General features: G+C 38.0%; 1 protein-coding gene and 1 pseudogene across 4 annotated transcripts; both read left to right on the top strand.

The window, feature by feature from the left end:
• The first annotated feature begins 35,033 nt into the window (after positions 1 to 35,033).
• On the top strand, positions 35,034 to 133,936 carry Ercc6l2 (ERCC excision repair 6 like 2). Of its 4 annotated transcripts, none has more exons than XM_042686663.1 (19): positions 35,034 to 35,128; positions 51,591 to 52,015; positions 68,970 to 69,089; positions 72,206 to 72,399; positions 74,238 to 74,399; positions 74,736 to 74,943; positions 79,925 to 80,065; positions 81,546 to 81,659; positions 83,174 to 83,293; positions 86,691 to 86,762; positions 88,050 to 88,195; positions 95,014 to 95,109; positions 100,407 to 100,506; positions 107,281 to 107,433; positions 110,387 to 110,467; positions 110,710 to 111,850; positions 114,331 to 114,485; positions 125,691 to 125,872; positions 132,311 to 133,936. In XM_042686663.1, the coding sequence occupies exons 1-19, from the start codon at positions 35,089 to 35,091 to the stop codon at positions 133,281 to 133,283; spliced, it is 4,623 nt and encodes a 1,540-aa protein (XP_042542597.1). In that variant the 5' UTR covers positions 35,034 to 35,088; the 3' UTR covers positions 133,284 to 133,936. The 4 variants fall into 4 exon arrangements, with proteins under 4 accessions (XP_042542597.1, XP_042542599.1, XP_042542596.1 ...); XM_042686662.1 differs by lacking the exon at positions 35,034 to 35,128 and adding an exon at positions 47,840 to 48,222; XM_042686665.1 differs by lacking the exons at positions 35,034 to 35,128; positions 125,691 to 125,872 and adding an exon at positions 47,834 to 48,222 and having other exon boundaries at positions 132,311 to 132,503.
• On the top strand, positions 96,225 to 98,245 carry LOC122113546 (annotated as a pseudogene).
• Positions 133,937 to 144,179: the final 10,243 nt, after the last annotated feature.

The following is a 144,179-nucleotide window of genomic DNA, read 5'->3' as shown; positions in this document are numbered from 1 at the left end:
ATTGGTTGAGATGAGGACTTGCCAACTTGTTTTTGCCTGGGATGGCCTCAAACTGCCATCCTCAAAATCTCTACCTCTGGAGTAGCTAGAATTGCAGGCACAAAGGATGATTTGGGATTATCTCTACAACAACCAATGAGCCATACATGCCAAGCTTGGAGTGTGTACTTTTATTTTTCCTCACATGTTTCTGAACATATGTAGTACCTGCATCAGGTGTTCCCACACATACAAATAAATAGTGACAGAACAAGGTGGGGTATATTACATAGCCCACAGGAAAAGAAGGGGAAGGGTAACTAAGTGGGAGGACTTGCTTGCCTCTCAAGGAAAGAATAGCATGCATATCTATGCAAAGGATGGTAGCTGAAACCTACAATCATAGCTATTCAGTAAGCTGAGATTTGAGGATCACAGTTGAAGGCCATCCCAGGAAGGAAAGTGTGAGATTCTAATCTACAACTAACCAGCAAAAAGCCAAAAGTAGAGGCATGGCTCAAATGGTAGAGCACCAGCCTTGAGTGAAAAAGCTAAAGGACAGTGCCCACCCACCACCAAAATGAAGGCAATAGACAAATGGGGCAAGTCGTCAAATGGAGCTAATAGTCTCTGTCCAAGTGTAACAGTAGGACAGAAGTAGAAATGGAGCTAGCATGAACTTGGCACAGTCAGAGAGCAAGGAGATGCCTGGACTACAGAATCTGAGTGTAGAAACAACACAAGGCCACTGCACAAACTGTGGATAAGCTTAAATGCCAACTTAAGGGATTTGGACATCTTGAAGGCATTGGGAAACCACAGGTTTCTGTTGTGTTTAGGAGTGTGGGTTTGGTTAGGGAGGTTAGGAGATGTGATATATACAAATGCTGCTTAGGGATGATTCATCTGACCATGATGTGAGATGTATCAGAATGCAGAGGGAAAGTGTTGGGAGCCTAGGGACTGCTGTCCTTGTGGAGGAGGAAATGAGAGCCTTGCCTAAGGCTCTCAATTACTAAACATCTAAGACGTATCCTTCTCATGGACTACAGGAGCTATGCCATTGCATATCTTTTTCTTTTCTTTCTTTCTTTTTTGTTTTGGTACCAGTCCTAGGGCTTAATCTCAGGGCTTAAGCACTGTCCCTTAATATTTTCTCTCAAGGCTGGCTACTTCTGACTTTCTGGTGGTTAATTGTAGGTAAGTGTCTCACAGACTTTCCTGCCCAGACTGGTTTCAAACCTCCACACCAAGATCTCAGCCTCATAAGTAGCTAAGATTACAAGCATGAGCCACTGGTACCTGGCTTCCCATTACATATTTTACTACAGTTAACTTATAGAGACATGACTCCATCTTATGAAGGTAACTTGTGAGGATTAAGGCAACACAATGGGTAAATGATAAAGGATTTCAACTCATTCTTTGGCTTCAAAAATCCATGTTCTTTCATTATGAAAGAACCTCATAATTAAGTGCCTTGCTTATAAACATGGTTAATAATTGCAGTATCAGAGGATGTAGAAGTGTACTTGGACTGGGTTAGCCTTGCAATTTCAGTCTTGTTACATGGACAACTCCACATTCTCCTATTTTCCATATGGGATTTAGGAGTAAAAAGCCCTTCATTGCATGCTCTCCGAGTCTCCACAAGCATTAAGTCTTGTGATGGTGGTGAGATGGAAAGTGAGTAGCAAAACATGTTTCAGGTTTGTGGGAAATCGCAAAGGACAAGACAGAAATCATAAGGGCGCAATTGAATTACGTTGTGTCTTGGCCCCTGGGATAACAGCTGTTTTCCAGGTCTACAATTGTTCTCATTAGGAAATTAAAAACTTGGAGCTCCCAATCTGTAGCCTTGCCTTGCTCAGCCACGTGGTGACAGGAAGCTCTGTGTTTGTACAGGTGGGGAGGGGGGGCAGGAGTGGGCAGCCTGGCGAAGTGGGTGGCTGGGAGCTCTGCTCCTAGCCCAAGGTGGAGGCAAAACAAACCCAGGAAGAAGCTGGGTGTTCAGCAGCACTCTATGGAGGGTGAGGTAGAAGGTGTCTCTCTCTACAATGCTGGGTCATTTCAAGGTCAGTTTCCGTTGATGGCCTGGGGCAATCTCTAATCCAACCAGAGAAGTTCAGTCCTGATAGGTCAGTTTTGAGCAAATACAAAATCACTCACATCAAACTTCTGAGCACTGCTCAGAACAACTCCAACTAAGCACTACACTGTTTTCAAAACACAGTGTCATATATTTAAAATGCATATATTTAAAATGTTTATGAGCACAAGGAATAAGTAACACATGGCTCCAAGCAGCGGTTCCCTCAGGCTTGAGATATTGGAAGCCAGAGGCTAAGAGACATGAATATAGGAATAAAGGCTCAGTGTTGACAGTGTTCTGATTTTTAAGTTGGGGGGTGAACCCCTGGGAGTTGATAAGATGATTAAAAACAAACAAATTCCTGAAATCCTAGCTATTAAAGAGGCAGATCACAGTTGAAGGCCAGTGTGGGCATAAAAGTTCATGAGACTCTATCTTAACCAATGGCTAGATTCAGTGGTACATACCTATTATCCCCACTGCAGAAAAAGTACAATGGCTGGGCACAGAGTCAAGTACTTGTCATCTTCAGTGACATAAGGAAGCACAAGTAGAAGAACTGCAGCTCAGGCTGTCTTGGGAATAAAGAAAGACTTTACCTGAAAAATAATCAATGTAAAAAGCTGATAGCCAAGCCCTGAAGGCTCATGCCTGTAATCCTAGCTACTCAGGAGCCTGAGATCTGAGGTCATGGTTTGAAACCAGCCTGGACGGGAAAGCCAGTGAGACTCTTATCGCCAATAAACTACTCAGAAAAAGCTGGAAATGGTGCTGTGGATCAAGTGGTAGAGTGTTAGCCTTGAGCAAAAAGAGGCTTAGGGACAGTGCCCAGGCCAAGTTCAAGCCTCAAGACCAGAAAAAAAAAAAGCTGGTGGCATGGTGCAAGCTACAGTGCTTACTTAGCAAGTGGGAGACCTTGAATTTGATCCCAAGTATCACCATTTCACATGTGCAAAGAGGAAGCAGCTCCTGAAGAAGAAACTATAAAATAAACAAGGGTAGAAAAGGTCACTTAAAATGAATTTGCAAAGGTAATAATACCAAGCTGTATGGAAATATAGACACTGACCAGTTCTCAGATTTAGTCTTCTGTGTGTTCTCTGGCTCTAGTGGTGAGTGAGATTGTTCTTGGGACTGATATGGGCAATGTGTTTAAAGAGTCGGTAGAAGGAGAAGCTAAGGTTAACAGAGCCTTCTACTGTCTCAGGATGTCCTTGACCTCTTGACCTCAATGCATTGACACCTATTGGGAAGAGTAAGTAGAAAGAGCAGATATATATGCTGGAGAAAAATTCTATCCACAGATTTTTCTTTCCCTGGAATTCCACTATACTTTCTAAAGGGAAAAGAGATTATTGAGATTTAAACATTGTCTGGCTAGGTCTCCTACAGGTATTCTAAGAGGAGAGCTGTGGAATTCTGGCTAACCAGGAGGGAGAGCCAGGCTTTGAGGCATGTTATACTAGATGACACAACTTCAGTGGACATTTATAGTTTTCTTCCTTAACCATGGAGGGGTACCCAGAAGTTTCTACCTTTGAACAATACCTTTGAGAGCAGATCCTTATTTAGTTATGAAAGAGGAATTGAGTTAGCCCCTTTCTAGAAATAAAAATTGATTAAGAAATCAAAGGAAGAAAAATAAGTGAATGAAAATTATTTGGCGCATCAATACATGGAATAACACTCAGCAATAGAAAAAGATGGATTAGAGATACTACATGGATGACTCAAAATAACTATACTGAGTGAAACAAGTCAGACAAAAAAGAATATGTCAATCAAGCACTGGTGGCTCACACCTTGTAATCCTAGCCACTTAGGAGGCTGAGATCCAGAGAATCACAGTTTGAAACCATCCTGGCTAAAAGTCCATGAGACTTCATCTTCAAAAAAAACTAGCAAAAATCCAGCTTGGGGACATAATTCAAGTGGTAATACACCAGCCAAACAAGCAAACTGAGCAAGCTTAAGGCTGTAATATTAAACTCAGTACCACCAAAACAAAACAAAGAACATGTAATACTTGATTCAGTCCATGTATCATTTTAGGAGATGAAAACAAATTAGTGGTTTTCTGGAGGAAAGGAGAACAAGGAGAAGTGAGGAAGACACAAAACTTTGGGAAAGTAGTTGGAATCTTTCAGTATTTTGTTTTTGCTGATGGCTTCATGGATACATACCTATGGCAAATTTTTATTAAATTAATCTGAGGATATAGTTAAGTGGTGGAGCATTTGTCAAGAATGTGCAAGTTCCTGTGTTTGTTCTACAACTCAGGAAAACAAAGGTGTGTGTGTGTGTGTATGTGTGTGTGTGTGTGTGTGTGTGTGTGTGTGTGTTTGATTATGCCAATTATATTTTGAAAAAGCTGTCTTTTACAAAAAGAAAGATTAAAATTAGCAACCTCTTATGAACCATAGGTTCATTTTAACATGAATTATGCCTATTCACAACAACTTTGCGATCACTACCTGCATTTGTGTGGTGAAGGAAGAGATCAGGTAACCTGTTAGGGTCCCCATTTAGAAATTAAGAAATCAGGATTTAAGCTGGGCGCCAGTGGCTTAGGCCAGTACTCCTAGCTACTCTGGAGGCTGAGATCTGAGGATCACAGTTCAAAGCCAGCCTGGGCAAGAAAGTCTGGGAGACGCTTATCTCCAATAAACCACCAGAAAACCGGAAGTGGCACTATGGCTCAAGTGGAGCGCTCGCTTTGAGCTGAAGAGCTCAGGGACAGCACCCAGGCCCAGAGTTCTAGCCCCACAAACAACAGCAACAAAAAGAAATCAAGATTGAAAGCCAAGTTTATATTTTTCCATGTTTCAAAGATCACAGTGGAGGGGGTTTTAAAATAGGGCCACATGGCTGGACACTGATGGCTCATACCTATAACCTTAGCTACTCAGAAGGCTGAGATCTGAGGATTATGGTTCAAAGCTAATCCATGTAGGAAACTCAATGAGGCTCATTTCCAATTAACCAGAAAAAAGCCAGAAGTGGAACTGTGGTTCAACTAGTCAAGTTCCAGCCTTGAGCAAAAACCTAAAGGATAACACCCAGGCCCCAAGTTCAAGCCCCAGTACTGGCACAAATAAAATAGCCACATATCCTTTGAGTTACCTTTCAATGAGTCCTCCCTTTGGTCTGTGTGGGCTTATGACCATATGGACCAATGAGTATGAAGGAAGGGATCCTATACAGCTTCCAAGGCTATGTCAGGAGAAACTAATATAGATTCCTTCTGGTTCTCTTGGAATCTTTGCTTGTGGGATTCTTGCTCTTAGAATGTTCCCTCTGAGGTTACTTCCTCTTGGAACCTATCAGCCAGGTCTTGAGAGGCCCAAGCCACAAGGAAAGGCTACCGTACTTGGAGGTGCCTTGGCCACCAGTCTCAGTGAGACCAGCTTAGTCAGGTAGCCCATCCCAAGGAGAAAACCTGTCATGACAACAGCTGTCCTGAAAGTGAATACTCTAGCTGTTCCAATTTTTCCAAGTGAGACCTTCAGACACCACAGAGCAGAGACCAGCCATCTCCATGGCACCTTTTCCAAATTCTTAACACACAGAACCCACGAGCAGAATATAATTCTGGTAGTTTTATACCACTGAACTTGGAGCAATTGCTTATGCAGCAATAAACAATTAGTAATTTGCCTTGAACTGACTCAGTTATAGAAATAAATCTAAGATCACATATCTAACAGGAACAAACAGTATTCACCATGGAATACATTGACTACAGGAACAACAAATAAATCCTGGCCCAGTTTTGTAGAAATGTCAGTGTGTGTGTGTGTGTGTGTGTGTGTGTGTGTGTGTGTGTGTGTGTGTGTGTGTGTGTGTGCGCGTGTGTGTGTGTGCGTGCTCACGCGTGCGCGTGCGCCTGAGTTGACTTTGAACCATGATCTTCAGATCTCAGCCTCCTGAGTAGCTAGGGTTAACAGGTAAGAGCTACAGGTGCCCAGCTGCTCTGTAGTTTTTAAAGTTATTTGGAATTACATGTTAAATGACATTGCTAAATCAATAGCTGGGGTAGTTTTAAAGTACAGCATCACATAACTTCAGGGTTTTGTTCTTTTTTACAAAAGTAATATGTTTGGAGAGAGATATAGGTATATATGTGTGTGTGTGTGTGTGTGTGTGTGTGTGTGTGTGTGTGTGTGTGTGTGTGTGTGTGTGTGTGTATGTATGTATATATATCCCCCTTGCCCCCCCGGTCCTGGGCACTGGACGCTGTCCCTGAGCTCCTTTTGCTCAAGGCTAGCACTTTACCACTTGAGCTACCAGTGTCACTTCCAGCTTTTTCTATAATCAACTGAAGATAAGAGTCTTATGGGGACTTTTCTGCCTGGGCTGGCTTCAAACCATGATCCTCAGATCTCAGATTCCTGAGTAGCTAGGATTATAGGCATGAGCCACTGACACCTGACTTATTTTTCTTAAATAAGAAACTTTGATCAAATTGATCAAATTGAGTTCAAAAACTTAAACTATGTACAGATTACATCTCAAAGGTTGCGTTGAGGCTTTGTACTATTTAATTGGCTTTTGACAAGCATGGTAACTTGTAAATCTAAATAAAGACACATCTTTACTCTGAAACCTCTCTAACTACATTGCACTGAAAATAAAATGGGGCTGAACTGGAAGAAAAGAGAATGTATAATAGCTAAAAAGAGTCATTTAATAAGAACTAAGGACCAAGACAGGAGAAGGAAAAGAAAGTGAAAAGCACTGGGTGATGGTGAACAAATGACCAAAACCCTGAGTATTCTTGTTACCAATAGTGACTGTCTGCCAGATCTGTATGGCACCGGCTGCATGACTCTCCTGCCAATCCTGGTGCCTCAAGCATCCTTTGTATTGCATAAATCCATGTTCCTGGTGGTATGTCATACCCACAAACTCCCAGTTCCTGCTGTGAGTGTGTAGGAAGAGTCATGGCTGAAACCCACATGAAAGACGTGGGTTAGCATGGTGATAAATCTTCTGGAAGATGAAACAGCTCTGATGATTTCCATGCTGCCATCTGGACTGTGGCCATTTTGAACATTAACTCTTTACTTGTTTAATTGGTGTGGCTAGTATTGCTTGTGTTGCTAGATTAAAAATAAAACAGGGAAAACCCACCTCACCACCACAAAGCTTATGATCTTAATACAGCTAGTGGATCTGCTTGGAATGAATCATCCAGCTACTTGCAGCCAGAGGCTCCAGTAAATCTAAATATTTGATCATGCTTACTTCTATATAATTTAGTGATGTAAAGTCAACTAATCAAACTTACTGTCATGCAGAAGGTAGGGAAGCTTTCCTCAAATCAAAGAATGATAAGACAGCCAAATAACTGTTGTGGGCTTTCTGTGTTGTACGCACAGACTCTAAGAACATGGATGGAATCATGTTCTTCAGATGTCAGGCTCCTGAGTAGTGAGGATTACAGGAATGAACTACCAGCTCCAGTTTATTGTTTGTCTTCTTAGGCTTTTTCTAAGTTATTTTACTGTCTGGGTATGTTACAGTCACATAGAAAGAGCTAGGTTAATTTTTACATATAGCAGTATTTTATTGATACTTATTCCTTTGTCATACCTTCATTTATTTGGGGCAAGTTTTTACCTTTGTCATGGGTGTTATGAAATTTCCTAATTGGTAGTCACAATTTCGTATCTATTATTGTTATTATCAGTACTAAGAATATACCCAGAGCTTTGTACATGCTATACACATGCTTTTCCAATCTACCACTGTGCTTCACCCACTGCCAGAGTTCAGATTACAGCCAGGGTTCAGATTTTGGTATATAATACTGTGGAATTTTAAGAGTATAACACTTAAAGGTAAAAGTCTTACTTTGGTTCAGCAATACAGAAATGTAGGTTCTTTTAGCCCCTCCCCCCTCTCGTTCTGATTGCCTTTATGTAGAAAGTGTTGACTTCTTTTTTTTTTGGGGGGGGGGGGTCCGGTCATGGGGCCTGAACTCTGGGCCTGGGCGCTGTCCCTCAGCTCTTCAGCTCAGGGCTAGTGCTCTACCATTTGTGCCGTAGTGCCACTTCCAGCTTTTTTCTTTTTGCTTATGTGGTGCTGAGGAATCAAACCCAGGGCCCCAAGCATGCAAGGCAAGTGCTCTACCACTGAGCCACCTTCCCAGCCCAAGTGTTGACTTCTTATTGTCTTCTTTTATCTTGTCTTTATTTTTCCTCTTGTGCTGGTACCATGGCTTGAATTCAGGGCCTTGTTTTATCACAACTGGAATCCTAACACTTGAATCATACCTCCAGTCTATTTTTTAGAGATAAAACTACTTGGACTTTTCTTCCCAGGCTGGCTTCGAACTGAAATTCTCAGATCTCAGTCTCCTGAGTAGCTAGGATTTCAGACATGAGGCACCAACATCCAACTCACATTTTTGAAAAATGGTTTAAATATTTTTTGTATCACACTCAACCCCAGCGGATCTTCTGGGGAAGTTTGAGCTGTAGGATCAGATGATGGCATATATGGCCTTGTCAACAGCCCCAGTGCACAGTGGTCTATGGCTCATGAGGTGGAACTGTGCTTCTCTGCCAGGGGAAAGGGGGGTGTGGAGCTCATAGATGTGTTCAGGTGTATCTGCAGTAATTAGAGTTGTCTGATACAGGACCCAGGTAGAGAAGTGTACTAAGCCCCCCTGCGAGGAAAGATGTTCATGCAAATGAAGGACTCCAAGCAAAAATGTGCTCATAAGAATGAGTAATAGTCCAGAATTATCATTCCCATCCATGAAATGCAGTACTATTTCCACACTCTAAGAGAAATAATGAGTTATTTCATTATTCTATCAATATTTGTACTCTTAAAAAATTCAAGCTAAGGAAGGGTGTGGTAGCTAATGTCTGTGATCTTAGCTACTTAGGAGAAAGAGATAAGGGGGTTCAAGTTCCAGGTAAATTCCAGCAAAAAGTTATCTAGATCCTATCTTCAAAACCTGCTGGAGTTTGTGCTGTTGTTTGTTTTTGCTTTGAGGTTTTTGTTTTGTGTCTTTTCTTTGGGTGTGGGGGGAGGCACAAGGGAAATACAGAAATGGAGGGAGGAAACATGAACAAATGCTGTTATGGCAGTCAACATGCTATGTAAAAAAATGACCTATCCAAGCCTGGCACTGGTGGCGCATGCCTGTAATCCTAGCTACTCAGGAGGCTGAGATCTGAGGATTACAGTTTTCAGTCAACCTAGGCAGAAAAGTCTGTGAGACTATTATCTCCAATAAACTACTCAGAAAAAGCCACAAGTGGCACTGTGACTCAAGTGGTACAGTGCTAACTTTGAGCCAAAAAAGCTCAAAGACAGCACCCAGGCCCTGAGTTCAAGTCTAAGGACTGGCATACACACACATACACACACACACACCACACACACACACACACACACACACACACACACACACACACACACACATGAACTATACAATTTGTGCAGGGCAGGGAGGGGGAAACGGAGGAGAAAAAGCAAAGGAGTGGGTGACAGTTTCCAAAAAATAATTGTACTAATTTCCTGCCTTATGGTAACTCCTCTGTACATTTTTTTTTTTTTGGTCAGGCGTGGGGCTTGAACTCTGGGCCTGGGTTCTTTCCCTGTGCTCTTCAGTTCAAGGCAAATGCTCTACTGCTTGAGACACAGCATCACTTCCGGTTTTCTAGTGGTTTATTGGAGATAAGAGTCTCACGGAGTTTCCTGCCCGGGCTGGCTTTGAACCGTGTTCCTCAGATCTCAGCTTCCTGAGTAGCTAGGATTACAGGCATGAGCCACCGGCACCTGGCCTGTACAACATCTTAATAATAAAATTATCTTAAAAAATAAAAACATGGGGCTGGGAAGGTGGCTCAGTGGTAGAGTGCTTGCCTTGCATGCATGAAGCCCTGGGTTCGATTCCTCAGCACCACATAAGCAGAAAAAGCCAGAAGTGGCACTGTGGCTCAAGTGATAGACCACTAGCCTTGAGCTGAAGAGCTGAGGGACAGTGCCCAGGCCCAGAGTTCAAGCCTCACAACCAATATGAATAAGTAAATAAATAAATAAATAACAAATAAATAAATAAAAACAAGTTGGGCATGATTGTGTATGCCTGTGGTCCCAGCTACTCCAGAGGAGTAGGAGGTAGGGTGATCAGAGTGTGAGCCTGGCCCTGTCAAAAGTAAAAGACCATCTGAAATACAAATAGAAAAGCAAAAGGCCTGGTGGTACTTGCCTAATAAACACAATGGCATGAGTTCAAATACCAGTACCTACAATTTTTATATCACTTAAAATCATTTGAATATATACTCCATTTGAATCTACACTCCATAATTTACTGACTGTATAGATCGGGGTATTTAATCTCCATTATATGAAGGGAAAATAATATGCAAGATCAGGATAATGATAACAATGATGTTATGGGCTAAATTATGCATAAAAAATCTATAGAAGCAGGACACAGGTGGCTCATGCCTATAATCCTAACAACTCAGGAGGCCAAAATCTGATAATCATGGTTCCAAGCCAGCCCCAGCAGGAAAGTACATGAGACTCTCATCACCAATTAACCATCAAAAAGTCAGAAGTGGAGTTGTGCCTCAAGTGGTAGAGTCCTGAGTGATAAAATGCTCATGGAGGACGTCCAGGCCCCAATCCTGGGGAGTGGGGACATCTGTGGACTTCTAATGACCAGTGCTTCAGTACCTGTGAATATGGCTTTATTTGGACATTCCTATTGCATACGTAACAAAGATGAGATACATCGGCCCCAGGCCGGCATGACTGTTGTCCTCATAGGGAAGGAAGAGATGCAGACACAGAGAGAAGACCTCAGGAAGATGGATGGGAATACATCTCTGAGCCAAAGTCCATTAAAGTGCATTTGGAATCCCAGAATGGATTTTTCTCTAGAGCTTTCAGAGAATGTGACTGTTGACACCTTACTCTGAACCCATGCCTTCCACAACTGTGAGAAAAGACATTTCTGTTGTTTTAAGCATCTAGTATGTGTTATGGCAGCCCTAGGAAATTGAAGCCATTTCTTCCTGCCTTTCTCAAAGCAATTGTGTATTGTTGCTCATGGGAGGGCTAGAAAGGTATTGGGACACTTTCTCTTTAAAAAGAAAAGAAGAAAGAATTCAGCTAAAATTGATTTAAATTAAGAAAGGAAGTTTGTTAACCCAAGAGGTTCATGAGTACAAATGAATCTATTTTCAGTTCTCATCTCTCTCTCTCCTCTGACCCACTCAATGGAACCCAGCGCTTCCCACATGCTAGGCAGTACTTTACCATTGATTTAGAACCCTGGTGCCCTCTTTCCCTCATTTCCAAATCCGTCATGCCATCATGTGTTCATAAACTGTGGTGCTCCAGTTGGTTGAGTTTGGTTACTTGCTGCCTCCCTGGAGCTAGAAGTTGAGCTCTCTGGAATGATGTGCACTGAGCATGGGAAAGAAGTTTCTGGAAATCAGTCATATTATTACTAGAAGAAAGGAAAATAAAGACTACATCTTCATCCAGTTCATGTCCCGTTTCTTTGCTCCCATTACAGAAAAATATCCACAAATAATTTTCTCTTGTCACAGTTTTTGCCCTTATCATCCCAGATGGACGCTTGTTTCATTCTTCTAGAAACATGGCCACTGCCAAGCTCTGGTGACCACTGGAACACAAAGCCAGGTCTCTAGTCTGTCCTCATTACTCTCAGCTTCTCATCAGCTTGACCCAGAGACCACTCAAGTCACCAGGGGGCCTGCCTTGTCCCTTTTCCCTTCAGCTACTGCTCCTAATTGTCTCTCTGTTGGTCCCTCATTGTCTGCAGGATTTCTGAGATGGTTAACTCAATTGTCATTCAAGAGATGCCTAGGAGATTAGTAAGGCACGCTTCTGAGTGTGTCTATGAAAGTGTTTCTACAGACAATTAGATCAGGAGCACTCTGCCCAAATCAGTGTTTTCGCCCATTGATAGATTCAAGATTTGAGCAAACCATTGGGAGGTGGTGGAACTGTGGAGGATGGGGCCTGGGTAGAGGAAGTACATCACTATAGCTTGCTCTAGTTTCTCTTGACCTCTCTCTTGTACCTCCTGACCACTGTGACTTAAAATGTTCTGCAACACCCTTCCCACTACAATGACCTGAAAGTTCTGAAACTGTGAGCTCAATAAATCTTTCCCTCTTCAAATTTTTCAGGTGAGGCATTCTTTCACAATGATGCAAAAGCTTACCACCCTTCTTTAGCATCGTTTCCTCTGTATGCCTGAGCCATTAACTAACTATACCTTTCAGGCCAGTGGCTGCCAAATGAAAAACTCCCACACAGACCTCTACACTGAACTCCAGATCCACACCTCCTTCTTGCCAATTTTACCTTCAGAGTATCTCCTGGCTACACTCACATTGTTCCGCTTAATATTTCTCCCTTGGTTCCTGCCACCACTGCACTCCAGCAGTTGGTTTCCAGTCAGAAAATAAAATTCAGATTATCTTACTTGCTTGTTTCTATTCTCTACTGACTTACCATTACAGTTAAAAGAGAAATAAAAGCTGAAGTCTTTAGCATAGCTTCCCAAATTGCACCTGCCCTACCTTACTTCTTTGACTTTATGTTCTCCCAGCATTACCTTATCAAGGCAGGAATGACAATAGACAGTTCTTTGGTAGGCAATAAGAGTATACACTGGCCCCAGAAAATTAAAGAAGTATGCTCAAATTGCCCTATTAGTTTTCTTTTACTCATTTTTTTTGCCAGTCCTGGAGCTTGAACTCAGGGCCTGGACACTGTCCCTGAGTGATAGAGAGCTAGCATTCTACCACTTGAGCACCACAGTAACACTTCTGGCTTTTTCTGTTTATGTGGTACTGAGGAATCAAACCTAGGGCTTCATGCACGTTAAGCAAGCACTCTACCACTAAGTCTCACCACCCAGACTCTTTTACTCAGGAAAAAGAGAATATTTATTGGTTTGGATTCAAAACGATTCCTTAACTTGCATAGTTTTAATAATATAAAGGTTAAACTAGAATACTTTATTACTTACTTTTTTTGTGTGCCAGTAGTGGGGATTGAACTCAGGAACTCACATTCTCCCTTGGCCTGCTCTGTTCAAGACAAGCCTTCTACCACTTGAGCCACAGCTCCACTTCCAGATTTCTGATGGTTAACTGGATGTAAGAGTCTCAGGAACTTTTCTGTCCAGGCTGGTTTTGAATTGCCACCTTCAGATCTCAGCTTTCTGACTAGCTAGGATTATAGGCACAAGCTTGCCATTGCTCAATTTTCACAAATTTGTAGTTTAAATAAAAGTAAATTTGAGAAGCTTCCTATTGAACAACATTCAATAGAAAGAATAAAATTCTAACTACAAAAACTGAAAGAACAAAGAAGGTGACATTAATGACTGTGGGTTGCAGTGTCACCCAAAGGCTGGGACAGAGGAAGAATTTTGTGTGGTCAGGAATTTAGTACAATGGGAGACATTGCCAGCAGCAGGACTTAGGAGCCAAGGTTTCAGTGGAGCAGAGAAAACTGAGCCAAAGCAGGAAGAAAGGACTGTTCTGACTCTCCTTTCTCTGTGAGTTACCCATCACCTGATTCAGTCTGTCTCCTACATTTGCATGTGCTGGAGTGTTGATAGGGTGATTTTGAGAGATGGTTGAAGTCTTTAAAGAAGTAGGAACTGTAGAAGGTGAGTAGGACATTGGGACTTCAGTCTCAAGAATGGATTACTTGACTCAGCCATGGGTCCCATCAGGTCTCTTGTGACTGAGCCAGTTCTCCATAGAGTGCATTGTTACAAAGCAAGGCCGTATCTTCTTCATGGGAACAGCTCCTTCTACCTCTTCCCGAGGATGTGAGGCAGGACATTGGCTCTGTATCCTTTGGAACTTCCAACCATCAGAATTCTGAGCCAAACAAAATGGTACTTTATAACACATCCAGGCACAAGGATGTGCTGTTTTGTTTTATTTTTATCTTGTTTTGAAGCAGGGTCTTCTGATATCAACCAAGCCATTTTTGAACTCACTCTATATCCCAGGCTGTCCTCCATTCACAATCCTCCTATTTCATCCTCCCTAGTGCTGGGATTATAGGCATACCCTAACATATCCATATAGTTATGTTGTTACAGCAACTCCAAATAGACCAAGACAAACCTCAGTTTCTGTCTTTCACTGGCCAAACTCAATAGGAAACAATTTATTGAGGGAGTCTTGGGGATCATTCTTCAATGAGACAGTGGAGGAAGGGAATGGAGTGGGGAATGAAATTGAAAACAACGAACAGCACAGCAGACAGTCTTGCTTACAATAAAGCACAGTTCAAATCCTGGACACTAAGAGACTTGATGTACAGCTAAAGGAATTTGATCTTTTGAGACTGTAGTAACTTGATCCTCAAAATTCTTTTCCAACTAGTTTTTCCCCCTTTATTGTACCAGTACTGGTATTGAACTAAGGATCTTGTCACTTAGTATTTTCACTCAAGGCTGGTGCTCTACCACTTGAGCCATAGCTCAACTTCTATATTTTTGCTGAGTAATTGGAGGTAAGAGTCTCACAGACTTTCTTGCTTACGATGGCTTTGAGCTGCAATCCTCAGATCTCTGCTACCTAAGTATGAATGTGAGCCACTAGAGCCCAGCTTTTCCAACTACATTTTATGATTGGAGTGGATCAGGAATTCCTGTTTTTCTACATAAGCGTATACTCTTCCTGAGTATGGTTTAGACACGTATTATTAGAAAACAGGGGGAAAATGTTGACATAGACATGATACTGGAAAAAAAGATACTTTCCATTTTCCAGGCAAGTAGCAAGTTTTGCAGCTGATTGTAATTATTTGTGATTTAAATGTTATTGGAAGGAGATTATTTTCATGGAACTATACTCAAAGTTGAACTTGTCACAAGGATTTATCTGAATATCCAGAAGATAGTCAAGCCACATCATAGATAATACCCTTAAGAGAAACAAAAATAACTGAAAACTATCTTTGTGGGCAACTGTTAGAAAGTATATTCTCTGCCACTAAGACTGAGCAAACCCAACTATGGCCAAGGATTATATCGTCTCCACAGAAAGTTTTGTTGTTTAAATTCTGACTTAGTATAGAGGCAGGTTTTGAAGATCCAAAGAAAGAAAAACAGCTTTGTGTTTCTGTGGACAGATGTGAGCTTGGGCAGGTTTGTAGGAGCTTCTCAGCTGCTACTTCTTGGTCTGCTCATAGTCAAGTTGCCAGAGAATGATTTGTGTGTTTTCCAGAGTAGATAGATCTTTATAGCTTAGAAGTTGTGTGTGGGTTTTCAGGCCGCCATTTGAACTCAATTCTTTCTTTCTTTCTCCCTGTCTTTCTTTCCTTCTTTCTTTTTCTAGATGGAGGGTTATCTGAGCTGTTCAAAGAGGAGGGCTTCTAAACATTCATTCATTCACTCACTTACTCACTAATTCAAACAACTGGTATTTTTTACCAAATGCTATATCCAGGTACACTGAGAAAACTGAATCTGAATAGGTGTTTAACCTCACCTTCAAGAGATTGGATTAGGTAGGCATTGGTGGTTTATATCTATAAACCCTAGCTACTCCGGAGGCTGAGATCTGAGGATCATGGTTGGAAGCCAGGCTGGACAATAAGATACTAATCTCCAATAAACTTCTCAGAAAAAGCCAGAGGTAGTACTGTGGCTTAAGTGGTAGAGCTCTAGCCTTGAGAGAAAAAGCTCAGGGACAGAGCCCAGGCCCTGAGTTCAAGTCCCAGGATACAGAGAGTGAGGGAGGGAAGAAGGGATGGAGGGAGGGAGAGAGAGATTAGATTAAAAACAAAATAAACAAAAAAGTGTAAGTAATACATGGATCTGGAATCTTTAAATTTAACCTTAGAACTCAGTTATGGCATTTATAATGACAATAAACAAGACAGTACTCTCACAAATAAAAATTTTATGTTGTCTATTCACTATGGGTAGTTAGAAAAGCCCCGCTGAACTGAGCATGATGACATACCCTTGTCTTCCCACTACTGGGGAGGATGAGGCAGAAGGGCTCCTAGAGCCAGGAGTTCAAGAGCAACCTGAGCAAAAGAGCAAGATGTCATCTAAAACTAAACAAATAAAAAGCTCCAAGTGTTGGTCAAGGAATGGCCTCTGAGTATGGTCTTTTTTTTTCTTTTTTGTTTGTACTGGTAGTAGGAGTTGAGCTCAAGGTCTTGTAATCTCCTTTAGCTTTTTCACTCAGGTTGGTGCTGCCACTTGAGGCACAGCTCCACTTCCAGCTTTTTTGCTGGTTAATTAGAGATAAAACAAAACTTTCTGCTTGGGCTGACTTCAAGCCATGATCCTCTGATCTCAGCCTCATGATTAGCTAGGATTGCAGGTGTGAACCACTCAAAACTCCTATTTTGAGTAAGAAGGCCTTTTGGGTGAATGATGACCCCACAGTCTTGGTTTGTGTGTTCTTTATCTGAGCAACTGATAAACTGATAATACCCATCTCTGAGGAAGAAGGAAAATTGTGCCCAGCTACAGATACAGAGAGAAGTATGAATACATCAAAGACAAAAATCCACATATTTTCCAATTTTTCACAAAACTAACATACCCACTGATGCTTCTCACCCAATTTTTTCTTTTAATTTCTTGAGTCCATCATACCAATTTTGACTCCTCAGGCCTTATATTTTCTAAGAAAATAAAACTGTTCATTTTTCTCCAGTGAAAAATAATGTTCCCTGAAATGTGTACTTTTCTACCTTATTCCTCCAGTAAAAGCTAAAAGATAAAAAGTTGAAATGATAGCAGATTTCAAAGAAAAAAAGTAAACTTACCTGCCTGGATAGCAATTACAGGCTTATTAATTAATTAATTAATAATTAATTAATTATAAAACTGTCTAGAATAGCCCAGATGCCCTACAATAGATGAGTGGACCCAAAAATATGGTACCTATACACAATGGAATTTTGCATAGCCATTAGGACAACTATTACTGTGTCATTTGCAGGGAAATGGATGGACCAAGAACAAATAATGTTAAGTGAGGTAAACCAAGCTCAGAGAGACATATGGCTAATATTTTCTCTCATGTGCAGAAGCTAGATCTAAAACACACTGGGACATAATAAATTATACAGGACTCTGGACATTCACCCACAGTGAAACCAAAGGAGGATACTCTTAGGGTAGGAAAACAAAGGCATAATACTTATGTGCATCTATAAAATAATATTTATCGAAATGAATTCTAGGAAATGGAAACAAGATGATTTTTCCTTGTTGTTGTTATTCTTTTCTTTTCTCTTGGTCTTGTTTGTTCATTTGTCTGTCTGGGAGGGTAAGGACTAGCACAGAAAGGGAGGGATAAAGGGTGAACAAATGCAGCAGTGGTACTTACTATACACTAACTCTTCTTAAGTTGAGAAATGGATCCACTAACATATTATCTTTAAATAATCTAAGATGAAGAGGTAGGCAGCTTTAGGAGTCAGAAGGGAGTTAGATCAAAGAGCACTTGCACAAGTTCGTGTACAATCACAAAGTAAGATGGTTCACTGACAGAGAAGTGCATGGGGGTATTTTACTATTCTCTCTCATCAGGAGATCAGACTTGGTGATTGTTGATAATTGGCCAATAAACTGTGTTGAAATAATAATCAATTCCTACTCAAAATAGTTCTGAATATTGAGGTTGCTAAGTTTCACCAATGATGTATGAAAAATAAATATAAGACAGTCAATTCTAGGTACATGGGAGGCTTAGATCTGAGGATCATAGTTCAAAGTCAGGAAACTAGATATGACTCTTATCTCCAAATAACCAGCAAAAAGCCAGAAGAGGAGCTGTGACTCAAGTGATAGAGCACTAGCCTTGAGGGAAAAAGGTAAGGGACAATGCCCAGACCTTGAGTTCAAATTCTCAGTACCAATGCAATAAATAAATGAAAATATAGGTGGCTGCTGGTCCTAGCTACTCAGGAGTCTAAGATCTGAGGATCATGGTTCAAAGCTAACCCAGGTAGTCCACTGAGACTCTTAACTTCAATTAACTACCAAAAAGTTGGAACTGGACCTGTAGTTCAAGTGGTAGAGCAACAGTCTTGAGCAAAAAAAGCTCAGGGACAGTACCAAGGCCCTAAGTTCAAGCCCAGGGCCAGCACACACAAAAAAGAGAGAGAATAAAAGAATAAATACAGCAGTCAATAAAATTGAAATAAAGTAGGAATCTCGTCAACTTATAACTTATTTAGCAGAACAAAGAATTTGTTTGTACTGTATATACTGAATCATTTTTGTGCATTCAGCATTTTTGTGGGAGCAGCTTCCACAGCAAGCACACTAATGGACAGTTTAAATAGACAATTGAAAACAAACCACGGCTATGTCGTGTCTGGCACCCTGACACATGATTTAATAGACACTGCTGGAACAAACAGTCTGACAAAGCAAGAGAGTTAGCATTTTAATCAAAACTCTGAAAAATAAGTATTTGCTTACTTTTGAAAATAAACTCATCTTTTAAAAGAGTAGAAGTAAATAAAATCTTGGAGACGATTACATAAACCACCAATAAATGCAATTTGGGGACACAGGGGCACATGATTACATCCAGTAGATTTTAAATGTCTCATACTTGAGATCTGGCAGCTCTCTCCTCCCTCAGTATAATGCAAATGGCTATTCATAATAACCTAGGGAAATGGTATTCAGTGAGGATTTTTGTCTAAATTGTTGTAGTTTGGATCTGGAATGTCCCTGAAAGATCCATGTGTTGGAGGTTTGGACCCAGTGTGGTGCCATTGGGAGGTGGTAGAACTCCCTAATGTTAGGAAGGCTTTAGGTTACCGAGTACCTGCTCTTGAAGGGTTAGTGGCTAGTGAAAGCTTGGCCTCTTCTCTTCCTGCTTTCCTGCTTCCTTGCCATGAAGTGAATTTTTTTCCCACCATGTGCTCCTGCCATGATGTACTGCCTCTACACAAGACCTATCAATCATGATGTGAACTTCTATAATGGTGACTTCTATGCACACAGAGCCCTCAAGTCTGGGTCTGCTCTGTTATCCAGTACCCTGGTCCACAGTGTGGCTGAGTGAGGTGGATACCCATTCCACTCCTTGTCCTCCCAAAAGTGAGAGATGGAAACTGAAGGGACCACAATAAAACTTTCTACTTTGTAAATTGATAATCTCAAGTATTTGTTATAGTGATGGAAAACTGAGTATCAGAAATTCTTTTTTAATATATATTTTTTATTGTAAAGATATTGTACAGAGGGGTTACAGTTACATGAGCAAGGTAATGAGTACATTTCCTATTGAGCATTGTTACCCCTCCTTTGCTTTTCCCTACCACTCCTCCCCATCTCCCTAATCCCCCCCCAGCCAATTTGTAAAGTTCGTTTTTCAACATAGTGTCTTATACATCTCATTGTTACAATGGGTCAACATGTATCCTTATTTCAGCATTTTGCTGAGTAACAGAAATTCTTTATTCTTTATTTTTTTCTATTCTTTAATATCTATTTTTTAATGTTCTTTAATCCATTCATTAATGTTCTTTATTCTTTCATATTCTTTATTTTATAAATTCTTTATTTTTCTAGATTGATGGGTTAGTGTTACTTGTCATCATTTTTATGATGATGATATAAAGGACATCTTGACTTCTCTTTGGAATTTCAGATATTGTCTGTAAAAGGATATCCTTGTATCTGTAAAACAAAATTATATCTATTTTTCATTAGATTATTTCCATTAAGAATGCAAGCATGCATTTGAGCATGTATATTGCATGCACACACCTCCCCCACACACACACACACAAATTGTAACTTTTGATGTCCACCTATATCCCTCTGTGGTGTCCTGCCACTTGACAGGACTGGGAGCTGCTTCTCTTAGCTAAGAAGAAGCAAGACCCCACTATTCTGCCCTCAGAGGGCAGAAGTGCCAGGAGGACACCCTCTCTTCCCCAGAACTTGATATATAAACACCCAGCTCCTTCTTCTCTCAAAGCATATTATTTTTTGCAGTGCTTCCTGCAGCATTTTTCAATCTTATCACAGAAATTGTCTCTAACTCATTCCCAGAGGATGTTATCTTACTAATGTTCCTGAACTGTGTGCCTTTCCTTCCCTGTCTTACTCCTCCATACTTCTGCCATCTTTCCTATACTAATCAAGGCAAATGAACAGGTGAACAGAAAACAACAATTAAGGCAGAGGCAGACGATATGCAGCATTTGTTGGTCCACCATGACTTACTCAAATTCCTTGCACATGGACCCTGAAGAGATGTCACAGTCAGCTCTTCTCCACCCCTATGAGCTGCCTGCAACACACCACTCCCTGAATCTCCTTAATTAATTTGTATTGCTTTGGGGTCAGTACAAAGTAAGACAGAAGTTAGAGAAACTTCTCTTCAGGTAGGTTTGGTCAGTGGCTGAAGAAATGCCTTCATTTTACTAAAAAAGTGATAGTGATATTATTACATTACTTAACTTGGAATTTTTTGTCTAATAGTAATGCATTCAGTGTAGATACTTTATCCAAGAACAGTGAAAGAAATTGCAATCTTATTATTATAAAACTGTGATACAGATAATAAAATTCTATTTTGCAACGTTCTATCATGATGTTCTGCCAAAAAGGCCAGGTATTACTCCATTCATTATTCTTTGCTATGTCAGTTTCACTAAAATTTGATCTCATGTTTACTCAATTTGATCTCATGTTTACTCATGTAATTAATTACTTAGATTAATTTTGCAACTTAAGATGAAGAACTATACTCATTGCATTCTTTGCTAGAACAGAAATAATTTAGTCTTGGGCTTTTTTCCTTTTAAACAATGTTGCCATAATACATTCAGAACCTCATAACTTTTGATAACATTCCTTGAAGTTGCTTCTTTAAAAAGTTTTTTTTCCCCTTGCCAAGAAATTCTAAGCAGCTCAGCTTGTTTTGCTTTTCCTTTGCAACATGGGCTCCATATTGCCGAGTTCAATTCTCCATTGTGCCAAATGAAAGGATTTCAATTACCCAGAACATGTTTCTGGAATCTTGGACTCCTGTGAAAATGGAGTGTGCTAACCATATGTAATGTGAATTAGATGCTAAGATATAATTGGCTGTTGACTTAGGCATACTTCTTTTTTTTTTTTTTTTTGGTCAGTTGTAGGGCTTGAACTCTGTGCTTGGGTGCTGCTGTCCCTCTACTCTTCAGCTCAAGGCAAGTGTTCTACCGCTTGAGCCACAGTACCACTTCTAGATTTCTAGTGGTTTATTGGAGATAAGAGTCTGACAGACTTTCCTGCCGGGGCTGGCTTTGAACCGAGATCCTCAGATCTCAACCTCTTGAGAAGCTAGAATTACAAGTGTGAGCCACTGGCACGGGCCTATACTTCTTTATACTTTGACTAGTCTCTTCTTCTCTTGGTAAAAAGCTTTTCTTGCTTCTCCTAGGAGCAAACATTGTATAAATCATTGGTAAATAATTTCCTTCATCTCTGTTGACCTTTGTCTTTAATATATTTGCATATTTTCTGTGTGCTAGCTGGTATTTGCATTTGAAATCAGGCTTGCACTCAGGCTTGCATTCCTGCTTGGCATTTTTTTTTTTTTTTTGTCGATCTTGGGGTCTGAACTCTGGGTCTGGGTACTGTCCCTCAGTTCTTCAGCTCAAGGCAAGCACTCTACTCCTTGAGCCACAGCACCGCTTCTGGCTTTTTCTATGTAGATAGTGCTGAGAAATCCAACCCAGGACCTCATGCATGCAAGACAAACACTCTATCACTGAGCCTGAGCCACCTTCCCCACCCCCTTGGCATTTTTGTTCAAGGCTGGTACTCTCTCACTTCAACCACACTTCCACTTCTGGCTTTTTTTCTTGTGAATTGGACATAAAAGTCTCATGGACTTTCCTGCCCAGGTTGGCTTCAAACTGTAATCCATACATCTCAAAGCTCCTGAGCAGTTAGGACTATAGGTGGATCCATCAACACCTGGAGATATGTGTGTGTGTGTGTGTGTGTGTGTGTGTGCGCGTGTGTGTATATGTGTATATATGTGTATATATATATATATGTATATATATGTATGTATATATGTATGGCTCTCTCAATATCCTGTTCTAGTTAAATCCTTCTTTAAGTTCTTTTTGTTCCTCCAGTGTGGAGATTGAACACAGGACCTCTTACATGATAGGCAAGGATTCTACTATTGAGTTATAACCCCAATTTCTTTTTTTTGGGGGGGGGTCCGATCGTGGGGCCTGAACTCTGGGCCTGGGCACTGTCCCTTAGCTCTTCAGCTCAAGGCTAGTGCTCTACCACTTGAGCCACAGCGCCACTTCTGGCTTTTTTCTTTTTGCTTATGTGGTGCTGAGGAATCTCACCCAGGGCATCATGCATGCAAGGCAAGCGCTCTACCACTAAGCCACCTTCCCAGCCCCTAACCCCAATTTCTTAATTCATTTTTTTATTTAATGGATTGTACTAAAGTTTCTTATCTCTGTGAGCCTTGGCCTATAAAACCTTCATGAATGTTAATGTATATATAATTTTCTTGCAAAGAAAGAAATACTTTATCTAATTATGAAATTAAAAATGAATTCATTATTGAGCAGGTGGGCTATTTAGGTCTTGTCTTCAGCTCATTCACAAAGCCATTTTATTTACTGTTTATTTTGTATTGGGAACAAGACATGCCAGGAGTATTCTACAATACTGGAATACAGAGAAATTAACAACTTCATTTATTGTCTGGTTGGTATACTCCAGCCTTACTGTTTGATTTGTATTTCATGACTTTAATATTTTATCTTACATTTGTTGATTTGAATATTTATCTGATCCCTTCACTTGATTTCAGGCATTTTTTGTGTGTGTGCTTGTCCTGGGGCTTGGACTCAGGGCCTGGGCACTGTCTCTGAGCTTCTTTTGCTCAAGGCTAATGCTCTACCACTTGAGCCACAGCTCCACTTCCAGCCTTTTTGGTAATTTTGTGGAGATAAGAGTCTCATGGCTTTCCTACCTGGGCTGGCCTCTAACCATAATCCTCAGATCTCAGCCTCCTGAGCAGCTAGGATTACAGGCGTGAAGCACCCAGAAAACAGATTTTAAGCACGCTTAAGGATTTTGAAGGGTACTTTGGCTTCCCCTTTAGATAGTTAGGAATAAAAGATGACAACCAGAACGTCTCCAGCATAGCTCCGCAAGAAATACCCATCTTGTTCAGTTATGTTCCAAGTACCAAATGCACTTATCCTTTGTGGCTGTGGCCCTTCCCATATCTCTCTATACTCTATCCAATCAGAAGTCTTTTCTGTGCCCATACAAGGAGATGGGAGATCATTCAAATTATAGGGAAACTTCTATGCTCATGCTCCGAGACAGAAGAACCAATCATGAGGCTCTCCGCAGCTCATTTCCACCTCTCGGACAATCACAAGACTCCCTGCAACCATTCATTCAACCCTCAACCAATTAGACTAGGAGCACTCTCCTAAGAGTAGAGATCAAGGGACCCCATATATACCGGGGGCCAGAGAGACTGAACTGCTCCTTGCAGTAGGATTGTTTCTCTGCTTTTTTTTTTTTTTTGGTTGTTTGCTTACTTGCTTTTAAATAAACCTGCTCAGTCTGCTTTAAGCATTTTTCTGCTCTTTAATTCTTTAATTGGTAGAAAAAAGGAACCCAAACTCTAGACAATATCAAGTTGGTCTTAGCTACTATTCATCCAAGTGCTTCAAAGATACATGAGAAATACTGTTACTGAGAGGCAAAATGCCTATTTTAAGGCCTGTGCTTGAGCTAGCAACAAAACAAGACTCCTGACTCCACATTTCTAGCTGTTTTATTCTCTATTTATAAACCATAATAGCATGTCATGTGGCCTAAGTGACTTTTGTATCTAAGGAGTTTCTTACTAATGGGTCCACTCGCATGCTTAATAGGGCCACATGTATGAATGCCTATTTGAATAGCATTTTATAAAGTTGAATTTTAATCTGACTCAGCAGATTGATTCTTTCATTGGGTCCTCTAAATGTAGCCCGAAGTTGTGGGTGGCAAAAAAAAAAATGCCGCCTGTGGACCACATGTGTACTCTAGGCCATATTTGAAACATGGGGAGATTTTAAATTCCAGATGCAACTCATGCTTCCAATACACTTGGCCTAAGAAAAACAATGCCTAAAAGATTTTAAACCAATGACAGGGCTGGTCTGTGAAAATGTATTGCCCAATCTCTCTCCACTCAATCATTTAGCCAATTCTCACACTCAGTCTGCTTTTAATTGAGTACTTAGGAATTCACAAGACATCTTTGTGCATACTTTTCTCTTTCCCACTCGTGTGTGTGTGTGTGTGTGTGTGTGTGTGTGTGTGTGTGTGTATGAGAGAGAGAGAGAGAGAGAGACAGACAGACAGACAGACAGACAGAGTGAGAAAGAAAGAGGGAGAGATAGAGATGGGGGGGGGGGGGTGATGGTACAGACCCTAACTCAGAGCCTGGACACTTGGAAATAAGAATCTCACAGAGTTTCTTGCCCAGGCTAAGTTCAAACCTCAGATATCAGTCTCCTGTGTAGCTAAGATTATAGGCATAAGCCACCCATACCCAAGCTTTTCCTGCTTTCCTTTATCTTGATTCCATCACACCCTGTTTTCCTCTCCCTGTTCCAATCCTCTCCAGTCCTCTTCCATGCTCTGACCCTAAAAACAACACAACACCACCCTTAACACCCTGGCTGAGTCATATTGACTTAATTGGTGAAGTTTTGACCAAATACACATACTTCTTTGCTATGACCACAACAGGACTAAAGAATCACCTTTGCTGGATGCTGGTGGCTCACACTTGTAATCCTATCTACTCAGGAGGCTGAGATCTGAGGATTCCAGTTTAAAATCAGCCCAGGCAGGAAACTCCATGAGACTCTTATCTCCAATAAACCACTCAGAAAGCCGGAAGTGGTGCTATGGCACAAGTAGTAGAGCACTAACTTTGAGCTGAACAGCCTGAGGGACAGCACCCCAGGCCGAGTTAAAGCCCCATGACTGACAAAGAAAAAGAATCACCTCTCAATACAGTGTCAGGGATCTACTTCTTTTGATCAGTATTGGCCTATTATTTGGAATCAATTTTTAGAGGATTTCTTTTGAATTCCTTCCTTTGTTGAGAAAGGATGACTACTGTCTAGAGACTTATCTACACTGGGCATTGATGACTCACAAGTGTAATCCTACCTATTCACTTGGCTGAGATCTGAGGATTAGGACTGAAGCCATTCTGCGCAGGAAATTTTTTGAGATCCTTATCTCCAGTTAATCAGCAAAAAGGCATAAGTGGAAGAAGTGTGGCTTAAGTGGTACAGTACCTGATGAGTGAAAAAGGACAGTACCCACACTTTGAGTTCAAGTCATCGTACCAACACACATACACGCACTCGTGCATGCTCTCTCTCTCTTTCTCTGTCTCTCTCTGTCTCTGTCTCTGTCTCTTCTCTGTCTCTGTCTCTGTCTCTGTCTCTCTCTCTCTCTCTCTCACACACACACACACACACACACACACACACACACACACACACACACACACACAGAGTAGGTTCTAGGCTAATAGCATGAGCCTAATCTGGGAACTTTTCAGAAATAAAAAATCCTTTGGCTCCAGCTCAGACCTCTATCAGAGCGCAGAAACTGTGTGTGTTTACTGTGGCAAATATACATAAGATAAAATTTACCCTTTGTAACATTTAAATTATGTAATTTAATAGCATTATATACATTCACAATGTTATGCAGCTATCACAACTACCCACTTCCAGGAACTTTAAGTGAAATTAAATTAAATTTTTATCTTTAAGTAGTTGTACCAAGGTGTTTCAATTCAACAGGTCAATTTATGAGTACATGTCACCCAAGTAATTTAAAACATAAACTCTATAGTCATTAAACATTAATTTCCCATTACCCCATTCTTTTTTATGTCAGAAAATTTTTTTTATTGTGAAAATACTGTACAGAGGGGTTACAATTACATGGGCAAGATAATGAGTACCCCATTACCCCATTCTATTCCCAGTCCCTAGTTACCTCTACTTTACTTTCTTTCTGTCTTTATAGACATGTTTTGGATATCTCATATACGTGGTTTGAGGTTTGGCTCTGTGTGTGTGTGTGTGTGTGTGTGTGTGTGTGTGTGTGTGTGTGTGTGTGTGTCCTTTTACATTTAATATGATATTTCTGAGGCTCATCTATGTTGGAGCATTATCTGAATTTTATTCTATTTTAGGGTTAAGTATTGTTACACTTTATGTATATAGTACATTGTGTTTATCTATTTGTCCTTTTGGCTATTGTGAATAATGCTGCTATGCACACTGATGTGTGTTATTTGAGTCCCTGTAGTCAGTTCCTTGGAGTATACACTGAGAAGAGGAATTGCTGGATTACATGGTAATTTTGTTAAGGTTCAGAGGAGCTTCCACTCTCTTCCATGTCAGGGATACCCTTTGTAAGGTCTGCTCCTGGATGTCTAGCAGACTCCACCCTCCGTGCAGCAAAGTCTCCACCCAGTACCTGCATCACCTAGTCAACTGGCACACCTGGAAGAGGTCACATCTGCATCTGCTGAGGTCACATCTGAATTTGATGTGGCCACACCTTTCTCTGCCCATACCCTAGATAAGGCCTAGCCCAGGCCCAGACGCTCTCTGTCCCAGCTTTTTCCAAGGTCCCTTTCCCAGATCTTTCCCAGCTCTTTCTCAGCTCTTTCCCAGCTCTCTCTTTCCCAGCTCTTTCCCAGCTCTCTCTTTCCACAGCTCTTCCCCAGCTCTCTTTCGTAGCTCTCTTTCCCAGCTCTTTCCCAGGTCTTTCCTAGGCCTTTCCCTGCCATGTGGAGGGCCAACATGACCTGGTGCCAGCCAGAACGATGAATAAACCTACCCCTTACCTGAATACCACGTGTATGGTGTGGTTCTTACTCGGTTACCTCTTTTTAAAAACCTAACACCCTTCACAATTCTTTATTTACTATCTTTAAGAAGTTGTACAAAGGAGTTTTCATTACTTCAGTTTATGAGTCCCATGCACCTTGATCAGTGTCACCCCTTCCATCATTCTCCCCACCCTTCACATTTCCACTTCTTCACATCTTGGTCACCACTTATTATCCTATATTTTTTGGATAGTTAACATTTTATGGTATGAAGTAAAATCTCATTGTAGTTTTGATTTGCGTTTCCTTAATGGCTAACCATACTTAACATCTTTCATGTGTTCATTGTGTGTATTCTTGTGGTAATATCTATTACACTCCACATATTTTGTAGTCATTTTAAAAATTATCTTTAAATCAGTGTAGAAAGGGGTTTCAGTTCAACATGTCAGTTTGTGGGTATAAGGCATTTTGATCAGTGTTACCTATTTGGTCATCCTCTCTTGCCTATTTTTGATTTGGTTTCTCTCTTTTTTATTTTTTATTTTGCTGAGTTGTACATATTCTTTGTGTGTCCGGCATAGGAATCTCTTACCAGATATGTTATTTACAAATATTTTCTGCAATTTATATGTTATCTTCTCATTCTCTTAATAGTGATCTTTATGTACAAAAGTTTTAATTTTGATGAAGTTTAATTCATCTATCTGTTTTGTCCCTGTACTGGGGCTTGAACGCAGTGTCTCACACTCTCATTTGGCTTTTTGGCTTAAAGCTATTCTCTAAAACTCAAGCCATACGTCCACTTCCAGCTTTTGCTGGTTTATTGGAGATAAGAGTCTCACAGACTTTCCTGCCCAGAATGGCTTTAACTTTGAGCCTCAGATCTCAGCATCTTGGTCTAACTAGGATTACAAGCATAAGCCACCACACCCAGCTAATTTATCTATTTCTTTTAATCATCTGTGATTTTGGTATGATGTCCAAGAAATCATTGCCAAAGCCATGATCATGAAGTTTTCTCCCGGGTTTTGAGATTTTAACTTTTACATTAAGGACCTTCATCTATTTTTAGTTAATTTTTATTTTATAGTACAAGATAAAAATATCACATCAATTTTTTTACATAGGTGTATCTGATTCTCTACATTTAAAAAGATTGTGTCTTCCCTATTGAATGGTTTTTAGTACCCTGGTCTCAGGGTAGATTTTAAGGAACCCTTTTAGTGATTTAATACACACTTAAACTTCTGTGCTAAATGTGCTTTATCCTTTACTTTATATTTAACCAGCCTAAGTCTGAGAGCGTCATAATCAATTACATTTTATAATATATAGATACAGTTTAATCTTGAAATTATAAGCAATTTCACTTCAAAAGTCTAATGAGAATTGTAGACTATAGCAGTGCTCATACCAAAAAGGTAAATGACAAACTCACTTCTTGCTATAACCATAACCAGTAAGTGATCTCCTGATTTTTTCTCATGCTTTTATTAGAACTGGTCATACACACATGCACATACACAGCCGTGGAATTTGGTTAATCAGGCTCCACAAGTAAATAGTTTAAGAAATAGTCTAGGTAATAGTCTAAGAAATTATGTGGAATGCTCATTAAAAATTTTAGGAGACCTGAGCTGAAATTTGCTTATGGTAGTATTTACTTCGTTTAATGTACTTGAGTTAACAAAATAAAATTTAAAATAAAATAAAAACAAATAATTTTAAACATTTAATAATAACATTTGAAAGTTAAGAACTTTGGTTCAATTTTGTATGAAAACTTGTTTCAAACAATGCTAAGTTGGTGGTTAGTCTTCGTGTATTCATGAGATAGACTACCATACATAAATAAATCTATTTAAATAGTTAAAAACTGGCTAGTGTGTAGCTAAACTAAAGCAACCCCATGTAGGCATGGTAACTATATGAAAGTCCAAGCTTTGCAACAATTTCCAGATATCCAATTTTAACATAGCCTTGGCAGAGAAGTGCATCAAAGCCATCAGTGTTTCAAAGTTCAGTGACACAAACTAATTTTTCCTTATTGTTTGGCTATACACATTCACTTACTGGACAGATTAGACTTTATTTCTTAACTAACTGTATCTTTCAATCATTGGTCATCATCCAACCCTGAAATAAATGTTAGTTGATTAAGGTAGTAAAGGTTAAAATATTTAAAACACATGCCATCAATCTCAAAAATCAAGTCAATATGTTTAGAGAAAAGAATTATTAGAGAATTTATGAAATTTGGCCTGAACAAATTAATTCATCAGTTTAGCCAAAGGTCTGTCAATGAATTCAATAACTTTTCACAAAGAGAAACATATGTTGCAATTTAAGTTTCTGTTTATAAGCAAATGTTGTGCATTATATCTTCTGAAAAAGGATATACCATTTACACAAATACATTTGAGAGTTCATTTGAAATTGCTCTTGTGTCTTTGAAGATCAGGAAACAACTCCTGAGGGACTTGGACAATGACTGTACTGTGTACTCCTTCTTGGTCATGGAAGAGATCATGAACCTTACTGGAAGTAAAGGATGTACCAATAAATCATGATGCCAACTGCCTGGGAAAAGGCCACGCTATAGATAAGGGTGCAAATCTCTATTTAACTTGTGTTGAATTTATTGAAAGAATGTAGTTAAAGGTACTTCTAAGGATACACATGCATGCATGCATACATACATACATACATACATACATTTATTTCTGCCCTATACTTTCATCTAGAATCTAATCTTCAACTAAGAAGCACCATTGTATTTTGAGCTAGGTAATGCAACCAACACACATGTTTAGTAGCTGAAGGTCAGAATCACTGCATGGAATTGCTAAGATTGCAGAGTCAGGGAGTGAGGGGACTTGAACCACCAGGGTGCCAATTGATACTGTTCCTAGCCATTTCCAGCTGCATTTTCATCAACAGTGTGAGCTTCGGAAGAATCATCTACTCTTGCTTCTTGAAACATGATTCTCACACCAGCACAGCATTAACATTTCATGAGATCTTATAAAATGCAGAATCTCAGGCCCCTACCCTGATCTACTGAATCAGAATCTGCATTTTGAGTCCCTTCCCAAATGTTTTATTATTTGAGACTTACTTTGGAAACAGATGCTAGGATTCACACACTGGAAGAAAGCCCCATTGCAACTGTTAAGATTTAATTTTAAATACCAAAAAAATTTTCCATAGTTCAAAGAAGCATAATGATTGATATTGTGGGTTTTGTTCCAGACAGAGTAAATGACAGAAGATCCACGGAACTATTATTGGTTTGAAACCCGTTCTTTAATTTTTATTTAGGGATTAGTTTAATACTACATAGAAGAAATCTGAGCAATTTACTGCTGAAAATATCATCAGACCAACAATCAACCTTTTAAAAAGCTTTTGCTAGCTTAAGTTCAACACTCATCAGATCCTCCTCTATTTCTTTTAGCTTATGTTTGATATATACTGCATGTGTTTGGTTTATAGATTTTGATCATAGTTAACTGTGGGAAATAAAACTGTGGGTTTTAGCTTTCTCCCAATAGAATGGAGTGACCAGCTTTGGGCATTGATACTGCAACTAGAAATAAATTCATTCCAACTTGAGTCAGTTCTATTTTTGGCTTCCTAAAACTTCCTTATCTCTAGGTAAAGATGTGTATGTATATACACATATGCATATAAGATACATAAGATATATATGCATCATATATAATGTAAGTAATACATAATACATATGCATTATATGGAAAATACATATAATATATATTGTAGCTGTATGTTTATTCTATATAATTATGCACTATATCATACACTATATTATGTGCATATGTATAGCTTATATGTAGTATACATGCAGTTTATTATATAGAAGTTGTATGATCACAATAATCAGCTCTTAATCTAAAAAATTTATGACAGTTGTTCTGTAATTAAATTTTTGTTTGGCAGTCTGTGCAGAGCATTTGGATTTTAGAAGAAATCTGTAGCATGACAAAGAGGAGGCAATATATATTTCTGGTATTTTCTGTTCAATTAAATCCACAGAATAGAAATTTGAAATCACTTCCTGGCAACTGTGATTTACTTAAGTGTAGTAAAGCCCAGCTTGAGATAGTATTGTACACACCATAAGACCTTGGAGGTTTCTGGCTGGGCTCCTACAGGTCTATTTCCATGGAAATCTAAACAGTTCAGGATGAGTGTTATTATAGGAGAATGTTGGCATCTGGCTTTTTCTTAACTGCTCTAAAGTAGCTAGAGCATAAAAGGATAGGCTTGAGTTGTCCAGTATTAGAGCAGGATTCATTGGGCAGAGCATGTCAATAGTAGAAGGCAGGGTACAAAGAAGAAATATAAGAAAGACACTGTTAAAGTCAATCTAAGAAAGCACAAAAGCCTCAAATACACACACCCCAAGTGAAAAGACTTACATAGATGTATAGTACTGCCAAGAATGAAAATGTGCTCAACACTGTACATGACAGACATGGGGTGTTACTACACGCTAAAATGAAGATTCTTCGTTCTAAGAATTTCTAAGGGTATGGAGCAACTGGAACTTGACAGCTCACATTGGTGCATACAGTTGGGAAAAATTTGCAGTTTTTTTTTTTGGTGGGGGGAGTCTGGTTGTGGGGCCTGAACTCTGGGCCTAGGGGCTGTCCCTCAGCTCTTCAGCTCAAGGCTAGTGCTCTACCATTTGAGCCACAGCGCTACTTCCGGCTTTTTCCGTTTTGCTTATGTGGTGCTGAGGAATCAAACCCAGGGCCTCATGCATGCAAGGCAAGCGCTCTACCACTGAGCCACCTTCCAGCCCCCTTCTGCAGTTTTAATATGCATGTAATCCACGACCCAAAAAACTTCCATTCTCATTCTGAGGTAAAAAGTAGCTAAGTACATATTCTGATTTCTCTTCTATTATATAAAGAGCTCAGATCTTTGTTCTAACAACAAAGGCTGGGAAAAAGGAAAAAGCAGTGGAGCACACGGTATAAGGAAGGAAGTTGGTTAGGAACTGTATCTGCTTCACAATTTTACAAGACAATTGGGACCAAACTTCCTAGAAAATGTATGTGGAGAATTTATAAAACTTTGATTAGTCACTTAAAACAGACTTTTAACTTTGGCTTTTATCTTTTGGCACTAATTTCCTCTGTCCTCTGGGTTGATGAGACAGTGAGGATCTGCAAAGAAAATGACATTCTTCATGCAAATTAAAGACGGGTAGACTCTTCGTATGCACACTACATATTGTTTTATTCTTGCCTGTCTTATTTATTCATCCACTGTCTTGGGTGTCTGGGAAGGGTGTTTGCCCTGTTAGTCAGAAAATCCGCCCCCCCCCCCCCCCATCCCTGTTGAACAAAAGAAGAAACTTTTCAACTTCTGGAAAGTCCATTTCAGCTTCACTAGTGATAAATAATTTCATTCTGAGTAAGCAGCTTCTACTTTGGACATCTTCTAGTAGAAGAAATGAGTTGTTGTGGAGACGTTTCCTACAGGTGGCCTTCACCTCACTTGTAACAACCAACCAAATCTGTAATAGGAAACTTTCTAAGCAATCAGAATACTAAAATATTTATGCAAAGTATATATTTTTTTCTTTCTTGTTCAGCTCAACCTTCATAAATAGCAGAACATATTGACTTTCTGTTGCTGTGGGGATTTTTTTAAATTGCTCTTTATTTGGTGCCCAAGAATAATGCTGTTTTTCTTGGCTTTCAGATTTTCAAAAAGAACATTCCTGCCAAATAGCTGCTATCCACATGCAATTTCTCTCTTTTTCTTTTTCTTTTTTTCCTCCCTCTTTCCCTCCCTCTCTCCCTCCCCCTTCTTTCCATCCTTCCTGCCTTCTTGCCTGCCTGCCTGCCTTCCTCCTTTTATGGGGGGTTATTCCTGTACTGGAGGTTGGACTCAGGGCCTAGACGCTGTCCCTTGGTTTTTTTACTCAAGGTTGGTGTTCTACTACTCAAACCACAGCTCTATTTCTGGATTTTTTTGCTGGCAAACTGGAGATAACAGTGTCACAGTTTTCTGCCTCAGCTTTGAACCTCTGTCCTCAGATCTCAACCTCCTGAATAGATAGGATTATAAGTGTGAACCACTGACACCTTGCTAGCTAGCAGTTTCTGAATGCAGCTGAATGAAAAGTGGGCTTTGACATGTAAGGTTGAAATTCATATCTATTTGTAGGTGGCTTGAAAGCTAGTTCTTCCTGTTGGGTTGACCTTATGACCAAGGTTACTATGGGTTTAAATATGATTTCTCCCTTTTCCAAAAGCTTCTGTTGAAATATTTAATCCCAGTTATGAGGCAATGAAGGGTAAAAACCTAATCTCACTATGGAATTTAGAGGTGAGGCCTTTGGGAGGTGATTAGGATTAGATAAATTCACTGGGGTGGAGCCCCATGACTAATAACTGGGCTTTATAAGAAGCAGAAGAGAGAAACTCTCTCTCTCTCTCTCTCTCTCTCTCTCTCTCTCTCTCTCTCTCTCTCACACACACACACACACACACACACACACACACACACACACACACACACACACACACAGCATTTCTGGACACTGCCAGCAAAATTGCCATCACCAGAGGCATCATCTTGGATCAGAACTGTGAGTTAAAGTATGCAATTTTGTTCCTTCTTTCCTTCCTTCCTTTTTGCTCCCTTCTTTCTCCCCCCTCCCTCCCTTTATCCTCTTTTCCCTGTTTTCTTCAAGGCAGAATTTTACTATTTTGTCCCAGTCTGGCTTCAGACTCCTGCTTCTCCTACCTCAGTCATCCAAGTAGCTGTGATTTCAGGCATGCAATATCATGCCTGGGTTACATTTCTTCTTTATAATTTAACCAGTCTGTAGGATTGTGTTACTAGCAACAGAAAGCAGACTACATAGGTTTCCTCTTCCTAATTTCCCTGATGAACTTTGTTACTCCCAGTGGGTTTCAAAGTTGACTTGGACCTTCCACACACTTAAGGTGGGACTTCTAGTCCTCTTCCAGGAGAATTAGTATGTACAGATGCACTGGATGATGGAATAAAGGATAGAGGGGCCATGACAATGCTTTTAATGCTCTAAGGATGTCATGATAGATTATCAAAACATTTTTATGTGTATGCCTGTAGTGGGACTTAAACTTAGGTCCTCTTGTTCTTTCTCAGCTTTTTAAATTAAGGTTGTCACTCTATCACTTGAGTCACACCTCCACTTTCAGCTTTTCAATACTTAATTTTAGAGATAAAAGTCATAGACTTTCCTGCCTGGGCTGACTTCAAACTGTGAGCCTCAGATCTCAGCCTTCTGAATAGCTAGTGTTACAGGCAGGAGTCAATGGTGTCCAGACAAAACATGTGGGGTTTTTTTTGTTTGTTTGTTTGTTCGGATTTTTTTGTACATGCCTGTTCTCGGGCTTGAACTCAGAGCCTGGGTACTATGAGCCTTTTGTACTCAAGGTTAGCACTCTCACATTTGAGACACAGTTCCACTTCTGGCTTTATGGTTAATTGGAGATAAATAAGAGTCTTATGGACTTCCCTGCCTGGGCTGGCTTTTTGAACTTTGATCCCAGGGATAGGTTAAAGGATTCCAGACATGAACCATAGACACCTGGCTAAAACATGTATTTTAAGTGAAATGACAGAGTGAAGAGAAACAAACAGTGGTGGTAGGATAAAAGGAAATAAAAGAAAGATAAATAGGAAAACCTAGCATAATTATTAAATTGTAAAGTGACTAGTAAAGATAATTAACATTCTTTAACGTCAATTATTTAATTTTAAACCTCTCAAGTTAATTTAGGCTATAGCACATGTCACAATTATGTAGTTGTCATTCCTTTTTGCCAGAAGCTCCTAAATTAATAAGTAGCTTATCCCCAACCGTCTTGATAATTCTTGTATCACAGATGTTAATGCCAGCTATTAAAGGAATCTTTTTTCAACATGTGCAATATCAACAGCTATTTCTTTTGCTGAATACTTTACTTTTATGTTTAACAGATAGAACAAAAACAAAAAGTGTGAGAGAGAGAGATCCTAGCATCCTTGCAGAAAGCAGTTTGTACCACAGAGATGTCAAGACACAATCTCCGTGAGATCCACAACTGTTCAGGTAAATTCAGCTACTTCATGTGCTAGGTTACTGAAATAATAGTTATTCAGCCATTTCACTTATAAGTCAGAATTTCACCTTACTTTTTGGAAAGGAAAAGGGAGGTAGTGGGTCTTGAGACTCCATATAAGTGCTCTACACTGAGCTACACCCCCAGCCCTTGGTTGTTGTTGTTTAAATTATCTTTAAGTAGTTGTACAAAGGAGCTGTCATTTAACAAAGCAGTTTGTGAATACAATGCATCTTGATCAGTGTTACCCCTTTAACAGTTGGACATTTTTCTAACATGTAGAAAATTTGGAAGAAATAAAGAACCTTTAAAACTTAACACACCTACCATTTAGCTTCAACAACATTTAATACTGCTGAAACATTAGTGTTTTGCCATTTAAGTGGGTAGGTGTGTGTTTGGTTCACTCCTTTTAATATAAATCACAGTTTAACATAAACTACATTTTTAACAGAATTTAAAAAATAATGAGAGGGCTGGGAAGGTGGCTCAGTGGTAGAGCGCTTGCCTTGCATGCCAGAGGCCCTGGGTTCGATTCCTCAGCACCTCATAAGCAAAAAGAAAAAAGCCAGGAGTGGTGCTGTGGCTCAAGTGGTAGAGTGCTAGCCTTGAGCTGAAGAGCTGAGGGACAGCGCCCAGGCCCAGAGTTCAGGACCCACGACCAGACCAAAAATAATAATAATAATAATAATGAGAGCAAACCTACAGCTGAGAACAATCTGGCTTCTTCAAATTAGACCCACAGTAAAAAATCATCAGCATGAGTGGGCGCCAGTGGCTCACACCTGCAATTGTAGCTACTCAGGAGGCTGAGATATGAGGATCACAGTTTGAAGCCAGCCGGGGCAGAAAAAAGTCCATGACTCTTATCTCCAATAAGCTACTCAAAACTGGGTAATGGAGCTGAGGCTCAAAATGGTAGAGTGCTACCCTTGAGCAAAAAGAGCTCAGGGACAGCATCCAGGCCCTGAGTTCAAGCCCAGCACTGACAAACAACAACAAAACCTCAGCATTTGGTATCACCTGCTGACAACACCATGACTTTATGGGATTGCCTAACCAGCTTTTTTCCTTAGCTCTGGCACCTAGACTCCAGTTCAGCTTTTCTAATCTATCACATGCACTAGTGCAGTGCACCAGTTTCTGGCCTTCTGGCTTTTCTGGTGTTGGCCTAGTTCAAAGGAGACTCAGTCCCAAGGGGTCGTTAAGTTTGCAAATCTAAAGTCATAAAATAGGGGTACATCAGCTTAGAGTGGAAATAGGAACAGAAACTTAAGGAAGCTACTAGAGCAGAAAGAAACCAAGAATACATACAGCTTAATTTTAGGCCCCAAGGATTTCCCCTTTAATTTTCACTATATCATGGAGGTAGCTCCAATCTGCTGTGTCCTTTTCAGTCAGTCAAATGGAAGTGCTAGGATATGTGAGAAATGGCATGAGCACTGATCAGCAGGCACCCTGGAAACCCACAAGGTCTTTCTGACCCAGGGATGATGTCCCTATTGTTTTCCTACTTTCTTTCTCTGTTCTAATCTTTGTGATTTCTTTTGTATTTTCACTCTAATGGATCAAGTACGGAAATAATTCTAAAAGTAGCAACCTAGCCATAGTACTGGTGGCTTACACCTGTAATCCTAGTTATTCAGGCTGAGATCTGAAGATCATGGTTCAAAGCTAGCATAAGTAGGAAAGTCCATGAGACTCTTATCTCCAAATAACAACAACAACAAAAAAAGCTGAAAGTGGAGCTGTGGATCAAGTGGTAGAGCACTAGCCTTGACTAGAAAAGTTCAAAAACAGTATTCAGGACCTGAGTTCAAACCCCAAGACTGGTGAAAAAAATTAGAAGTCTCTGTTATCTAATTGTGCAATAGTTTGTGCAATCTCTCTAGGCTAAAATAGAGATTACATAGACTATTGGACATGTTTTGACTTCCAGTTGATGAAGGCAGAAACCATAACATTTTTGTTCATGGTTGTTTCTTCAGTGTCTGACAGAATTCTACACACTGGTATGAGTGCTAAATAAGTCTTTGTTGAATAAATCGATAAGTGACTAAATAGATACTTGGGGACTCCTAGCTTCTCCAAAGTTCCTTAAAATTAATCATTCTTTGTTTACTTGTCTCAATAGTAAGGTATGATTTTTGGGTTTCATTTTGGTTCCAGACATTTCCTGGGGCTTAGACTTGGGTCTTGGGCACTGTTTATGAGTCTTGAGGTTTTTTGCTCAAGACTAGCACTCTACCACTTGAGCCACAGCTCTACTTCTGGGTGTTTTGATAGTTAAGTGGAGATAAGAGTCTCACAAGCTTTCCTGCCTGGGTCAACTTTGAACTGTGATCCTCAGAGCTCAATCTCCTCAATCTCCTGAGTAGATAGAATTACAGGTATGAGCCACTGGCACCAGCAAGCTAGGCAGTTTTCATTGCCGAAAAATAACAAACGTACTAGAACTTAACATTAAACTGAGTTGGTTCCATTAAACAGCCTGTTAGGTGATATGAAATGTAAAAAAATACAAAGAAAGAGATCAATAGTAACTATCATTGGCTTATACATCCATACCTGGAGCCTGAACAATACTAGTTTAAACAAGAAAAAATGCAGCAGTCCTTTGTACATGTCATGTAGAAGTTCCACACTCTATTTGGCTAATAGATCTTTGTCCCTCATTGAACTGTTGCCAGTTTGGTAAGACCACAGTTTTTGTAGGAATAATGAAAGATGACCAAAATTTTTACTTTATCCCTTTGAAATATATCAATATATGAAAATTTAAAAACACTTAAAATTAAAAAGAAGCAGCAATTTTATTTTTCCTTCATCAACAGTATCTACTTGTATTAATAAGGGCTAAGTTAAGTGACAATCTGGAAGAAAAGGGGACTTCCTGCTAAAATCATCTTTGTTAGGGTTCTAAGCTTAATTTGCTTAGTGGAATGATGATTTGGAGTGGGAGATTTTCAGATATGTATGGACCCACACTATCACCAACATACCCTCTCTGCTTCTTTTAACCATCATCTAAAATTATAAGCTGGGCACAGGTGGCTCATGCCTGTAATCCTAGCTACTCAGGAGGCTGAGATCTGAGGATCATAGTTCAAAGCCAGCCCAGGCAGGAAATCCAAGAGATTCCCATCTCCAATAAGCCACTCAGAAAACCAGAAATGGCTCTGTGTCTCAAGTGGTAGAATGCTAGCCATGAGCTGAAGAGCTGAGGGACAGCACCCAGGCCCAGAATTCAAGCTCCACAACCAACAAAATAAATAAGTAAAATTATAGCATTGTCCACTTTTTTTTTTTTTTTTTTTTTGGGTCCGGTCATGGGGCCTGAACTCTGGGCCTGGGTGCTGTCCCTTAGCTCTTCAGCTCAAGGCTAGCACTCTACCACTTGAGCCACAGCACCACTTCCGGCTTTTTTCTTTTTGCTTATGTGGTGCTGAGGAATAGAACCCAGGGCCTCATGCATGCAAGGCAAGCACTCTACCACTGAGCCACCTTCCCAGCCCAGCATTGTCCACTTTTAACAAGCATTGAAATTTGTAAGTGCTACAAACTTAGGAATTGACAAAATAGTTCTTGAAGTAAAGTAATAAGAAAGTTCACAGGAAAAGTACTTCCCATGCACTGTGGCTCAATTGGTAGAGTGCTAACCTTGAGCGCAGAGAGATTCAGGGACAGTACCCAGGCCCTGAGTTCAAGCCCATGACTGACAAAAAAAAAAAAAAAAAAAGAAAGGAAAAAGAAAGGAAAAGAAAATGAAAAGGGGACCAATGCTATATATATATACCAAAAGCCTGAGGATAGTTTCCAGCCACATGAGGTGTTACTATAATGATATTGGTGAAATGCAAAAGGATCTGGAGAAAGTGCTTTGCATAGTGAAATTCTTGCAGGCTTTCAGATATTGAGAACCTATTTGTAAAACTGAGCTATATAAATAATTAACAGTAAGAAAAATAAAGCCTATGTTTTTCTACAGAAATTGAATGAATTATCGAAATTTGAGAAGGTGTTAAGAGTCTTGGAAATATGAATTCTTTGGGTTTTTCATTTCCACTGTGCAAAGCTAGTGTGGGATATTTCAACCATACTGTCAAATAATCTATGCATAAATTGGAGAGAACAGTTCCACTGAAAGAGTTACTTTATTTTTTTTAAAGTACTGTATCCAGTTTAAAAATAAACTCACCTTGTACATGCTTTCATATTTCCCTGTCTTAATTAATTCCTCAAGTTAATTTACTTTCATCAAAACACTTGTCAATGTGTAGATCATAACATCCCATTCAAATCTAGTAATGAATTTAAGGCAATGTGTTAAAATGATCCTTACAAAGGGAATATAATATTATATTTGCATTCAGAATAAATTATTTAAGTCTGCATAGCTTATAATAACCATATAACTCCCTTTACCCTTGTGTGTTTGTTTTGTTTTGTTTTTTGGTGCAGTCCTGATATTTAAACTCAGGGCCTGGGTACTGTCCTTGAGCTTTTTTGTTCAAGGTTAGTGCTCTACCACTTGAACCAACCTCTACTTCCAGCTTTTTTTGTGGTTAATTGGAGATAAATGTCTCAAGGACTTGCCTTCCCTGGCTGGCTTTGAACCGTGATCCTCAGATCTTAGCTTCCCAAACAGCTGGCCACTAGTACCCAGAAATTTACCCTTGTTTTATAGTACTAAAGGTATTGTTGAGTTTTAAAACATAAAACGTTGGCAGCAGTCCTTTATAAGTGCATAGACACATTAAAGTATGTTTTTATAAACCTTTATTTGAGTTGCTTTGCCTTGTTTGAAGAATTTAAGCAATGCAAAGTCAAACAAAGTCACCAAAGATGAGGTGATGTGGCCTACCATAACAAAAAGTTATTGGTAGTAGAATTTTAAACTTGAAGTGGACCCAAATTTTCATGTGTAAACAATGAAATACAGTCCAACTCATTGAAAGAGTGCAAATAAAGGCATGTCTAGTAACACGGTGACCTGTATGTCCTCCCATACATTGTATAGTTGCAGCTTTCTTCATCATTTTAATGCTTTACCACTCATTCTGGCTTTGACAGTTGTACCCTACTGACTACAAAATTTGAACAAGAGTACTTATTAGTTGTTCTTTTTTCTTCTTTCTTATTAAACTTAAACCTTTATAAAAAATTTTTGCATTTTACATTTGGTTTTCAATTCACTGAGAATGCAACTTCATGTATAGTTTAGAGAGACATTCAGCCCCAGCTGTCACCCTTGTGAAAAATCAGTTGTTCCAGAACGATTTATTGTACAACTCTTTCTTTTCAGATGTCTTGTTAAAGTTGTCTTGATCATTCTTGCTGTGTAACAGTTTCATATAACAAAAAAGAGAATCCTTTGTCAACCTGGTGCCAATGGCTTACATGAATAAATCTAACTATTTGGGAACAAAAGGGGATTGTGGTTTGAAGCCAGCCTAGGCAGAAAAATTTGTGAGACCCTTTCTCAGTCCCCAGGGTGTGGTGATACCTGCCTGTGATCCTAGCTACAGTGGGAAGTTTGAAATAGGTGGATCCTTTACTACATATGTGCTTGAGTGGGCAGCAGGATCCTATTATTAATTTATTAGATTATTTGTTATTATATTCTAGTTATCACTATAAAGTATTTCTTTACAATTATATTTTCCAATTTTGTTGCTGGTTTGTAGGAATCCACTATCACAATCTTCTCATTTCAAAAATATAGCTCATATGCTCTAGCCTTTTTATTTGAATATTTTGTTTGTGAATTATGGCAGCTATGATTCATCTTTTCTGATATCTACAACTTAAAACTACCATTCTACCATTGGAACGGTTTTGGGTTCTAAATGCAGTGTGTCTAACATTTCAATGTGAAGTATGATGCTTGATGCAGATCTTCATTAATTGAAGGAACTTTCCTGCTACTGTTGTTTAGCTCAAATTTGTTGAATCTCATTCTTTCAAAATGATTTTTCTGTCTGTTGAGATGATCTCACAGTTTTTCCCTTTTATCATTTTATGTGCTGGATTGCAAAACTAATTTCCAATTTTAAACTCTGCATTCTTGAGATAAAATGTACTTCTTAATATTATTATGATAGTAGTAGTAGTATTAGTAGTAGTAACAGTAGTATTTTTGGTGTCATAGGGTCTGGATTTTCACCTGGGCAAACCTGAACCTCCATCTGCCTACTTTAGATTTCTCATTGTGCTGGAATCACAGGTACACACCACTGGATTCAGCTTCCCTTGATGAGATAGTCTTGTGGATTATTTATGGCCAAGCTGGCCTGGAACCCTGATGCTCTCACTTCTAGCCATCCTAGTTTTTAGCCCAGCTATTGATTAAGGAGGGATCTTGAGAATTTTAAAAAAGTCTAGCCTCAAATCTCAATTCTGCCAGGTTATAGGCATAAGCCACCTATACCAACCTTACTCTCTTATTCTTTTGATGTTTGGCTTCTCTTTGGTTTTCACCCTATTTTCATTCTAACTCTAACGTCTTTTTTTCTTCTTCTGCTTTTGATGCATTTTGATAGTGGTTTACCTACTTTGTTAATCTTTTCAAGGACTTAACTATGCTTTGCTGATCAAATCCATTGTAAATTTTCTCTTTATTGATTTGTGTTCTTGTTTTCAAACTTGATTTTTTAATAATGTTTTGTTCTTCTCTAAAATTAAATTGAAGACGAAGATCATTTATATTCTCAGCTTTCTTCTTTGTCAGTACAAGTATTTCTTACCCTCTAAGCCCCAATTATCCATGAACTTTGACATGCAACATTTCTATTATTATTTGGTCCTGGTGGATATTGAGACAGCAGGACTCATGGGATGAAATGTCGATATGTGCTCTTGCATTTGTCCAGTGCTCAATCAATGCTATTTTCAGAGCTAATATTTCTCTATATCCTTGAAGCTCAGACAATCCTATGATTCTTCTGCTCTCTAGCCATTCATAAAGCAACAAATGAATACAGTGATCTTTGTTTTGTAATTATTCAATACAGTATAAAAGAAAAAGGCATCCGCATTCATTAATAGTTAAGTCTTTCATTTTCATAGTTCAAGTCTGCAGTGGAAATGTGAGGGTGGTTGCATCTTTTATTTATGCATTTCTCACCTTTGTTTCCTTCTTTCTAGATGGCTTCTAACTTCCCTAAGATTGGCTTGGGGAAAGAGAGGAAATAAGGAACAGGGAAGGTTTTGTTTATTTAGTACTTGCATGAGATTGTAAAGGTCCTCCTTGGATATTGTTCTTTGTTGGATGCTTTATGGTCTGGTTCAGAGTCACTACCCAAGAAGCTCGTCCCTTATAGAGGTCATTTTGAAGCCTCTTGTGACTTTCTTCCACTTTTGACCAGGGTCTGTTCCAGAGGAACTATACACTCTTTTGTCAGAATAAACTGAGAGTAAGGCAGTCCCAAAAGTATGGACCTTTTCTGAAACTCAGAATTTGCTCTTCATTTCTAAATTTTGAGTCAAATAGCCCACCATATCCCATAGATAACATGGAATCTGCATTAAAGTTATCAAGTGATGCTTTTGGAGGTCCCTTTGCTTATCTCAAAGTGAGGGACTTACTACAGAAGTCCTACCAAATCATCTTGTGTTCTTCTGGTCGTCCATTTATACGTTTACCAAATTTCTTTCTAACTGCTGTCATGTTTAAAAATCTGGCTCATAGTATTTAAAAGTGTATTTTCACATTTCCCCAATATATCTTTTTTTTTTTTTTTTTTTTTTTGGTTGGTCGTGGGGCTTGAACTCTGGGCCTAGGCGCTGTCCCTCAGCTCTTCAGCTCAAGGTTAATGCTCTACCACTTGAGCCACAGTGCCACTTGAGCCACAGTGCCACTTGAGCCACAGTGCCACTTCCTGCTTTTTCTGCTATGTGGTGCTGAGGAATCGAACCCTGGGCCTCATGCCTACAAGGCAAGCACTCTCCCACTGAGTCACCTTCCCAGTTCTGCTCTCAGTCTTGTCCCACAAATTATTTTTTTCTTTTGGTCTGTCATGGGGCTTGAACTCTGGGCCTGCATGCTGTCCCTGAGCTCTTCAGCTCAAGGCGAGCACTCTTCCACTTTAGGCACAGGGCCACTTCCGGTTTTCTAGTGGTTTGTTGGAGACACGAGTTTCATAGACTGGGCTGGCTTTCAACCGCAATCCTCTGATCTCAGCCTCTTGAGTAGCTAGGATTATAGGCGTGAGCCACCAGCACCCGGCTAGAACTTGTTTTAAAAAATATTGTTTTAAAATGATGTATTGGATGCTGGGAAACAGGAAGTGGCCCAGTGGTTCAAGTGGTAGAGTGCTTGCCTTGAGCTGAAGAGCTGAGGGACAGTGGCTCAGGCCCAGAGTTCAAGCCACATGACTGACAAAAAAAAAAAAAGACTTCTAACTTAATTGATGTAATCAGAGAATATAATCTGTGTAAAAGTGATTATTTAAAAAGCTATTGAGATTTGCTTTAAGATGTAGTTCATGGTCAGCTTTTTCCTTACATATTTGTAAAGATGTTGATTTTCTGGCAATAGGATAATGGTGTGTGTGTGTCTGTCTGTGTGTGTGTCTGTGTGTGTGTCTGTGTGTGCACACGCTGCTACTGGGGGCTTGAACTCAGGGCCTAGGTTCTGTACCTGAGCTTATTTGCTCAAGGCACTCTATCAAGTGGATCTACACCTCTACTTCTAGCTTTTTTTGGTAGTTAAATGGAGATAGGAGTCTCATGGACTTTCCTACTTGTGCTAGCTTCAAACTGTGATTCTCTAATCCCAGCCTCCTGAGTAGCTAGGTTATAGTTATGAACTTTTAGTGCCCAGCTACTTTTAAAACAAAACTTTACTTTCAACCTTGCTTTTATTCTTTTAAGTTTATGAGTTATAAGCAACATATACTTGGGCTTAAGGGTTTTTAATTTTATTTATTTAGTGCCAGTGTTGGGCTTGAACTCAGGGCCTCGGGCTCTCACTTGGCTTTTTCAACTCAAAGCTTATGCTCTACCACTTGAGCAACTCTATTTCTGGATCTATTTTGCTGGTTATTTGGAGATAAGAATCTCTCAAATTTGTCTGCCTGAGCTGGTTTTGAGCCTTGATCCTCAGCCTCCTGAGTAGCTAGAATTATAAGAATGAACCACAAGTGCCCAGCCTCAATCCAGTTTTTAAGAATGACAATAAATATTTTAATTAATTAATTAATTTTTGTCGGTTGTGGGGCTTGAACTCTGGGCCTGGGCACTGTCCCTCAGCTCTTCAGCTCAAGGCAAGAACTCTACCACTTGAACTACAGCACCACTTATGGTTTTCTAGTGGTTTATTGGAGATAAGAGTCTCACAGACTTTCCTGCCCAGGCTGGCTTTGAACCTGATCCTCAGATCTCAGCCTCCTGAGTAGCTAGGATTACAGGTGTGAGCCACTGGTGCTGGCTACAATAATATTTTAATCACACCTACCAAGCGAGTATATAGTACCTGTAATAATTGAAAAGATCTGGGTTCTAGTTCTTTTTTTTTTTTTTTTTTTCTTTTTGTTCTTGGGGCTTGAACTAGGAGACTGAGTACTGCCCCTGAGCTCTTTTTGTTCAAGGTTAGTGTTCTGCCACTTTAAACCACATCACCACTTCCAGTTTTCTGGTGGTTAATTGGAGATAAGAGTCTCATGGACTTTTCCTGCCTGACCTGGTTTGAACTAGGATCCTCACATCTCAGCTGCCTGAACAGCTAGGATTACAGGCATGAGCCATTAGCACCGGGCAGGGTTCTAGTTCTATTGCATGTTTCTTCTGCTAGTTCTTGTTTATGATAACTTGTTTCTATGTATATTTCACATTTAGGGTTGTGAATTGCTTCATGGAGCTTTCTCTCTTGAAAAATCTTTGTTTTAATATTTACCTTTCTAAAGGATGTGTTAACTTCTTATAGGCAACTTGAAAGCATTAAGCTGGCATTTCACTATGCTACTATCTTTGTTTGGTGTTTCCTCGCCCAGGCAGATTGTGTAAATTCAAATTCTAAATCTGTTTGAGGGCATGGAAATTTTTCAGAGAAAATTAACACTATCTATTACAACTTTATTCCATGCCAACAGAGGAAATTCCTTCTATATTCCTTTTTCTGTTATGCAGATTTTTCTTTTAGTCCATTTTACAAAGGTGGTTAGCTTTCAAATTTTCTGATTTCAAATAAGAATTTCGGACACAGGACCTTGTATGATCTTATGATCATGTGTTCAGATCATGTGTTGGTAATTGAGACGGATAATGCCTCCAGTACTAGGATACATATCACCTTAATAAAGCAGTGATTAGTTTTCTTTTTCATGGCCTGTGTCTATCTCATACAGTTTTTTGAAAGGTCTGCTATGTATCTGGAATGGCTTTATAGAAATATTTCAACCAGTGATTGGGGATTTTTTTTGTATAATTTTAAGGCTTCTTATTTGATATGGTATAAAATATTATAGGAAGCAAACTTACAGGCCTTAATTTTTTCAAATCTGAAAATATTTTTTGTAAATTTGTATATATCTCTCATATGAGAATAAAATCATAGCATTGTTCTAGTCTGTATTGCATTATTTGCTATTACCTTAAGTAAACCATTTAACATTTCTCAAAGGGTTAGAGAACTAGAAGAAGTGAGTCCTAAGTTTTCTCCAAGTTCTAACATTCATTATACCTTTAAGGTAACAATGGTGAATCTGCAAGATGGAATATTTGGAATGTGGGCTTGTGGCTTTTTTTTTTTTTTTTTGTCAGTTGTGGGGCTTGAACTTTGGGCCTGGGCGCTTTCCCTCAGCTCTTCAGCTCAAGGTAGGCGCTCTACCACTTGAGCCACAGCGCCACTTCTGGCATATTTTTAATACTATATAACTTTCATATTACCTAGCTCAAGCCTGACTTTTCCTGACTTTGGCCCAGAGGTTTTTGTTGTTGTTGTTGTGTTTTGTTTTCAAAATTGTGGCAAAACAACCAACATAAAATTTGCCATCATGTACCATTTTAAGTGAATAGTATAAAATATACATTTCAAATGTTTAGTAAAATGTAGTCACTTCCTGTGCAATGTTGAGCTTTTAAACTTGAAGATTTAGGTTACTTATTGACAAAGGACACATATATTTTATCTCCTTCCTCTTGCCCTTACTCACCTTTTTCCTTCCTTCCTTCCTTTCCACTGATTGAAACAATTTATGAAGCGAGTAATGCCGTAACATAAATTCACATAATTGACTCAATTTCCCATGTTGTTTTCCATATATATTTTTAGAATGTAGTATAAAGTCTAATTTAGGGAGGCACAATCAAGTATTAGGTAAAATAATAAGCTAAAACAATACTTATACAGCACTTAACTTTCTTTCTTCTTCTTCTGGGCCCCCAAACTATAGTTTGAACTCAGGGTTCTGTGATTGCTTGGTAGGCACTCTATCTTGTGTTTAGTGAACAAGGGGTATTCCCCATGAAGACTTCTATGAACACATCCTAATTTTTATTACCTGTCAAAGGGTTAATATATCTTTGCTGAACAAATAGGCATGTAATCTTCCTAATTCAGGCCATCCAGTAGACAAAAGTTTGTGTCCCTAATTTCTGGAACCTATAAATATTAGCTCACTTGGGAAAAGGACTTTGCGGGTGTGTTTAACAGTGTAGACTGGGAAATGGGAAAATTCTTCTGAATTATTTAGGTGAGTCCTTAAAAATCAGTCTTTCCCAGGGGCCATGAATGGAACACTTGATTACGGAAGGATGGGAAAGATGCAACATCACTATCTTCCAAGAGGACCATCATATAAGCCAACGAATGTAGACAGAAGGTGGAGGGGGCAAGGAATTCCAATTCCCTTCATCCTTGAAAAAGAACACGGCCCTTCGGACACTTGCTCTTAGCCTAAGGAGACTCACACAGGACTTCCTACCTATAGAGCCATAGACAATCAGAGTTGCCTGCGTTGTACACATTTGTGCTGTTAATGTTTTGAAGGCTTGCGGGCAATATGAAGCGAGTGCAGGCTCATTCCAGTTACCTAAGCTGATGAATTATTGTGTAGTTCATGAAAACATTTTAACACGTGCAGGGGCCATTGCTGGCTCAGTCTGTAACGTTGCCAGAGCGTGAGATGGGCAGTACCGTCTAACTTGTGGGCAGTACGCTGTCCTGAGGACGTTCAGTCCACAAGGTCTGCTCAGCCTTCTCCCATGTGCTTCAAAAACCACTGGTGACCTCAGATGCAGGAGAAAAACGCTCCGGATGTTCATGCTGTCCCCTACGTCTGTCCCCCGTGTTGTGGAAGTCATGGCTGACTCCGAGGTGTGAGACCCAACTGTGGGAGGCAACCGCTGGTCTCCAAAAGCCCCCGGGGCATCTGGTAACACGACGAGTCACAGAGCCGCCACAGCCCGAACGACGATGGCTGCGGGGGCCCTGATGTCCTCGCTGCCCTTAAAATGCACTGAGCCACCGAGCCCAGCTCCTTCCCGTCGCAGAGTCCGCCACGGCCCAGCCGGCTACACGAAGCCACGCGATACTTGCATTCACCGCGGAGCTTCCGCGCCTCCCGGTGAAAACCCCTCAGGAAGATTGCCCCGCCCACAGCCCCTGGCAACATCTGGGGCGGGGTGGGGTGTGGCAGGGGGAGGGGGAAGCGGTTATCCCTAGCCACTCTCGCGGGATTTTCCGAACGAGGGTTGGAAGGACTGTACCCGGAAGCCCGATCCCGAAAGGGAGACCCGAGGTTGCGGTGTTCGGCTCCAGTCCTTCCCCCCGCGGCCGATCTCGAAGCGGCGAGGTGGAGGTTCCTTTGCCAGTTTCACACAGCTTCCTGCAGCTCCGGTGCTGCCGTTCCTCTCCTGGCGCCACCTTTGCGTCCGTCTCCGCCTTGTGCCTTCAGGCCCCCGCGGGGCGATGTTGGGAGGGCGGCGGGAGGTGGTGTGGGCCGCGGTGGGCCTTCCAGGCTCCTCTCCCTTCCCCGCTGCCCTCCGCTCGCCGAGTTGTGAGTGCTGCTGGGCTGCCGAGCCCCTCCCCCGGGCCAGATGGATCCTTCGTCCCCGAAGCCCCCCTCGGGAACGGCCCGCAAAGGTATGAGCTCCGGGCTCGGCTCGCCGCGCGGCACCAGCTTTCCAGCCCCTCACGGAACCGGGCCCTTCCAGGGCACTTCCGGTTGGGGTTGTGCTCTGGCTTTGAGTGGCCACTACAGATTGTGACCCTCTTCATGCTAGAAACATGAACCTGGATTGTCGAGGCAGACTGCCCTTTGTAGCTAAGCATTCTTACAGTTTTCCTGCGGAGCAACTTTGGGTACTTTCCTCATCTGTAAAGTTGCGATCGTTGCCCGGGAGCTAAGCATTTATGTGACTGCGTCTGAACCATAGTGTGCAGTAAATGTTTCATATATATATATATATATATATATATACACACATATATAATAGATAAGACATATATACTGTATATAATACGTATAACATATAACATATAATAATACATACATATTTTGTATAATATATAACGTATATAATACATATAACGTATATATTATGTAATATATATGTACTATAGATAGTTGGGGTTTTGTTGTTGTTTTTGTCGGTCGTGGGGCCTGAACTCGGCCTGGGCGCTGTCCCTCAGCTCAAGGGTAGTGCTCAACCACTTGGGCTATTGTGCCACTTCCGGCTTTTTCTGCATATGTGGTGCAGAGGAATCGAACCCAGGGCCTCATGCATGCAAGGCAAGCACTCTACCACTGAGCCACCTTCCTAGCCCGACATTTTTTTTTTTTGTGCCCCAGTCATTCATGAATGGTAAAAGTTTAAGAAGGTGAATAAAGACTGAGTATATAAATATTTGAGCCTGACATAGGTGTCTTAACACCTGTAGTGCTAGCTACTTAGGAGGTTGAGATCTGAGAATCACAGTTGGAAGCCAGCAACAAATCAGAGAATCTTTAATAATCAGCAACAGCTGGAAGTAGAGAGTGTTGCTGAAGTGGGAACCAGCCTTAAATCAGAAAGCTGGGAAAGCACTAGGCCTTGAGTTCAAGCCCCGGTACTGGTGCACTTCCACACACAAATTGAGATATTTGTTCAGATTATTACACAAAACTTGATACATGATGTATCGCGGCAAGGATTTATATTCTGCCTCTAATATGTCACAGAGTTTTAGGAAGGTATGGTTAATTATCTTGAGATGCTCTTTTGTCTCTAAATAATTTCCAGTATATAACAGATAGTATGTAACATATACTATCTACTGCAAGTTTCTGCATTACTACTATCCTGATTATTTATCTACTTGTTTTTACTTTGAGAATAGTATCCATCTCATAAATGATGAATTCAGGGCTAAGTCTCAGCATAGGTAAGCAACAGGCCTGACCTCTTGAGAGCCAGGAATTAACAACATTGTAACTCAGTCTTAGCACAAATATGAATACCTATACAAGTCTGACAGGTGAAAACAAATGAGGCTGCTGAGTGGACATTATAATGCCTGAGATGCTCATTCCTAAACCTAGTGAAAGAATTGGTCACTTTGGTATGTAAGGTTAAGTGTGTTAGTGGAAGGGTCAGAAAACTTAAGGGCTCTGAGGTGGTTTCATGTTTAAAGAATAGTAAGGTGGGCAGTTTGGAATGAAAGGATAGAGATCAGATCATAATTACTCTAATCCCTCATTTAATCCAACAGGAAATCATACCAATGAAAAAATTTTTATTTTGCAGGGGGGGAGGGTAGGAGAGTGGGGTGGGGATGACACACATGAGGGGGTGGGGATGAGATGTTTATCCTGAGCACAAACTTAACTGGATCTATTTGGGTCTAGCAATATCCAGTCAGAAATCAAAAAGATTTCCATAAATTGTTGGGTGAGGTCCTTCAAGCATTTTCCACATGCATGCTAAGCTACCCGAGAGGCTTTTCTTAGATTCCTTTCCTTTTTTTTTTTTTGGGTCCAGTCGTGGGGTCTGAACTTGGCCTGGGCATTGTCCCTCAGCCCTTCAGCTCAAGGCTAGCGCTCTACCACTTGAGCCACAGCGCCACTTCCGGCTTTTTTCTTTTTGCTTATGTGGTGCTGAGGAATCGAACCCAGGACCTCATGCATGCAAGGCAAGCACTCTACCACTGAGCCACCTTCCCAGCCCCAGATTCCTTTCCTTTTAAATGTATTTCCCGAGTTCTTTCTTTTTTTTTTTTTTGGGTCCGGTTGTAGGGCCTGAACTCTGGGCCTGAGCGCTGTCTCTCAGCTCTTCAGCTCAAGACTAGCGCTCTACCACTTGAGCCACAGCGCCACTTCCGGCTTTTTTCTTATGTGCTGCTGAGGAATCGAACCCAGGGCCTCATGCATGCAAGGCAAGTGCTCTACCACTGAGCCAACTTCCAACCCCCCCCCCCCCCCCCAGTTCTTTCTCATAGAACTATATTCTCTTCCAAAACTTCTTAACAATTACATATTTGTTTGTGTACCTTATACTATTTGCATCTTTTACTGAGTATCAAAAAATCCGTGAGACCAAGAAACTTTTCATTAATAAATTCAGTTCATGTTTATTGAGTTTCTGGTTCTGGGGATTAAATTTGAACACTACTGATTTTAAAAAAAATTATTTTTTGTTATTATAGAGGTGATGTACAGGGGGGTTACATTTACATGAGGCTGGTAATGTATACATTTCCTTGTGCATAGTGTCATCTTTTCCCTCATCCTCTCCCAGTCCCTCCCTCCTATCTCCACTCACAAGTTGCGTAGTTCATTTTCAACAATGTCCAGTGAGCTCTACTGCTGCATTTTTTCACCTTTTTCCCCTCAAGTTCTGTGTCCTCCCAGCACCCTCCTGAAGATATACATGTGAATACACCATATATAAGGTAGAAGAGACAGAATCATCAAAAACTAAAAAAGAAAGTCTTATTTCCATATCTTAGGAGTTTGATTCAGTATGTGTGTTATTATCAGAGAGAGCATGTGCCGTTTGTCTTTCTGATCTTGGCTTACGTCTCTGGACATGATTTGTTCTAGTTCCATCCATTTCCCTGCTGATTCCATTATTTTATCCTTTCTAGTGGCTGTGTAAAATTCCATTGTATATAGGTACTCTAGGTTTAGTTTTTTGAGGAACCTCCAGACTGCTTTCCAGAGTGGTTGTACTAGTTTACATCATCAGGGCAATAGGGTTTCTTTCTCCCTACATCCCTGCCAGCATTTGTCAAAATTCAAAATATTGGACACACATCCAGGATAAGAATTAGGGGAAAGAAATTGTATACTCTTTTACACTTTATTATAGGAGAATATCTGATAATATATTTTAAGAAAATAGCTTTATATTTAATTTGAGTGAATTGGAAAAGACTTGTATGTTACATTTTCTTTTCTGACAGCAGTGGATAAATGAGATGCTAACTAAAAGTTAATTTTGAAATTTTTATTTTCTTCTTTATTATTATAGATATGTGGCATCCAGGAGAAAGATGTCTTGCTCCTTCTCCTGATAATGAAAAACTTTGTGAAGCAAGCATAAAATCTATTACAGTGGATGAAAATGGGAAATCATTTGCAGTTATATTATATTCAGATTTTCAAGAAAGAAAAGTACCTCTTAAAAGACTTGAAGAAGTAAAATCTACTAAGGAACACCCCAGAAATTTTATATTTGATGATGAAGACTTAGAAAAGCCTTATTTCCCAGATAGAAAATTTCCATCATCTGCTAATGCTTTTAAATTATCTGAAGATGGAGACTCAATTCCTTATACTATTAATAGGTATTTGAGAGACTACCAAAGGGAAGGAGCCCAGTTTCTTTATGGACACTACATCCAAGGAAGAGGATGTATTCTTGGTGATGACATGGGACTTGGAAAAACAGTACAGGTATTCATTTTCATTCATTTATAATTGAAATTCAGCACATTCGTGATATTATGTACAAGATGCCATATGCAAATCTGTTCATTGTACTGTTATGATAGGTATGTGTGTGTGTGTGTGTGTGTGTGTGTCTGTGTTTTGTCTCATCAACTAGGTAGTAAAGTCTCAAAGACTATTTCAGATACATTTTATTCTCAATGCTTATCTAGTGTTTGTTTTGGTACTTAATATTAATAATGTTTTGGAATAACTTGGCTTGATTTTACCTTATTCATTAGCAAGTTGCTAGATCCAGCCCACATTCAACAGGAAGAGCTATAAGGTTATGTGTACACCAAGAGGGCTTATTGGGAGCCCTGTTAGAAGCTGTCTACTACAGCTGCCTTATATTTCAAAGAAATTTGTGATCCTAAAAGATTAGTGTTTTCAGTCTAGACTTTATACCAAGGAGTCAGTCTGGACAATCAGAAGTGTTTGCCTAGTTTGTGATTAAACATTGTGTGTTTCCTTCCTAGTAATTGAATTTAAGCTACCTCCATGTGTTAATGGAACTTAAAGCTAAAATTTAAGTCTGACTTTTATAAATAGTTTAATAATGTTACTGTATATAAAGCTCTGCTGTGAAAAGCAAGGCTAAAATAAGGCCCTTCAGTAATAATGACATGTCATCATTTGCAGTACTGGGTCTTCTTTTAAGCCCAGACAATGCAGGTAGTCTAAAGCATGGGAAGTAGTACATAATTGTTTGTGGAAGGAATGAATTTACTTTTTCAGCAGAGTAGGTGGGAAGAATAAAGAAAGGAGCTTTCAAGAAACTACCACCTGTGACCAAGATAATGGATGATTGCTAATGAAAATTAAATAAGTAAATAAGGCCCCTTTATGACTTAATTTGTTTTCTTGTTCTTGCACAGGTTAGACTGTTATTTACTTCTTTTTTTTCATTTTATTGTAAAGATGCTGTATAGAGGGTCTAGTTACATGAGTAACATAATGAGTACATTACTTGTTGAGCATTCTTACCCCTTCCCTTGTTCTCCCACTATCCCTTCCCTCCCTCACCTCTCTCACTCCTTCCCCCTCCACCCCACCCAAAGTTGTAAAGTTCATTTCCAGTATACTATCTTGTGGGTATCATTGTTGCAGTGGGTCATCCTGTGTCCTTGTTTCAGCATTTTTTTATTCCCCTTCCTCTCCCCAAATTAGACAAATGTTTATACAAGATGCAAGGTACCAAAATCAAGTACAGTGACAACACGGGATATACCATAGGGGGAAGAACATACAAAGGAAACAAAAAAAAATCAAATAGTACATTAAAAACAACAATGTGTCCCTATCTTGGGGTTAATTTCACTTAGCATCATCCTATATGATCATATGTACATAACTTTGAGCTTTTAGGCTCATCTGATAAAATTATCCTAGATGTACTACTAGTTATTGCAAATGAGGGAATCCATGGGACCTAAATCTTTGGGTTTGACTTACTTTACTTAATATGATCTTTTTCCAAGTCTTTCCATTTCCTAACAAACGGGGTGGTATCATTCTTATAGGACACTCTTTAGGCCAAATTATAATTACCTTTTTTTTTTCTCTGTGGTGGGGCTTGAACTCTGGGCTTGGGTCCCTCAGCTCTTCAGCTTAAGGCAAGCACTCTACTACTTGAGCCACAGCACCACTTCCGGCTTTTTTCCTTTTGCTTATATGGTGCTGAGGAATCGAACCCAGGGCCTCAGGCATGCAAGGCAAGTGCTCTACCACTGAGCCACCTCCAGCCCCATTTATCTTATCTCCTTTGGTACTAGGGATTGAACCCAGAGTGTGCACTACTTAGGCAAGAGCTTTGCCACTGATCTACATCCCAACTATCATTAAGTATTTTTTAAATACAGTTTACATTTTTGCCTAGGCTGATCTGGACTTTGATCCTCCTACTTAAGGCTCTTGTATAGCTGAAATGATAGATGAGTACAGTATACTACTATGCCTAGTTTTATTGCTTGAGATGGAATCTTGCTTTTCTGCCTGGACTGAACCATAATTCTTCCAACCTCTAACTCCTGAGTAGCTGGACTATAGGCATGGGCTTTTGGATACAGCATTAGAAGAAATTTATTTTCAAAGATATCTTACAGGATCCTAAAACTGATTAACCATGGATAAATACAATGACTTAAGACAATAGTTTTAGTTCTGTTCTGTTCTTTTTTTTTTTGTCATTCATGAGGCTTGAACTCGGGGCTTGAACTCTGTTGTTTTTTATTGTTGGTGTTGTTCATGGGGCTGGGACTCTGAGCCTGGGGGCTGTCCCTCAGCTCTTCAGCTCAAGGTAAGTGTTCTACCACTTGAGCCACAGTGCCACTTTTTGTTTTCTGGTGGTTTACTGGAGATAAAGAGTCTCACAAACTTTCCTGCCCGGGCTGGCTTTGAACCACAATCATCAGAACTCAGCCTTCTGAGTAGTGAGGATTACAGGTGTGAGCTACTGGTGCTCAGCTTTAGTTGTGTTCTTAATGATTCACTTTGGTCTGTAAGGAATTTATATTACCAAAATACTTAGTGTCCTTGTCAAAATGGACAGTAAATCATATTAATCTTACCTTTTTTTTTTTTTTTGAGTCTGGTCGTGGGGCCTGAACTCTGGGCCTGGGCACTGTCCCTCAGCTCTTCAGCTCAAGGCTAGCTGCTCTACCAGTTGAGCCACAGGGCCACTTCCGGCTTTTTTCTTTTTGCTCATGTGGTGCTGAGGAATTGAACTCAGGGCCTCAGGCATGTAAGGCAAGCGCTCTACCACTGAGCCACCTTCCCAGCCCTTAATCTTACCTTTGCTTTGCTTATATGCGCTCTTGCATGTACCCAGACAATTTCATCAGCTTTTTGTATTGTCAAGTTTCTCACCCAGACTAAAACTCTATCTGGCTTTTCTTGTGATTGTATCATTGAAGATATTCCATATCTCTGTTTAGCATAATCTTCCGCTGCATCCATGATCTCTTGCGGCTTCTCCTGATTCTTGGGACTGGTGCTGGTGCTGGTCATCATGACAGACTTGGGGAATGGACACTACCCTCCTTCACAGGCTTCCGTAGGACTGCACCAGGAGGCTTCTCCCCGACCATAACCTCCACTCTCCCTGCCCTCAATCACCTAGATAGCATGTCTGCTATTTACTTCTTTGAGTAGCCAATGTATGTTCACCTTCAAATCAGAAACTTAGTAGTACAGTATTGACATGCAGTTTGGGAACTACCACCTTATACTATAAATACAATTCAAATTCTTGTGCACATTTAGTCACAAAATTGAAGCTCATCTTTCATGCCTGTTTTAAAAAAGCCTGTTTTAAAAAATTCCTTTATTTTCCATTCTTATAAGGTTATTTATTTATTTATTTATTTTGGTCGGCCGTGGGGCTTGGCTTGAACTCTGGGCTTGGGTGCTGTCCCTCAGCTCTTCAGCTCAAGGCGAGCACTCTACCACTTGAACTATAGCGCCGCTTCCGGTTTTCTGGTGGTTTATTGGAGATAGGAGTGTCATGGTCTTTCCTGCCTGGGCTGGCTTTGAACGTGATCTTCAGATCTCAGCCTCCTGAGTAGCTAGGATTACAGGTGTGAGCCACCAGCGCCTGGCTTAAGGTTATTTTTTAAGTGACTGTACAACACTATTTCATATTACCTGAATGTTGAAATCATCGGGAGACTTTGTTCTTGGGTATTCTGTGCTTTTTGTGCCATGTAAGTCTTGAGGAGTTATTTTTCTAAAGATCAGGAAATACTTTGCATACTAATTTTGATATTGAGCTTGATTTCTTTGAAACTCAGGCATCTGCTTCTTTGGTTGTTTGGTTATATGTAATTGAGAATAATTTTCTACACATATAGAGATCCATTTAATGAAAAATCTGTAAAGATAAAATGACCTACCAGAAGAAATGTAAAAAATAGTTAATGAGTTAATTAGAATTTCAAAGTGCTCTAAAGTTAGATGATAATGAAAATAAACATTTGCTCATTAGATTGTAGTTTTAGTCTATTTTCTTTCCTTCTCTCTCTCTCTCTTTTTTTTCTTGTCAGTCGTGGGGCCTGAACTCTGGGCCTGGGCGCTGTCCCTCAGTGCTTCAGCTCAAGGCTAGTACTTTACCACTTGAGCCACAGCACCACTTCCTGATTTTTCTGCTAATGTAGTGCTGAGGAATCGAACCTAGGGCCTCATGCAGGCAAGGCAAACACTCTACCACTGAGCCACCTTCCCAACCCTCCCTTTTCTTTCTTTCTTTCTTTCTTCCTTCCTTCCTTTCTCTCTTTCTCTCTTTCTTTATGTTTTTAATTTTAATTTTTTTTTGGATCCGGTCGTGGGGCCTGAACTCTGGGCCTGGGCGCTGTCCCTCAGCTCTTCAGCTCAAGGCTAGTGCTCTTCCACTTGAGCCACAGTGCCACTTCCGGCTTTTTTCTTTTTGCTTATGTGGTGCTGAGGAATCGAACCCAGGGCCTCTTGCATGCAAGGCAAGCACTCTATCACTGAGCCACCTTCCCAGCCCCCTCCCTTTTTTAAAAAAACTAATCCTTTTACATTCTGACTTGTCAATGTTATAAAATTGAACTTGGTTTATATATCAAATAGTTTCCTACTTTTTTTCAAGTAGTAAAGTAGGTGAATTTGGTGTGTGGTCTTCTGCAAGGATGAGGATTAAAATGCCCATGTGGCTGATGAATCATTGGTATTTTGAACAAGACCTATTAGCTGGACTTTTGGAGGCACAAACCAGGCATGATACAGGAGAAAACATGGTGGGGGAAAATGTACTTACCTCTTTAAGAAATGTGACTTTGAAAGAATACAAAGTGACTTAATAGTAGCCTAACATATATGGGATTTGGGAAGTTTTTGTTCATGATGGTGTGGTTTGTCATGTGGTTGGAGATAGAAGAGGCTTGCTATTTTTTAAGTGAATGTATGAGAATTACAGTTTAATATCTTTGCCAAAAATGATTTTGTCAGTTTCTTCAGTCTTAACACTTCGGTTGGGTGTTGATGTATATGTATGGTTCTTTGTGTTCTTTGTACTATTTCTTGAGGAATTTATAGTACAGTAAGCTTTACAAATTTACAGTGTAGAATCTGGTTAGTTTTATAGTTATATATACCCCTAAAATGATCACCATCTACCTCACCAAGATATGGAATCTATCATTATCACCAGAGTTTCACATGTCTGTATGTGCCCATGATATATTCAACACCAATAATTCATCATCTACTATTTTTATTTTAGTTGGACTAAGAAATTAAAGGTACTTGGGAGGGAATCCAAATACAAAGACCTAGATTTTTATAAAAATTTCTTGAAAATTTACAGAATTCTCACACCTAATTCAAGAAATAATTTCTTCTATACATTTTCATAATGTTCACTTAACTATAATAAAAACAATTTTAACTAGAGTCTGCAGGTTTGGGGACCTGACCCATGGTAATTGGAGAGGTCACTGATAGACAGTGGAAAGTGGCTCCTTACTATGAAGCATTTGTTCTCAAAAATGTAATCCTTGGATCAGTAGCAGTAGTGTTCCTGGAGAACTTAGATTTCAAGTTCTTGGCTTTCATCCCAGATATACTCAATAGAAACTCTGGATCTGGGGTGGAAGCTGGCAATCCTAACAAATCCTCCAGGTAATTCTGAGGCCCACTAAAATTTGAGAACCTTTACTCAGACTATATTTTTCAGAAGGGACCGAAAACCAATTAATCTGATGAGTTAGTATAGGAAAGTTTGGTAAGAGGGTGTTTATTCTAAGTGAATTTTGATACAAAATAGTGTTCATTCTTTCAATACAAATTATTACATTTTTAGAAACTGAAATGAGCTGGGCATCAATGGCTTATGTCTATAATCTTAGCTACCAAAGGTCTGAAGCCAGCTGGGGCAGAAAGATCTGAGAAACTCCTTATCTCCAGTTAACCAGCAGAAAGATGGAACTGAACTTGTAGTTTACTCAAGTAGTACTCAGCTGTGAGCAGAAAAAGCTAAACGAGTTGAAAGCCCAGAGTTCAAGCCCTACTACCAGTGCGCGCGCACATTCCCCCGCCCCCCCCCCCCCCAGAAATAGAATAACATTAGAGATTTTTCTCTCCAGCTTCTTAATAAATGAAGAAACTCAGGCACAGAGAGAAAAAGTGACATACCAATGATTGCATGAAGTAATCAAATTCATTCAGATTCTAGATCTCTTTTGCCCACTCCATATACTTTTATTGCCTATATCCTGTAACTTAAGGGGCACTCCTAATTAAATGCCTTTTTCTGAGCTTTAATTAATCATTCACTCAATCCATTGAAATTTATTAAACTCTTTTCTGGGCTAGGCTCTGTGGGCCTAATGTGGAAGCACATGTTAACCTGCTATAAATGCATATGATCAATACTATTCTAGATTCAAACAGTGATGATAAAAACAGGTGTAGCTAAGTGATGTTGCTTTAATATGATAAGTAGAATAGCTAGCAGGAAGGAGCCAACCTGCTGGTCTTGCCATGTATTATTTATGATATTATATATAATATATACTACATGTATATTATATACATATATACATAAAATCATATAATATAATCCCAGGGAAATTGATATTTTTGTTTTACTTTAGGACTAATTTGAGCAGTAGCAATTAGGACTTTTTTTAAATTCTGAAGACAGGATTTGAAAGGTTTATGTCATAAAGCAAATAACTCAAATTCAGTGAGTCAAAGAATGTGTTTTTAAAATTTTAGTTTGGAGAATGGCTTTCACAGGTGCATAGTCTTAAGGATTATTGTTAGGAAAGTACAAAATGATGTGGCTTACATGTTTTTTCTTTATCTGCTATGTGAAAAAGATGAATTACTATTGTATTTATTGAGTTGCAGAAATAGATTTTTGCAAATGATAAATACTTCTTAGAATATTTATGTATCATTAAATAATACATTATCAAGAATGTCTTTCCTGAAGGTTGCTTTATTTTCAAAAGGAATGTATAATAGATATCAAGTCTGAGAGAAATATTGGGATTGCTGATAGCTAAAGCTCTCTTAGACTATTTTTAATACCAGTTTTAAAATACTACAGTCTGTAGTAGATTATCATTTACTTAAAATTGAAGGTCATTTGGGTCACAAGTCAAGCTGTTTCTCAGGAATATAGTAATACTAGTAAATAAATATTAGTAATAAATATAGTAATATTTTAATATTTTATTCATGGAGAAAACAACATAATATCTGATGTGAAATGTTAAGTAATGCTCTGAGCCCCAACCCCTTTAAAGCAGAAAAAAAAATATCCTAGGATTTTAAAGATAAGGTTGTATTTTCTGGTTTGACCTGTGGTTCAGATTTTAGGAATAGAGCTTTATCAAAGAGATAGGCTAAGGTTTCCTTTCAAAACAGCATGTCATGTGTATGTGTATTATCTTTAATAATAATAATAATCTTTAAATAGTTGTACAAAGGAGTTGCCATTTAGCAAAGCAGTTTATGAATACAGTATGTCTTGATCAATGTCACCCCTTTCAACATCCTCACCCAACCCTCCCAACCTGCTCTTTCCCTTACTTTTCTTATTTTGTAGGATACATATTGAATTCTTCCCCTCTTCTCTTTGTCATTGTATTTTTGGGCCAGTCCTGGGGCATAAATTCAGGGCCTGGGTGCTATCTTTGAGTCTTTTTGCTCAAGGCTAGCACTCTACCACTTGAGCCATGGCCCCACTTCGGGCTTTTTGCTGGTTAACTGTAGATAAGAGTTTCACAGACTTTCCTGCCTGGGCTGGCTTAGAAGCAAAGTCCTCAGATTTCAGACTCATGAGTAGGTAGGATTATAAACATAAACCACCAGTGGCTGGCTGATGTGCCATTTTGAAGCATTCTCTCCACTTTTTATGTTCTAGGAGATGAATAGTGAAAAACATGGGTATCTTTTTCTTTTGTCCTGAAGGAAATAGACTGTTTTGCTAAGGGAAGGTTATTGCTCTGTTTCCTATCCTCACTCAGGTTTACTCTGTGTTAGTTGCTGAATGTATGTAAGAAAGATGTCCTATAAAAGTGTTAGCTTGGGCTGGGAAGGTAGCTCAGTGGTAGAGCGCTTGCCTTGCATGCCTGAGGCCCTGGGTCTGATTCCTCAGCACCACATAAGCAAAAAGAAAAAAAAGCTGGAAATGGCACTGTGGCTCAAGTGGTAGAGTGCGAGCCTTGAGCTGAAGAGCTGAGGGACAGCGCCCAGGCCCAGAGTTCAGACCCCACGACCGGATCCAAAAAAAAAAAATAAGTGTTAGCTTGACAGCATTTAGAAAGGAATGACTTTAGAAACAAAAAACTAGCCAGGTGCCAGTGGCTCACTCCTATAATCCTAGCTACTCAGAAGGCTGAGATCTGAGGATCATGGTTCAAAGCCAGCTCAGGCAGGCAAGTCCATGAGATTCTTATCTCCAGTTAACCACTCAAAAACCAGATGTGAAAAAACAGAAAACAAAAAAACCCCAGAAGTGTTGCTGTGGCTTGAGGAGTAGAATACTAGCCTTTAGCTCAGGAACCATGACTGAGACAAAAAAAAGAAAACTCCAAATACAAAAAGCTTTCCCAGAGTACATTTCATGTCTGAAATTCAGGTTTGGGCCTCTTCCAGAGGTGGTAGACTTAAATACTTCAGTTTGTCCTTTTCATCTATAAGCAGTTTTAGAGCAATTCCACAATAACGCATATTCTGTTTTTCAAAACAATCTTTTTATATTAGTTTTGTAAACCTTCCTTTTAAGTCTTGTCTTTTCATCTGCTGTGAATTAACATTTTAATAAGCCTCTCTGTCTCATTTCAGTGGGACAGATGTGATGTGGAGATTGCTTTGCTAAAAAAATGTTTCCTTAGCTTTAGAGTTGGGCTGATATTGTCAGTCACTGGGTTTGTAGGATTGGATCAATAGATAGATCAAATATATTTGTACTTTGAATTTTGATAATCTGTCAACTTACCTTCCAGATATATTGAACAATGGAGAATCTCTTCCATTTCAGAGGAATGTACCTTTTTCATTTTCTTCGATATGTGTTTTTTTTGGACAGTGCTACTTTTAAGTTAATCTGCTTTATCCTTTCATGGGTAGTAATTCAGTGTTCGTCTCAAGAAGTCTTTCTGTATCATGAGGTTATGAAGATAGTCCAATATTTATGTATTTATGTACGTACATACATATGTATGTATGTATGTATGTATTTATTGTCAGTTATGGGGCCTGAACTCTGGGTCTTGGTACTGTCCCTTAGCTCTTCAACTCAAGGCAAGCACTCTACCACTTGAGCCACAGCGCCACTTCCGGCTTTTTCTGCTTATGTGGTGCTGAGGAATCAAACCCAGGGCCTCATGCATGCAAGGCAAGCACTCTACCACTGAGCCACCTTCCAACCCCCAAGTCCAATTATTTTCCTGTTTGACCTTCCCTTTTAGATTCCTAAGCACTCTAGCACTGATGGATTTGTATGTGAGGCAGGCCTCAAAGTTCATTTTTTCCCCCATAGACATTGAATTGTCCTAGAAGTTTTTATTGAAGACTATCTAATTTCACATTTTGTTGGGCATGCCACTTTTGTTGAAAATGTCCATGCGTTTAAATCTGTTTCTGGCCTTTTATATTCATTTTCATTGTTCAGTTTGACTATACTCATATCCAATTTTGTATTAGACCTTTGTTCTGTGTCTTGTCTATTTTTGTCCCTTTGCTTCTCCAGTGTTTCCATCAGTTTGCCAAATTCCATGACAAACTGTTTCAAGATTTTGATTGAGCTCGTGATTTTCAGTTGTTACTGAATTGCATTGAACTTTAAGGAGAATTTGACATTTGACACTTGACGAGAGCTAATGCTTCGATAATCCATGAACTAGCATATTTCTTCCTGTATTGCAGCAACATTTTATAATTTTGTTGGAGGCCTTATGCATACTTTATTCTATATTGTAAATTTGATGCTTTTGTCAGTGGATCTTTTTCTTTTAATTTCTTAATTTTTTCTCATAGTATATAAAAGTACGACTTTTTTTGGCTCATAGTGTATAAAAGTACAATTTATATTGACTCCATAACCTGTTACTTTGCTAAATCCCTCACTTAGTCCTAGTAATTGTTTTGTAGATGTGTTAAGGAGTTTTTAGGAGAAACAGTTATGCCATTTACAAACAGAGTTTTACTTTTTTTCTTGTTTATGCTTTTTTTTTTTTTTTTTTTTGGAGCTGGTCCAGGGTCTTGAACTCAGGGCCTGGGCACTGTTCCTGAGATTTTTTTTTTTGCTTAAGGTTAGTATTCTCCCACATTCCACTTCCAGCTTTTTTGGTGCTTAAATGGAGATAAGAGTCTCACTGATTTTCCTGCCTAGACGGACTGAACCACAGTCCTTAGATCTCAGCCTCCTGAGTGGCTAGGATTATAGGGGTAAGCCACTATAACGTGGCATTTTTAATCCTTGTTTTATTTTATAGGCTAGTTAGAACCCTCAAACAATTTGGATAAAGTAGTAAGAATGACATTCTTACTCATTCCTGATGATAGGAGAAAGTGTTCAGCATTTCAGCATTGTGTGGTAGTAGTAGGTGTAGGCTTCTCATAATGTCTTTGATCAGTGTCAGAATATTCCCTTCTAGTTGCAATTTCTAAGATTATATTCAATAGTGAGTGTAAAAGTTTTTGAAAATTAGTTAAATTACCTTAAGATGTTTTTTACAGTATCAGTTTTGGTAAAAGTATTTTTCAGAGAACTAATTTGACTGCTTTGTCTATGCTCTCAAATTGTTAGCATAAAGTTGTTCATGATAATTTATTGTTTGAATAATTTGTGTGACAACTGTGTATACACAGATAAATGCATAGGAACAATATTTTTCATTTTTTTCTTGACTAGTCTAGCTTGAGATTTGTTTATTTAGTTGATTTGTTCAGGCATCCAACTCAGGTTTGTCATTTTTCTCTGTTGTTTGTCTTTGATTGCTTTTCTAATCTTCTTTCTTTGTGTGTATTTTGGTCTTCATTTTGTAGATTTAGAATTGTGTAGTGAATTTCATCTTAAGTTCTAAATTTCTCTCTAAACATTGCTTTATCTATATTCCACAAATTCTGCCATATTGTGTTTTTATTTTTATGTAATTCAAAACATTTTCTACTATCCCTTGTGACATTTTCTTTGGACCTAGGATTACATGCAATTGTATGTTTAATTTACAATATTTACTTGCTTTTTTTTTTTTTTTTTTACTATTATAGCATTAGTAGTCAAAGAGCACATTCTATAAGATATCAGTTATTTTGAAAAAAATAGTGAGAATCATTTTGTGGCCCACCTACCTTATTGAACTGTGTTACATACACTGGTAAAAAATATATATTCTGTTGTTAACTATAATATCCTATAAATATGTACTAACATCTCAAGATGATTGATAATGTTCATAATTCTTATGTCTTTACTAATTTGTATGTACGTGCATTTGTGCACATATTCCAGTACTGTAGATTGAAATTAATGCTTTGTGCTCTCTCTTGGCTTTTTCTCATTGCTGATGCTTAAGCCAGGCCTCCAATCTGGTGTTTTGGGGTTTGGGACTTTTCTGCTCAAGTAGGCTTCATACTGTGATTCTCAGATCTCAGCTTCCTGAGTAGCTAGAATTACAAGTGTGAGCCACCAGTGCCCAGTTTGTGCTCAGAGAAAGATATTAAAGTCTTCTATTCCAATTGGGAATTAGCCAATTTTGCTTTCCTATATTTTGAAGCTCTGCTAAAATCATGTCTTTATAATTGTTATGTCTCTTGATGAACTGACTGCTTTATTCTTATGACTATTCCTGTTTCTGGCCACATTCTTCAGACTGCACTTTTTCTGGTATTATGCTTGCCTTACCACGTGTTCAAGGTGACAGGGCCAAACATGGATAGAAACATCTAAAACTGTGAGGTAAAGTAAGTCCTTCACTCTTTTCAGTTTTATCTCTGGTATTTTGTCATAAGGACCGCAAGCTGACCCATGTACTGCTTTGCTTTATATTTTCAGTGGTTAGATATAAAATGCACATTCTGAGCTTTCTATGGTGTACTTGAAGTTAGTGTACCACTTCACAGCAAATATGAGTTTCTTGTAGTGGGTTGTCTTATTCTCATCTGAAAGAAATTAAGAGTTAGGAATGCTAACTGTAATGCCTAAATAAAAAGAAACACCTAGCTAATACTACTTGATATCTGAACTAAGAAACCCAAATCACATTTCCAGAATAAATTAAATTTGATTTTGGTATATATTTCTTTAAAAAAATCTGTGTTCTGTTTGCTAATATTTTAATATTTTTTTTTACATAATACTGAGAAAATATAATGTTCTTATCAGGTTTTCCTATCAAGTTTATGCTGAACTTGTAATGACTTTAGATAATTTCTTCCTTTCTTTTAACCCTGAGTTTGTTTACATAGATATTATATTTTTCTGAAACATTGGATAGAATTTGTTGGTAAAGCCTTCTAGCCCCTGATTTTCTTTGAGAAGGGTATATATGTATTTATATATTTTCAATTCTTTCGTAATTATATATTTGGGTAGAAATTTTTTTTCTTGTATTGATTTTGATCAATTCTGTTTCTCAGTTATCTAAATTTTAGTATATATTGGCCTAACATTCTATGTCATAGAAATATTTTTGTTTGCCTTTTCTCTTGCTTTCGTTCTCTCTCATTCCCTCTTTCTCTCTTTCTCTCTTTCTCTTTCTCTCTCTCTCTCTCACTTTCTTTTCCCCCTCCCTTCCAACCCTCCACTCTTAAGGTAGAATCTCTTTTTGCCCAGATTAGTCTGGACCTCAGTCCTTCCATTTACTTTATGCCATGGCTGGGATAACAGGTACACACCACTGCATCCAGCTGAAGTTGATATTGGGTCTCTCAGACTTTTTGACCCCATTGGGTTCAAATCTCATCTCAATCTTCCTAATCTCTGCCTCCTGCATTTAAGTTTCTAAAGGTATGGCTTTAGCTGTGGTCTTTAAGTTCAGTATTTAATTCTTACTCATTATTGAACTCAAAATATTTTCTGCATCCCATTTATGAGATGTTCTTTGAAGTATGTTCCTTATCTTTCAAACATTTGAAGATTCTTTTGCTTACATTTTTTATTTCTAGTTTCTTGTATTGTGATCAAAAAACATACTCTGTATGATTTCTATTAAAATGTATTATAGACTTGTTTTATGGCGTAGTCTTAGTCATAGTCAGACTTTTTGTCGCTATGACAAATACTTGTGAGAAACAATTTAAAAGAGGAGTTATTCTGTCATATGGTTATAAGGTTTCAATTCATATTGGTTTGATTTATTGTTTTTAGGCCATGACAAACAAACAACATGGAGAAAGGGCATGAGCTGTTTTTCTCATGGCAGCCAGGAAGCCAAGAGGAGCAACAGGAGGGGGACAGGCCAAGACAGACGCTTCAAAAGCACAGCCTCATTTCCCCTACAAGACTCTGCCTTCCACAGTTGTACTGCCTTCTCAGTAGTTTATTCAAATTTGGAATCTATCATTTGGTTAAAATCCATCATTGATTAGATCACAGCTTTCATAATACAGTTATCTCTGGAAACCCTGGTACACAGTACAGATGAGCTTTACTAATACATATGTCCCTTTGTCTAATCAAGTTGACTATCTGGATTAACCATCACCTAGCATATGTCAACTATAGTAACTAGTTACGGTATACTTGAAATGAAGTTGCTTTGCAATTGTATGCGGCCTTCTATGTTCATTAAGACAAATTTGCTAATCATATATTTAAATCTGTATCTTTACTCATAATTGTTCTTTTTGATTTGTTTTAAAATCTGTTGTGCTTCTGGATTTCTTTGTCTTTGTTTTTCTTTTTCTTTTTTGCTTTGTTTAGTAAACTACTTACTAATTTAGATTTTTGTAGCTTCCAATTTAAGTTATCTTTATCTTTGTTATCTTTATCTGTGTATATCTCTATCTGTATCTGTATAACTTATCTTTATATCTATATACATATTTTTGTGTCTATAGTGGGACTTGAGCCTCATGCTCTCAATTGGGTTTTTCACTAAAAAAATGGAACTGTTCCTCTAGACTCACAATTTTACTCCCCTGTTTTTTTGGGTTATTTATAGATAAGAGTATAACAAACTTATCTAGGTTAGTTTTGAACCTGAATCTTCTGATCTTAGCATTCTGAGTAGCTTGGATTAAAGGTGTGAGCCATCAGTTCTTTTAACAAGAGTATTCTTTAATTAGAGTATTTAGTCTATATATGATATACTTTCTAGTATATTTAGAATTATTTTTACTCATTGATTTTTACTTGTTTCATGTAATTTATTTTCTTCCTCTGCCTTCTTTTGGATAGATTATTTTATATTGTTTATCCCCCTCTTATTAGGAATGTAGGTACACATTCTCCTAGTGATTACCTTTGAGTTCACAGCAGGTATCTTTGAGTTCTGTTTATTTGTTTGACTGTTTATTTGTGGGAATTAAACTCAGCACCTTGAGAGGTAAATGCTATACCACTTGAGTTATACTCCCAATCCTTTTGTCTTTAGTTATGTTTTAGATAGGGTCTTTTACTGCTATCTTCCTATTTCTCCCTCTTAAGTATCTGGGATTACAGGTGCATACTACCTCTCCTGGTTTGTTTTTGAGATATGGTCTTAATAACTTTTTGCCCAAGCTGGTCTCCCATAACAGTCTTCCTACATCTACCTGCCAAATAGCTGAGATTATAAGCATGTACCACTATGACAAGCCTTTCAACAGATATTTTTTACTTATTAAAAATCTGTTTAAATTGTGTTTATCTTTCATTCTTGGCAACCTAATAATGTCAGAGTATTGTAATTGTATTTGTGTACCTTCTAATTCAGTTGCAGTTGTTGGAGCTGCTTGTAGATTTATGGTAAGTTTTACTTCTTGAGAAAGACTTGGGGTTCTTAGTACATATTTAATAGTTGATTTTTTTTAAAAAACCAACTTTGAAAATCATCAGCTTTTATTTCTAGAAGTATCCATTATCATTTTACTTCTGTTACTCAAATTTCAGATTATGGGTTTCTTCATGTTAAAGATATTTTTTGTTTTATTGAACAATTATTTCTTTTAAGTTTTAATATTTCTGGAATTTTTTAAAAGTAATGATGAAATCTTTCCCCTTATTTGGATAACATATATGCATTTTCCCCTATGTCTTCAAAACAGCCTGCTGTCAATATTATTTTTATCATGGAGGTTCACCACCTAGTTTGAGTTCACATGGCTGCTAAGCAACCTAAACTAACATTGGAAACAACTTGTTTTAATGTTTCTTGGTATTCATTATATGAGATTATGTGTCCTTTTTTATTAGTATTTTTTTGTCGTTTTCATGTGATGATTTTTTGCAGGGGACATAACTACTATACACAATGTATATATTAAGTAATTATATGAGGCTGTCTTAATATTCTACCATTCCATTTTATTTATCTCATACATGTAAGTACATATACTTATGAGTCAAGTATTGCCCCTTTTGAGAAGTTTATTTTCTACCAGGTAAGAAGAATGCATACACTTTATTCTAATACAGGATAGAAATTTAGTAAGATAATATCCCAATTGATATAGTTAAGCACAAATCAAGTAATCAGAAGTTATTAACCATGGAAAATTGGCAATGTGAAAATTTTATTTTCTTATTGCTTCAAAGGTAACATTATTATACATTGGTTTGTTAATAAAAATAAAATTAGTGATCCTCTCTTAAAACTATCCTTTAATTTCACTCTGTGAATTCCTAAAGACCTGTATAATTTATCATGCCTCAGTTATTTTTTTTTTCTACCATCCAATGTGTTTACTTGTATAGACACAGTCTAGTTACCACAGATGAGGGAAACCATGCTACCTATGTTTCTTTTGATCTTGCTTACTTTGCTTAGTATAATTTTTTTCCATATCTTTCCATTTCCTTATAAATGGTACAGTATCATTCTTTATAATGGATGAGTAGAATTCCATTGTGTAAATATACCACACTTAACATGATCCATTCATCCACTAAAGGGTATCTGGGTTGATTCCATATCTTGGCTGTAGTTAACAATATTGCAGTGCTGGTAGCTTTAGTGTGGCCTTGTTTGTATTCTATTGGATAAATGCAATAGTTATGTACATGTGATCATATAAAATAATATTTATCTAAATGAACTCCAGGAAATGGAAACAAGTTTTTTTTTTTTCCTTTGTTACTGTTTTTGTTTTCCTTTTGTCTTGTTTGTTCATCTGTTTTTGGAAGGGTCAGGAAGGCCCAGAAATGGTGGGACAAAGAATGAACAAATGGAGCAATGACACTAGACACTATATAGAAAATGAACTTTATGGAGACGGGAGAGAAAGATGGGGAGAGCAAGGGAAGGGGTGACAACATTGTTCATAAAGAAATGTACTCTTGGGGGTTGGGAACGTGACTCAGTGGTAGAGCTCTTGCCTTGCATGGCTGAAGCTCTGGGTTTGATTCCTCAGCACCACATAAGCAAAAAGAAAAAAACCAGAAGTGGCACTGTGGCTCAACTGGTAGAGCGCTAGCCTTGAGCTGAAGAGCTGAGGGACAGCGCCCAGGCCCAGAGTTCAGGCCCCACAACTGGACCCAAAAAAAAAAAAAAAAAAAGAAATGTACTCTTTACCTGACTTTTATAGCTGTCACCCCTCTGTATAGCACCTTTATAATAACAATAAATAAAATTTTAAAATATTTAAAAAATAAAGTCAATACTGATGTTTTATGTTAAATTTTTATCACTAGCAAACATCTTTGTACATACTCTGTAATTGATTGGACAATCATGTAAGCAGCAAAATTTTGTATATCATGATAAATCATACGTAGTGACTGAAAAGGTCTTTTTTTCCCCAGGTTATCTCATTTCTGGCAGCAGTTTTACATAAGAAAGGAACTCGTGAAGATATTGTCAATAATATGCCAGAGTTTTTACTGAGAAGTATGAAAAAGGACCCTTCTTGTGTAGCAAAAAAGGTAAACTATCTAGAAATACCTCATAAAGTTGGTACTCTGATAGCACAGAGAAGTGTTTTAATCCACATAACAGTATAAATTTAAAACATAAAAATTTAATACATCAATACTTCTGATATTGGTTTAATTTGCTAAAGGTTATCTATTTCATCTACTACTTTTAGTCTTTCAGAATAGTGAAATATAATTTCAGCTTGAAATCATTTAAGAATTTCAGTCTTTCAATGGTGTAACTATAGCCTGAGTGTTATATACAGTTGGATTCTTAGTGTATTTTATGTAATGTTATTTTTAGCCCTGGATTTTGTTGTTTTTTTTTGGTTCTGAATGTCACTACTGAATGTGTATGTATCTTACATGTCTCTTATGTCTGCTGAGAGAAAAAAGAGGAAAAAAGTAAATTCTAAAATTTAAATATGAGGATATTTAAAGTATATTAGTAAGAACAAAAATCAGAATGAGCAAAGGAAGGGGTGATATTGTCCAAAAAGAAATGTAGTCATTACCTGACTTCTGAAATAGTAACCCCTCTGAACATCACATTTATGATAGTAATAAAATAGAAATAAATAAAAATAAAAGAACAAAAATCAGAGGTGATGGGGGAAGGAATACCTTCTAAACACTCTTCTGTGAGAAGGAGTGCAAAAGGTTTTTCTTTTTGTTGTTTTTAATGTACTATGTGATTTTTTTTTTTTTTTGTTTCTTTTGTATGCTCTTCCCCCTATGGTATAATCCCTGTTGTCACTGGGTTTGATTTTGGTACCCTGGTATGTATATACATTTATTTGAATTAAGGAAGGGAAGGGGAACAACAGAATGGTGAGACAAAGGCCAAGGGGGGAACCAATGCAACAGTGATATACACAAGACAATATGTTGGAAATGATCTGTACAACTTGGGGGGTTGGGGGGTGGGAAAGTAGGAGAAAATGAGAAAAGGGGTAACAAATTTGACAAGAAATGTACTTGTTACCTTGCTTATGAAACTGTAACCCTTCTGTACATCACCTTGACAATGATAAATAAATAAATGTCAGAGATGAAAAAAGAAAGACCCCTATTGATTGTGTGTTAAAGATATGCTAATAATCACCTCAGTTGTCACTGGTACTGCTTATTCCTCCTCCTTTCTTTTTCTATGTCTCAGTGTGTATATGTGCATGTATAGACACATACATATATGTAAATTCCTTGCCGTAATATACACTGCTAATCTGTTTTATTCAGCTAATTCATTTATTTTTAGTGTTTCTCATATTTTAGTAAATTCCAGTAAAGCCGTTGGAGTACTGAGCATCCTACTTTGACTGCACTCCATGCTTTCATAACTAGTCTTTTCACTCCTTTTTAAATTATTAATGACTACTAAATTCTAGATAACTATACTATTGGAGTACAGAGTTATAGGATAACTTAGCCTTTGCTGTTGATTTCTAGGTTTCTTGCATCAGATAACATAGCCTTGGTGTTTTCTTTGTGCTTACTTGGACGCTGAAGTGTTTTTAATGTTTGATGTATATTGTGTTGTCTACAACTGTGTAGTATTCCCTGCCACATAAATGTGGATGGAAGCAACATAAATCATTACTCACTATGCAGTAGGAGTACTACATAATTGTAGTTGGAACAACATTAGTCACCTTTCTGTCATCTGAAAAAATATACGAACAACTTATGAGGAGGAAAGCTTTGTTTTGGATCACAGTTTTGGGTGTTTCAGTTTATGGTTACTTGGCTTGTTCCTTTAGGGCCTGTGACAGGCAGCACATCATATTGAGAGTGGAAACTTCTTGGCAGAGGAAACTTCTTACTTCACAAGGACTAGAAAGTAAGAAGTAGAGACAGAAAGCTGTCAGGGTCCCAATATTCCCTTCAAGGACATACCAACAGTGAACTAACCTCATCCTACTAGGCCTTATCTCTTAAAGGGTGCATCCCTTCCCTTGGTGATCAAGCCTTTAACTCAGGGTGTTTTGAGGGCCAAACTATAGCTTAGGCAATAAGGCAGAAGTCCTGTTTACATAAGTTCAAGAGAGATTAGGAGGAGAGTTGAGATAATCAATATGGATAATTCTTGAGGGATTAGATCAACAGTCATAGGTAGAGAGATACAGGGTTGAGGAAGAGGGTTTTTGTTGTTACTGTTTTAGTGTTTTTAGTCAGAAGAAATCTAATGTTTTGCTATGGATTTATGTGGTCCATTTTAAAAGAAAAACTATTCATGTCACAAGTAGGAAGGGCAAATATATGAGAATAAATACAGGCAAAATCATAGATAAACCAATCAGAGAGGTAAGGTATAATTTTTCCAGTGAAGTTTTCATATGTTCAAATTGAGATTATTTGTGAGACCATGAACTAGGAAAATGAAAAAGGAATGAGTGATCTAGTAAACCATATACTTAAAAAAAAGCCCTGGCCTTCTTTGCATGTTAGTAATACCAAAATTTGCTATTGGGATCCTTAGTTTATTTTCTCTCTCTATTTTGGAAGTTACTTTCATCTCTCAACAATGAAAAGTACAAGTTGTCATGTCAAAAACGAATTTACAACTTTGGTGTGGGGGGGGAGGATTGAGTGGGGGGGGCGGGGGGGGGCGGCTGGGAAGGGATGTGAAGGGTAAACAAAGGAGGAGGCTGCAATGTTTGATAAGAAATGTACTCATCTTGCCCATGTAATTGTAACCCCTCTGTACAGTATGTTCACAATAAAAAAAAAGAAAAAAAAAGAAAATAGCTATTCCTTTGGACAAGGCTTTGTCTTAATAAAAATCTAATTAAGTAAAACTCAGTTTCTAAGGGTATTTCATGTCTACATATAGCCAGTCAATCAGTTGTATTTGGTCAGACACACAGTAATGAAAAGAGAATTAGCTACTGGCTGAAAAGCTATGCAGAGGCTTGCAAAGAGGATGTCTGGCTGGTTTCTTAGACGTACTAAGACTTTTATCAAGGATCAGTTGCCTAAGAAGAAGACAGGGTAAAGGTTACATTTATGTGTATTAATTTCATATCATTTTTTCCAGATGTTTGTCAGAATTAAAGATAGAACTATTAATATTGTTTCAGTTTGGGGTTTTCATTTCTTAAAAATCATTTTTTTTCTTCTTTTAGATGTTCTTAATAGTTGCTCCTCTTTCTGTCCTCTATAACTGGAAAGATGAGTTGGATACCTGGGGATATTTCAGAGTCACTGTTTTACATGGTAACAAAAAAGACAATGAACTGATTCGTGTAAAGCAGCGGAAATGTGAAGTTGCTCTAACAACTTATGAAACGCTACGATTATGTCTGGATGAACTTAACAGGTAATAAGACATGGCGTTAATATTCTACTTACATCAATTCTATTTGTCCCTGATAATATTATTTTAAAACTGTGAAGTATCTTTAATTTCATTTGAGATTTTATAAGTTTTCCTGTAGCTTCTGGTTCATCATTTTTCTGTGTGTGTGTATGTATGTGTGTATGTGCGCACGTGTGCATGTGCTCGCACACACGTGCACGGCTTTCCCTCCACCCCCATATATGTGAGGGTTTAAACTCAGGGCTTTACACTTTCACTTGGCTTTCTTGCCCACAGTTGGTGCTCTACCTCTTGTGCCATGCCTTTTGTCCAACATTGTTCTGGTTAATTGCTGATAGAGTCTCATAGACTTTTCTGCCTGAGATGACTTTAAACCTTGGTCCTTCAGCTCTTGCCTTCATGAGTAGTTAGGATTATTTGCCTGAGTCTCTGGTACCTGGTTTCTTATTCTATTTCATAAACTTAATATAGATACCTTTCTGAAAATACTTATTCTAAATCTCATGTGTAGTTGTTTGTATATGGTGTCTCTGAACTAGGAGAGTGATTTGTCATGAATGATTTTAATTATGGCAGTCTGATGTCAGTATAGAGCAGCAAAACACACACACACACACACACACACACACACACACGATGAAATTAACAGTGGTTTAAAGTGTTACAGGGATATGGACAGGAGATAACACTGAAGTAAGTGGAGAACATCTCACTAACAGTAGCCACTTGGAGGATTTTGGCTTATATTTTTAGAACAGTACTGTGCCTCTGAAGTGTTTCTAGCAAACTATACAGACAGTAAAAATGATCAGATCTTCCGATCTTTGCTTCCTACAGAGCTAGCATCCAGGTACATGCCACTGTACCCATTGGCCATAGTTTACTGGTCTTCTAGTTTTAAAATATATACTTGAGCCAGGCACTGGTAGTGCATAGCTACTCAGGAGGCTGAGATGTGAGAGTTTCAGTTTGAAGCTAGCCCCAGGCAGGAAGTCTTTGAGACTCTTATTTCCAGTTAATCACCAAAAGCCAGAAGTAAAGCGGTGGCTCTAGAGGTAGAACCCTATCCTTGAAATCAGGCACTGTGCCCAGGGCCTGAGTTCAAAACCTCAGGATCTGCACTTAAAAAACAAACAAAAAAAATGGGTACTTGAGTTTAACTATTATCCCAAACAAGATGTAAAATACTTTTATCTCAAACTTTTCCTCTTGCTTCTTCTTCTTCTTTTTTTTTTTGTCGGTCATGGGGCTTGAACTCTGGGCTTGGGCGCTGTCCCTGCGCTCTTCAGCTCAAGATGAGTGTTCTACCGCTTAAGCCACAGCGCCACTTCCATCTGTCCGGGCTGGCTTTAAACCGTGAATCTCAGATCTCAGCCTCCTCAGTAGCTAGGATTACAGGCATGAGCCACCGGCGCCTGGCTCCTCTTACTTCTTTATGAGCAGCCATATTTCAACCCTCACCATAGACAATCACTGATTTATCTTAATAGAAATCAAGAGCATAATCTAAGCTGTTGTGCTATTTCACTACTGAGAGTATATGCAAGTCCTTTTGCTCCATAACTTCACTAATATTGGCATTGTCCATCTTATCATTTTTGGCCATTTTAGTAAGCATATGGTAGCATGTCACTGAGATATAATTTGTAGGTTGTCTTTTTTTTTTCCTAAAAAATATTTGTTTTACATCTGAGAAAATGTTTGTTTTACAGTTGTTGGGTATTAGGGTTTTATGAATATCAGTAAGACCAGATTAAATAAGGTGTTGTCCAAGTGTTCTTGTGTCTTTACTGATTTTTCTCTTTGGTTGCTTTCCCCCTTGTTTTATTGCTCTGTAGTTTGGAATGGTCAGCTGTCATTGTGGATGAAGTGCATAGAATCAAGAATCCAAAGGCGAGAGTAACAGAAGTTATGAAAGCTCTACGTTGTAATGTCCGCATCGGCCTCACTGGGACCATCCTTCAGAACAGCATGAAGGAACTGTGGTGTGTTATGGACTGGTGAGCAGAAATTTATTTTAGCATTTAATACATCTTTAGCTTTCTACATCTTGTTCCTGGGGAGGAAAAAAAAAAATCAGTGGAGAAGTATTTGTTCTCAAACAAGTTATACAGAGTCCCATGAAAAGCTGTCTTTATGTAATGCTTTTGGTCCTGAAAACAGAACCTTACCAATTCCATCATCATTTTCAGTTATAAAGCTGCCAAAACAGCCTTAAAGAAATTCTGTTTTTGCTGTTATTAATAAGCAAGTGAAGGAAGATATTTCTTAAAAACAAAAGTGTTTTTCTTTTTACTTAATAAGATTATAACAGTTTGCTTATTATCTTTATAAAGGGCTGTTCCAGGACTTCTAGGTACGAAGATGTACTTCAAAAAGCAATTTTCTGACCCAGTAGAACATGGTCAGAGACACACAGCAACGAAAAGAGAATTAGCTACTGGCCGAAAAGCTATGCAGAGGCTTGCAAAGAGGATGTCTGGCTGGTTTCTTAGACGTACTAAGACTCTTATCAAGGATCAGTTGCCTAAGAAGGAAGACAGGGTAAGGGTTACATTTATGTGTATTAATTTTATCTCATTTTTTGCTAAAAACTTGCCCTTTTTAAGAGGAAGTCTATCTCCTGTGGTATTTTATGAATATAATTTGGGGATCTTTATTCTTCCTTGGGAGGGGAGAAATGTCACATGGCCAATTTCAGGAGACATTAATTGAACTTGTAAGTTTTCCTTGCTAATCTGATGGCTACCAGGTTTATTGCTGGAGTATAGGTGGGTCAGCTTTCCATTGTAATGATAAATACTACAGATAAGTCAACTTAAAAGGAAGAAGGATTTATTTTGTCTCATGGTTACAATCCACACTCATTCATCCCTATTGCTTTGGACAATGATAGAACATAGTGGCAGAGAGTGCATAGTGAACGGAAACGCTTACCTCATAGTGCTGGGAAGAAAAAAATCAGACACAATAATACTGCAAGATATTCCCTTCAAGGGCATGCACCCAGTGACTTTACATCCTTCCACTAAGCCCCAGATTCTAAAGGTTCATCTCCCAACAATGCCAAACACTGGTGACTAAGCCTTTAGTATATAGCCTTGGGTGGCATTTAATACCTACACCATGACAATGTACATTAAAACTAATTTCTTATCACTATTTTTGATATAATTCTTCCTTAAGGAAGTAGAATCTTCTCTATCTAAACAGTTTGACATTCACATACTGTAGTTCCTATACTACCTACTATCTACCATTAGTATGTTCTTTGTTACCTTCATTGTAGTTATATGCCCAAAGTGGTTAAAGAAGTATTAAAGATTTTTTTTATATAAATTGCAGTTGTATGATTAACCTAATATTTTTGAATTTGTAGAAAATTTACATTATTATTTTAAGAAAGTTAAGAAAGTCTGAATTGATTTTTAAAATTTTTTCAAAATTTCAATGATCTTTTATAGTTTTTCAATCTTATGCCTGAGAAATAGGATAAAGATTCCTAGTCAATGGTTTTAGAGGTAAGGGGAATCATACCAAATACCATTAGATTTATATTTCTTATTGTTGTGATAAAACCCCTGAGAGAACTACTTGAACGAAGGAATTATTTGGGATCATTATCACTTGGCTCCATGTTTCTGAGGCAGAACATCATGACTGAGAAAGCCTGTGGCAGAGAAACTTGTTCACCTCCTGGTAGAAAGGAAGCAGAAAGGACTAGAGACAAGATACCTCAATGACTTGCCCCCAGTGACCAACTTCCTCCAGTGTGGCTTACCTGGTGCTTTCCAAAACCACCACTTGGGAACCTAGGTTTTAAGGCATGAGCCTATGGCATATATTTCATATTTAAGCCATAACAGATACCCTCTTATCATAGGATATTCTATTACTTTGAAAAGGTAGATTTGAAAATATGATACTAATATGCAACTGGGGTAATTGATATATCACTGTTGATATTTAAAGTGAAGATTGTATTGAAATCCCTTATGAACTCCTCTACTTTTTACAAATGTTTTATGCAACTCTTGTGTGTATATATAGACATATATGTATGTATATGTTTATGTATTATTTTTTCAGTTGGAACAACAAAAGTATAAATATATGAAGAGAGACTTATGCTTAAAGATTTAAAACATGAACTGAAATGAAATACTATAGGCTTGAATAATGGCTCTCCCACTTAAGTTTTATGACTTGGAGCAGTTTGCAAAAATTTGCTGAATTAGCAAAAATGTGGATTTTTAAAAATTTATTAAATAGAAATAATAAGCTTGTCTCACATGGTTGCTCTGAAATGCATAAATAAGAAAAGTTTAAGAAATGTTATTATCTAACTCATTCCATTTCCTAACAAATTGGGATGGTGTCATTCTTTCTGATGGAAGTATAGAATTTCATATATATATATATATATATATATATCACATTTTCTTTTTTTTTCCAAATTTTTTATTTTGATTAAGTGGTTACATAATTTCCCAAATTTCACAGTATTGTAGGATAGTGATGCTTAGTTAAAGTCACAAACACATTCTAACTTTAATGGAGCAAATTGTCTATCATGGTCTATAACATTTATGAGTACATTTCTTTTGTTTTGCATAGCGTCAGCTGTTCCCTCTTTCCTACTCGTTCCCTCCCTCCCATCACTGCCATTGAGTTGCTTAGTTCATTTTGGTCAATGTCCAGTGCAGCTGATGGGTCCTGCTGTTGTATGTTTTTCCCTGATTCCCTCTAGTTCTGTGTCCTCCTCCTGGTTTCCCTCCAGTGTGCACATATATACCATATATGTGATCAGCAGCATGGGGTTATTTAGTAGTGATTTGACCAGATGAGTGGAAGTCCTTTGTTTCTTAAGTCTTGTTAATTTTGTCATATCACCTTACATTTTGGATTTAGCATCCACTTATCAGAGAGACCATGTACTGTTTGTCTCTGCTCTTGGCTTACCTCGCTCAACATTATTTCTTCTAGCTCCATCCATTTCCCTGCAATAAATAGTTGTGTTGGTAGCTTTAGTATGGTCTTGTTTTTGATCAATGGTAAATGCCCAGAAGTAGGATTGCTGGGTCATAGGGGAGCTCTGTATAGTATTTTGAGGAACCTCCATACTGCTTTCCAGAGTGATTGAACAAGGTTACACTCCCACCAACAGTGCAATAGGGTTCCCTTTTGGCCACGTACCCTCCAGCATCTGTTGTTATTAGATTTTTTGATTATAGCCATTCTAATTGGGGCAAGGTGGAATCTCAATGTTTTTTTTTTTGTTGTTTTGTTTTTGTTTTTGTTTTGTCGATCTTGGGGCCTGAACTCTGGGCCTAGGCCTTGTACCTCAGCTCTTCAGTACAAGGCTAGCACTCTACCACTTGAGCCACAGCGCCACTCCCAGTTTTTTCTGCTGAGGAATCAAACTCAGGGCCTCATACATGCAAGGCAAGCACTCTACCACTGAGCCACCTTCCCAGCCCCTCAATGTTGTTTTTATTTGCATTTCTTTTCTGGGCAGAGAAGTTGAGCATTTCATGTGTCTACTGGCCATTCTTATTTCCTCTTCAAAGAAGTCTCTCTTTTAAGTCTTTAGCCCACTTGTTAAATGGGGCAGTTATTTCTTTGAGGATTTGTTTTTGGGGGATTTAATTTTTTGAGTTCTAAGTATATTTTAGATATGAAGCCCTTGTCTGTTGTATGGCTAGTGAAGATCCTCTCCTAATCTGTGGGCTTCCTGTTGATCTTGCTAACTATGTCCTTTGCCATGAAGAAGCTCTGCAGTTTAATGCAATCCTACTTGTCCAACATTTCTTTGATTTGTTGTGTTTCTGGGTCTTTATTAAGAAAATTTTAGCCTGTGGTCAGGATCCCAAGAGTTTTTCACTCCTTTCTGTAGCATCTATTTTTGATGTCTCAAGTTTAGTCGAGAGGGATGAATAACTTTAGTGGCTCTTTCAAATTTTTTTTAAATTTTTATTTTTTGTAAAGATGCTGTACAGAGGGGTTACAGTTACATGAGTAAGATAATAAGTACACTTCTTGTCGAACATTGTTACCCTCTCCTTTATTTTTCTCCTACTATCCCTTCCCTCCCTTACCTCTTTCACTCCCTCCCCCGCCCAAAGTTGTAAAGATCATTTCCAACATAGTTTCTTGTGAGTATCATTGTTGTAATGGGTCTTCCTATGTCTTTGTTTGAGCATTTTGTTATTCCCCTTCCCCTCTCCAAATTAGATAAATGTATAGACAAGATGCAGGGTACCAGAATCAAATACCATGACAACAGGGAATATACCATAGGGGGAAGAACATACAAAAGAAACAAAAAAAAAATCATATACTATATTAAAAACAACAACAAAGAAAAACCTCTTGTGTCCTTATCTTGAGGTTCATTTCGCTTAGCTTCATCTTATATGGTTATATGTACATAGCTTTTGAGCTTTTCTACTCATCTGATAAGATTATCCTAGACATATACTAGTTATTGCAAATAGGGGAAACATCTCTTTTTAATGTCTCAAGTTTAGTCAAGAGGGCATAACACATTACAGAAAAAGGAATGTTATTGTATAAACAACTCAGTCTCCATGTTGTAATAATTGATTTCTACCTTCTGTATATTCCTTATTTTTACATATGTAATTTCATTCAAGATGGGTATCAATGTGCTTAATATTTGGTAGATTTTTAAAAACATTTTGGAGACATTCCTATATCAACTACATGCATATGTATTATTTACAATATTATTCTCCTGGTAATATATCTATAAATTTTCGCAAGTAGGTAACTTTTCTGTTTTGTTCCATTCCTAAGTATCCTATTATGGTGGATGTTTTTAGTCCAGGACTCTAGGGATACAGCTAGGAGAATTTTAGTAATTTCTAGTGCTATTGGAAATAACGTCAAATGATCTTCTTTATAACTTAGTGCATTGTTTTATCATATTTTCTTCTTGACTTCAAATTGGGCATGAAAGAACAACTTGTGTTCCTTTTATGTATATTTACTTAATTATTAATCTTAGGACTTTATAGCAAGATATTAAATACAAATAAAGTTTCATTAATATGAAATTTTAAATGTTTTTCTGAGTTTTCCAAATATTTTCAGGAAGTATTTATTATTTATACAGTGGTTCTGAGATTCTTTTTTTTAATCTTTTCCTTTGGTCTAAATTTTTAAAAATTTATTTACATAGTGGACTGATAGAGAACCTTTGAGAAAACCCAGAATATACTGAGAAAATATATAAGTAAGTCATATAACATATTATATCATATTTCCTTTTAACCAGAAACAAATCTCGGGTTAAAAATACTCTTACAATGTTTATCATGTAGTGTAAGGTGAGGAGCAGAGAAGAGAATTGTGAGAAGTTGTCATAATGATGCACCAGAGGGAAAATTAGCTTGTGAGCAATTTTCAGTATGACAATCTATTAAATCCATTGTACATTATGATTGTTAATCTTATTGCTGCAAAAAATTACTAATATTTGTCTTATATTTTTTCTTGTCAGATGGTTTATTGTTCTTTAACAGATTTCCAGAAAGCTGTCTATCAGACAGTGTTAGAAACAGAAGATGTGACTTTGATACTTCAGTCCTCTCAGCCCTGTACCTGCAACAGTGGTCGAAAAAGACGATACTGCTGCTATAAGGCAAGTGTAGTGTCTATGCCCTTACTGCTTTGCTTTTCCTTATACTGCAATCTATCACCAACTAGCACATACTAAATGAATTTTTTTCTCAGACACTTTATTAATTCTAGAAGCTAACTAAAGGTTTTAAGTAGATTTTGTTGTTAGTGGTGGTGGTCATGAGGCTTACACTCAGGGCCTGGGAGCTGACCCTGAAGTTTTTTTGCTCAAGGCTAGCACTCTACTACTTTGAGCCATAGTGCCACTTCTGTAGTGGTTAATTGAAGATAAGAGTTTTATGGACTTCCTGCCCTGGCTAGTTTTGTACTGTGATCCTCATATCTCAGCCTCCTGAGAAGTTAAGAAAGCAGGCGTGACTCCAATGCTTAATGTTTTAAAAAATGTTTTACAATATTAGATAGTGCCCACATACAAACTATAATATTCAGATGTATTTTCAAGAAGTTAATTTATAAATAAACCTGCAATTTAATATCTTCTCTTCCAGGAATACCTTCTTCTAATTAGGAAATTAATCATTACTTTTTACTAGCAAAATAACTTACTAGTTGATTTCAGGCTTAAGTATTAGTTCTGATGTCAAATACACTGTCAATTTAATAGAAACTATGCATTAGTAGAATGAGAAAAATTCAACCAGTCACTGTTGATTCACACCTGTAATCCTAGCTACTCAAGTGGTTGAGATCTAAGGATCACAGTCCCATGCCAGCTCAGTCAGACAAATTGGAGAGACTCCTATCTCCAGTTAAACATCAAAAAGCTAGAAGTAGCAGTATGGCTGAAGTGATGGAGTACCAGTCTTGAGCAGAAAGGTTAAGAGAGAATCTTGAGTTCAAGCCCTAGCACTAGTGCACACATATGTACACACACACACACAAAAGTAAATTCATTTGTACTTTTCTACTTTTTGTCAGTGGTTATTGCCTTTTTCTTTCCACTTGTTTCTTTCTCATCACAGACCCATTTATCTGTATACACACAGCAATACTGGTAAGCATTTATTTAGTTGGACATATATTCTGCTTCCTTTGTTTTCCTAGGAGGTTCTACCCTCTCCCCCCAGCACATGAACCAGTCTTCCAGCTCTTGTTTAGCTGTTTTTTGTTTTTATTAATCTCTTCTCATTTTTGTGACAGCCCAGTGTGCTAGAATACCTGGAAACATGTTTATGGGTAAAGGGTCTATATAGTATTTCGCTGCATCAGCTTTTTTACCAGAACTCCACAGCAGCAATTCTGTCACTGGCTATGATGAAGATGAATAAGTTCTGCTTTTAATGTCGTTGTATTATGATTCTCCAGAAATGATTGCACATTAGTGGTTCTTGGATAGTTCAAATTAATTGTTGGTCATCATTGTTTTAGAATTCATTGTGTCAATAAATATTATTATATGCTGTATGTATTATAATATAAGCTGTTGTATAGCCTTGGTAGCCCCTTTTCTGATTTTATGTCATGCATTGTTCTGGTTACAGACGAATTCTCGTGGTGAAACAGTGAAAACCTTGTATCTCAGTTACCTTACAGTTCTCCAGAAGGTAGCCAACCATGTTGCATTGCTGCAAGCTGCTGGTACCTCCAAGTATCAGGTTTGTGTTGGCCTTTTACACTTCCTTGTGATGTTATAGATATTTAATGTTGATATTTGGAATACAGTGTCTTACCTAGTATTCCTAAGTTCTTTTATATGAAATTTAAGGGGAAACTGACTTGTTCATTTTAAAATTTAGGGGGCTTTTGGATGTACCTCACTGGAACAAACCTACCTAGCATATGCTAGGCATAGCCGTAGCACCAAAATAAAATAAAACTGTTCTTTAAAAAGTAAAATTTAGGTATTAAGAATATGGCCCTCTTTTGTGGTATGTAAATTCTTTTTTGAAAATTAATTTACCTTATTATAGAGGTAATATACAGAGGGATTACAATTACATAAAAGTAATGAATACATTTCCTTTTGTACAATATCTTCTGTTCCCTCACTCTCTCCCAGTCCCTCCCTCCCATCTCTACCCACAAGTTGCATAGTTCACTTTCACCAGTGCCCAGTGAGTTCCACTGTTGCATTTTTCGTCCTTTTTCCTTTGAATTCTGTACCCTCCCCCCAACCTTTCCAAACATACACACTTGAATACACTATTCTAAGGAAAAAGACAGACTGATAAAAACATAAACACTATAAACTAAAAAAATTAAAAGTTAATAAAAAAAGAAAAGAGAGGTCAGTCTCATTTCCATATCTTGGAGTTCATTTTGCTATGTATGATGAGGCACTTAGACACTGCCTTTTTTGTGTTTTTATCCTAAGAGTATCCTCCTTTGGTCTCACTATGTGTATCTAGAATCCTGTATCCCAGTGTATTTTAGAATTACTTTCCACATATCAGAGAGAACATGCAAATAGGGCATTTCATAAAGTGAAAAAAGTTAAGCTTAAAACAATAACTTTTTTGCTTCTAATAATGCTTATGTGTTTGTTTTCCTAGTATCCTTTGTTGTAATTATGAAGATATTGGAAAACCAGACCTATTCCACTACTAACATAACAAATTATATTTATTCTACTAGGTAAACTAATCTCTTTGGTAATTTTTAGGACTATTTCCCAAACTTTCAGAAATCAGTAATTTCCAAGTTTAGGGTTAAAAATAATAATTTGTTTTGGTGATTTCAGTTGTTTCTTTTTCTAGAGCACAGCATAACTAAAAATATCTTGACTTTTATGCAATGATATTTTCCTTTTGTATTACAGTTAATGCTACTGAAATGCAATTTTGAAATTCAATAAGAATTTAATTCTGTTCTTTGATTAGTGTTATTTACTCTTGATTAATGTTATTTACTCTTTGGAGAGTGTTTGCCTCCTTGTTTTAGAACTCTTAAAAACAAAGTAATGATAAAATTAGTAGCTGTATCATTAATAATTCATCAGAGTTATGTATTTTTAAAATACCATTTTAAGATTTTCTGAATTATTTATTCAACTTAAGGCAAAATCTTCAAAGTAAATAAATATTCCTTTTGAGTAGAATTTTATTTTGTAAATGACTTCAATTTATTGAAGTTTAAATGTGTTAATCTCTTTTTTTACCTTTTCTTCAAGGAAACACTTATCGAAAGGATATGTGATCAGGTATTTTCCAAGTTCCCAGATTTTGTGCAGAAAAGCAAAAATGCAGCCTTTGAAACACTTTCTGACCCTAAATACAGTGGAAAAATGAAGGTACATGCTCTTCTTTCAAGCTGAATATAGAGAGATGATACAGAACAAATTATCCACTGGTACATCAACAATACAAATTAGTCAGGTGCTCAGATATTCAGGAGAGACTGTGGCTCTAAATAACTATAATAGTTCTGTTAGCATTTCCTTATGGCAGTTGTATCAAATATAAACTCTCCTTACTAATATATTAGACTTAGACCTTCTTAAAATGTGTGCTGTTATCACATGTGTCATAGCTGTCCTGCTGGAAACATAAGTGTTAATGCTAAACAGGAAGGTAAGGGAGGAAAGGTTGGCATGAGCCTAGAATTAGAGAAAGGAACCTCTTTAAGAGTTCATTTGGGGCAAAACTTTTATGTCTGTACACTTTCTGCCTATGGTTTTTGCTTGCTGACCTCAATTAAAAGTTTGCAAGGGAACATTTGTTATGTAGGGGAATGGACCTGTAGCCATGTTACTCTTGGTGATATATTACTGAAGGAGGAGTGAAAACCAAGGCTAGCTTCTCCAACCATGACCTAAGCCTCTGGGCATTGCCCCTGACAGCAACAGGAAATGTTGACAGCCTCCAGCCTCCTTCTAACAAAATCAGTTTGCTTAACCCTTTCATAACTATCAAGAATCTTTATTTATGAATTCATAGCTTTTTATAAAACACTCTTCAACTATATGTTATAATTAAGGAAAAGGTAAATTATTTATTTCTTTTGGCAAAAGGAATAAAAAAGAAGTAATTCAAAGTAGTCAAGTTTTGTTTTTTCTGGAAATACTTTTAGAGTTAATCTAGATAACCTCACCAGGGCTTAGTTGCTTGGGATCTTTAAATTCAGTGAAATAAAACACGATATAGAATAGTAATTCTTCAGAATGATTACATTAAAATTTTATGTATTTTAAATAGACAGGTTTATATTAGTGAGAATATCATGTTATTATCACACAAATAATTCAAACCTAGTATTTCCTAATAGTAGTAAATCTTTATCCATTTCACTGAATTCAAGTTTTTAAAATATGAAAAGCTCAATTACTTTATGACTGAGCACTTACAATGTCCTAAGTTAAGCCAATAGAATGTTTCCAGAAATCATAGCTTCTTTGAAAATAACATTACCCACTAGTATTCATTTAAATTTTATTCTTTGTTACTTCGCCACAAAATTTTTTTTATTGTGAAAATACCATACAGAGGGGTTACAATTACATGGGCAAGGTAATGAGTACATTTCTTATCAAGCATTGTTGCCTCCTCCTTTGTTTCTCCTTCCCATCCCTTCCCATCCCCCCCTCACCACAAATTTACCTTTTGAAATGAAATAGTTCAGTAATTCTTCCTTTATATTTTTTATATCTATTAAGGCTAAATTTTAAATTTTTAACCAAAAGTCTAGGAAATAATGGTGTCTGATTAAGATAATGAGTGGATTTAATGTTTATTCAAATTGTTGGAGCTAAAAAAGCAGTCATAAAGCATTACTGGAGACTGGGAATACTGGTGTTCAGGAAGAATTCAGATAATTGACTTGTTTTCTGAGGGAGCAGAGATTGATAGTAGTAAACTGTTAATAAAATATTTGGGGGATCTTTTTTACAATTTGATTAGCAACATTATCTGGTGATATTTTGATCTGGAAATGTAAAACCATCAGTAAACACTGGTGAGGGTATACAGCAACAGGAACTCTCACTCAGTGCTGGTGGGATATCAGATGATTCCATCACTGGGGAAGATAGTTTGGTGGTTTGTCACAAAGCTCTTAAAACTTATATTCATGTAAGAACCTCACTTGACTTTATTTATAGAAAGCATTGAGACAACCAAAATGTCCTTCATTATATGAATGAATAAACTGTGGTATAGCCATACAATGAAATTCATCAATAAAAAGAATTGAGCTACCAAACTGAAAATGCATGGAGAATCCTTAAATGCATATTGCTAAATGAAGGAAGACAGTCTGAACAGGCTATATGACACTGTGGAGACAGGAAAAAAAGCAGTTGTTTATAAGGATTCTGGGGACAAAGAATTAATAGGTGAAGCACAAGAAACTTTTTAAAGTTAAATTATTTTGTATAATACTATAATTGCAAATGCATGTAATGATACATTTGCCAAAACCCACAGAACTACAACACAATGAGTGTTCACTAATGGAAACTGTGACCTTAATAATCAATGTACCAAAATTCTTAATGTTTATATTATCATAAAGACATTAATAGGAGAAAAGTATGAGGAAAGGGCAGAGTGAAGACGAAATGGGAGTATGAGGGAACTTTCTGCACTTCCTAGTCAATTCTACAAACATAAGCAAAATCTGTCAATTAAAATACTTAATGTCTTCAACCAGACATTGGTGGCTCATGCCTGTAATTCTAGCTATTTGGGAGGCAGAGATCCAGAAGATCTCTATTTGAGGCCAACTCTAATTAGAAAAGACCTCAAAAAACTGTCTTCAAAATAACCAGTAGAAAATCAGTATAGAAGTGTGACTCAAGTGGTAGAGTGCCAACAGAGCAAGCAGCCAAGTAAGTGAGCATGAGGCCCTGAATTTAACCCAGTGGCAGATAAATAAATAAATAAGTTTATTGGAAAACGAAAGTTTGGAAGAGATGGAAAAATGATGAAAGTTTGAAGGAAAATGCATCAATTAAGTTGCATTAAACTTATAAACGGATCTGTTGAATTATAACTACTACTGAGTAGTCTTTAGTACTGGGTATAATTTCTTTGTGCCCCCTGCAGATTGCTTTTCCATGGCATTCTAGAGCTATCATTGCCAGATGTGGGAGTGCCTGTTTAAAAATAACAGTATTGCTTGTATACACATGGTCTTGGACTTTCAGAAAAAGACTTTGTAGAGCAGATTATTGGCATTTTGAGGTCAAAATTCAATCTGGAAGTCAGAGCTTACTATAAATAGAGAAACAATGGGTAGAAAATGAGAAGAGGTGTATTATATCTGACTGATTGTTCCTAAGAAAATAAACATTAAGACTAGCTAGATTTCATGACATCTGGCTAGGATAATTTAAATACTTCCTAAAAGGTATGCTGCTCTATAATTTAGTTTTTCAACATGTTGTAGGTATAAAGAAAGTGTATATTGGAAATTAAATTAATCCATTTAAGTACAGCCCATAATTTAAAATATTTCCTTGTTATTAAAGCCAGATGAGATGAAATATGTCTTTAAGAACTTTACATCCTTATTGATGAATAACATTTAATGTATTATCTAATGCTTTATTCCTCAGTCTTAGAAAAAATAGGTTACTAGTTTAACATTGCATTAAAAATAATTTTTAAGAAATTCTCCAATAATGGTTATATATAAAAAATATACTCTTTTTGGAACTGGTTTACTAATGTTTTGTAGTTCATTTCCAGGTCCTTCAGCAGCTTTTAAGTCATTTCAGGAAAAACAGAGATAAAGTTCTTCTATTCTCTTTTTCCACCAAGGTGAGTTCCATTTGAAGTAAATTTTTACTTGCCTAGCCCTTTGTTCCCCATTTTTTTCCTTTTTGCTTATGTGGTGCTGAGGAATCGAACCCAGGGCCTCTGGCATGCAAGGCATGCGCTCTACCACTGAGCCACCTTCCCAGCCCTTTTTTTTTTTAATTTTTTATTTATTTTTTTTATCTTTTTGTCGGTCGTGGGGCTTGAACTCTGGGCCTGGGCGCTGTCCCTCAGCTCTTTAGCTCAAGGCGAGCGCTCTACCACTTGAGCTACAACGGCACTTCCTCCCCATTTTTTTAAATAGTGAAAGATTGTTTTTTTAAAAAAAGGAAGATGACCAAATGTTAAAAAGCTCATTTCAGGATAATGGGAAGAAGTGAAAAAAATTGTTTTTATTTCAGTTTAGTTTTTGTGTTGCTGGGAATTGAACATAGGGCATTGCCTATGCTAGGCAAGCACTCTACCACTACACCCCTATACCCCCAAATATTTACTGCTTTTTTTTTTTTTGGTCTGTCATGGGACTTGAACTCTGGGCTTGTGTGCTGTCCCTGTGTTCTTCAGCTCAGGGCAAGTGCTCTACCAGTTGAGCCACAGCACCACTTCCAGTTTTTTAGTAGTTTATTGGAGATAAGAGTCTCATGGATTTTCCTGTCCAGGCTGGCTTTGAACCATGATCCTCAGATCTCAGCCTCCTGAGTGGTTAGGATTACAGGTGTGAGCCACCAGCGCCTGGCTATTTACTGCTGTGAGGGTTTAGTGGTCAAGTGTTTGCCTACCATGCAAAAGGCCCTGGGTTCAATTTCTCTGTACCACATAAATAAATTAAATTATAAAAAGAGGAAAAAGAAATTGTGAACCAGACACTGGTGGCCCACACTTGTAATTCTAGCTACTCAGGAGTCTGAGTACCAAAGATTGAGGTTCAAATCCAGCCAAAACAAGAACGTTCTTGAGATTCTTTTTTCTTCTAACCAATGAAAAGCCCTTAGTGGAAGTGAGGGTGAAGTGGTAGAATACCATCCTTGAGTGAAAAAGCTGAAGGATTATGTCCAGGTCCTCAGTTTAAGCCCTAGTATAGGCACACACACACACACGCACACACGCATACATAACCAGTACTGACTAAATCACACACACACACACACACACACACACACACACACAAATAACCAGTACTGACTAAATCTAACCTCAAATCCTCAAATAATCAGTGCTGTCTAAGTCTAACCTCTGTAGTAGAATGAGTCCTCTAAAATGTATGTTTTCCTCCCTTGTCTCTTTCTCCAGCTGCTTGATGTATTGCAGCAGTATTGTGTGGCCTCTGGGCTTGACTACAGGCGACTTGATGGAAGCACAAAGTCAGAGGAAAGACTGAAGATCGTGAAAGAGTTCAACAGTACATGCGATATCAACATTTGTCTTGTCTCTACCATGTAAGAAAATAAAATTTGAGAGCTTGACTTTTATCTGTTTTTAAGATTTAAGTTAATTTAAAAAATTAATGCTAGGGGCTGGGAAGGTGGCTCAGTGGTAGAGCGCTTGCCTTGCATGCCTGAGGCCCTGGGTTCGATTCCTCAGCACCACATAAGCAAAAAGAAAAAAGCCGGAAGTGGTGCTGTGGCTCAAGTGGTAGAGCGCTAGCCTTGAGCTGAAGAGCTGAGGGACAGCGCCCAGACCCAGAGTTCAGGCCCCACGACCGGACCCAAAAAAAAAAAAAAAAATTAATGCTAGATTCATTTTTAATGGAAAAATATATTTTGTTTTATTTAATTTTAAGAAGTAGTATGTATGTTTCTAATTATAATCAATAATAGATTTGAATTTTGCATTTTTTTTTTTTTTGCTAATCCCCTTTATCATCACTGAATTTAGCTTGTAAATACAGGGTATCCCTCAGCTCTTCAGCTCAAGGCTAATGCTCTACTACTGGAGTCATGGCACCACTTCCAGCTTTTTCTGCCTATGTGGTGCTGAGGAATCGAACCCAGGGCCTTGTGCATGCAAGCACAGTACCACTGAGCCACCTTCCCAGCCCTGAGGACTTCTTTTTAAAAAAATTTTCAGACCCTAAAATGTGCTTTAATTCTATGAAATCGTGTATTTTTTAAATTATCTTTTAAGTAGTTGTTCAAAGGGGTTTCAATTCAACATGTCAGTTTATGAGTATAATGCATCACTCAGACTTCTTAATCATTGGATGAGTGAAAATTCCTATAGCAGGAAACTGAGCTCACTCAGAGAGCTCAAAAGCTTGCCCTCCTCCACTTCTACCCAGTTATAGACTTTATAAAAGGTAACCATAAATAGATGTAATGCCTATTTCTGAATCTTTACTTAGAAGAAAGCACATACTTTAGAGAAAGATTTAAATAAATATGAACATCTGGGTGGGATGATTTCCTTTTTTGTGGAGGGAATAAGCAACCATAATTTTTACAATCCATGTAATAAAAAATTTGTAGATTTACTCCCACTGTCTTTCAAAAAGAATTTCAAGGGACTTTAAAAAATAAATGTATTAGCTGAGGCACCAGTGACTCACACCTATAATCCTCGCTACTCAGGAGGCCAGCCCAGTCAGGAAAATCTGTGAGACTCTTATCACCGATGAACCATCAGAAAACTGGATATAGCACTGTGGCTGTAGGGAAAGCATTAGCCTTGAATGAAAAAGCTCAGAAACAGTGCCCAGATCCTGAGTTCAAACCCCACAATCAAAAACAACAAAAATCACAATAAAAATTAATGTATGTACTTGGACAGTAGAAGCAGGAGGATTATAAATTCAAAGTCAGTCTGAGTTATATAGGGAATTCCAGGCCAAATTGGGCAGCTGACTGAGACCTTGGCTTTAAAAAGGAAAAGAAAAGGGCTGAGAAGTTGGCTCAGTGGTAGAGTGTTTGCCTTGCATGCATGAGGCCCTGGGTTCGTATTCCTCAGTACCACATAAGCAGAAACAAGCCAGAAGTGGTCCTGTGGCTCAGGTGTTAGGGTGCTAGCCTTGAGCTGAAGTGCTGAGGGACAGCGCCCAGGCCCAAAGTTCAGCCCCACATCGACAAAAAAAATTTTTAAAAAAGGAAAAGAAAAAAAATCATATGTAAAATGTATATAGTAAAAATTAAACCAAACTTGGGTGTTAGTAGCTTATCCTTATAATCCTAGCTACTCAATAAGCTAGAATCTGAGGATTGAGATTCAAAGCTAACTGTGGCAGACAAATCCAAGACTCATCTCCAATTAACTACCAAGGAATTATGGCTCCAGTTACAGAATACTAGCCTTGAGCAAAAAAGCTAAGGGATAGCACCCACACTGAGTTCAAGCTCACTGGCACTGAAAAAAATAATCAGGATAAAAGTTCATTTAAAATAAAAAATATATTTATAATGAACTGTTACTGTGGAGTACTAACATTATTCTTGAATTCCTGTAACTAAGGCAAAAAGAGACACTTTAGACTCACATTTTCCTCTGAATGAAGTCATGTCATTTATCGCCTGGGTTCTTACACACAGAGTAATAAATGGCATACAGTACAGTTTTCAATTAAGTCTTAGAACATACAGGTTAAGTGTTCTTACTTTTAAAATGATGTGCTTTGAATTAATAAAAACATTCAACACTAATTTGACTAGTACAGACCCTATAATGACATTAGTTGTCTTTTCTCCTCTTCTGCTTACCTCTAGCCCAGCATGTTGTTGTATTAACTCCTGGACTTGGGGACACTAACCGTTCTATTACTGTTTCCTATGGTTCCTGCCTCATGGTAGATGATTTCTTCACATTTTCTATTTCTTATTCTCAATGTAGTTTCTTTGGAGGCATCTTTTCCTCCTTATCTGTATAAATGTTTTAGAGTTCAGTTGTTACAGTTTTTCTATTTATTTGGTTTTGTTTTGCCCTATTAGGTGTCCTGACTGAGGCAAGAAAAACCTTTGGGATTTCTGTCTTTCTGTGACTAAATTAAAGAGCAGGTTTTTTTTTTCTATGTTACTATATTAGAGAACCTTATACAGTATAATAAGTATATTCATTAACTTTTAATTTTTTAAAAGCTAAGTGTTTTTCTCATTTTGTTTTTTCAGTGGTTTATATTTACTTTCTATAGAAGCTGAGACATCACAGAGCCATTATTTTCCCAGAATTCTAAATCTATCAACTTTATCCAACTTGGGCTCTTTTACAAAAGAGGAAGACCTAGTCTACTTTCATTCCTCTTTATTTTTTTTCCAGAGCGTTTGCTCTTTTTATTTTCTATAAAATACTTTTCTCACTTGATCACTGTTCTATCCATTTTTTTCTGGGTTCCATGCTGCATTTGTTCTTGGTTTGCCATTTGTTTTGCTGAACAATTCTGTTTTTAATCAACTTCCTGTATATTTTCCAATTTTTTGCAATGGCTGATATTAACACTAAAACATACCCTTCTACATTTGTCACCTATCTGTATTATATGTCAATTATTTTAACTTTTACTGTCACCAATTTTGTTATAATTAAGTCCTGCAGTGATAATCAAGTTATTTTTATTTATTAGCTCTAAAATTTAAAGACCAAAAAATAGAATTTACATTATGATTTCATAAATATTGTTTAATGCTGGGCTAATAGTACTACCAAGGTACCATCTCTGAATATTCATGTCATTTCTATTTTTGTTTTTGTTGGTCATGGGACTTGAACTCTGGGCCTGGGCACTGTCCCTCAGCTCTTCAGCTCAAGGCTAGCACTCTACCACTTGAGCCATAGCACCACTTCTAGCCTTTTCTGCTTATGTGGTGCTGATGAATCAAACCCAGGGCCTCATGCATGAGAGACAAGCACTCTACCACTGAGCCACCTTCCCAGCCCTATTCATGACATTTCATTCAAGGAGTATAGTCTTAGCATCAGCTAAATGAATTCTCATTTTTTATGTTTGCAAAATTATTTTCTTTCTTCCTTTCTTGTATGTGTGTGCGTATGTGTGCCAGTAGTTGGGGTTGACTTTTTTGCTCATGGCTGGTACTCTACCTCCAGTTTCTCATTTCATTGTTTTTAATCATGACTTTCTCAATTTCCCCACCCAATTTATTTTTCTTCTTTTAATAAACATCAGTGTTTTATATTCTTACTCACATTTTCTCTGCTTTTGAGTTCTCTGTGTTCTGATAACCTTCCTCCAAGAACCTTTCATCTTGTGGTCTCAAGGTAGAGAACTTGTTTTCTCAACCTGAGAAAATGTACTGTTAGTGGAGACTTGTCTCCATTGGATCTTTTACTTGGGTCTCATGCCATCTTTGTCTCATGCACTCTTTGTCCACATTGTTTTTCTAGACAATTTCGCCAAGTAACTTTGTAAGATAGGATGTATAGAAAGTAAATTTTCTGTATCCTTGAATATAGAAAATGCCCCTGAGGATCCCTCCTCATTGAATCCATACTCTGACAACCTGTGGAATTCTAGGTTGAAAACACTTTCCTCTCAAATCTTTGAAGGCATTACAGCATTGTCTTTTGGTATTTAGTATAGCTAAATAGGTGTCTAATACCAGTCTGATTTTCATTTCATGTTTGGAACTCCAAAGAATTTTTCTTCAACTGTATTCTGCTAAAATTCCACAGTGATACTTGAGTCTTAATGTGGGTCCTTGTTCATCTATTTTGCAAGGCATAGTCTGAAGCCTTATATTCTTTTCAAATCTGGAGAATGCTCTTATTGTTTCTTTACAATGCTTTCCTTTTCTTCTGTTTTCTCTGTTTTCTCATTTGCCTGCTAACTCATCAAGTTTTAGCACTTGCATGCTAATTTTTTTCTTTTTGTTTTTCTGAGACAGCATTCTGAGACAGCCAGATGAGCCTTGAACTCACAAGCTCTCAGACTTAGCTTTCTCGGAACTTGGGTATCATAGTTCATATCTTGTCGTTTGTACTCTAATGTTCCAAGAAATTGTATTTTCAAATATTACTTGAAATAATCACATTTTTATTGTATTCTTTTCTTACTTTCTAAGCTGTTTTGGTCTCTGAATTATTATCTTAGCTTTCTCAAGTCATTTCACTCAACTTATTTTAAGAATAGTCATCTGCCATTTTTCCTGAAGTTGGGCTTTTTTTAAATTGGAATCTTTAAATTTATGAATGATTTTGAGGAAAATTGGCATTCTTATGATATTAAGCCTTCCTATCCATGAATATGTAGACATTTCAGTGTGGAACACTGAAATATGGGTAAGGTATGCTTTCTACTATGTTTATGTGGTACGTGAATAGAATGTGGGGACTTAAGGATGAATAGCCGCATGGTTGGTAAGTTTCTATCTCAAATATTAGTCCATAGGCTGCAAAGGGCAATTTTATATTTTACTGTTTAAGAGAGAACCTTTTGCCATTGGCCCTATATGAACAGAGCAACAGGTTAGAAAGTAGGCTTCTGAGTTATATTATTATCAGAATAATTACAGAAATGAGGTTTAAGGATTTGCTTTTCTTATGCAAGCTTTGCCTCTGCTTTAATTCACTGAGGCCTCAGTTGTAATTTCGGAATCCATTAGAAGATTTGCTATATCAACTAACAGAGTTGTGGCTCATATAGACTATTTGAAACAAAATATATGTATGACATTGTCATCAAGAAGTTTTACTAAGTAGATACATCTTTAACTTAATACTTGTTTGGTGTCTAAATCCCATGTACTTTAAATTACCCTTGATGGGATTTGTAAGGTTTTTTTTTGTCCTTTATAAAACCTCTCCCTAACTCTCTTTCTTTGACTTAATGTTTCTGTGACAATTTTATGCTTTCATCTCTACAAAAATTCAATTTCTATTGAGTACTGAATTTTAAATCAGAATGCTTAGATTTCAATACAGATAGTGGCCACTTAGGAAACCTTGTTGTCTTATCTGCAAAATGAAGATGTATAGCTGTCCTAACAATGGATGAAACCATATTTTATGAAAATATCTTGTTTGGTTTTTGGTATACAGCAGAGGCTCAAAAAAAGTTAAATTGTTTCCATTTAGAAACATTGTAGCAGAAAAGATTAGTATCATTTTTCTTTCCCTGGATATTTAACATTTAGTGTAAAGCGTTATATAAGTGTGAGTTGACTTTTGTGATACAGTTTTGGCAGCCAAAAAAGGAAGTCTGGGAATGTAAAACCTCAGAGAAAGGCTTGAGAGACAGGATAAGAAAAATGATTGAAGAAAAGAAAGAAAAAAAATCTGTATTTTAGGTTAGCATTTCTTTTTTAAAATAGATTTTTAATAGAATAATTAGTAAATACAAGTATTATAGACTACAAATTTCAAAACATGGACAGATCACAATTACTGTTGTGTAAAAGATAACACACATTTAATAGACATACATCTAATCTAAATTGACTTTTATATGTATTTATTACTTTATGTAAAATACACTAACAGCTTTTAAAAATTATGCTAGGAAAATCCTGTATAGTATTTGAGTATCCAAAAATTGTAAAAACCAGCACAGCCTATTTATTTTGGCACTCAGATGGTCAATTTTTTTAGGAATTTTCCTAGAGTAGATTAAGAATAATATGCTGGAAGTGGCGCTGTGGCTCAAGCAGTAGAGCATTCGCCATGAGCTGAAGAACACAGGGACAGCACCTAAGCCCAGAGTTCAAGCCCCACGACCAAAAAAAAAAAAGAGAAGAAGAATATGTCATATATATAATCTAAGCTTATCTATGTTTTAATTATCTTGTTTTTATGGTATTAGCAATATTATGTTGTTTTGACAGTAGTAAGGGTTGAACTCAAGGCCCTGTTGTTACTAGACGGGCTATTTGTCACTGAGCCTTGATTCCAGTCCCTTTTTACAGTGGTTATTTTTGAGATAGGACCTTGTTTTCTTTCTACACACTTGCCTGGACCATGATCCACATATTTTATACTTCCCATTGTAACAGGGATAACAGATGCACACCACCATTCCCAGCTTCTTCCATTCAGATGGAATCACCTGGGTTCTCCCCGGGTGATTTACAGGCTTGCCTGTAAATAAGATTTTCCTAATCTTAAGTCTCCCACATAACTAGGATTACAGGTGTGGCCCACTGATGCCCAGCATTGGTTTTGAGACAAAAATCTTACTACGTAGCCCAAACAAGCCTGGAACCTTGGAACCTGAGATCCTCTTATCCACACTTTCCAAGTGCTAGAATTACAGGTGTGTAACACCATACCTGGTGATAATTAATGCTGTTTTAATGTGTGTTCTTTATATTTCGTCCCCCAGGGCTGGTGGACTCGGCCTCAATTTTGTTGGTGCCAATGTTGTTATATTATTTGATCCAACTTGGAATCCAGCTAATGATCTTCAAGCCATTGACAGGTATAACAAATTTAAAGTAACTTGCAAATTCTTTCAATCTAAAAATACTCATGGTATCTTTTGATTATTCTTAATACAACTGACTAGATGGAGAACCTTGTGAAAACTTCTGAATTTAAATAGCAGGCTGATAGTAACCATTTGTTTTCTAGTCATTTGTAAATCCCAGTAATATGAAAGAAAGGACATAAGAAGAAATAATATAAAATTTCGAAAATAAAGAACATTTAACAAGTAGATAATAAGAAATTTTGAGAAACTCATGGAAGATAAAAATCAAGTAGAATCTGTGTGATCAAGAAACAGAGGAAAAACCACAGTGCAAAATCTACAAAAAAAGAGCTAAGAAATTTCAAGCTTGAGATTAGTAACTTCAGGATATGAGAGTAGAAGACTGTATCAAGGAGATTTATAAAGTATGTGTGGAAGCAAATTCCCTTCTCACACTACATATTTACAGAGAGGTATTTAATAAGTATTCCTTCATTAGAGCTGAATAATAGAAGTAGAAGCACTTTTTAATTCGTTCTATGAAATCAGAATTTATTTCTAGAATGCAAAGATAGTTCAACTTCCTACAGAACTCAGTATTATATACCATATTAAGAAATTAGGGGGAAAACCCACACTGATCATCTTGATGCTGAAATAAAACAAAATGCATTTGGGCAGAGTTTATCAGCCTTAATAGTTTTAAAAAGTTAAGAATACCAAGGAAGGGGATGGGAAGGTGGCTCAGTGGTAGAGTGCTTGCCTTGCATGCATGAGGCCCTGGGTTCTGTTCTTCAGCACCACATACGCAGAAAAGGCCAGAAGTGGCGCTGTGGCTCAAGTTGTAGAGCACTAGCCTTGAGCTGAAGAGCTGAGGGACAGTGCTCAGGCCCAGAGTTTAGGCCCAACGATCAGCCAAAAAAAAAAAAAAGAATACCAAGTAAATTACCTTAGCCTAAAGACCATTTATACAAAATTCCCAACATCCTAATGTTAGAAGACTGCATGGTTTTCCTTTATCACACAAAGATAGGACAAATATCCTATGATTTCTCTAATATGTTACACATGGAATAACCAAATTCATAGAAAAAAATAGAAAGGGCCCTGTTTTTCCCAGTGAGATGTTGGTGGCTACAAATGTAATCTTTGCATCTTGGTCCTCACCACTCTACCCCTTTGACCCCCAGCATTCACCCCCTCTTCCTCTTACTTCGGGAGATGTGGGTGTCCTGGGCTCTAAAACAGGGGTACTTTGGGAGATCATGTTGGCTGTCACTGCTAGAAGAACTGCTGCCTGCATTTATCTCTGGTATCCCTGTATGCTACCTCTCCTGCCCTGGTTAGTAGCAATAACTGGGAAAGAGGTCGGCTCATTGTGGAGGGAGCACAAACCCAGCTAGGAAGATGGAGACTTGCTGGAGCCCAGTGATGAGGAAGCAGGCAAGGTTGTCATTGGTGGCAGCAAGGTAGGCAAAGCCTCTCATAAGATCTTCAGTAACCATTACCACCATCTTCAGCTGAAGCTCCAGCCTCCTCCAACCTCCTTACAGATCCATCATGTTGCTGCACAACTCTATGATGATCATCTTTCAGCACCCATGTCTGATTGCTGGTACCAACCCTGATGCTACCATTGCCCATGGAGGCAATGGCCCAACACCCTGTCTGGCGCACAGTTGTGTCTTCAAGGGGGATGTGAAGAGACTCTCCTCCCTTATCTGTATGTACAGCATAGATATCTGTATGTACAGAAAGATAATCATTCCTTTACACCTTGCTGTGATGTTAGGAAATAAAAAATGTGCCCATTCACTTTGGGCTCACAATGTTCCAGAAAAGGTGAAAAATACTCAGGGACAGAGCCATCTGCATCAGATATAGAGATAGACAGATGATCGCAGCTCTTTTAAGGAAACTTAATAGCAACCCAGGGCAAGTGTTAAAGAAAAAGACCTTGATTATCGAAAGCTTTGCAAGAGTTAGGTGACTTATCTAGAACTTCACTAGGATTTTCAAAGCTGTGTGTCTGTACTTTCCCAAATTCTGCCTTTGATTCATGTAAAATATACAAACAGGGTATCAATATCAGGCTTGACACAACTCTTACATACTTGACTGACATTAATTGCCAACAAGGAGATTCAAGCTTCATTTTCATTGAAGGTACGGCACCCTCTGAATCTAGTGTTAGACAACGAACAAAAAGTTTTATCAGGGCTGGGAAGGTGGCTCAGTGGTAGAGTGCTTGCTTGCCTTGCATGCTGAGGTCCTGGGTTCGATTCCTTAGCACCACATAAGCAAAAAGAAAAAAGCCAGAAGTGGCACTGTGGCTCAAGTGGTAGAGCACTAGCCTTGAGCTGAAGAGCTGAGGGACAGCGCCCAGGCCCAGAGTTCAGACCCCATGACCGGACCCCCCCAAAAAAAAAAGTTTTATCAGCAGATACTCCATGAGGGAATCAGAGATGGAAATAGAAGTTGTTGACATTTTAATGAGCAGCAATATTTATTCTCCAACTTTATGAACCAAATCAATTTTTTTCACACGTGCCCAAGCCAAACAGTAAGAAACTTTTTGGCAGACTTCTGTCTGGTGAATAGACTTGTTTTAAAATCAATGAAAAGAAGAGAACATCTCAGTGAAAAGGGTATTCTTCAAAATAAAGCCATTGTGGAGAGTTTGTGTAAAGGTGAAAACATAATGGAGCAGAATCTTGAGCCAATTTGAAGACAGTCCCTTACTCCTCCTTTTCAGAACACTATTACATGGGAAGGGGATATATTTGCTGAAAATGGAAAAGCTCCTCATCTGGGAAGAAAAAGGGTGTGGCAAAGAAAGTAAAACATTTAAAGCCATAAATTTCCTTAGGAGTGGAATTATTACTGAATATTCTAGAAGTAATAGCTCCCTTCAAACACTTTAACAAGCCTAGAGAATGTTCAAATGAAGCTTCCTCCAAGCTTTCCTGTAAAATTAGATACACCTGTATTTCCCCCAATCATAGCCACTGTGAATTTTCAGGAGTTTTGATTGATGAATTTGATGGCTTTATCTTTACCATACCTTCACACTCTGAATATAGTCAATATTATTGGACAGTACACTAAAAATAATTGTTATCTGTATTTTTGCATGTCAAAATAAGAGAAGAAAATGAAGTGATAAATTGATTATTTAGAAATCACTATGGATCATTATTATTTAAGTTCTAATGCCAATTTAGAGTCAAATTAATTTCTTAGAAAAGAAAAGGTAAATAAGTAAAAGAAGAATATAACTTAGAAAACTAGAAAATCAAGTAAATAAAACATGTTATATTAAGTACATTATTAAAATAACTAAATTTTGCCTCATTGAAAGGAGGTCATTTTGAAAAGTCTAAGGAGAAAAAAGCAAATATCCATACAAGCATACTTACTTGTAATAAACATTTTATGTACAATTTTATGCACATACATTTAGGAAAACAAAGACAAAGGAATATTATTAACATATGTTTATTTTAAGCCAGGAACTTGCTTTAGTGTTTTTTTATGGAATATCTATTTAATACAATATCTTTTCACTGGACACTGGAACGATATGATGAAATACCCATTTTACATGTGAGCAAGGAGGGGAGACACATGATCTTATTAACTTGCTCAAGTTCCCAGCCAGTAACTGGCTAGGTTTGGGTCTAAATCTGTACAATCTAAAGAGTTTGCAATTTTAACCAGCTCCTCTATACTAACAACTGTCAAAGAAAACAGGTAAAAACAATGGAGAAACAATTCTTTTCTCCTTTTTCCTTCAGTTTTTGTCTTAAAATATGCAACTTTGTGCTTATTGTCTTAAAATATGTAACTTTGTGCTTATTTGATGTAGTTTATCAGCATGTATTATTTTATGCATCTCATGATTCCTTCAAAACCCAGTGCATTCCTCTTCCCTCTTTCTCCTTCCCCTTATACAGTGGCAGGAAGAACAGGAAAGATAAATGAAGATACTAACATACATATTGCATAATAGATTGCTCATACTTGTCTGTATACAGTGGAAAATCCATCACAAGTTCTTGTTTTATGGACCAACAAATTGATGAAACAAAGATGCAAAGTATGTCTATAAAGGTGAAGGATAAATACTCTGAGAAAATTTAAGTACACACATATACCCAAAGACATTTTCTTATGTATTTTCTGATTTTCCTTAGAGGAAAAAGAGACTAAGTTCTTTTCTTCTTCCTCCGGGCCCCAGGAGGAAAGGGAGAATACAGCATGTTACCCTGTTTGGGCAGTCACAGGAACTTCACTACCTTCTGGGGATGTAAGATTTACAGGATTCAAGATGCCCTCTAGTAAAAGTTCCTCTAATGTGAGAAGGAAGGGGAAAGGCAGAGGGAATGCCAAATACAAGAGTAGATACAGCAACCTCACAAGTTCAAACGCAGATTTCCCCCAAATTGTAACATTTTTAAGCATGTTGGCAGTAAGCACTTTAGCAACTATAACAAGCGTTTTAAAAACAGGTGACCTCATTCTTCTCATCCAATAAAGCTTCCATATGAAAAGCTGCAAGGAACCAATATTAGTCACTGTGGTGAGGCAGGTTAGAGTTATAATTAGTATTATGGTCTGTATCAGAACACCTGCAAAACTGGGTAATTCAGTTAAATTGTGGTTTGGACTCGATAATCTGCACATCCATACACTTTGCCAGTTGGTTAACTGCTTTTCTATAACATTTTTTGAGGGTGGGAAATGTTTGTTTTACAACTTTCATAAAGGTATCATTGAATGTTATGATAAAGTAGACATTTAACATGCATACCTGGTTCATTTGTGAAACCATCACCATAGTCAAGATAACGAACATATTGATCACTTCCTAAGTTTTTCTTGTACCCTTTTGTAATCCATTCCTTCTGCCACTCCCCATTCCTTCATTTCCAAGCAACCACTAAAAGCTGCATTCTGTAACTATGGGTTAGTTTAGGAGTTTAATGGAAATTAAATCACTTCGGAATAATCTATTCATAAGGATCACTAAAAGAAAACCAGTAAAAGGTTTTGGACACTGAAAGGTGTTTGTTACAAACATAACAGAAATGGAATTGATATCTATATTTTTCCTATAACAACCTCCTTAATAATTATCTTTATATGAGTATACATATATATAAAATATATTATTACTAAATAATATAGCATACTTCAATATAAACTATTTCTATTTTAATTAAAATTTTCATAATTTTACATGAAAAAGCAATCTTTTGAACCCAAAGTTATATTACTTGGCTTTTGTTTTAAAATCTTTTCAGAGCATATAGGATTGGACAGTGCAGAGATGTAAAAGTGCTTAGGCTGATTTCTTTGGGAACTGTGGAGGAGATCATGTATTTACGACAGGTATACAAGCAGGTAACTACATTTTTCCTTTCTCAAATTGAGATGTAAACATGTTGGGAACAAATTTGTGTAAAAAGTTTTTAGCTTTATCTATAATGTAGAATTTGATAAGATTATGAAATATACTCTTTAAGTATATTCTTATTCAATGTAGATTTCATATTCTATGAAACATCAGTTCTTCGGCTTATTGAATCTTAGTATTCAAAGTTTCTTTGAGCAGCACTTCTTATACTTTAGTGTGAATATGAATCACCTAGGGATCTTGTTAAAGTACAGATTCTGATTTAGTGGGTCTGGGGTGGAACCCAAGGTTCTGCATTTTTAACTAGCTCCCAGGAGTCTCAGTACTACTTGTCCCCAGATCACAATTTAAGTAGTGAGGTCACATCTCCCAAATTGTGGGCCAAGACCTAGTGGTATGCCACAAATGGGTTACAGGTGCAATGCGATACTGATCCCACAGCTCTAAAGCAGTAAGAATGCCTACACCAGCTTCCAGCCAAGCCTTCGTTTGCTCCAGGCTGATGTTCATATATTACCACTTATATTTTCTTTATACACCATAACATGAAGAAGATTGGAGAGCAGTGGCTTAGGGATACTGTATGTAATGCAACTGAAACCACAGAAACACCCCAGTAAATGAAATTATAGGGCTAGAACCCAAGCATACTAGCTACTGTGCTTGGTGTTTTTCACATGCATCTAAAATTGCATTAACTCATTAATAAGCTTAGGATATCAATTACTGCTCCATTCATACCTCTAGGTAAACAACATTTATTTCATTTAAATGTCCTCACTTAAGAAGATCTGGACTGAGGTTCAAGTTTAATTGTAGATCTCAAATTTGAGTTGCTCCCTATATATTTGGTTGGCATCTACTTAAGAGCAAACATCTGTCACATATGGTAATAGTTAACCTAAGAATGATCCAATCTTAAATTTATGCTGTTTTTTTCATTCTAAAATTAGAATTAAACATAGCAGTTTTTGTTTTTTCTTCAACCAGTTAGCTCTATAAGAAACAGCTTAGCTGGGCACTAGTGGCTCTTGCCTGTAATCCTACAGAGAGGAGACTAAGATCTGAGGATCACAGTTCAAAGCCAGCCTGGGCAGGAAAGTTCATAGCACTCATCTCCAATTAACTACCAGAAAAGGGGAAGTGGCCGTGTGGCTCAAGTGGTAGAGTGGTAGCCTTGAGCAAAAGAGCTCACATCCAGGCCCCAAGTTCAAGCCCCATGACTGACAAAAACATACACACACAAAAAAGCACCTCATATTTTGTTCTTTAGTATAACATAGCTACTTGAATTTTTTTTATTTTTCTATCTATTTTACCACATTTGAGAGAAGTACAATATTAATTTTTTAGAGTACTCTCTTAAACTTGTCATAAGTAAGACTTTCTTCAATCATGTAATTTTTGTCAACCTATTATAACATATTTCCTTTTTACCTATTCATTTTAATTCACTTAATGGAATGAAATTACCTGTTGCCTAATAATATACTTTATAATAGTATATAATAAAAAGTTTATCATGAGACAAGGTTATTTGAGTTTTCAGAACTTTATTTAAAGATAAATGATAGTCATAAGCAAAAAGCATTAAATATAGTTTGAAGACAGTTGTGAATTTGAATAATGGATATATAAGGAGCACAACACTCCAGCCTCTTAAATATTCCTCAAATCTTGGGAAAAGATTAAAAAAAAAACATAAAGAAAAACTAGCAGCAACAATGACAAAAAGCAGTAAGTAATGTTGGGAGGAGATAAGAAGATTTTTTTCAGTGACCCAGACAGAAATAGTAAGGAATTTTGAAGGACAGGAGTGAGTTGTGATTGAAGAAAAAGTGAAGCATAGTGAGGAGACTACTAATTAATTAATTGCAGCTTTCTTATGCCATTCTTAGACTCAATAGTTACTGAAATAAGAAGGGGCCCTTACATTGGTAATGTAAAAAAGTACCCTAACCCTTACAGTCTTTCTTTAGTTGTCCTCAAATTGTAGCAAACAGAGGTGTCTATTCTCTCATGAGAGCAATAAAAGGAAAGACTTGGAGCAAAGAAGTAAGCCAGGACCCCACATTTTTGCTGATACTTAGAAGCAAGTCTCTCCTGTTACCCAGAAGACTAAATAGTTGCACTGCTCTCATCCTACTTGAAATATGTGCAGTAGAGGCTAAGATAAGGATGTAAGATATTTAAAGGCAGATTAACAGCCAGCCAAAAATAATTACTGAACAGTTTAAGGAAATAAACACTTTGAAAAAGGCACTATAGCAGGCTGAATAATGTCCATCAAGTCCTAATCCCTGGAGCCCATAAATGGTATTTGTTTTTTAATGCCAGCCCTTGGGCTTGAACTCAGGGCCTGGGTGCTTTCCCTGAGTTTTTGTGCTCAAGGTTAGTTCTCTACCACTTAAGCCACAGCTCCACTTCCTGTTTTTTGGGTGGTTAATTGGAGATAAGAATCTCGGTGACTTTCCTGCCAGGGCTGGCTTTGAACCACTACCCTTGGATCTCAGCCTCTTGAGTAGCTAGTATTACAAGTGTGAGCAGCCATCTGCCTCCAACTAAATGGTACTTTTTTATGAAGAAAAAAAAATTAAAAGGGGATCTTTGTATATGTGATTTAATGAAGCATTTGGATATGGGGAATTTATCCTGAATTGTCCAAACTATCCTTATAAGAGGCAGAGGAAAAATCTGACACTGGAAAGAAGCGGCAGGGTACCCATAGAGGCCGAAATTATGATACAGCCACAACTCAAGTAATGCTGGCAGCCAGGTTAGCTGCTAGCCCAGGCGGGAAAGTCCATAGCACTCCATAACTGGAGAGTTATCCACCAGAAAAGGGGAAGTGGCACTGTTAGTAGTCCAGTAGTAGCCTTGACCAAAAGAGCTCCCGGACAGCATCCTAGAGCCTCCAAGCTGAGTATAGCTCCTTGACTTTAGCTCCGTGATCCTGATTGCAGATTTATGACCTCCAGAACTATGAGAGAATAAATTTCAATTGTTTGAAGCATTACATTTACGGTAACATTCAAGTGTTTGAAGATGTTAAGTTTATGATAACTTGTTACAGGAACCATAGGAAACTAATACAAGCACTTTATAGCTACACAGAAGAAGGATTAATGTCAGAGAACTTAGAATAGATAATAAAAGAAACTTAAAGAAACATAAGTAATAGTCAAAGGGTAAACCAAAAACAAGAATAAACTTCTAGGAAAAGACTATTTGGAGAGACTCAGAAAATGAAATACTCTACATGTAGATTAAGTAGCAAAAGACAGATCTTTCATCTAAGAGAAACAGCCAAGTAATTTTTTAAACTGCAAAACAAAAAGATAACACATGTAAGAGGTTAGGAGAAATGGATCCAGAAGCGGAAACTTCAGTCTTTGTGTTGAAAAAAAAGAATAGAATCAAGAACCAGGAAGAAATGTGTAAAACAGAAAATAATCAATGGATTATATGAGCCCACCAATTTCAAAATAGGATGAATGGAAACAGTGTCATGATGGACATAGAGTCCACTTTTATTTTGTCTAAGCATAAAAGTAACAAGGATAAAGTAAATATCCTTAAAATGTCTAGAGGAAAAAAATCAGTACCTACAATTGAACTTGGATTAGATAAACACCTGTCTTCTTCTTAGTGATACTAGATACATAGGAGCAATAACTTCAATGAGGGAAAAGGATATCTTTATGCTATTAAATGTTAAAACTTTATGCTGTTTAAGAAACTTTAAAATTTTATAAACTAAAGAAATTTTAATTTAAAACGTGAAGGAAGATCCTAATCCAGACTACTTCAGCACTCAATTCTATCCAAAGTTTAGTCTTCTTTTTGAAAACAGGAAAGAATAAATTTATTTAGAAGATACTGTTGCCAAAACCTGGCGTATATTTCATGAGCAGAAAGTTAACAGACCACAGTCTCTTGTGAGAATAAAAATCAAAGCCTTTTACAAAGCTTTGGTTATGAGTTTATTTGTGTCACTTCTTGTTCAAAAAGTATGCTGAAGTCCTAACTACTTGTATCTGTGAGTTCAGATCATTTGTAAGTAGGACCTTTGCAGATGAGATTGAGATGAGGTTGTATTGGATAAAGGTAGTTTCTTATCCAATGACTGATTTTCTTAAATACAAGGGGAATTTGGATACAGACACACAGACAGTAGAGACAAAAATTGGACTGATGGAGATGCAAGCCAAACAACAAGTAGTATAGCCATCAACTGCCATTAGCTAGGAAATAAATTGACAAGGAAGGATCACCACTTTCAGAGAGTGTGGTCCTATGGACATCTTGATTTCAGACTTTAAGCCTCTAGACTGTAAGAGAAAACCATTTGTAGTACTTAAGCTATCCAATTTGTAGTACTTTCTATATAATAGCCTATATAATAATAATAACAAATACTGATTTTTAAGTAAATGTTGTGGATGTAAATATATTTCTATATGGAGCTTGTGAATGGCAAAGGAACTGAAAATATAATTGAGAGGGGTCTATCTCTCAATTATGCTGGTCCCATAGAGCAGATACTGATGGCAGATGTAGGATTGTTCATGCACAATTTTGATATTAATATTTAATATTACCATAAGAGGTATAGAATGACATTGATGAAACTGAATAATCTCCTTTGTCCTCTGTTTTTACTGGATCAGAGAGTACATGTTTACCTAGGACAATTTTGGCTATAGATCAACGGGTACATTCAGAAAGACAGTTAATAGTATATCAGGATATAGTAAAGTAAGGACAAACAGGTACTTACCTTGTCTTTTGACAGGATTACTGTGGAATGTCAAACACTGAGAATCCTGTGTCATTATACAGACACACATAAGATAGTTTTACAATGAGAAGCTCTCTGATGACATCAGGCATTCACTGTACACACCATCCAATCATACTTCTGCACCCAGTCATATCTCTTATGAGGCTCTAAGGTTCCCATAGTTTCCCATATATATGGTGAAGAAATAATATCTGTGAAATATTTAAAATGCCTACAAACTAATAAAGAGATTATGTATAGGTAAAATTATAAGTGGTTAACACATATGTGACAAGAAATAAGCCACGTAATCTAGAGGTAACAAAATAAAATATGATTATGTTCTATACACTGCAGAAACTTTATTTTTCTCTTGAAGGATTTTGGATTGGGGAGCTTTTTGCTGTTCATTGTTGGGTATTTGTGAAGAGGTACTTATCACTATTACAAATGCAACCCAGACACTGAGAATGCCTATGATCTCCATACCAACCTCACAGAAATGCTCTGTACATGCATAGGAAAGGATGACACAGATTTATACCCAGCATTATTAGTTAATTTTAAAATAAAAAAATGAAACAGCTTGGATGTCCAACAGTAACAGAACACTAACATAAATTCTCTTATACTTAAATCACACCATAGTCTGCAACAGAAAACAAAGATTGTGAGACTCACAGTCGTGAAATATACTATGTGACAAGATCACTGAGACATTTTCAGATTCCTGAAAAATCTTTCAAAACAGAATGTATTGTATATAAATTGTGCCTTGTTGTACAATTGTTGTACATAAAACTACTTCTATTCATATATAAATAAGTATAACTACAGTGAAAAAGACTTTAGTCTTTGTTGAGAGAAGATCCCTGTTGTTCAAGAGGGACTTGGAGTTTTGATGTGATTGGTTTGCATGTATTGTGAAAATACATTCAAATATTACATACTTCTAAAAATAAAAGCATTTATACAACTGTACTCCTTCAAGTTTGGAGAATTATATATACTAAAAGTTGGGTACTCAAGAGTTCATCTCATATATGTGTATGTGATTTATTTAGAAGTATTTACAGAAGAATTGCAAGAACAGCCCAAAGAATACCCTCCCTCTCAACTTCACCCCAGTTCTCTACTTGATAACACTTTATGTGTTTCTTTTTGCTTTCTCTGGTCCACTATCTTTATTCTTTTTCTGACCCTTTGCGGAAAGTCACAATCTTACACCAGTGTGTATATTGCCTCAAAACAAGGACACTTCCCTATTTACCAGTAAAAATAATTATAGACATTATAAATAGTTACACATATCATTCTGCAATTGGCCTTTTCCTCATCCTGTCCTCTCCAAAATGCTGTCAAGACCAACAAATACAGAGTACTGCCCAACAAATATAGAGTACTGATTTATGTTGTTCCTAAAATGGAATTTGTCCTTAATGGGTTTGATATCAGTGCTGTTTCTGTATTCCAAATTGTTTCAAATATGTTGTGTATATAGAACAATGAAGGCTTATGGGTTTTAGTTTTTGTGGGCTTTTAAAAAAATTTTTGCTGTTAACACTGTAGTCATTAGTTTGATACCAACATGTTGTATAATTATATAATAATTTAACTTCAGTGATAGAATAATTACAAGTTTTAATATTTGTATTGCTAGAGAAAAGTGTAGTCAAGTGTGATTTTTTCACTGTTAAATGTTTAAATGTCAGGTATATATGCCATAGAGATATAATCTGACTACACAGTTAGAAAAAACATAGAATAGGAAATGTAATATCTTTACTTCAGTAAGACTGACCAGATTATTGTTACTTCACCATAATGGTATCGTCTGCCAGTGAAATTAAAACAATTTCCTCCCTGAAGAGAGTTAACTTGTTCCAGCGAAAGCTGTGTATATACAGAGAATGCCAGGAAATTCTGACATATTGTTGGAACAAACACTTAAAAATGTCTTGTATTTTTTGTGTTTTAGCAACTTCACTGTGTGGTGGTGGGAAGTGAAAATGCCAAGCGATATTTTGAAGCTGTCCAAGGATCAAAAGAACACCGAGGAGAACTTTTTGGGATCCATAACCTTTTCAAGCTAAGATCCCAAGGGTCTTGTCTTACAAAGGACATCCTAGAGGTGTGAAATTGTTCCCTAACTTTTTTAGTAACATTTCAAATGCAGTTTTATCCCTCGGTAAATTAAAAATATAATTTTTTAGGCCTTTTCAGGGATTTCTTTTTCCTTATCAGAAACAACTATGTTCAGAGTTTCTACTTTTAGAGAAATAGGAAATTGATTATTGTACCTCTAAACTAAGGTGTTCCAAAGCACGACTGTAAATAATGCACACAGTTACAAATACTGATATGAACTAGTGTGACCTCCATGCCATTTTCAGACTGTCAGAAGTTGACTAGGCTGAAAACAGCTGTTGAAGGCAAGAACTAAAAAAAATAAATAAGATTTTTTTCCTAAGTAAGTAAAACTGTAAAATATGTTTTGATTAAAAGTTACCAAATACTCCCTGAGATGAACTCTCATGGAGATTTTTGTTTTCTCTTTCCAATAAAAATTCCACACCAATATTTCATATTCTTAGTGTGTTCATCCTCACCATATGGATGTTTGTTTCTCTTCAAATGAAATATTTTTACTTTAAAAAATATCTTTTGAACTTTTTAACATATCAGAATACTAAGGACAGTAACCTGTGTTCTAATTGATATTAATATGGATATCATAGAATCCTAGAATATCTTTTTCTACCTCTTTATTATATAAATAAGGAAACAGTCTCAGAGAACTTCAGGCTGCTTTCCTTGACTTCTAGGCCTTTCTAGTAAACTAAATGTAATTCATTTAGTCAGTAAATGAAAAGAAAATTGATGAAAAATCATTTAAGAAAAACAGATCCCTCTCCTTGAGGAACTTAGACCTTCTGGACAGGAGGTTTATATAATGAACATGTTATATTAGTAATTATATACTAAGTTCAATGGTAGTAGAATGATCACTGACAGATGTAAAAGAAGGTAGATAATACTTGTATCCTGTAAACATTCTCTTACAGAATCTGATGTCTACTGCTGAGTCTTTGTGGTAACTGTATTTGATTCTGAATTGAATGGCCCAGAGGAAGTCCTCTTTTTTCATTTTTGTATGGTTTTTAAAATGCTGTTTCTTTCATGGTGTTTATCCCCATTCCTCTTATCCATAGTTTTGTTTGTCCTCCATCTCTATCCATCACCTCCAGAAGCCACTTCCAGCTCAAAGGACTACTTGACATGCCTGTATTGATGTCTGCAACTTAAAATCAATGTCTATCAGAATACTAGCATTGGAGTTTGTCCTGTTTTATGCTATATATGATGCAGTTTAGTTCTTTGTTTTATCAGAATAGCCATGTATTCCTTTGTTAAACAGTTCTTAAAACAAAATGGAACAAGTGGAGAGTCCTTTTGTTCACTGGTTGTCTTAAGTGTATCTTGTTTATTAATGATAGGACTGTCCACATCTTGCTTTTGTTTGTGGTAAAATGTGCTTAACACCTTGTTAAGCATATCATTGGTACTCAGTTATTACATAAAATTTGAGGTAAAAATTTTCATATGTCATCAGTCAGAACAAAGTTGTTCAAACCAGCTTAGACTCATGCTGCTTTTAACCAAAAAATATTTTAAAATATTAGTATTACAAATTCTGTATGAGAGGAGACTTTTAAATTATGTTAAGATGTAAAGTTTAATTTTATATAACACTTCTAATCAATTTCTGGGGAGGCTTAGTTCCATTTTGCATTGACCTTCTTTTCTATGGTTTCCCTTTAGAGATATTAGAAATACGTATTTCACAAATATTTACTCTTTGTCTAATTATAAACCTGAGCCTAAAAAAATAAAATAGACAATCCTATATATAAGACCTTTACATTCCATTTGGCAGAAACAAGTAATAAACAGAGTAAGTAAGCCATACAAGATTCTGAGATAAAAATAAAACAAGGAAAGGAAATAGTGAGTTTCAAGGAAAAAAAAATACCATTTTAAGTGGGGTGGCCAAAGAACCCCTCACTAGTTCCAGTAACAATGGAGAATTAGGTAATAGGAAGGCAGAAGCAAGAAGCCATTTAGAAGAATACTGTAACAATCTACCTGCCATGTGATGATTTGGGTAATAGTGGCAGGTGGTATCAGAAATGCCTGGATTCTATCTGTATTAGGCAGGTAGAAGGACAGGACTTCTTGATGGATAATATCCAGGACATGAGAAAACAGAAAGGATTAAGTATTGTTCTAAGCTATTTGGTGTATGCAACTGAAAACTGAAGTTTCTGTTTACCTGTTACAAAGGAGTTTCAACTTGAGTATTTCTAGTACTGTCAGTTGTCAGTGAATATGAACAATACGTTGGTGACATAGGCCACAATAATGTCCAATATTATTTGTGGAGTCTGAAGTATTACTAGCATGGTCTTACTATAATTATCCTGCAGGAAAGACTATTGTAGGTATAATTCTTAGGTAAATACATAACATTTTTCACCCCTCTCCCTACTTATGATTGCAGTAGAGTTGGCGATCTAAAAAAATTGAACTTCAAGATAAGAATTATGATTATTTTTAATTGTTACATAAAACTTGTTGAGTGGCTTAATTAATGTTAAAGCAGCCAAGCATGATCTCTTATACCTGCAATCTAGGCTACTTAGAAGGCCTGAGACTAGCTTAAGAAAAAAGGTCACAAGACCTCATTTCAACCAATAAAATGCTGGGTATAGTGTTATATTCTACCTTCCCATCTACTATATAATATAAATAGGAGGATCACAGTCCAGCCCAGCCTAAGCAAAATGCTAGCCCATATTCAAAAAGTACAATGGGCTGAGGGTGTGGCTTAAGTGGTAGAACACTTGCTTAGCAATGTCTTGAGTTCACATCCTAGTATTGTTACTCTCCAAAGAAAAGTTAAATCAAGCAGCACTTTCTTAGCTCCAAAATTTAGCATGTCAATTTTCTATTGTTGCTATACATTTAAAAATATATACTTGTTTTTAACATATTGTTTGCTTTCTCTCTTATGGGCATTCTAGAGAGAAGGCCAAGTAGAAGCGGGGATCATAACAGCCACAACATGGTTGAAAGAAGGACCTCCAGCACACAAAGTAGAAACAGTAAGTAATGTATGAGTCTGTACCCTCATTTAAACTTTCATTTATTTTGGAGAGTTGAATTCATAAAAAGACTGTACCAAAGTATAATAATAAATCCTTTATATTTGTTTATTAAATGTACTTTTAGAAAACATCAAGTGATAGATATGCTTGTGTCTGAATTTTCTGCCCATTGCCTTCCAGTGCCTTCCATGTCATCATCCTCACATGCTCTAATATTTTTGTCATTGTTCCTTATATAGCCCAGAGAGTCTGACTGTCAAGAATCCAGAGGACCAGAACCACCTACAGATGCACTGGCAGCAGATGTGTGTGATCTCTGCAGTGATTTCAGTGATGAGGAAACTGTGAGAACCTCAACAATGAGGACTGCTAAACACAAAGCATCCGATTCAAGTAAAGCTTCCGGCTATTTGGGACAGCTCACCTTATTCCAGTGTGGTTTCTCAAAACTATTTGAGGCCAGATGTGAAGCTCCTGAGGACAGTGATGAGAATCACACCTCTGGTGGTGGAAGTTCTGATGAACAGCCCACACTGCCATCAGCAGATGCCAACGATGCTGATTGTCAGAAAACTCAGGATTCTGTTTCTGCTTCAAAACACCAGAACGTAGATGCCATCCTAAATCCACAGGAAAATTGTACTTGTAAGGAAAGCAAGATTTTGGAACAGAACATTTCTTCTGAGTCTGATGATGAGAAAAAATTTCAAACTATAGTTGGACATAATTGCGTTTTACAGAATGGCACAGAATCAGAGGACAGTGATGTTATTTTTCCCACACAATATAAAACTCAGAGATTCCCTAAAAATCGAGTAAGGTTTAAGCCATTCCTGGGTGGATCTGAAGATTCTGAAGCAGAAAACCCTGTAAAAATCAGAAGTAGTCATCATGGTAAAAAGAAGGGTGACAGAGGATCAAGTTCAAAACACTTAAATGCCAAGAACATGACCCTGAGATCTATCATAGAAAGGAAAAACACTGGTGATATAAGTGATGAATCTGATGACATTGAAATTTCTTCCAATTCAAGAGTAGGAAAGAAGAAAACTACTAGTTCATTGAAGGAAAAGAAAAGGGAACTTGACTACTTTTCTAAAACAATGAAGAAAACAAACCAACTGCATGTACCAAATGAGAGTTGTAACTCTCAGCTTATTGAGGCCTTTTCATCCTCAGAAGATGAGTTATCTGCCAGCCACTTCTGTCTCACCAAACAGAGCCATAGAGAAAAAACTATAAAAGACAGAATCACTTTCTCTTCAAAACGGCCTACCCATAAGAAAAACAATACTTTCAGACCAAGAAAATCAGTGACATTTTCAAATGAGGGTTTTGTCACTCAAGAGCACGAGTGTGAATCCATGGATAAAATTTTAGGTAACTACAAACATACTCTGAAAAATTTTAACTACTCTGGTCAGTCAAATAGTTCTTGAAGATACTGTTAAATTAGCTTGTAAATCAGCTCTAAAAATGAAGGAGCTGGCTGGGAAGGTGGCTCAATGGTAGAGTGCTTGCCTTGCATGCCTGAGGCCCTGGGTTTTATTTCTCAGCACCACACAAGCAGAAAAAGCCAAAAGTGGTTCTGTGGCTTAAGTGGTAGAGCCCTAGCCTTAAGCTGAAGAGCTAAGGGACAGTGCCCAGGCCCAAAGTTCAGGCCCCATGACCGGCAAAAAAAAAAAAAAAAAAAAAAAATGAAGGAGCTTCACTGAGATACAAATAAAGGAAAGAGGTGGGGGGCAGGATAAAGAGGCTACCCATATCAAGATTCTTTCTGTGTCTCATCCCAATCACACTGCTTTTCTGCCCCATAAATACCAATTATTCTGACCTCTACAGTAATTCCTTATTTATAGTGTTATGGTTTTATCACACAAATGTGCATCCCTAGATACTAATTACTGTGTACTAATGTATATTTTATTTTATCTAGTCTCTTACAGGATTCATCCATTGCTTTCATTAAAGCTTTATCATTTGCCTGTTACTAGAGTGCTTTTACATGTCCCCTGACCTCCCTCAACATCAGCTAGCAGAACATGTCTCCAGATTCAGCTGTGGACCTCAGGTGGTCATGATCTTTACAGCAAATACCAATTCTTAGTTGTTTCCTTATTCCTTACTCAAAACCTGGCACCATGCAGTGGGCAGCTCTTGGGGTTTTTACCTTAGGGGTTTTTACCTTAGGAGTTGATGTCGTCAAGTTGGCCATATTTTGATTTTGCTGTCTAGTTGCTATTTGCATGTGAGAATTCATCAGTATTGAAAAATTGATCCCTGCCTAGAATCTGTTTAATGATCATAAGAATTAGTCTTGCTTTCCCAATGTTAAATTATATGAAATAAGCTGATTTCTTTTTTAAAAAAAACTGGGATTTCTTTTTGTAGGAACCTTAATTCTTATGTTTGATTTATTTATATACCAGGCTTTCTTTACACTTAATAATGATCTCACTGGTAGAGTGCATACCTAGTATACAAGGCCCTGGGTTTGATCCCCAGCATAGTATAAGAAAACAAACCCCACAAAAGCTCATTATAATAGATATTTTGGTACTATTGTAAACAAGTATTAGATTGCCCTTTCATTTGTATACTACAGTGAAATTTTTGGATTGAGTATTGTATAAATTAAAAAAAAATCATCAGTAGTTAGTGTAAGACAAATACTGTGGTAAATAATATATAAAATGTGTCATCAAAATTAAGGAAAAATGTGAGCAAATTTTCCATCAGAGAATCCTTTAGACAGTTTTCAAAATGTGTCATAGATATTACCTACTGTTTTTAAATTCTAAGAAAAATGTCCAGCTTACTCTTTTAATCATACAAAACTATGTCTTGTGTTTGCATGATTAGAAACTTTAGGATGAGAGACGTTCAGAGCTAAAACAGCACATGTGTTGGAGATTATAATTGAGGCCATTGCCAGAGCTACTTGAGGGAACTTTAGCACACCTCATTTCTATTCTAGTTTACTTATTTATGATCACAATTTCAGAATAAAAGCCATGAAGTACTTTTTTTACATTTCCTAAAAAGCTCCCAGCTTCATATTGACATTCTCTGGGCCTGTGTAAAAAAAGGACAAATTGCAAACAATAAAACTAAGCAAATCCAACCAAAAGAAAACTTTTCTCATCTTAAGCCCCATGTTTCCATCCCATTGCTGTGATCAGGTACAAATTTATAGGAAAATAAGGCTAAGAGCATTTCCTCAACTTTAAAGTTAACAGAGGACAAATTCAGAGAGTACTCTTGAGCATGACTTTCTTGTGACCAAACCCTTTTCCCCCAAATTTCAGGTTTAAATTTAAAGGCTGTTACCTAATCTCAAAGTTTCTCATATTGATTAATAGGAAAGTCATTTCCAAGTTATCCTAGACTAACATATTTGAACTTTCCTTTCAATGTTATTGGGTTTTTTTTTTTAAAGATATACTTTGGTGTTAACATAAAATAGGCAAGTGCCAGGGTTCTATAATCTTATCTACTCAGGAGGCTCAGATAAAAGTTCACAGGACACCATTTCAAAAATAATCAAAAGGCAGGGTTGGCATGATTCATGTTCTAGCATCAGCCTGGAGAGTGTAAGGCCCTAAATTCAAACCCCAGTACCACCCTATCCCCCTAAAATTAAGTATTTTTACTGAGGATTAAGAATAAGGTAAGCATATTTGGGTATAGTGACACACACTAAGTAGAGGTCAGCCTGGACTATAGAGTGATACATGATATGCTGTCTCAGAAAATAAAGCAAAAATAATCTTTGTTTACTGTAATATTGGTAATTTAAGGTATTCATAGAACCATATTGCTTCATGGAGATAAATCACCTATTATCAATTACTTCCTAGATGGTGTTCAGGAAGTGGCTTATATTCACTCAAACCAGAATGTGATTGGATCGAGCAAGGCTGAAAATTGTATGAGCCGATGGGCAGCCCGTGATGTATTTGAGCTGAAGCAATTTTCCCAGCTTCCTGCTAACATAGCTGTTTGCAGTTCTAAGGTAAGAAAAATATAGAATAATACTGTTTTCTCAGTATCATAATTTAATTTTTATCTCGTTCACATGAATTTTTTTAAGTACATCTTTACAAGTAGTTACTAAAATTGTAACTTACAAGTAAGAGTGAAAAAGCCAAAACACCATTTGGGGAAATGTAATTACAGAAGATGTCTCAGGGACAAAATAACTAGTAATACTTAATTTCTTAATATTTCCCATTTTTTAAAAATATACCTATGGCTTCAAAATGCAAAAGAATCTGAGGGGATCTGGCAGTTGAATCAAAAGCAAAACTACCTACCTACCTCTGCTCATGGCCTGGGTACTGTCCTTGGACTCCTTTTGCTCAAGGCTAGCACTCTGCCGCTTTGAGCTACAATGCCACTTCCAGCTTTTTCTATGATTAATTAGAGAAAAGTCTCACGGACTTTGTTGCCTGGGCTGGCCTCAAACTGTGATCGTCAAATCTCAGCTTCCTGAGTAGCTAGGTAGATATGAGCCACCGGCACTGGACTTAATGAATATTTATTTATTTATTTATTAGACCAAAGTTCTTTTTAAAAAAAAAACTTTATTGTCAAGGTGATGTACAGAGGGGTTACAGTTACATATGTAAGGTGGTGAGTATATTTCTTGTCTAACTTGTTACCTCCCTCTCTCATTTTTCTCTCACTTTCCCTCCTTCCACCCCCACCCCCAAGTTGTACAGTTCATTTCCAATATATTGTCTTGTGAGTATCATTGTTGCATTGGATCTTTGTCCTTAAAAAAATAAAATAGTGAACACCTTATATGGACTCTATTCACTTATTGTTATCTGGAAACAAAGTATTTTGTAAATATGAAATTTGTATTTGTATATGGTCACTTCCCTCAAAGTTTAAAAAAAAAATTTTCCCTTTGACATTTTACTCTTTCCTTTTTTTTGTCAGTTACGGGGCTTGAACTCAGGGCCTGGGTGCTGTCCCTGAGCATTTTTTCCTAAGGCTAGTATTCTACTTACCATTTTGAGCCACAGTGCCACTTTTGGTTTTCTGGCAGTTAACTGGAGGTAAGAGTCTCACTGACTTTTCCACCAGGGCTGACTTTAAACAACAGTCATCAAATCTTAGCTTCCTGAGTAGCTAGGATTATGGGTATGAGCCACCCGTGCCGAGCTGACATTTTAGTCTTTATTAATTCTTAGAAACTAAATTAGAAGTAGTTTCACTATTACTCTTGGGGAGATTTTAAGACATATATTGTATATAAAAGTGATATTTTGCTTTAACTTAGTATTACTTTTAAGAATATGCAGAGGAAAACCCCTCTTGTTTTTTAAGTTGACATCATTTATTTGTGCAACAACTAGTTCAACAAAGGTTTTTTAGTCATTTTAATAGTAAAACTCAAGTGTATAGCAAAATCCATGATGAGAAGAAATAAAAGTTAGACTGGAAGTTCAACTTAGAGGGAGTTAGAGCACAGACATAATGTTACATTAGGGTACTTTATTAGCAGGACAGTTTTTTTTTTGGAGTTTTCTGGAGGACAAAGTAAGTAAGCCACTTATTTGGTGATTTCTCAGCAAATGAATGTGGAAATGTATGTGGGGATTTTGGGTGGTCATAATGAATGAGTGCCCAACTGGCATTCATGTCTGGAGACTAGAATGCCTAATGACCGTCTGGACCAGAGGAAGAATCGAGAGTGCAGAGCAATCTGACATGCAAAGAATTGGTTCATGCCAAATACCATCACATCCTGCTGTTGTGTTTCAGGGGGAACAGACACCTACCAGTTCTTTTATAGGGAGCAAAGCTTTTCTGAGCACTTCATTTGAAGGAAATTTGTCACCTGGGTTTTCTAATGGGGATCACTAAAGGATCTACTAGAGTCAGTTGTCTTATGATATCCCTTGAGGAAATATGATAGATTGTTTTAAAGCTGTGCTTTTTGAGCACTTTTAATATAATACAAAAGCCTATTGCTAAATTATAATTTATAAGCATTTTTTCATGTCCCAAGTATATTGCTCGGTAATTATTTGATTAAAAAAAAATGCCACTCTGTCATCTCTCCTGGTAGACAGGAACTTTCCTACAGTTTGACTGCCTTGTAGGAGATATCTGAAAAAGGCAGAAATGTATTTGGCTTTTCAGAAATTTGCTTTTTTAGGACATAAAACTTACCAGAATCTTCTAAAGGTTTATTTTTAGTCAATTTTTTAATTTTTATTTTTAAACTGTGCTCCTCCAAATATATTTTTATATGAAAAGCCAGATAATTTTTCAAACCCTAAATTTAATAAGATGTTAATAAGAATTTATATTAACCCTCCCACCCACCCACCCAAAATAAACCTCAGAAACAGCACCCAAATGTAGAAACAATAAACCATCTATTCGGAACTTCTTAGAGAAAGTTGTAAAAACAGAAATGCCCTTTGCCTCAACTCTTTTTCAGCTTCAACATTTTTGAGGTAGATGACTCAGTCTCACCACTACCTTTTCTCTTCACAGTGATTTTCAGAGCAGGGACTATCTCTTACCGGGAGACAAATTAGAATATCCCTATTGTCCCTTCCCTATGGAGGGCAGGGATAGCACAGCCTTTGAGGCCTTTCATCTTTCCATAACTTAGATCTTTTTCAAGAAAATATGAAGGTATTTGTTATTTAATGTCTAAATAATGGTGGATGTAAGCTATTGAAGGAGGGATTTTTTTGTTTTAGTACTGGGATTTGTGTGGGTTTTTTGTTTTGTTTTTGTTTATGTGGTAATGAGGAATCAAACCCAGGGCCTCATGCATGCTAAGCAAGCATTCTACCACTAAGCCACATTTCTAGCCTAGTACTGGGATTTGAATTTGTACTTAACATTTTAGCCACATACCTCCAGTCCCTTTTGCTTTTCTTACTTTTTCAAATAGGTTCTCAGTTTTGCCTGGGCCAGCCTGGACCTTGATCCTCCTATTTATGCTTCCTGAGTAGTTGAATGAGAGATTTGTGCACTTTATCCAGCTTTTTTGTTGATTGAGATTGTTTCTTGAGGACTTTTTCCCTCATGCTGGTTTCAAACCAGTCTTCCCAATCTCAGCTTCATTAGGATTATATGAACTACTGTAGCTGGCTTAGGGAAGTTTTAACTTCCTTAAGGAAGCTGCAGAGGTCTGATCCCATGCCACCAAATCTAGAAGGCCAAGAATGGTCCATTTAAAAACACTTATTTTAGTGGCTGACTTCTTTAAAAATCAATACTTGATGAGGCAAAATTCCATTCCAGCTTTTCAAAGACATGTCACAGAATTTCTGAGGCAAAAAAAAAGTAATGTTCCTTCAACACTCTTAATGAGGAAATCCTGAAACACCACCATCTTTGGTCAAAAGTATAATTGAGAACTGTGAAAGGTTTTGCAGTTTGTCGTGTGGTGGGTGGATTTAAAATTTTGAAGCTTTGTTTAAGTTGTGGGGGTGGGAGGTGCAGAGAGAATAAACAGAGGAGAAAGGAAATGAAGAAAGAATAAAAGGGATTCAGTCAGTCACAGAGTAGCAAATACCTGGAAACCTCTTACTCCTAAATTCTCCCAAAGCCTATACCTCCGACCCACATTACAGTATCTGTCATCTAGGCTCAAATCCAGAATCTTTTTGATTACTGAGAATTCTTCTGAGTACTTCATGTCTTGTCATCAAAGTTTTATTAAAGAACTTGAAAAAATGGTGTGTGTGTGTATGTGTGTGCACATGTGCTTGTGTTTTTGTCCACAGCCAGATGTAGACATGTTACCTCACTTTTTAAGAAAACAAAACAAATCCCCTATATTTATATGAAACCAACACATGAATAAATACAGTCACAATATGCCAGTATTTCACTTTCTGAGGAATACCATAGTCAAGTCTGAGTTTAAGCCTTTACCTAAATTGCAAAGGAGTATGTATCCTAGATGGAAAACTTGAAAAGGGAAAGTAGTAGATATCACATTAGTAGATAAAATTTTTCTGTAACCTTCTAAGGTTCTCAATTATTTTTGACATTAATTATTTGTAACCAAAAATGACAAAAACTATGAACCTGCCTTCCAAATTCACCCATTATTTAAGAAAGGTCCAAAATATTCTAGCTCTTTTATATTTCCATTGGCTTCTTATAGTTTATACTTCAATAATTTCTGTTTTAGAATATTTTATGGATATCATAAACTATAACCTATCTTCCCCCAAATCAATTTCTAATTATACCTTTGTTATTTGGTAATACAAACTATATGAAATAATATGCAGAATAAGAACAAAATTTGCCTCAAATATACTTGGATATTTTCAAACCATCTTTGAAAGTTTATTTTAAAAGAGATGATGTTTGGAGGAAAAACTTGTATGTCTTTGAAGTTCAAACAAAAAAGAAATGTTTAGAATTATCTGAAGAAAGTGATAATACCTTTATTAGAGTTAATTTGTTCTTTTAATGTATGGAAGTATGTCATTTAATTTAACTATACCTGTTTGCGACGTGGTGCCTCCTTTTTTTCAATCCACTGCATGTTTTCAACTTAAGTTTACTTAAAGTTTTCTGAAAAGAAATGTACAAAGACAGCATTCAATTAAGGATTAATCTCTATGGCAACTGAGATGTGGTGACTGAAGGGGGAGGATGTATTCTCCCCTCAGCTTCCTGCCAGCTGTCATAGTCAACCTCTGCTTCCTGAATCTAAGCCAAAATATAGACTGTGACCAACTCTAAGAAACTATATCTGTATTTTTATAAATTGGTACAAGTATCAGACTAGAAAATAAGACTTAATCCCCTGGATTGGATGACAGACACTTGGCACTCTTGCCAGTGTTTGACAGAGAAATAACGGGTCGCTTTGTAGTAAAACCTGGATTAATAGTAAACCCTTCTTTATGTTATTGCAGTGTGGTGTAAATGAGAGAACTAAGCGAGCTGTCAGCCAGGGGTAGGAGCTGTGTTGGGGTGGGGATGCCTTTTCATAACTAGTGCAGGTTTAAGCACTGTACAGATTCTGGTAAATAAAAAATGTGTTAATAAGAACTTCTCTTTCTTGTATTTGTATTAGATTGGCATTTTGTAGATGACTTAAAGCAAGGATTCCAGTGAGCTGTAAGTGGATTTGATTGCAGTATGTTTATACAGCTTGTAGAGTCAGCAAGGAGGGATGGACTGTTTACAATGAACAGACTGGAGAGATAGAGCATTCCATTACCCTGTTCTTTAGGATAATGAATAGCACGATGGTTTAAAGTAATTGTTCACAAATGACTGGTTTATGAAGTAGCCTAGTAAGTATGGTTTATAGTTTCTGCATGTCACAGAATTAACTCTTGGTGGGTGGGATTTTTTTTTATAAGGCTTACCATTTTTCCCCTCTCTATCCAGATATTAACTTCATAATGTTTGTATCAGAAAGTTATTGTTCCAAGTAATTTTTAGTAGAAATTAAAAATTTTAAGATTTTGTGTGTCTATGGAAATAAATTGTTGTCATTGTATTAACATGCAAAAGGCTTCATATGCCTCTCCCTAGAACTAGGATCAATTGTAGATGATACTTTGTTCGAGAGAGCTAGTATATCATTTGAGGGATGACTATCTGTCGACTATCCAGAAGAAGGAGAAAACAGTGGTTCTCCTCCTGTTTGGGAGCCATGAGTACCTGGAGAAGCCCTTCTCACAGTGGAGTTACTAGGATTCATGGACTAAGGTGTCTGATGACTCGATGTGTATAAAACACATTCAATTACTTTGACTCGATGTGTATAAAACACATTCAATTACTTGCAAAACAAAAAAAGACATGGAAATTATTCAAAATATAATCAAAATTTTTGTTATTGCAATTTATAGTTATTTCTTGCTAGTAGAGGTGAGCAGTAAACATCTTTTTATGAGTCTAAATAATTGCCTGTTATTATTTTTTGTTACTAATAGCACAAATAATAGTTTGTTTTAGAATACCTTGCAAGAATCAAGCTTGAGCTGGGCAGCAGTGGCTCATGCCTGTAACTCTAGCTACTCAGGAGGCTAAGATCTGAGAATCTCTGTTTAGAGCCAGCCTAGGCAAATTATAGAGATTCTTTTTTTTGTTTTTGTTTTTTTGTTTTTTTTTAATTTAATTTTATTTGTGAACATACTGTACAGAGGAGTTACAGTTACATGGGCAGGATAATGTGTACATTTCTTACCAAGCATTGCAGCCTCCTCCTTTGTTTACCCTTCACATCCCTTCCCAGCCTCCCCCCTCCCCCCCTAATCCCAATCCTTCTCCTTCCCCCCCCCCTCCCCCCCCCCCCCCCCCCCCCCGCACCAACGTTGTAAAGTTCCTTTTGGACATGACAACTTGTACTTATTGTTGCAACAGGTCCACCTGTATCCTTAAACAACTGGTTTTTCCCCATCTCCTCCACAAGTTATACTGACATCAAATATAGTGAAAGCAAGGGTTATACTGTGGGGGAGGGACATACAAAGCAACAAAGAGATAATCTTAAAAATCAAGAACTCTAACAACAACAGATGCTGGAGGGGATGTGGACAGAAAGGAACCTTACTTCATTGTTGGTGGGAATATAGAGATTCTTATCTCCAGTTAACTAGCAAAAAAATGGAACTGGAGTCATAGCCCAAGTGGTAGAATTCCAGCCATAAGCGAAAAAGCCAAACTAAGCAAGAAGCGCCCCAGTACCATCATGTTAAAAAAAGGAGTTAGGCTTAATGGCACATATCTGTAATTGCAGCACTCAGGAGGCAGAGGCAGGAGGATTGAGCTAAATAGTGAGACCCTGTCTCAAACAAACAACAAATGAAGACTTTATAAGATATCCAGATTTCATAAATGAAGGATCTGCCTTAGTTGTGGCAGAATTCCTATGAAAAATGCTGTAGGTAGAAAATGTATTTGAAAGGAATCATTAACTGATTAACAATTGGCCAGATTGGCAAGCATAATCTTTGCTTATTAGGAACTGATTTAGCTCTTCTAGCTGCTTATTGTTCTGACTGCATAGAAGATAGTTGGTTTTGAACAATTTCTCTTTTTAGAATAATTAGAATATTTTAAATAGCTTATACAATACTGTTTCTTCTGGTAATGCCTTTTATGTAGTAACATAAAAGTTTAGAAATAGAAAGTCTTATTGAACTCTGATTGATTTTACCCAGTGACTTAAAGAATGGTAAGTACTTAACAGCCATTTTTAAATTCTATTTCTTCCCATTATGATGACGATGATAGCAATTAGCCCTGGTCCCTTAGGAAAAACTCCTTTCATTTCCTTTGATCATCCTGACTCCATATACATGAATTCTGATTTTATCACAGGATAAAGCAAAAGTGAGGGTAGGGAATCATAGTATTTCAGGATTTGGAGGATTCTTGGAGATACCAATCCTTCATTTCATTTTATGCTTTAAACTGACAGGCTAAGCACTGGGCCTGGGGCTCAGCAATTACAGTGAGCTTTCTTCCTTGTTTCATTCCATTAACTTCTATTTGGAAACTTCAACTTTACTTTCCCAATATGACAAATGAATCTTTTAATTTTTCAAGATAATTAATATATGAAAACTTTTCTTCACTTTAGCAGTTAGATTCTCCCCCCCCCCCCCAAAAAAAACCAAGTGGATTGAATATATCCTTCACTTTCAAAATATATTGTTTAGATAATTAAACTGTCAATACTCGAGAAATACAGTGTAAGCTGGGTGCCAGTGTTTCATATCTTTAATCCTCAATACTCCAGAGGCTGCAGTCTAAAGGATCAGGGTTCAAAGAAAGCCCTAGCAGAAAAGTCTAAGAGACTAAACCAGCAAAAGTCTGGTGTGATTTACATTGTAGAGTGCCAGCCAAACAAGTAAACTGAGGAAGCTCTAGGCCTTGAGTTTAAACCCTGGTGTGAACAAAACAAAATAAAACATATATGAATATATAGCAACTGTTGATAGTATCTACTTTTCCACAGGCATTTGGCATGATTTATTACTTTTTCCCTTTACAAATTAGTGATTCTTGGTTATCAACTTGACTAGATTGAGAGATGACCAGAAAAGTAGTAAAGCATAATGAACTCTGGGGATGTCTGTGAGGGTGTTTCTAGAGACAGTTGACATGTAAGTTGGTAAACTTAATGGGGAAGACTGCCCTGGCTGTGGGCAGCACCATCCAGTAGACTGGGGCATAAAGAGAACAGAAAACCAGAAGATAAGCTCATGCATGCACCTACTGGATCCCTTCTGACCAAGCGCATTATTGGCTGTAAACATCAAACTTGTAATGCCAGTTTGCACCAGTGACTCTCCATGACATGCAAGACCTATCTTAACTTGGCCCTAGCCTACACTTGTTCAGGACTATTGTCACTCAGTATATACTAGACCTTGTGCTAGACAACAAGAGATACTAATATGAATAGGCTTCCTAGACAGCTTCAGCTTGTGAACTGTTCTCCAAACCTACTTTTATACCTCTACACTTTTTATTCTTTTGCTTAAAATTCATTCTCACCTATGTCTACCCATTGAACTGACTTGCATTGTCAGTTTAAATTTTTTATTGTTGTTTTTACTTTGTGTGAATGTCTTAGCACTTGTGACATTGTATTTTGCAATACAATGTCTGTATATCTATAAGATACTTTCAGCTATGTGTGGTACCAAGCCAGATTTTTCTGTTGAGTTGGCGTAGGAGGAGTGTCAAACTTTTTCTTTGTGCCCACCTTGAGCCACTTCTCTGGTAGCTAGGATTGTAGACATGAGTTGCTCCTCTTGGCTTGTTACTGATATTTTCTGAAAGACCAATAAGTGATATTGAACGTTAGTCATGGGGAAAAGATTCACTCAAGGTACAGATATACCGGTGACCTTTAATTTTAACAGTATTAGCTATTGCTTTACCGATAGATTTTATTTTTTGTAAAATGAACTTTCAGTTTTAGTAAAGGTATCAAGAAGGGATACTCATAATTATCTGGAAAACTATTAATTTTTTTATTTTCTAATTTTATATCTGTGTTTGTTTTTGTTTTGCCAGTTCTGAGGCTTGAACTCAGGGCCTAGTCACTGTCCTTGAGTTTCTTCTTGCTCAAAGCTAGCACTCTACCACTTGAGCCACAGCACCATGTATGGATTTTTCTGTGTATGTGGTACTGAGGAATCGAACCCGTGGCTTCATGCATGCTAGGCAAGCACTCTACCACTAAGCCTCCTTCCTAGCCCTAACTTTGTATCTGTATAAGGCTAATTCTTTCATTTATTTGGACCAAAACTACAGACTGAATGCAGAAACAGATAGGAGAATCCAGCTATGTCTTATCAAGCTAGATATATAAAGCCACTTTACTCACTACTTTAGTTTGAAAAAAGTTTTTTTTTTTTGTTTTAGAAAAGTTGTTTATGGGGGCTGGGAAGGTGGCTTCAGTAGTAGAGTGCTTGCCTTGCTTGCATGAGGCCCTGGGTTGGATTCCTCAGCACCACATAAGCAGAAAAAGCCAGAAGTGGCATTGTGGCTCAAGTGGTAGGGCACTAGCCTTGGGCTGAAGAGTTGAGGGACAGCACCCAGGCCCAGAGTTCAAGCCCCACAACCTACCAAAAAAAAAAAGTTGTTTATGCTAACAAGCAATAGGATTATTATTTTTAATAAGTGAATAAGTACTTTTAAGTTTTCAATAGCTGTAATGTACCTGATCCAAAGCTCTTTAGTGTCCTAAGATCAAAAACTTCAGACCTGTTGTCTTAGACCATATAAAGAAAGTGATCTCATTTATTAAATTCAGTTCTAGAAGCACGTACTTCTACTTGTCCTTTCTATGTATGAAAACATTTCTCCCCTATATAACTCAAGAAAGCATATCAGAGTAGGAGAGGATGAAAATTATGTGGTTATAGGGGACCCACTGTAATTTACTAAAAAAAGGTGAAGCATTGCTTCACCCTTCAGGCTTACACCTGAAATCCTAGCTATTCAGGAGGCTGAGATCTGAGGATCACGGTTCAAAGCCAGCCCAAGCAGAAAAGTCTGGAAGACTCTTATCTCCAATTAACTACTAAAAAGCCAGAACTAGTTCTATGGTGGAGTACTAGCCTTGAGCACAAAAGCTCAGGGACAGTGCTCAGGCCCTGAGTTCAAGCCCTGAGACTGGCACCAAAAACAAACCAAAAAGAAAAAGAAGATGGAAGTATTCACAAACTGCATTACTTTATTATTAATAACAAATGATCTGCAGCACTCTACTAATAATAGCAAATGATCTACGCCCACACTCTTTAATTCATTGCCAGGTCTCTGTATGTGCAGCATGATGCTTGAAAAGTTCTTCCCCATATGCCATAGAGTCATTGGTGGCCTTGATACTACATGAGAAGTACAAAATGCTTATTACTACTGCTGGAACATATAACAAAAGTTTGGTTGAATTCTGAGTTTTTAACATAATTTGGGGATCATTCCCTAGATCCTGATACCCAAATCCTCTGCCCCCAGATCATGAGGCTTGAAGTAAGAAACAAAAAAGAAGAAGAAGAAGAACTCAGAACTATACAACTTGGCAAGGAGGAGAGGGTCACAAGGGAAAAATCTGGGAGAAAAATGAGGGAGGGAGTGACACTGTTCCAAAAGAAATGTACTCAGTACCTGACTTATTTAACTATAATCCCTGTGTACATTACCTTTACAATAAAAATTTAACAATTTTTTTTTAATCCCAAGGATTACACAGTAAAGTGATAGCCGAATCTAGACTCCAATTGATGTCAAGCAGTGGGTTTTCAAAAAAAAGACCAGGAATCCTACCATCACCTTGGTCTACAGGAGAATTAAAAGGAAATGCTTTCAACTAGTCTGCTCCACTTCTGATACCACTTTTGTGAAGATTACTGCCAAAGTTTCACCTAACCCTCCCTGTGAGGAAGCTAAATAAATAATTTAGAGAGACCATTTTTAAGCCATCATTTATATAGCCATCAATTTTGATAGTAACTATCAGCAGGTATATCAGTATTCCCGAAGTCTTGACAAATAGAAGTACCACACCGTATTTCCCTATTAATCCTTTGTAAGATCTAGGTTAAGTTTGTTGGTAATCCCAAGTTGGGTAATATGACCTACTTCATCACAGAGGCTATTGGGGGAAGAAAGTAAGACATTCTTTGTCTTTTTGACCTAAAACTTTTTTTCAGACTAAGTTTTTGCTTCCTTCTCTTTTTATCAGACATATGAAGAAGAAGTAAGTACAGATAGAGCAGCACATACAACGAAAGACCCTCAACCAAATGAAGGAAGCACTTCATTTCCCCTTTACCTTGCATACCCGATAAGCCAAAGGAAGAAACAAGTTCACCGGACAGACCAGACCACCTTCATAATTGGAGAAACACCAAAAGGAATCCGCAGGTATGTTCTGGATTATGTTATCTGTGGCAACTTTGAACTTTAAAAATAATTGTCAAAGGAATATAGTCATACTGGGCACAGTGGCACATGCCTATAGTCCTAGTTATTCAGGAGGCTGACATCTGAGAATCATGGTTCAAATCAAGACCAGGCAGGAATGTCCGTAAGACTCTTTATCTCCAAATAGCTACCAAAAAGCCAGAAGAGCTTTGGATAAAGTGGTAGTCTTGAGTACAAAAGCTCAAGGACAGCACCCAGGCCCCTGAATTCAAGCTCCAGAACTGGTACACACACACACACACACACACATGCACACGCACACACATGCATGCACGTACACATGCACACACAGCATATCCACAATATAGCCTCTTCATAAATTATACAAGTTTGAATTTTAACCATACCTCATGTCTATTTCAGAAAAATTCAGTTTATATATTAAAAAAATTCCACATGCTTTAGACATTTTTAGAAGACTAATCTCAGAGTAGATTTTTAATGAAGTACTTGTACAGAAAGAAATGAAATATTTAAGTGCATTATTTATTCATTCATTAATTGTATATTTACTGAGTACCTAATATATTTCTAGGCATTGTGCTCAGTGTTAAATACACAATCTGGGGGAAAAAAGTAGAAATGATAGTGCAGTAGTAGGATGACAAGGATTAACATCTAATCATTACATTTTAAAAAGTCGACAAAGGAAAGTATCTTACAAGCCACATTAAAATGAAGTGTTAAAAAAACAGAAATAGATAGGCTACCTGTATACAGCCACCTACCTAGTGAACAGTCAAGAGTTCTCTTTTGGTCCATAAATCAGATTCTGTAGGAAATTTCAAGTTGGAATGAGACATTTACCTTATAAATGGTTTTTAGAGCCACTGCACTATGCAGACTGTATGGGAACAGCACAGTAAGAAGGGGAAGAGCCCAGGACAGAGCCTGGAAGCAGCAGCTTCTACTTTGCAGAGCAGAAGGCACAGTGGGTCCTGAAATCCCAGAGAAGTGAGTTTCCAAAAGAAAACTTACTTTATCCATGCTGCAGAATTGGACAAAGTGGAAAGTGCCCACTGGAGTGGGCAGCAGAGAGCTCATTGCCACTGGCCACTAGCAGTGGGAGAAAGCACAAGCTAGGGTGAGAGGGATTAGAAGGAAATAAGGAGCTATGTGAAGACTCTGTAAGACATTAAAAGGAGACAGTGGGGGCCACAGCTAAGTTTGGGGTTGTTTTAGTTGGGAAAATACCAGAACCTGTTTGTGTGTTAAGAGGGGAAAAACTCATATGAAAGAAAAAAAAATGACAGAGGTGTAACAGAAAGAATGATATCCTGCAGGCAGGAGATGGCAGCATCCAGAGCATAGGCCAATGCCTGAACTTGGAGAGGCACTGAAATAGAAGGACAAAGCTAGACACAAATATGGTGACACTCTCAATGAATCAAGAATTAAAGCCATCAATTCAAAGAGAGAAAAATCATGGGATTATCAATAAAATAGGAAAACAAGTTTAGTGAAACTAGAATTCCTGGTGATATTAAGTCCCTGATTGAGCCAGAGGTTCAGTCATTCTGTTGCAGGCACAGAATCAAAATGGCTAGGTTATGCCAGTCTTAGAAGAGAGGGTGAGAGAAGCAAAGAAACTGAGGTGTTTGTAAGGAAATGATGATAAAGACTAGTCTAAGCTGGATAAGGGAAGCTGATGGATTTGAACAAGAATGAGAGGCAATGGATTATAGATAGACTACAGCTTTATTGACAATGGGTAGTAACTGAGCAGCTTAAATGGGCATATAAAGATAGGATTCAGTAGGTCTGGAGGTTGTGAAGTTGATGGGAATGATGAGACATAACCATGGGCGTGAGGTATTAACATGAAATTGAGACAAGTCTTCAGTGGGCCACCAGTTGGGTGGGATACTGATATCAGGAATGACAGCAGGAGGTACTATAGGCAGTAAAATTAATCCGGGATCCAGAGTTGCATCACTTAGAGGAAGGATAGGCCAAGGGAAGCAGGGCAGGGGCATAGTTCTGATGGCCTCTGAGGACAGTGGAAAAATGATGCTGGCTCTGTGAATTCAAAGTAATTCCTGCTAGGGTTGGCAACTCCTGGGAACCTAGTCCTTTAACGGTTCAGGAAAAGGCCAACCTTTTCAGTCCCTTGAGGTACTGGCATAAAAAGCTGATATTGGACACCTGAGGACATAGGCAAGACATATCCCCACACTGCCATCGCAGATCTGCAGCTATTATTTTTTTTTTTAATTTTTTTTTAGATTGCAGCATAGAAGACTGGAAGTAGGGACATAGATGCTACAAGTCTCCAAGCTATTATTTTTTATAGGAAATGCATTTCTAGTACATATGCCATGTTAAGTGGCTGGCCATATACATCTTCCTAGTCTCTGAGGATCACAAGTGTCTTCATCCCCTTAAACAGTATGTATTTTAAAAAGAAATCAGCAGTGATACTCACTAGACACTATGTTGTAAATGAACTATACAACTTGGGGGGTGGAGGAGTCAGGAGGGGAAAAACTGGGAGAAAATGAGGGAAAGGGTGACACCCCTTCTGACTTACGTAACGATATGACTTATGTAACTATAACCTCTGTATATCACCTTTACAATAATTTTTTTAAAGTAAAGTAGTTAGGGCTGGAGGCATGGCTCAGGTGGTAGAGCAGCTTCTTGGTTGAGGCCCTGATTTCAAAAAATAAAAATAAGGAAACCAAAAAGTATGCAAGTGCTTATTTCTGAACTCTTAGCCTAGAGAACAAATTGTCTTAGATAAAAATGTAAAGAGTATTTAATATTAGACCAGGATATGATCAGGACAGTGTCCAGACTGTTGACAGCCTCTCTTTTCTAATAGTCATCCTTGGCACTCAGTTCAGGATGCAGTCAGTCCCAGCAATCACCTGACCCTCAACATGAGCAGTCAGCCCTGATCCCCCTCAAAAAGCTAAGGCCTAGAGAAAGTGATTTCAGTTAGTTTCTACTGCCCTTCCTCAAGGAAATGGAGATGCTTTGAAATTTTATCCATGGTACATAACTGCTTTTAATTACTTGCTAAGAGGCTCCACTTTAATTTCCTTTCTTCTTCTTTCCCTAAGTGGCTTACAGGGGTCTGTTCTAGTCTACTTATAGGTCTCTACTCTGGTCTATTCATTTTTTTCTCACAAAGTGTTAAGTTTGTGACTTTGTTTGTTCCTTTTATTTCCTAAAATTCTGAGAGAAAACCCTTTTTAAAATTCAGGAAAACAAGTTAGAAGACAAAAATAAAAGTCAGGAGCCAAGCCAGTGGCTCACACCTATAATCCTAGCTACTCAGGAGGCTGAGATCTGAGGATCTCAGTTCAAAGCCAGCCTGGGCAGGAAGTCAGTGAAACTCTTATCTCCAATAAACCACTAGAAAACCGGAAGTGGCATTGTGGCTCAAGCGGTAGAGCACTCACCTTGAGCTGAAGAGCTGAGGGATAATGCCCAGGCCCAGAGTTCAAGCCCACGACCGACAAAAAAAAGAAAAAAGAAAAACGTCAGGAGCCAGTGGCTCAGGCCTGTAATCCTAGCTACTCAGAAGGCTGAGATCTAAGATTTGGTTCCTGCTAGCCCAGGCAGGAAAGTCCTTGAGATTTTTTTTTTTTGGGGTCCGGTTGTGGGGCCTGAACTCTGGGTCTGGGCGCTGTCCCTTAGCCTTGAGGCTAGCGCTCTACCACTTGAGCCACAGCTCCACTTCCGGCTTTTTTCTTTTTGCTTACGTGGTGCTGAGGAATCAAACCCAGGGCCTCTGGCATGCAAGGCAAGGGCTCTACCACTGAGCCACCTTCCCAGCCCGAGTCCTTGAGATTTTTATCTCCAAATAAAAACTAGAAGTGGAGCTGTGGCTCTAGTGGTAGAGCCCTAGCCTGAAAAAAGCTAAGGGACAGCTCCCAGACCTTGAGTTCAAGCCCAGAGATCAGCACAAGAGTGTGTGCGTGCATTTGTGTTCACACACACACACATACACATACACATATATACACACACACACAGGGGCAAAAGTAAAATGAATGATAAGTATAACTCATTCTCTCCATAATAATCTTGTGGACTAATTGACTTCTTAGGCTAAGTTCTTCCTAGAGGTGACAGACCCAGGGCCACATATGAGGTCATGGTTTTAGCACAGCAGAAATGAAGTTACTTTGGCAGTTACCATGACACTACTCCATCTTGGGTAAATAAAAGACATCAGCTTATAACCCTGCCAGTTACTAAATCTTTGTAAGCACAAATATTTATTAGAAAGGCCATGAAAATGGATTTGGAGATGATTAATAAACAAAATAATAACTTATTACTTCATTTGAAGTTAAAAACTGGGACCTTTTAAGAACATACTTACATTCCAACAAGAACATTGACAGTTTCCAGGACAGAAATTGGGGAGCTTGTACTTGTGTTATTAAATATTCTGTTGGAGTTGAGAGTGGCTGTCAATCAGGAGAGTAAAGTGTCTGGATTTGGAAGGTTTAACAAGACAGTGTGGTGAGTTCTGAAGCCCTGATGCTTATCTGAAAATATAAGAGACAGATGTAAGCATGCATGGTAGGTTGCCATTAAAATCAAAGGAAACACAAACTTTATATAATCTGACCTGGAAGACAGAAAAACAAAATATTCAAAATAGTAACATCAAAGTGCCTTCTTACTACATTAAAAGTAATTAATTATTTTAGCTTATAACACTGTTCACACAATAAAATTTCAGCCTTTTTCACTTGGCATACAGACCCCTTATGATTGCCACCCTCTTTCTCAGTTTCTCCTGCCCCTCTGTGTGTAAGGAAACTCTCTCCCTGTCTTTACCTGACTGTTGTGATGTTGGGAAAACCCTCCCTACCCTATTCCTTTAACCATCAGTTAGGTTCTGTGCTTACTACTTTCTCTATGCAATTCACTGTCATTATTTTCTAGTTGGATTTTCATGTACTTGTCCTGTCCACCCCTGCTTGAACCAGACAGCAAACTCAATGAAGCTAGGAAACAGGGTCTTCTTCACTGGTATATCATACTGAGCACCTAACAGGTGTCTCTAAATATTGTTAGATGAATGAATGAACATTTCAAGGGATGAACATATGAAGAATAAATGTAATTCTAAAACTTTGGGAATCTTAATCATGCACTGTCACATGATTGTGGTTTTGTTCAAAGAAGTTTTATAAGCATTGGGCTCCCTTGAAGTCCAGCCTCAACATTAGAAAAACAGCACCCTCTTAGTCTGCCCAGCTGTCATGACAAAGAACTACTGACTGAGTAGCATAAACTGCAGGTATTTGTTTCTCACAGTTTAAGAATCTAGGAAGTTCAACAATGAGAAGTACAAAATGTCATGTCAAAACCAGCTTTACAATGTCGGTGGGGGGGAGGGAGGGGGGGTATGATTGGGTGGGGGGGGAGGGGGGAGGCTGGGAAGGGAGGTGAAGGGTAAACAAAGGAGGAGGCTGCAATGCTTGGTAAGAAATGTATGCATTTTCCTGCCCATGTAATTGTAACCCCTCTGTACAGTATGTTTTCAAATAAAATAAAATAAAATAAAATTTAAAAAAAAAAAAAAAGAATCTAGGAAGTTCAAGATGAAGTATTAATCAGTTTGGACTTTGGTGAGGAACCTCTCTCTCCTAACTTGCAAATGGCCCACCTTCTCACTGTCCTCTTGTGGCAGCAGGGAAGAGGGGACTAGCAGAAGAGGTTTGAGTTTGGGTTTTGGTCTTTGGTTTGGGTGTTTGTTTTTGATACAGGGTCTCTCAGTGGAGCCTAGGCTTGTCCTCCTGAGTGCTAGGATTACAGGTGTCTACCTGGCAAATAGAAGCTCACTTCCAAGTAACTATCTGTACTGAATTTGGAACAATTGGGGGGGGGGGAGAAGTTAGGGTTATCAACAAAAGAACTCAAGCCTTGTAAATTTCTACATTATTTGTGGACAAAGGAAAAAGAGGAAAGAGAAGGGAAAATTGTCTTTAATTTTTCAGAATTTTCTCTTTTGTTCATAAAACTCTAGCAATACTCTTTCATGGGGCTTGAATGCAATAAAGATTTTCAAATGTAGATTGTGTGAATTATGATTCTCCTGTCAGTCATAAATTGGCTCACTGGAGAAGTAGCATGCTGAGATCCCATATTTCCCCAGAAATACCTGATAGTATAAATCAGAATAACCTTGAAAGCTGGTGATTTCATGAGCTTAGATTGTTTTTTTTTCCAATAGCCTAAGGAAAGAGGCCATATTCTCCTAAGATAAAACACATTGTCACTATGGAATTAAGGCATATGCTAAAGGATTAAAGTTACATTCCTTTGCCTATGCATTTCCTATTACTGATGAGTTCTTTGAAAATAAAATGTATTGGAAATAACCACTGGTTTTATTCATTTAATCTTTAGAAAACAATTTGAAGAAATGGCCTCTTATTATAACTTATCTTCAGCAAAGGAATTTGCTAAATGTATAGCTAATGCTACATCAGAAGAAAGACAGAAAATGCTGAGAGACTTTTATATTTCTCAGTATCCAGAGGTTGAAGAACTTTTTGAGGAATCTGCTTCAATATCCATTGAATCTACACACAAAGAAGGAGGGAGAGTCAGGAAAAAATTCAAAGAAAGAAAATCTCCAGTAAAAGAAAGGCTGCCAGATTCTAAAAATCCAACATTTAATGATTCCACCAAAAAGATTTCTCAAATTTGTAACCTAAAAATACATAAAGGAGAAGCAATTAAGTTTCATAAAGATATTTTTCATAAAGAAGAGATACTTTCTACTGATGAAAAAACCAAGAAATTACCCGTGAGCTCCACTGGAGAGATTAAGAGTGGGAAAAAGAACCAAATACCCAAAGACCCTGTAGCCTCCTGCTTGCTGAACAGGAAGTCTGAGACACATGAGAGAAAGTTAAAAAATACCATGGAAAACCAACAGCACCTCACAAGAATGAGTGTTTCAAGAAATGGACCCCTTTTCAAGTTGGAAAACAAAAATGTAGACAATCCAGTGTTAGAAAGCCCTTCTGTGGAAGGCTTACTTGGTGACACCTCTATTCTTGATGACCTCTTTAAAAGTCACGAGAACAGTGCCACACAACTGCCAAAAAAAGTTCTTTCAAGGCCCATGGAAAAGGCAAAACAGAAGCCAAAAGACTTCTGGGACATCTTGAATGAGCAGAATGACGACAATCTTAACAAACTCACCGACTTGGCAATGATAGAGACTCTGTGTGAAAAAGCCCCCCTTGCTGTGTCCTCCAAAAGGAAAGCAGAGCTGGAAACTTCCCTTTGGAAGTCCAATGAGAAGTTTTTGTGGAAGACATTTAACTCAAGTGATACAGATGAAAACATAACCAATACACAGAGAGAATAACGTATACACATGTCAGGGAATTAGTTCACATGGGAACTGCTGCCATGAATGTTTACAGTACTGTGTATGGTATGTGAATTTATAGATATAGTTACACACTAGTGGTAGTAACTTGAACATGGTTCTTAGCATTTAAAATGTTATCATGGATTTGTTTTCTACAATATTTAATTTGGTATTTTTTTAAAAAACCACAATCATAGATCTGGAGGTATAGTTTAAGTGGGAAAACACTTGCCTAGTGAGGAAGGTCCCACTGCATAAAATAAAAAATAAAATGAGACTGTATTATAACATCTTCTGAAATTTAAAAAATTTTTAATTTGCTATTGAGACCTATGGCATTGCCCCTACTTCTCACTAATGTGACCTTAAATTAATCACCTGCCTGGAGTTGGATCCATTTCTTAATGTGAAGCTGCCAGATTTGGACCACATCACTATGCATATCCTTGCTTTAAAAGAGCTTTCATTTACTCTTCCCAAATTCCATTAGTTATAAGTCACTTCATGCTCCCAAATCACCTACACACTGATAGGTTTTTCTTTGGAAAGCCATTCATTGTTTTTCAAAACCCCTGATTTGTTGTATGACTATTAAATTATTTTAGGAAATAGTAATAAATAATACTGAATTATTGTGGTATTGTGAATATATGGTTGTGTGTTAAATTTAAAATTTTTCTAACAGCTCAAAATCAAAGATAACGTTGTGTAAGTATGTGAAATATTCTAAAGTACTGAGATTAGTACTGTTAGCCATAATACCACATAATACCAACAACTGAACTATTTTTTTTTTTTTTTTGTCATGGGGCTTGAACTCAGGGCATGGGCACTGTCCCTGATCTCTTTTGCTCAAAGCTAGCGCTCTACCACTTTGAGCCACAGCTCCACTTCTGGTTTTTGAATGGTTAATTGGAGATGAGTCTCATGGGAACTTTTCCACCTGGGCTGGTTTTGAACCATGATCATCAGATCTCAGCCACTGGCACCTTGGCACCTGAACTTTTTATATAACTATTGTGATTTAATTATTGTAAATAAAACTTTGTGTAGTGTTTATTTAGGAAAAAGAAATGACTAGACATTTTTAACTAAAACTATTTTGTTGAAGTTAATTTATGTAATTTATATCAGAAGTGGAATGTGATCATTATTGGCTTAATATATTTTAAAATATTCTCTCAGTTTGTGAGGCATGCAGCATGCTTGATATCTTTCTCTTCTAGCATATGTTTGTGCTAATTCTTTCGTAACCCACTAAATTGACTTCCTGGGTGAGTAATAATTAAGAACTAGTTTACAGAACCCAACTTCAGGTTATTTAGAGTTAGTGATCTTCTCTCTACTTGCATCTGAACTATGTCCAGACTTCTCAGATGCTGTATTTTCCAATAGGGGGCTTTCTACAAAATGAATGTGCTGTACAGACTGTGTGGTGGTAGACTAGACATGAAGATGCTGTCAGCTTACTGTGGTTAGCTGTTGGAGGAGCTCCGAGAGTAAGTAGATATTACCTCATCTCAACTTACATACTAGACAAGTATAGTTCAGATGTTTTAATAAAATACATTTTTCACAAAATAAACTACCTTTAATTTTTTTACATGAGTACAATCTTATGATTACAAAGTTCCAGTTACACAAATATTAGCTCTGCTTTTCAAATATGAAGAAATGCTCTTAAGTGGACTTTTGTCAATGGCATTCAAAAATGCAGATCAGGTGTTTACTGGTCTCTGCACCCTCCTTGTGTGTGTACTTATAAAGAAGGGTCTTTCTTATCTAGCTTCCAATTTTTCAACTCTTTCTTCTTTGCCCTTCTTCGTTCTCATAGTAAATTGTGCTCAGAGCATCCACTGATACCCCTGCCACAGCCTGAACATAGTGATGCCTTGAAATTGCCAGCAGCAGATAAATTAGACCTTTAAGCTCATTTTTCTATAAATTATCAGATCAAGGACAAACTGCAGCCAATTTTTTCAACAAGAATGGCCTTTAGGGGCTGGGAAGGTGGCTCAGTGGTAGAGCGCTTGCCTTGCATGCATGAGGCCCTGGGTTCGATTCCTCAGTACCACATAAGCAAAAAAGAAAAAAGCCGGAAGTGGTGCTGTGGCTCAAGGGGTAGAGTGCTGGCCTTGAGCTGAAGAGCTGAGGGACAGTGCCCAGGCCCAGAGTTCAGGCCCCACAACCGGACCCAAAAAAAAAAAAAAAAAAAAAGAATGGCCTTTAGTCCAGTGTCCAGTAATCTTCATTTTCATTTGAAACCTCAACACATCTGTATCCACATTCCTGTCTTTCTTCTCGCCTTCTGAGCCCCCCACCATATTAAATTCCTCTTACAGATTCTAGGCTTTATCTAACCTACTTCAAACCTACTTCCATAAGTGAATTTTGAAGGCATTTCCACATTGTCAGGTATAGTCATGTACCAAATGTCCATATTTGTTTTCCATATGCTCATAAATACCTAAGGTGTTCAGTTTATCAAGAGAATAGGGTTGTTTGAGTTCACTGTTTCAGAGGTTCCAGTGTATGATCAGTCAGCCTCCATTGCTTTTAGGACTGTGATGCCACAATGCATCATAGCCAGTGCTCTGTGATGAAACAAAATCACCCCTTGGCCAAGAAGTAAAAAGAAAAAGAGAGGCTAGGATCTCATTATCCCTCTCAAGGACACACGCCCAACGGCATAAAGACTTCCCACTAGACTCTTCCTAAAGTCTCTCCCGCCTCCCAATAGCATTACCCTGGGGAACAAGTCTTTACTACATAGACCTTTGGGCACATTTAAGATCCAGATTCTAGCAGACACTGAAGGTGTCTGTAAAATCCTTCCTGTTTCCCCCTCCCTTTGTTGGTGCTTTGTCACAATGTTCTGCCAACTAACTAGGTGGTCTCAGGAAAATCTTGCTTCTTTCAGCCTCCATTTTCCATTTAAATCAGGGATGGATTGAATTGGCAGTGTTGAAACTTTTTATTAAGTAAATGAACCTCTATCTTAATCACAAGCTCAATTATTAAAACAATTAAAATAGAGATTTGTTGGTTCAAGCAGTACCACAGTGGCTCTGTGGAGTACTACTTTCAAAACCACAGCGATGAGATCATTGCTAAAAACCTTCCAGCTTCAAATTTCCATGATTCTATTTGCCGTGGTCTGTCTGTCTTCTTTTTAAAATAATGATACAGTTTCTGGCTGCTAGCACTTACCACACAGCTATTAATCCTGGAAACTGAGGCAAGACCCTGAAAGTCTTTAGCATTTGGATTCCTCAGGTTCCCATAAAGCCCTGAAACCACTTCTTCCAGGAAATTAACACCATCTGCAAGTATTGCAGCTTCCCCTTTCAAAGTCTTCTAGGCAAAGGATCCTTGGTTTTCAGAGATGAGTTGGTAAGAGATGTTTCATCAGTGCATAGAAAATGAGAAACAGCAATGTAGGGTTCTTTGCATTGCAACTTTTAAATTCTTATAGTTATCTTTCCTCCATTTATGATGTTAATGTCTCTTTTGTGAAATAATGGGAATAGATCATAGGATTTAGGCAAATAGGGATAGAAAGAGTCGGACATTATAACATGTGGCTCATCGTGGTGCTTGATGTTGCCATAATACCTTGGTCTCCTGCTCAAATCCTCCTTCCCATAATTCCTCAGGTGGCTGCCCAACCAATGAAAAGAGCTAGGGCAGAGCATGCACAAGCCAACAAGTAATCCCCACAAAGCTCAGGGGAGGAAGTATGGGAGGGGATCCCTATTACTGCCCTCCTGAGAGGACAGTTGGACTCCTCACTGAGACCCTTCTCCACATAGAGTCATGGAGAATCACTGCTTTCTTTCATGGCTTTCCTTTCACTTACAAATAAATTTAGTGCCTTAAACACTTTCCTGCCTTTTAATCCTTTAAAAGTCAGAAATGAATCTGTTCCCCTAGACAGCATCAATATCACTACCTGCCTTAAGGTCTTTTTAATTTTTTAAATATGAGGAAATGTAACTCCATAGGTTATTATGTCACAAATCCAATTAACAATGGATTCTCACAGATCCTTTAAGATCCAATGAGATGCAGATGCTTCAAAGAGCTCAGGATAGAGGTCTTTCCCCAGTTCCTCTCTGCTTCCTTCATTCCTTACTGGGATAACCTTGCCACATCACCCACCTACTTTTGCAAAGCATCTTCCACTTAGTGCTCCCCAGAGCCCTCCAGATGGCTCGCAAGCCACTTGCCCCCAGTTCTCCAGCATCACATACATACTCTGAATTTTGATGTAGAATGGTATGATAGTCTCTGAAGATGCTTAACTATATTGGCTTTTGCAAGTGTTCTGTGTATGTTTAGGATAAGCCAGGCTATGTGTGATGTCTAGTCAGAAATATTAAGTGCTATTTCAGTTTATGGTCTTTATCATGTTACACGAAATTTATTGGATACCTAACCCCATTTTGAGTCAAGAAGCATCTCTATGTAGCTATGAGGCCTTTCTGCCATTGACAGATAATACCCAACTGACATTCTTGTGTGTGTGTGTGTGTGTGTGTGTGTATGCAGGCATTGGGACTTAATGCTCTTAGATTTTTCTCTCAAGGTTGGTGCTCTACTACTTGAGCCACACTTTCACTTTTGGCTTTTTTTTTGCTGATTAATTGAGGATAAGAATTTCTTGGCTTTGTCTTTCCAGGCTGGCTTCAAACCATGACCCTCAGATCTCAGCCTCCTGAGTAGCTACAATTACAGGTCTGGGGCACCTAAGCTCAGCTCTAACTGACATTCTTAGGTTTTCAGTGCTAAAAATCAAGAATGCCTTTTTATTTGAACAGCTTTTTAGTTAAATAGTTTAAGACATTCTGCTGGGCTGAAAGAAATTTCAGAGGAAGTCTTACAATAGCTAATCCATACATTTTTTAATTCTCTAAAATTTTTTTTTTTTTTTTTGGTCGGTCATGAGGCTTGAACTGTGGACCTGGGCACTGTCTCTGAGCCCTTTAGCTCAAGGTTAGCGTCTACCACTTGAGCCACAACTTCACTTCCGATTTTCTGTTGGCTTATTGGAGATAAGAGTCTCACAGGCTTTCTTGCCTGGACTGGCTTTGAACCGAGATCCTCAGAACTCAGCCTCCTGAGTAGCTAGGATTACAGGCGTGAGCCACCAGCACTTGGCTCTTCCCTAAAACTGTATAAAGCACTGAGGTGAGCCTTTTAGTTACACAGGTTCCTGTTTTTGATTGGCTAAGCAAAACAGTTCTGTTGATTAAATAACCTAACTTGAAAGGTATATGCGGATTGGGGGCAGGAGGAGAGGATCCAAATTCGAGGAGGCAGAGAGAGGAGACACACTCAGCGTCTCTGGGACTACATGAACATGCTTCTGCTGTGTAGTGACAGGCAGTGCAGGTTCCCCCACACTAGTCCAGGACCCCTCAGTAGGAGCCCGGGACAAGGGAAAGCTGTTTGGCATTTCCTCGGTCCTCGGTGGCCTGTTACTCTGGAATGATGGCCACGGGGAGCCCGCGCTAGAGGCCTAGCCTGGCAACAGCCTGGCACAACCTGGCACAGGCCTCCTGCTGCCCCCCCCCCCATCCGGGCTGCGCTCAGTACCCCCTGCAGGCGAATACGAGGCCGAGATTAGAGGTAGAATTTGTTCCCAATAAACTTTAAACTTTCTGCGAGTTTCCAACAGGCCATCAGCAGGCCCTTTGGGCCCAACCATCGTTGGAATGCCCCCACAGCGGGACCACAAAACCTAGGTGGGGGACCCACCGCGCCCAACGGGGCAAGATAATCTATTTCCCAAGCAAGTTTGTTTTCTCTTTGAGGGACAGAGAAAGCCGGCTCATGAAGTAAATGCCCAGGGAAGCTAACTCTGGGAGCTTGCCCCTAGAAGGCATGCTCTCTGCCACCGCCGCAAACCTCAGGAATGTCCCCAAGCCCGCCCTTCCTTCGGTGCGCCCCAGCGATGGCTGGGTGGCCCAGCCTGCGCCCTTCCTGGCATGATGGGCCGGAACCCCGCGTGTCTGCAGCCCGGCCTTGGGCGGGGCGGGCGGACTGGATCCGGGAATACCCGAATAGTGTTGAAAAGGGAGGAGGGGGGAATCCAGAGGCAAGTGGAAGGAATCTTAATTCGGGGTTCCAATGGCCGCAGAGAGTCCTGGCTTTCGATGGGTGCTGGGAAGGGTTTTGACTTCCAGAGGGGATCGGGAGCAAGTGCGGATCCCCAGTTGGGATAGGAGCCAGTCCCTTCTGTCTGTGCTCACCCAGCTCCCTCCCGTTAAAGGGCGCACAGCCTGCGGTCACCCTGTCGCTCAGACACCGCTCGCCCCCCCCCCCCAGGTGGATCTGGAAGGGTGGCGGGGGGGGGGGGGGGGGGAGGCGAGGTGCTGCGCTGCAAGCGTCTGGGGTGACCCTCCGCCCAGAGGGGCCCCTCCGCTGTGTCCGCGCCCTGCCCTGCCCGGCCCAGGACGCGGGTGTGAACGCCTGCGGTCTGGCCCGAGGCCCGCTGGAAAACCAGCCTCGACTTGATCCCGAGCGCGCTTCTGACTGAGGTCATGGGAAGCTGCAGGGCCGAGGCGCCGGCCAGGTCGGCAGGATGGGAACCTCGGTGAAGATTGAGGTGCCCAGAGAGGAAGGCTGGGAGGGGAGGGAGGAAGCAGGCAGGATGGGTACCCAACTGTTTCCCGTGTGTGTGTGTGTGTGTGTGTGTGTGTGTGTGTGTGTGTGTGTGTGTGTATTGCAGGCAGGATGGGTACCCAACTGGTCCCCCGTGTGTGTGTGTGTGTGTGTGTGTGTGTGTGTGTGTGTGTGTGTGTGTGTGGTGCAGGCCAGTGCCTCCACGGGGCCCAGCCAGGCACGCCTGGCAACTGCAAAGCTGACTCGCTGGGGAGGAAATCGGACTTAGCACCTCGGCAGACTCCACCTAAACCAGAGCCAGCTGCTCAGGGGAAGCAGGCCCCCCACGAACACACACACACACACACACACACACACACACACACACACCAGAACCCCACCCAGCATGCCCTGCGCCTTCCTGGCCTGCTTGTTAGGCCTCAAGTCCCAAACCACACAGCACACCCCACACCTCCGCAGCTGCCCTGCCTCCCTTCCACCTTCCTCCCCCCCCCCCCCATCCAAGTCGGCGCCTTCCGCCAAACCTCCGTTCCCAACCTGTTATCAAATCCCAGAGAGAATACCTCCAAAATATTTCCTGTATCCCACTGCCAAAGGCCCTAGTTTCCGCCCCTCCACCTCCCATCTGGATGCCTGCAGACTTCTCCCTGGGTTCCCAGCCGTCAGCCTCCTCCCTCTCCAATCCATTTTCCACACTGCTTCTCCCCCTCCCCCCCTCCCTCAGGCTTGTTAAAACACACCAGGACCTTGACTTTGTAAAACCTCAAGAAGGCTAAGGGGAATTGGGCTGGAGAATACGGGCCATAGAGACATGGGCTCACATTTATTTGAGCCCTATGTGTCATTTTTTAATGTTTCAAGTGTTTGGGTTTTTTTTTCATGCAAATGGACAGATATTATTATTACTGTCTTGTTTTATAGGGGAAGAAATTGAGGCTCACAGAACCACACCACTCAGAATCAGTCTCACTTCAAGTCTTTTTCTTCACAGAGATGGGGACCATGCTGACCTATGGGCCAGGTTTCAGTCAACAGAAATACTAAGTGGATGTCAGGTTTGGTTTCATCAGGAATGCCCTACAGGTCCCCTCTCCTGGCTCATGCACCTACCTTTGGTGGATTAGTAGTCTGAATCCTGAGGAAAAACTGTAGAACAGTCTATATTGGGCCCGCCAAGAGTCTATTGTTTTGGATTGGTTCCATCTTGGAGACACCCCAAAACCAACTTGTAATACTGTCCTCCTGGCCTTCTTTCCACTTCACAAATACAAGCTCTCCAGTGCCCATTGTTCAGCTCCCAAGCTTCTGCCCCTGCCCACTTCTTTTGCATGTGAGTAAGTCCCTGCCTGGACTCCCCCTATTTCCCCCTTGTCCTGGAAAAGGTGGGATTTCCATCTTTAATTAGTAACTGGGAAATCTAGTATCAATGGTGGTACCCTTTCCAGTGCCCAGAAACAATACCCTTAGAGTCCTTGGGACTTAGGAATTACAGGGGATCCTATACCTCTGCCCCCCCCCCTTCTTTCCATGCTTAGATAATAAGATGGCCAGAGACCCCTGGACCACGTTAGAGAGGAGATGCTAATTAGTATTCCTGGAGTGCAGTTTTCTGTTTGCTGTTTCTGTACATTTACCTGTTCTGCATACTACTGGTGTTTTCTAATGTCTCAGGAACCAAGTCTTCTAGATTTTTACCTCTTGCATATTTCTTTAACCCTACTTCTTCCTTTCCAATGTCCTAATGCCTAAACCTTTGCAAAATCCTCAAACCTTTCACTTATGTTTCTTAGAGGAATCAGTTGTATCTGGTAGAATTGCTTTGTGACAAATGACACAATTCACTTCAGCAAGAAGGAAAGAAATTTGTTGGTGTAAAGCTAGTTTCAGATATGGGTTGACAGAGTTACTCAAAGGACAGTACTCAGACCTAAAGTCTCCAGTTAGTCAGTTCTGCTGTCTTCCAAAACTGGATTCATTTCTTTGTGACAAAGTTTTCAAAGTCCTTTTTCCAACTATTTTGAAATATATAACACATTATTAGCTATAATCACCCTTCTGTGCAACCATCACTAAAACTGAGATCTCAGACTTTGTGCCCATTGACCAACCTCTCCCTCATTTTTCCTTATTAATCACTATTCTCCTAATGTCTGTGAGATCATCTTCTTTGCATTCTACTTATGAGTGATGGGATCATGTGGCATTTGCATGTATGTGACTGGCTTTTTTTTTCTTTTTTTGCCGGTCATGGGGCCTAAACTCTGGGCCTGGGCACTGTCCCTCAGCTCTTCAGCTCAAAGCTAGCGCTCTACCACTTGAGCCACAGTGTCACTTCTGGCATTTTCTGCTTATGTGGTGCTGAGGAATAGAACCCAGGGCCTCATGCATACAAGGTAAGCACTTTACCACTGAGCCACCTTCCCAGCCCTGGCTTATTTTTCTTAAATAACTTTCATTAGGGTCATCTATCTTATCACAAATGGTACGCATTCGAGGTGATGCATATGTGCTACTTTTTCTGATTTAATCATTACATAATTTACAAATGTGCCAAAATGTCACATTTTCCTCATAAATTTACACAATTATATGCCAGTGTTTTTTAAGTTGACTTTTGTTCTCAGTTTGCATGCAATGCCAAAATGGCTGCACATGCTCCAGCTCAATGCTTCCAGGCTATGTGTTGCTATCTTCTAAATCTTATTACTTGATTTTCTACTCTTTCTACTCTTCCTATTGATCAGATCAGACCTAGGACTTAAGTGATCATCCCTACCTAATCTAGAATCTAGACTTAAAGTGGAGATTATCACAGTCAATGAGCAGATAGATACAGGTTCCCTTTGTTTTGGATTATTGGCTTTCTAAGTGCACAGGAATTAGTGCTCCGTTCTGTAGTGTGGGTGAATAATTCCTACTTATTAGAGTTGATTGAGTCTAGATACATGAAGATTTTTCTGTTACTTAAGACTCGCAGGAAAGTATGTTATTATAACACTTGCCAGATCAAAGTATAACTAATCATCTGTTTCCTGCCTTCCTTTTTTCCTTCTTTCTTTCTTTCCTCCCTTCCCTCTTTCCTTCCTTTCTTCCTTCCTTTTTTCTTTCCTTCATTTCCTCCTTTTTTCTTCCTTTCTTTTTATACAAAATTGATATTTATTCCATCTTTATGCCATATTCCAGAGTCCTTTACTAATGTCACATGAGTAAAAAAAAAAGCAATGCAAATGAAAAACTGAAATCAGAATCTTTAATATTATCATATTCCAGAGTCCTTTACTAATGTCACATGAGTAAAAAAAAAAAGCAATGCAAATGAAAAACTGAAATCAGAATCTTTAATATTATCAACTAGGAAATTAAATAAAACCTAGATTCAGCAATAGCACAGCAAATGCTTTTGAAACAATGCTTTTGAGCCCGGCACCGGTGGCTCACACCTGTTATCCTAGCTATTCAGGAGGCTGAGATCTGAAGATCATGGTTCAAAGCCAGCCTGGGCAGGAAAAGCCATGAAACTCTTATCTCCAATAAACCGCCAGAAAACCAGAAGTGGTGCTGTGGCTCAAGAAGGTAGAGCACTAGCCTTGAGCTGAAGAGCTGAGGGACAGTGCTCAGGCCAAGTTCAAGCCCCACGACTGACAAAACAAAAAAACAAAACAAAACAAAAACCCTTTTGTTATAGTTTTGTGTCAGGACTGGGGCTTGAAATTATGCTCTCACTTTGGGTTTTTTCCTCAAGGCTGGCTCACTGCCTCTTGAGCCACAGCTTAACTTCTGCCTTTTGGTGGTTAATTGGAGATTAGTTTTATGGACTTTTCTGTCTAGGATGGCTTTCAACAAGATCCTCAAATCTTAGCCTCCCGAGTAGCTAGAATTACAAATGTCAGCCATCAGCACCTGGCTTGCATAGTACTCTTTAAAACCAGCACCATATTTCCCTGCATACAATGAGATATAAACAGAATTTTTCTGTTAAGGTATAGAGACTACAAGTTCTTTTTTAAATATCATAGATGAGTAAAATGTACTTGTAATGTTAATTCTAACTCAGTTATGATAGAGTGGCCCAGGAACACATTTTTGGATTGTAGGGATGATGTGTAGTTTCATTCTTTTTAGAGGAAGACTGTTTTATTGGGAGAAAAAAATGTTGAAAAAATGAACATAGAAGTTTAAGACAAAGGTGAATGAGACTTCTTTTATACCTAACAACATGAGGATGGAATCAAATTTAAATGAAAACTGGGTATTTTATTAGGC

This window comes from Dipodomys spectabilis, unplaced genomic scaffold (genome assembly GCF_019054845.1).
Source record: "Dipodomys spectabilis isolate Male_0828 unplaced genomic scaffold, ASM1905484v1 ptg000098l, whole genome shotgun sequence".
NCBI classification, from domain to species: domain Eukaryota; kingdom Metazoa; phylum Chordata; class Mammalia; order Rodentia; family Heteromyidae; genus Dipodomys; species Dipodomys spectabilis.
This window is presented reverse-complemented; position numbering and strand designations above follow the sequence as displayed.

Coding starts and splice junctions, on each gene's coding strand:
- Ercc6l2 (XM_042686662.1), top strand. CDS start 48,177: ATGGATCCTTCGTCCCCGAAGCCCCCCTCGGGAACGGCCCGCAAAG. Junction 88,196..95,013: donor ATTTGTCTTGTCTCTACCAT/GTAAGAAAATAA, acceptor TTCGTCCCCCAG/GGCTGGTGGACTCGGCCTCA. Junction 125,873..132,310: donor ACACCAAAAGGAATCCGCAG/GTATGTTCTGGA, acceptor TTTAATCTTTAG/AAAACAATTTGAAGAAATGG.